At 43.3% G+C, this 144,179-nt stretch overlaps 1 protein-coding gene across 12 annotated transcripts; it reads left to right on the top strand.

Moving 5' to 3' along the window:
• The first annotated feature begins 28,930 nt into the window (after positions 1 to 28,930).
• DNM1 (dynamin 1) lies at positions 28,931 to 140,840 on the top strand. Of its 12 annotated transcripts, none has more exons than XM_063432600.1 (22): positions 28,931 to 29,283; positions 71,232 to 71,305; positions 71,922 to 72,071; positions 72,240 to 72,443; positions 72,650 to 72,748; positions 73,483 to 73,643; positions 73,945 to 74,087; positions 77,137 to 77,272; positions 90,643 to 90,710; positions 96,502 to 96,640; positions 101,842 to 101,928; positions 103,416 to 103,486; positions 104,067 to 104,118; positions 105,612 to 105,623; positions 113,090 to 113,203; positions 120,059 to 120,168; positions 122,099 to 122,210; positions 125,528 to 125,698; positions 125,979 to 126,220; positions 127,441 to 127,659; positions 134,438 to 134,474; positions 140,275 to 140,840. In XM_063432600.1, the coding sequence occupies exons 1-21, from the start codon at positions 29,123 to 29,125 to the stop codon at positions 134,457 to 134,459; spliced, it is 2,547 nt and encodes an 848-aa protein (XP_063288670.1). In that variant the 5' UTR covers positions 28,931 to 29,122; the 3' UTR covers positions 134,460 to 134,474; positions 140,275 to 140,840. The 12 variants fall into 12 exon arrangements, with proteins under 12 accessions (XP_063288670.1, XP_063288666.1, XP_063288667.1 ...); XM_063432596.1 differs by lacking the exon at positions 96,502 to 96,640 and adding an exon at positions 92,111 to 92,249; XM_063432597.1 differs by lacking the exons at positions 96,502 to 96,640; positions 140,275 to 140,840 and adding exons at positions 92,111 to 92,249; positions 137,343 to 137,429.
• The last annotated feature ends 3,339 nt before the right edge of the window (positions 140,841 to 144,179 follow it).

The raw sequence follows: 144,179 nt of genomic DNA, 5'->3' as shown, positions 1-144,179 counted from the left end.
GGTGCTGGTATGGGTCTCAGAGCCCTAAGTGCGCAGACCAGGCCTATCCTGGGTACATGCTGGCCACCCAAGACTTGGGTAAAAATTTGTCTAAGTATTTCTAGTACGTTCTCCGAGGGGCCCCCCTCCCGCACTCCGCGGACCCGCAGGTTCAGTCTGCGGCCACGGTTGTCCAGATCATCGACCCACGTGGTGGTAAGGTAAGCTATATCAGCCTCTTGGTTCATTACTGCTGTGTTAGTCTGCTCTACGTCTGTTCTCAGTGCCCTGGTCTCAATTTCCGTCACCACCATGCGGGCCTCCACGTTCGCCATGTCGGCGCGTAGTTGGGCCACTTCTTCGCGGACCACACGGCCCAGGCGGTCTGAGAGGGCTTCAAAATCTGATTTGGTGAGTAAATTTGGTAGGATATCTCTCCACTCACCATCTTGCTGCTGCTGCTGTGATTCTGATAGAGTTGGGGAGAATCTGGCAGGTGTGGATGGGAGTGACTCAAGGGTCTGACTTGCGGCCTCCATCTCCCATTGCGGTGACTGTGCACGGGTTGCAGCTTGGAGGTAGGACCGGATTGATTGTTCTCCCCCGTCTCCCGAGGGTCTAGGGGTGCTGCCAGGGTCTGCCTGTCGTTTTGCGCGACCCATCTGCGTTGTGTGGGTGAGCCGGGTTAGCTGTTTGTTGCTGTTACTGCGGATGCCACGAGGAGTTTCAGGTTTAAGCGGCCATCTTCCTCGGCTGCCGGACACGTCCCCCCACCTCCCGAATTTTGTACCTATTTTAAAACAAAATATATAGAGATTTAATATGATCAAAATGGTCATGAATGAGAATCCAGGTGCATGTTCTAAGTACATGTTATTACGGGTATGCCATGGGTAAGAAAAGATATAAACTAACTGCTCTGCAGACCACGAATAGGCAAGCTTCTGGTTAACGACAATATTCAAAATGGGGATTAGTGTGGAAAATATAATTAATAGTCTCCATCATGGAAATTATGGCTTTTGATGCATCGTTACCTGGACACTCGCTCTAGCACTTCCCTTGGGAAATAACCTTACAATCCAGATTTTTGTCTATTTTTTGGTTACTTTTCCCTTGACCCTTCAATGTATTCTCACTTCTTACTTCTATCTTTGTCGATTTTTCCTTTTGTGTAGACTCTCGCTTACTGTACACGTTTGATTTGCTGCTCTTATGACATTTTACAAATTTATTGTACTTCAGTTGTTGTTTTTTAATTAAATAAAAACTTTTAATTGTCATCAAAATAACACCAGCCACCACTATAATGCTACATTCATAAGAACATGGTGTTGTTACAGCACTGCTATCATCTGTGCTCATTAAAATTATGCTGCTATGGTAATTCAGGATAGGGGGGAGGTTAGGATAAGATTAGGTGGCGGAAGGGTTAAATTTAAAGTAACACTCTAAGCACCAGAACTGTGGCGAAACCGACCTCGCCACGTGTCCTTGGAGGGGGCTGATTGCCCGCCTCTTGCCTTTGGACTATGGACCAGACTTTATGGGAATGTGATACCCCAGATAGCCATACCATGGAGCCTATTCATATAATGAAAGACTATGGGAAAGACTTTAGCTCCATGGCAATTGTACTGTGTGAGTAGGATCTGCGCGCTATTCGGTAGTTTTGTGCGCGCAGATCCCAGCTATCTGGGGATAGGTGAAATGTCTGTGTGTTATGTGTAAATGTGACTTTATGTATTTTAAAGTGTTTTATGTCGTTTTGCAACCATGTGGTTAATGGAGTCTGCCTCTAGTCCTGGATAATTGGATTACTTCTCCAATTAACTCCAGGGCAGAAGGGAGGAAACCAGGTTGCATTGTGGGGATGTTTTTCTGCCAGACAGGAGAGACAAAATATACTTTTAGTAACTTTTGAACCCCTGGTCGGATTCATGCCATTTTTTTATATGTTGTTCCCCTGAATGGATTGATTGTGGATATGTATTTTTATGTGAATGTGATGTATGGTTTTAAAGTTATGAAAGTTGTGTAAAAGTATATTTTACACTGTATGCATAATGGGATTATGTGTCACACTAAGGGGAGGGGATGTGTGGGAGGTAACATCTATGCAGGGCCGGCCTTAGGGGTGTGCGAGCTGTGCGGCCGCACAGGGCGCCATGGAGCAGGGGGCGCCGTGCGGCCGCACAGCCATTTAAAAAAAAAAAAATTTATTTTTTTTTTTTTTAATTTGCAGCGGGGGCGGAGCTTACCGTGCGGCGGGGGCGGAGCTAAAAGCGCCGGAAAACTGCTGCAGGGGAAGCAGGAAGGAGTCCCTGCTTCCCCACCAAACAGTCACCAGGAGCTGCACTGCCTCCACAATGAACTCCACAGGGATTGTCAGGTGAGTGTGACTCTCTGCCTATGTGTATGACTGTCTGCCTCTGTGTGTGTGTGTGTTACTGTCTGTGTGTGTGTGTATGACTGTCTGCCTCTGTGTGTCTGTGTGTATGACTGTCTTCCTCTGTGTGTGTGTCTGTGTGTATGACTGTCTGCCTCTGTGTGTATGACTATCTGCCTGTGTGTGTGTGTGTGTATGACTGTCTGCGTGTGTGTGTGTGTGTGTATGACTGTCTACGTGTGTGTGTGTATAACTGTCTGCCTCTGTGTGTATTACTGTCTGCCTCTGTGTGTTTGTCTGTGTGTATTACTGTCTGCCTCTGTGTGTGTGACTATCTGCCTGTGTGTTTGTCTGTGTGTGTGTGTATGACTGTCTGCGTGTGTGTGTGTGTATGACTGTCTGCGTGTGTGTGTGTGTATATGACTGTCTGCCACTGTGTGTCTGTGTGTATTACTGTCTGCCACTGTGTGTCTGTGTGTATTACTGTCTGCCTCTGTGTGTTTGTCTGTGTGTATTACTGTCTGCCTCTGTGTGTGTGACTATCTGCCTGTTTGTTTGTCTGTGTGTGTGTATGACTGTCTGCGTGTGTGTGTGTGTGTGTGTATATGACTGTCTGCCACTGTGTGTCTGTGTGTATTACTGTCTGCCACTGTGTGTCTGTGTGTATTACTGTCTGCCTCTGTGTGTTTGTCTGTGTGTATTACTGTCTGCCTCTGTGTGTGTGACTGTGTATGACTGCCTCTGTGTGTATGACTGCCTCTGTGTGTATGACTGCCTCTGTGTGTATGACTGTCTGCCTCTGTGTGTATGACTGTCTGCCTGTGTGTGTCTGTGTGTATGACTGTCTGCGTGTGTGTGTGTGTGTGTATGACTGTCTGCCTCTGTGTGTATGACTGTGTGTGTGTCTGTGTGTATTACGGTCTGCCTCTGTGTGTGTCTGTGTGTATTACTGTCTGTGTGTATGACTGACTGTCTGCCTGTGTGTGTCTGTGTGTATGACTGTCTGCCTTTGTGTGTCTGTGTGTGTGTGTGTGTATGACTGTCTGCCTGTGTGTGTGTGTATGACTGTCTGCTTGTGTGTGTGTGGATGTCTTCCTGTGTGTGTATGGCCGTCTGACTCTGTGTGTGTGTGTGTGTGTCACATACAACCAATACACGCATATCACACACTGTTAATATACCCATTACAAATATCACACATAGCATACATATCACCCACAGTCATCACACGTACTATTACATACACAGACAACACAAACATAACAGCATACATGGATGACGGGGGGGGGGGGGGGCGCTGTGAAGATTTTTCGCACAGGGCGTCTAAATGCCTAAGGCCGGCCCTGCATCTATGTCATTGGTTCTTTTATGCCTCCCCCTGGGTGTGGCCTGTATGTGTGAGTTGGAAATAAAAGCCAGGCTGGATGAGCCAGTCCAGAGTTCCTGCTTAACCCTCAAAATGAAGTGTCGTCTCGTTCTTGGGGGGAATTGGATTGTAAGCTGACTGCCAAGAGTGTAAGCGGATTGTATGCTTTTCTTGTTCAGCTGTTCCAGTTCGGAGTGTTATTTCGTATCCAGATCGGGAGTTTGGTGTTCTGCAGTAGCTGTGCCTGTCTCTAGAAAAGGGGATTATCGCCTAAACGGATTTTTCCCCTTTTATGCTGAAACGGTCCGTTACAATTGGTGGCAAGCGGCGGGATCGTTCCTACAACCAGAGGGACAGCTACAGACAACACCATTCCGGGATTACAAATTGAGGGCAACGCTAGTACCCGTACAGCGACCCTATCTACAAAGGAACTCAGAAAATGGAGGAGGAGTTTCAAGTTAGATTGAACTTTTACGTCCCGGAGTCTGGAGAAGTCTCAGAGGAGAACATGTTGATGTACAGAGAGGTGGTCAGAGCCGGGTTGTGGAACGAAGCCCTAGAGGAAGTACAGTATTCGCGAGGGGGTCAGCGCCGCAGCAGAAGGCAGCGAATCCTGGCTCGAATGGCAGAGCGGAGGCCCCTCCTGAGAACACAGGCCGAGGAAAAGTGGGTGACTAGACTCGAGATTCTAGTATATGCAGAACGGGCGCTAGACGACGCATACCAGGCGATACAATGGTACGCAGCTCAGTGTGTCCCCGAGATGGCGGAGTATGAGTTCCCAGAAGGCGGAGAGTACACTGGCTGTGGCCGATTTTGGGATAATAATGACGATGAGGACTTTGGGAAAATGACCGACTCTCGTTTTTGGGACCTGTACTACGACCGAGCGGACATGCTGGGTCTCCCTAGCGCTATTGACCTCGAGGCAGACCTACAGTATTTGGTTGCCAAGGAATGGAACCTGGAGGGGGATTACCTGCGACTCATCATTGAAGCCTGGGAAGAGACAACCGGTCCTCCTTCACAACAGCAACCAGCAGTACACCAGGGAGCTGATGGTGTCGTCCATCCTCCCCAGCGGCAGTGTGTGTCCCAGGGAGCAGAAGGTGCCGTCCTTCCTCCCCAGCGGCAGTGTGTACCCCAGGGAGCTGATGGTGTCGTCCATCCTCCCCAGCGGCAGTGTGTGTCTCAGGGAGCCGAAGGTGTCGTCCTTCCTCCCCAGCGGCAGTGTGTACCCCAGGGAGCTGATGGTGTCGTCCATCCTCCCCAGCGGCAGTGTGTGTCTCAGGGAGCCGAAGGTGTCGTCCTTCCTCCCCAGCGGCAGTGTGTACCCCAGGGAGCTGATGGTGTCGTCCATCCTCCCCAGCGGCAGTGTGTAGCCCAGGGAGTGGATGGTGTCGTCCTCCCTCCCCAGCGGCAGGCTGAGTTACAGGGGGCAGAGGTTGTTGTTCCTGCCCCCCAGCAGCAAAGTGATATGCCAGGAAGGCAGTGTGAAGTGAAGGGAGAGGAGAGCAGCGTCCTCCCTCCCCAGCGGCAGTGTGTGTCTCAGGGAGCCGAAGGTGTCGTCCTTCCTCCCCAGCGGCAGTGTGTACCCCAGGGAGCTGATGGTGTCGTCCATCCTCCCCAGCGGCAGTGTGTGTCCCAGGGAGCTGATGGTGTCGTCCGTCCTCCCCAGCGGCAGTGTGTAACCCAGGGAGCCGAAGGTGTCGTCCTTCCTCCCCAGCGGCAGTGTGTACCCCAGGGAGCTGATGGTGTCGTCCATCCTCCCCAGCGGCAGTGTGTCCTGCAGGGAGCAGAGACAGTCAGTCTCGCACCCCAGCAGCAGGACAAGAGAATGAAAGGGGAGACAGCTGGTCTCCCTTTCCACCAGCAGAGAGAGTGGCAGGGAGAGGAGCCTGCTAACCCCTCTCCCCAGCGGCAGTTCACCGTCCAGAGAGAGGAGCTTGTTACACCCTCTCTCCAACGGCAGCCTAACCCACCCAGGGGAGATGTTAAGCCCCACAACTGTGCAGATGGGACCGTAGTCTCTGCACTTACAGCACAAGGGGTAGGGACGGTCGGTCCTGTCCCCCAGCCACAGAGCGATATATCCAAAGTGGAGACAGTCAATCTCCAGCAACCAGGCTCCAACCAGGCTACTCCCGGGGTAGTGCTGGCACCAGGACAGAGTACCGCTGGTCTCTGCACCCTCAGCAACCCACCAAGGCAGCCTACCAGTCCCCCACACAGCCGTGGTAAGGCACCTGGACATGGACAAGATTCTCCCTTACCCAGGTGTAGTAATGGTTTATTGTGGGTGGGCTGTACTGCTGTTTCTGTCTTGTGGGTGGGCTGCTGGACTAACAAGGGCACTGACCGGCAGGAGGTCAAGTACCCTGTTAGTCTGGGGGGTAAAGGGGAGAAGTGTGGCGAAACCGACCTCGCCACGTGTCCTTGGAGGGGGCTGATTGCCCGCCTCTTGCCTTTGGACTATGGACCAGACTTTATGGGAATGTGATACCCCAGATAGCCATACCATGGAGCCTATTCATATAATGAAAGACTATGGGAAAGACTTTAGCTCCATGGCAATTGTACTGTGTGAGTAGGATCTGCGCGCTATTCGGTAGTTTTGTGCGCGCAGATCCCAGCTATCTGGGGATAGGTGAAATGTCTGTGTGTTATGTGTAAATGTGACTTTATGTATTTTAAAGTGTTTTATGTCGTTTTGCAACCATGTGGTTAATGGAGTCTGCCTCTAGTCCTGGATAATTGGATTACTTCTCCAATTAACTCCAGGGCAGAAGGGAGGAAACCAGGTTGCATTGTGGGGATGTTTTTCTGCCAGACAGGAGAGACAAAAGATACTTTTAGTAACTTTTGAACCCCTGGTCGGATTCATGCCATTTTTTTATATGTTGTTCCCCTGAATGGATTGATTGTGGATATGTATTTTTATGTGAATGTGATGTATGGTTTTAAAGTTATGAAAGTTGTGTAAAAGTATATTTTACACTGTATGCATAATGGGATTATGTGTCACACTAAGGGGAGGGGATGTGTGGGAGGTAACATCTATGTCATTGGTTCTTTTATGCCTCCCCCTGGGTGTGGCCTGTATGTGTGAGTTGGAAATAAAAGCCAGGCTGGATGAGCCAGTCCAGAGTTCCTGCTTAACCCTCAAAATGAAGTGTCGTCTCGTTCTTGGGGGGAATTGGATTGTAAGCTGACTGCCAAGAGTGTAAGCGGATTGTATGCTTTTCTTGTTCAGCTGTTCCAGTTCGGAGTGTTATTTCGTATCCAGATCGGGAGTTTGGTGTTCTGCAGTAGCTGTGCCTGTCTCTAGAAAAGGGGATTATCGCCTAAACGGATTTTTCCCCTTTTATGCTGAAACGGTCCGTTACAAGAACCAATACATTTTAATGCAGTGGTTATGGTGTAAAGACACTGTCACTGCAGCTAGACAATTGTAAACAATGCCTGTTCTGAGAAAAGGCTGTACCTACATTTGTCCTTAAGGCCACCTCTAGCGGCTGTCACTCAGACAGTCACTAGAGGCCCGTCCCAGTTTGGTCCTGCAATCTCTGAAGGACCAATGTTCGGCATCTTCATGCTTCACATGAAGACAGCACACGCACCCCTTATAGATACATTGATCTAATATATCTACAAGAGCAGTACACTACCCCACCAATGCTTCCCTGTTTGACTAAAGGTATATCAGACTATTTATTTTACTTGCTAAGTGGGGAGTCTATGAATCTAAATATATAGGAAAAAGTCTAAGGTTAAATCACTTTTATTTCTGTAGCCTTAGCCACACCTGCCCTAGCCATGACACAAACAGCATGAATTTTTTTTTTTTTGCCATGTGATTAAGCATGTATACAATTCAGATTGCACTAACAAAAAAAAAATAAGGAATTCTGAATTAAACACACTGTGTAATAAAGATTTAACACTAGATCTCTCTTTACAGGAAGTGTATAGGAAGGCTGTTTAAGTCACATGCAGGGAGGTGTGGCTAGGACTGTATAAACAAAATCACTTAACTCCTAAATGGCAGAGACCTGAGCAGTGAGTCGACATGGGAATGATCGGTACACCAAAACCAGTCCATTAAGCTAAAGTTATTTTGACAGCACATGGAGAGGTGTCAATCCAATGCTTTCCTATGGGAATTTCAATTACTGCTTAAACTATTGTGTCCTCCAATCAGTTCACAATATTGCACCATCACTACTGAGAATCATGACACCCCGCAACTCCAATAGCTTTCACTTGTCAAACCCACATATTGTGTGACCCGCTTGAATAAGGCCATCCACACGGTGTCCCCTTGGCCACAGATTGCCCGGCCTTCTTTGGCCCAGATGTTCTAGTGTCACCTCTCCACGTGCTGGCAAGTAGGTAATGATGACTGAGTATGTGGAAATATGTCAAAATGGTCTGAAATATTCTAGAAAAAAATATTTTTTGTTCTCTATTTCTTACAGCTGAAATGTTTAAATACAGTTTTCCTATAGAGTTCTTTACTAGCGGTTTCGGCATTAGTTATACCTTAAAGGGACACTATGGTCACCAGAACCACTACAGTTTAATGTAGTTGTTCTGGTGCCTATAGCCTGTCCCTGCAGGCTTTTTAAAGGAACACTATGGGGTCAGGAACACAAACGTGTATTTCTGACCCTATAGTGTTAAAACCACTATTTAGGTGGCCAGGAACTAATGAAAGTATTTAGAAAATTGGGCAGACTAGATGGGCCGAATGGTTCTTATCTGCCGTCAAATTCTATGTTTCTAGGAAGTACCTCTAGTGGCAGTCAGAGGAGTGGCCACTTGAGGTGTTCCTATGGAGCAATGTAAACTGCTTTTTCAGAGAAAATGCAGTGTTTATAGCAAAAGGGCCGGATGAGAGGGTTGGACACCTTAACAGCATGTTTACATCTATAGTGTCAGGGATACATGTTTGTATTCTTGACACTATAGTGTATGTTTAATACGATTAATTATTATTTATTACCTATTTATATTAGCATATATATAACATTCTATTCAGCGGAGCTGTACAATTGGGAGAACACAGTCAATATAATAAATACACACATTAGTACAAAATTAACAGAGAATCCTATATGTCATAAAACACTGGTTTTGGTTGTAGTAAATGTGCCCCCAAATACCCCAAAAATAAAAATAACTAAATAAAAAGCTATACATGTTTTAAAACACCAAGTTCTCCCACAGCCCTATCTACCTCCCCTGTTGTCACTGGAGAGAGAGGTCAGGGAGGGCGGACCGAGAGGAAAACAGGGGCAGTCCGGAGGAGGACTGTCTGGTGTCAGCAATTTTGCTCAGAACTTTGTTCTGGGCCGACTAATGACACTACTGGAGTTACACATCCGACAGATATGGGATATGGGGTTAATCTCTGTGTATGCAGCATTTCAAACTGAAACGCTGCACATACAGATTACAGACACCATGACCACTTCAATACACTGAAGTGGTCATGGGGCTTGGAGTATGCCTCTTTACATTGTGATAGAAGATACAATGAAGCATATGTTCATATGCACTGTATCACGGTTGCGTAAAATCCCAACACGCAGCGTGTAAACCCACAGAAAACTAAGCACGTGTTATCGAACCTTAGAATGGTCAGGTTTAACAGAGGTAGAAAAGAGCAGTCAATGAATTGCCAAAAATCAAGATACCAGAGATACCAGTAGTGCAATATAGTAATAGCCGGGTCAGGATACCAGAAAGGAGAAGAGTCAAGATACAAGCCGAGTCACGGAACCAGAAAACAGAGGAGTCAAAAGCCAAGCCGAGTCAAATAACAAACCTAGTAGTCACTGAGAATATCAAGTAGCACTAGGGGAAACACAAGGAACCACAATAGGGCAATGAACAAAGCAAAAGGCGCCCTTTTTATAAGGGTGCGTCTTTTGCTTTTAAGGCCACGTCCCCAAAACGTTCTGGGACAGTGTTATTGACGCCATGGGAAATAGTGATCACAATATAGTGTCCTTTGAAATAAACTCAAAAAAACTAAAGCACATGGGGTAAGTATACTAAAACATATTATTTTTAAAAAGGCCAATTTCTAGAAGTTAAGGGCAGCTTTACAATATATTGACTGGCATAAACTCCTTAGTGATAAAAACACTGAGGATAAATGGAACATCTTCCAAAAAATATTAGAAAGGTACATTTCTCAGTATGTACCATTGGGTAATAAATATAAAAGAAACACATTAAAACCAATGTGGCTGGGGGGCGGGGCTAAGCCAGCGAGTCGAGCGGTCGCATGTAAGCTGGGCTCCCGTCTAATGGGCCACATTACTGCTGATCTTTGCCAAATCCCAGCCGAAAACCAAACCGGGAAGCGCTGACTGAGATAAGCAAGACCTGGTGACAAGCCTGATACCCGTTCTAAGATCCTCGGAGACCGGGAGGCTATGCTGGCCAGACGCGGCCTAGAGGTGAGGGGACTGGGGGGAGGCGGCCGCTCTCCCCGGCCCTGCATCGGAGGGGCAGCTGTCCAATCACCCCGTTTCCCCCCCACCCCCTGGACCAGTGGGGGTTATCCCGGTCAAAGCTTGACAGAACATCTACCTGCTAAAATCCCAAACAGGGAGCTCCATCGACGGCGGGAAGAGGCGAACTCCGGCAAAATGGACGCCGTCACACACGCCCGACCTATGGAGGGGACTGACTTCCTTGCCAAACTAGATGCGCTATTTGCCAAATTCTGGGAGAAGATGGCACTCAGGGAGCAGCAAGCCCAGGCACACAAATCTAACATCTGCACTCTCACAGCGGAGCTAACAGGCATCCAACAAGAGCGCACACCCCCCTGGCAACCAAGGCCCAAAAATGGCGCAGAAGGAGACTGCCTGCCAGAGGAGAACACACACGCACTAGGAAGTGGCCTGGGCAGCCTCCTAAAAGCCGAGACAGCCCGACAATCCTGAATCGATGAAAGCCGCGGACACTACCTCACTACCGGCTGAATAGGCGTGCAGCGGACAGACATCTCGCCCATCACACCAGCGCAGACACGAGCCCTCAAAAGCAGACTTACCTAAAGCATCTCGTCCAGCTTCAACCCGCTTCACGAATCCCTACAACATCGCTGAAAACAAAGAGACCTGCAGAATACCGCCAGCTGAGCCACACCTGGCAATACAGAGCACGAGCACTGAGAAGACCCATGGTCCGGTAACTGGACTATGCCGCTATGCAGCCGGAGCAGGGCGGGAGCACACAGGCACTTGGGGCTGGTGGCTTCCTTCCATACAAAAAGGTGGACTAGTGGGTTCCAGTCTTAGCGGCTTGCCATTAACGGGCATAGGGTGAGCAGCCCCATACGAAGGCCACAGATCCCTTAATATACAGCTTGTTTTCACTGACCAACTTTCCAAGCCTTGATAAGACAGTGCAGTGGTATAACAAGGACCTCATTCTTTTGTGTGTATGCCAGTTAAGTTAATGCTATCTTTTTCATGCACATAGATATCTAATGGCAAGCATAATATACTACCAGTGTGAGCCTGATCAGTTAACAATATGATGTTTAGCCGCCAACTCTGACAATGTTAATGTCTGCCTACCCAATATGCCTTGATAACACTGTCTCACCAGATAATCTCTCTCCTGATACCCATAGCAATTTGTCCCCTGTACCTAACCGCAGAGTTTAAGCTACCGTATTATTCTTATCATTTAAAGGAGCTCTACGCTAACATTTTGTGTTACTCCTCATTATGTTATACCTAACGGGACTTTTCGCAACTAAATGGTTAAAGCTTGTTTAAACATTAATATAAAAATGTGCCTGTTCCTCAAATGTCACTTCCAGTTTTAAATGTATAGTATTGAAGCTTGTTTACGACGCTGTGACATATAGAACGCTTATATGTAATTTTCATAAATGCACAACCAAAATAAAGAAGAAAAAAAAGAAAAAAAAACAATGTGGCTTAGTAGAGAAGTAAAACAAGAGATTCAAAATAAGAAAAGGGCGTTTAGAGCATTTAAATCAGACAAATCAGATGCATCCTATCAAAGATATAAGGAAGCCAATAATGCGTGCAAAAAGGCGATTAGATTCGCTAAACTTCAAAATGAAAAAATGATAACTAAAGAGAGCAAAACCAACACCAAAGCATTCTTTAACCCCTTAAGGACACATGCCATGTGTGACATGTCATTATTCCCTTTTATTCCAGAAGTTTGGTCCTTAAGGGGTTAAGTACATAAATTCTAAAAAAACAAAAAATGAAAGTGTTAGTCGATGGTTTGGCAGATTGCTACACACTGTGCTGTAATGCTGTAATGCTGGGTAGAAGTTGAACCCTATAAGGTCTTTTCCTGGCTGGGTAGAGACCTTTAAAGTCTTCTGACTTGGAGGTGCAAATACTAATGTCAAACCTACAAAAACTCCACTACTTAGACAAAACCGTAATTCATAACTGCAGCAAGATATAGGTACGAATGCAAACATTTTCATGGCGTCTATAGAGTGATCAATATTTAATGCGTTTCTAGGTTTGCCCTGCATCCTTGGCACGGTGAATATTAGCACTCATTGTGATATCGTGTGGAACAGCTGATTCCAAGGGTGGATATTATTTGCCATCTGTGTAGTTATGACAGGAAGAGGAATGTTTGATTATTGCAAAAAAACAAACAAATTGGAATCATTCCACTGCCTCCCTATGGCATGAAACCTGTTAGTTCCCATGTACCAGTAGCCAGTCTGAAGCAATATAACAGTACTTGTGCTAGCGTTTTTAAAATGAACAATTATTGATGTAAATCACTGCCCAAATCAGTCACTAATACAGTTATTCACCAAAGTGTGGATTACGGTGAACTCAATGTTTAAATTTTGGCCAAACTTGCCGATCTAAAAATATAGCTGACTTTTATTACAAATAATATTTTTTTCAAGTTAAGTCATGTTCTAAAATGTGAAATTCGCTTTGAATTTCCAACAAGTCAGACTTCAGTGGATAGCAGAAATGTGCATTTGCTTTCGGAAGAATCACAAAATGACTTGAAATTTAGCTTTTCTGTCATTAAGTCAGAAAAAAAGAATGAAAGGGCACAATTCTGTGAATGTCTGAATGGCCCTGTAGCGCAGGCTGAAGATTCACGAGGATAACTTGGGCAAATGGGCAGGAATCCTAAACACACACCCTACAACAAGAGATAATACATCCTACTGCCCCTCTACCTCTCTCCTAGATCACACAACGTTGAGCACTCTAAGACCGACCCATAAAACTGTTCCAGGAGGCTGGGATAGACAGAAAATGCTCAGTGCGACCAGGAGCTAATTTCACGGAACTGTGAGTCGGCCTGGTCTCACACGGCTGCCTGGTTAAACTAACGGCTGGTCTAACTCCGTGAATTTAATAGCTACAAGAGCACCTTTTTAGAGGAGAGAGGTGCCCAATTGCTACCTAAGAGTCAAAAACAGTTAATTTCAGTGACCGGCTGGATCGCAATGTAGTCTCAGGCCGGTCAAACTTCATTCGACGATTTCTCGGGCGAGGCATATCGGATTCCGGATGATTTTTGGCCACTTTACTCGGGGTAATAGACCTGTCCGGGGATGTATAATTGTATATGAAAAATATGTTAAAATGTGTTTTTTTTCACTGTTTTATTATTTGACTGCCCTGATGTATGGGGACTTAATACAATTTGTGTCTCTTAATTAGTTTATCTTTCAGACTCAGAGGCACAAGGGTGCCAGTCAATGTCAAGTTCCTGCAAAGTTGGACCAATGTTGAACTTGTGCCTGACAGGCTCTCATTATTTGCATTGGCTTGCTAGCTTTTTGAGAATGGACCTCTTGTATTTTTACCCATAAGTAATTTTTTATTAAAGTCTAGAAATGACAAATATTACCAAACACAAACATGGGTTGTCGTAACTCCTCCACTGTACAATATTCAATTCAAGAAGTGACGTTTAACAGGTATAAATTCACGACTTTTGAAAACAGAGAGTTAAATAAAGTATTATCATCTGCTTGGGATGCCTCCACTTACTCCAGTCACTTTTTTTTTTTTTGGTAAATTCTTTATTATTGTCATCTGACATGCATCAAGCATCATTACAGCAGTCCATCCATAGGAGATAGACAAGTTTAGCAATTTTAGGTGAGTGCATACTTTGAAGCAAAAGCAATTTCAATAACAATAATAATAATAACAGGTTGAATACAAGCGAGGGGTCATTTCCGGACCCTACCCTAAGGTTCTTCTGGAGAATTAAGCGTACAGATCTGACGGTAAAAAACAAGGTAGTAGCTTCAATATCAAAAATATGTGACATGTAGAGCAGAAAAGCATTCGCATCCATAAGTAGAGACAATTGACTTACAGGCTGTGAAGCTTATGATATGAAATGAAATTATTCGCTTAGCTAATTCAATTGTTATGGAATCAAGAGTTCGGGTTCCAATTATATACACTTCACCGTTGAAAAAGCGATTCCCCAATTTCGAGCTTCAACTTGGGATCCCCTATAGAGAGTAGTCCCAAGGGTCACTTGAGTAGTAGATAGGAGCTTGATTGTGTCTGCCTGTTAGTATAACCCGTTGGTCAGGTGCATGTTATGTCGCCCTAAAATGTCACGGAGCGGGTGTTGAATTCCCATCCTCCCGTCAGGTAAATGTGTCGTATTTTGGAAACTATGTCTCTATATGTCCAGTTCCCTACTACCTCCATCAGACAGCTGTTAGTTAAGTCAATGGCTCATACCCATGGAAATCACTTCGTATTATGGCTATATATCGTGCATCAGCACGGTCGGGTCCTCCCGACCTCGACCTCCTCGGACGCAGGTCAAGCTACTCCAGTCACTTTTAATGACCTCACATTGACCACACACAACCTATTTTACCCCCACCGTGATGGCAGCACCCCTCATATTTTCGGCTGCCTCCCCATGCGAGCTGTGGTGTTGTTAAGTGTTTTCTTGAAATGTAATATTTGAGCTTTGTTTGTATTATTGAGACCTCTCGTATTTTTGAGTAACTGCATGTCTCCCACTGCTACCTCTTCCCAAATGCTGTTACCGCCACTGTCCTTCTGACTTCAGATTCAAATACCCCACTTTAGGGGTTGTTGGGAGTAGGGTACCGCTGCTGTTTTTGCCCTCTAAAGTACTGCAGTGTTTCATGACCTTTTTTGGTCCTGACTCCTGATAGATAATAGATACGTATATTTTAACAAAAAATGGTAGGCACACCCGACAATCAGTCATCTATGAAAAAGTCCATGCAAAACCAGAAAATGCAAGAATAAGGGTGCTCACTCTAAAGCCTTATTTCCAAATACTAATAAATCAGTAAACTAAAATAATTAATGAGGAGCTCAACAAACTAAAGTAAAATGCACTTTATTAAACAGGCACAAAAAATAACAGGTATTACACAATATCTAATGGAAAATCTCAATACAGACAGGACCATACCTATATAATTAATATGGAACTTGTATCAAAAACAGGAGATAAATAATCAATCCAAGATCTACAAAATGAATAGTATCAATCCAGATACAAAACAGAATAGATACCCCAACATACACAATCGCACAAGCAGCATCCCCACGCACTCACAAACGACCCACAAGTAGCATCCCCAGAAACAAGCAACACCACACGGGGCCTTCCCTGACAGATGTACCACAACAAGCAATCACCAACACACACAACCCCACATACAGCATCTCGACAAACATACAACCCCACAAATAGCTTCCCACCACAAACGCAACACCAAAATCAGCCTCCACAGACATACATACACCCTCGCATTAGCCCAATATATTTGCATATACCTTTTATTGTGATTATCATTTGTGTAGTGCGAACATATTCTGCAGGGGTTTATAATTATAACATTTGACAACAAGTAATTTACATACGGAATATTAACAGAGACAAGATATGAAGAACGCCCTGCTCAAACAAGCTTACAGTCTATGAGAAAGGGGTAAAGACACACAAGAGAAATAACAGCATGTCAGGGGGGATAGGGATTGATGGATAAGATACCTGTGTTGAAATAAGCAATTAAAAGTAGTGTGTGGCAGAACTGAACAGTGGCAGAAGAGAGAATGAGCTGGGCTATGGAGGCGAGATAAGTTATGATGGCGGTGAAATGAGAGAAACATCAACCAGGAAGATGGTAAGTTTTCCTCAAGAGGTCTGTTTTTAGTGACTTCTTAAAGGATTGGAGGCTAGGGGAGAGTCTGATGGCACGGATTAGCGAATTCCAAAAGAAAGAGAGTTGGCAATTCGTGAACAAGGAGATGTCAGGAGAAGGTAATTTGCAGAGGAAAGAGAACAAAAAGCCTATATTTGTTGAATAAAGATGAAATGTAGCGAGGAGTGGAATTATTGAGGGCTTTGTAGATTTGTGTTAGCAGTTTGAATTGGATCCTGAAGGGTACAGGAAGCCAATGTAATGATTGGCAAAGGGTGAGGTGTTGGAGAAGTGGTCAGTCAGGAAAATTAGCCTGGCTGCAGCATTCATTACCAAAGAGGAGCAGTGTGGGTATTCGGAAGGCCGATGAATAGTGAGTTGCAATAGTCAAGTCGGGAAATGATGAACAAGTGCTTTAGCTGTATCTTGAGTAATAAACGGGCGATTGCGGGAAATATATTTTTAAGGTGAAAGTTACAGGATTTGGAGACAGACTGGATGTAAGTAGACCCGAGTCAAAAGTAACACCAAGGCAACAAGCTTGAGTGGTTGGGGTAAAAGGTGTCCCATTGGCTTTAATGGATATTGACGAAGAAAGATTATTTCAAGGGGGAAAGATAAGGAGTACAGCTTTAGAAAGATGACGTTTTAGAAAACGGTAAGACATCCAGTTAGGGATGGAAGAGAGACTGTTTGTGACACGTTCCAGGAACAGGAGAGAGGTCGGGGGAGGAGAGGTACATTTGTGCATCATCGGTAGATAGATTGTATGGAAATCTAAAGAAGTTAATAAGGTTACCGAGAGAGGTAGTGTAGATGGAGAATAAAAGAGGTCCAAGCCATGGGGACACCAGCTGAGACAGGCAGTGGGAAGGAGGTGCCTCCAGACAAAGAAACACTAAATAAGCGTTCAGAAAGATAGGATGAAAACCAGGAAAGTACAGTGTCACGGCGTCCACAGTTGAGGAGTGTTTGAAGAAGAAGAGAGTGGTCGAGGTTAAGAAGACTTAAAAGAGTAATGACCTTCATTCCAAAGATCACAGCAAAAGGAATGGGATGACGTTGAGGGACAGGGTATATATAGGAGATTTTTAGTTATTCTAGTGGAGCTGTGAATCAGGAGGGAAGAAGGGGAGCCAGGATTAGGAGACACATCCCCATCTGTATGAATGTATATATATATATATAAATTTGTATAAATTTGGGTATATTGTCTTTTGTCTGTCCCCCTTTTGTATTTTACCATTGTTCTGTTTTTATAAATTGTAAGGCTTTGTGGATAAGAGTGCTAGGTAAGGGGGGGCGGAGTCTGACCGCCAAGCTGCAAAGACGTGTGGGGACGGAGCTCCTGCAGAGTGACCCGAAACAAGGGCAATATAGCCGGCTATACAGCCCAAAGACCCAGCAGAGTGCACTACCCACGTCTGGGGTGCACTGTGGAACCGGGGGATACCTTTCTGGAGCCTGTTGGGGCACACAGACCGGGCCGTACCCTGAGGCCTACAGGAGTTGGAGCTGGGGAGAGGCGGCCGCTCTCTACAGCACCAGGCACCCCAAGAATCGATACCGACTTCCTAACCCCCCCCCCCGGACCGGTGGGGGTCATCCCGGTCCCAGCTAGACAAGCGGGGAAACGACACAAAGCGAGCAGAGACAACTGGCAGTAGCAAAAGACTGTCGGTGCTTATCCAAGATGGCTTCCCAACGAAAGCAATGGAAGCAGAACGCGGGCGCCCAGTCCCACACGCACCCCGTGGAGGCCCTGGACCGGCTCTGCTCGACCCTCTGTATGATGCTGCGAGACAGGGGTGTGTCCTACCTCCATGCCGCTCGGACGGTGGTCTCGTGGATTCGCCCGGTGACCCGCCGACGCCACTATGGAACCCCACTACGAGCCTTCGGAGCAGCCGCCAGACCACGTAAGCCCCAACACACAGGAGGGCGAGAAGTGGAGCACGCCGACCCGGGCACATACACCTGCCTCCACCAGCGCAGTGGGGAGGATGCAGAGCAGCCCCAAAGGCCATGCAACACGTCAAAGCACGGCACTCTGGACAAACAAGCCACCATGCGGCGACCCAGGGCTGGAGACAACCGCCACGTGGCGACACAGGAGGCACCCCAGATACACCGAGCCAGAACCAAACACCCACTGAGGGAATCCAACTACCCTGCAAATGGGTCTGGACTGTGTCTGACAGCCAAGGGCATAGGCTGAGTAGAACAAACACAAGGGGACACTAGATATGTCAGGGCTAAGATCTGCTGCTCCCTCTTACACACACAGCTCTGATATAAAATAACAGCATGTGTTCTGATATACTGTTTTTTTTTTTTTTTTTTTTTGCTTATATTACTGTATTACCCACTTGATCCTACTTGTACTATAAGCCTTAATTAAGCGCCCACTAACGAGAGCAGCAAGAAAAGCGTCTATGCAAACTGCCTTAAAATCTTTCCTTTTGTTTTTTCTTTAAATAAGCGCCACCACACTGTTAGGTGAACGCAGTACATTTATAAAACGCAAGGCTAACCAGACCAAAGCGGTACGTAGGTTTAATCTCTTGAAGCCTGATTGGAAAGCCTGCTATAATAGCCTGTTTTAATAGCCTGTTTTAAAAAAGCCTGTAAAAAAAAAAAAGCCTGTTTTAAAAGCCTGATTTAAAGGCCTGATGTTAAAGGCCTGATGTCAAAGCCAGATTGCAAAGCCAGATTTCTAGGCCTGATTTCTAAGCCTGATTTCAAAGCCTGATTTATAAGCCTGTGTTCTAAGCTTGATTTATATGCCTGTCGTCTAAGCCTGTTATATACGCCTGTTTTTCATGCATATTTCGTCTTTACAAATAACAAAAAAAGTGCATTGTCTATTTACCCCCTACTGTAACTAATGTCTAGAAACCTGCATATGGAATGCCGTTGGGGTACCATATGTATGCCTGTGACTAATATACGCACTACAAAAATAAAGAATTAAGAGTGCTAGGTAAGAATTATTAACTAAATAACTCAATATAATCCAAGCGTAGTGAATAACATTAGTTTGCCTGTTGTGATCCCCGTTAAAAATTATCTCTGTTGTTAATGTGACATGTATACTACTGTAGCGGTACTTACCCTTTCCAGGGGCCGGCCGGGGTCCTCTGTTCAAGCCGCGCGCGGTCCTGCTGCTGCACGAGCCGCGCGGGGCTCATCCGACGGCTGCAACAGGAAGGCGGGCAGTGACCGCAAGAAGCGGGCACGTGTCCCGCCTGACTCTAAGAGCGTGCCGCGGGTCTCGGGCGCGCTCTTAAAGGGAAAGTGGGAGCCTAAATTGGCAAAGGCCTCCCATTGGTCCCTGTCATGCCACACTCCCCATACACTTACCTTTTGGGGGCGTGGATGTGACAGGGGCCAATCAAAATAGATGTTAAGGTATTTATACTCACCTTTTTCCCTTAGTTCCTTGCCCTATCGTGGTTTCTGTTTCAGTTCCCTTTAGCGCTTGTTGTGTTCAGTTGTGTTCCTTCGTACTGGACCTTGGCTTTGTTTCTGCCTACGTTTTCTCTTTATCCTTATCTGTTCTGTTTGCCGGCTTGCTGTTTACCGTGTACCAGACCCCGGCTAGTCCTAGTTTACGCTGTCTCTTTGTGCCCTTGACCTCGGATCGCTCCTGACTCTGTATGTCAGGATCGGGACAGGGATCCAACACGCAGAGTACAAAGAGTGGAAAGGTACGTATACCGGGCCTTAGAATGGCCGGACTAACGTACCGAGAGTAATAGAGAATAGTCAGAGACAAGCCGAGGTCGAGGGAACGAGAAGACAGATAAGCGAGAGACAAGCCGGGTCAAGGGATAACAGAGATAAGCAGGGTAGTACAACGAGCCGAGTCAAAACCAATAGAGCAAACTAGAATACCAGAGCACTGAGTGACTAGACAAGCTAGAACCACGACAGGGCAATGAGCTGAAGTGAGAAGTAAGCTTAAATACCCTGGCTCTGGATGGTAATCACGCCTCTGACAAGTACCGATTGGATATCGGACACTTGAGTGACAGGTCGCTCGTGATAGCGTCATGACGTCACGTATTGAGCGTCCCGCTAGAAAAGGACGTGGATTCCTCGCGGCCGGTGTTTAAGTGACTGGATGAACCGCGAGGAACGAAGGAAACAGCTCGCCTGGACGGACAAACCACCAAGTCTCTACCTCCCTTAGAGGTAGAGGCCTCAGGTACCCTGACAGTACCCCCCCTCTCAGATACGCCCACCGGGCGGAAGGAACCGGGGCGAGATGGGAAGCGGAGGTGAAATGCTCTGCGAAGGCGAGAAGCATGAACGTCCTCCTGAGGTACCCAACTCCTCTCCTCAGGACCATATCCCCTCCAGTTGACCAGATATTGCAATTTTCCCCTTGAAATTCTGGAATCAATGATGGAGCTGACCTCGTACTCCTCCCGACCCTCCACCTGAACAGGACGAGGCGAGGAGACCTTAGAGGAGAATTTGTTGCAAATAAGAGGTTTCAACAAGGAGACATGAAAAGAATTAGGAATGCGTAAGGCAGGTGGCAGAGCAAGGCGATACGCAACCGGATTGATACGAGTGAGAACCCTGTAAGGACCTATGTAGCGAGGAGCAAATTTCATAGATGGAACTTTTAGGCGAATATTCTTAGTACTCAACCATACCCTATCCCCAGGAACAAAAACAGGAGCCGCTCTTCTATGCTTGTCAGCGTGTTTCTTGAACAACGAAGAACTATGTAACAGAATTTGCCGAGTCTGATCCCATAATTTCTTCAGGTTGGCGACATGATCATCAACCGACGGTATCCCCTGAGAAGAGGAAACCGAAGGAAAAATCGAAGGATGAAAGCCATAGTTCATGAAGAAAGGGCTAGAGCGAGTTGAATCACAAACAAGGTTATTGTGTGCGAACTCCGCCCAAGGAATCAGACCGACCCAATCGTCCTGGTGTTCGGAAACAAAGCAACGCAGATACTGTTCGATCTTTTGATTGGTACGTTCAGCAGCTCCGTTAGACTGAGGGTGATAGGCAGAGGAGAAGTTCAATTTGATACCCATTTGAGAACAAAAGGATCTCCAGAAACGTGAGACAAATTGAGAACCTCTATCAGAAACAATCTCCGAAGGAATCCCATGTAGGCGAAAAACCTCTCTCGCAAAAATCTCCGCCAATTCAGGAGAAGTCGGAAGTTTAGGTAATGGCACGAAATGGGCCATCTTAGTAAATCTATCCACCACCGTGAGAATAACAGTCTGTCTCTTGGAAGCAGGTAAATCAACGATAAAGTCTATGGACAAACAGGACCAAGGTTTCTCAGGAATGTCCAAGGGGTGTAACAGGCCACATGGAGATGCATGAGGTAGTTTAGTCTTGGCACAAGTCTCACAAGCTGCGACGAACTCCTCAATATCTTTTCGAAGTGAAGGCCACCAGAAATCCTTGGATATCAGAGAGTATGTCTTGCGAATACCAGGATGACCAGCTATTTTACTTTCGTGAAAACATTGTAAGAGCTCCAGTTGAAGTTCAGGAGGAACAAAGTTTCTTCCCTCAGGGGTGTCTCCGGGAGCTAGATGTTGTGAGTTCAAGATCTGGTCAAGTAGCGGAGAATGAATTTTAAGACTGGTATTAGCAATAATATTGCATTTGGGTACAATGGAGGACAAAAGTGGTTCAACTGAAGCAGAAGGCTCAAATTGGCGAGATAGCGCATCGGCTTTAGAATTCTTTGAACCAGGTCTGTAAGTCAGAACGTAATTGAAATGGGTAAGAAACAACGACCAACGAGCCTGCCTGGAGGACAAACGCTTAGCCTCTCCGATATAAGACAAATTTTTGTGGTCTGTTAGAATGGTAACAGGATGTAAAGTACCTTCCAATAAATGTCTCCACTCTTTCAAAGCCTTGATAACCGCTAGTAATTCTCTGTCACCAATGTCATATCTGCTCTCAGTACCGGACAATTTTTTAGAGAAAAATCCACATGGATGTAATGGTTTATCAACACCCAACCTTTGAGATAGGACAGCACCTAAACCAGTCTCTGATGCGTCTACCTCAAGTAGAAAAGGCAGGGAAGTGTCGGGGTGAACTAAAATTGGGGCGGAAGCGAAAAGCTCCTTGAGAGTTTTGAACGCAAGAAGAGCTTCAGTAGTCCAATTCTTAGTATCAGCCCCCTGTTTGGTCATATTAGTGATAGGTGCGATAATGGAAGAATAGCCCTTAATAAAGCGCCTATAATAATTAGAAAAACCAATAAATCTCTGTACGGCTTTAAGACCTTTGGGTAAAGGCCACTCTAGAATAGATTGGAGCTTATCCGGATCCATCTTAAATCCCTCCCCAGAGATCACATAGCCGAGAAAGGTTACCTGGGTTTGATCAAAGCTACATTTCTCCAACTTGCAGTACAAGCCATGCTGGAGAAGCTTGTGCAAAACCCTCCTGACTTGTTTGTGATGAGTCTCAATCTCACTAGAATGTATAAGTATATCATCTAGGTATACAATGACGCAATCTTGCTGAAATTCCCTAAGAACCTCATTTATCAGATCTTGGAATACAGCTGGTGCATTGCATAACCCAAAAGGCATAACCGTATATTCATAGTGGCCATAGCGAGTATTGAATGCCGTCATCCACTCATGTCCCTGCTGGATTCTCACCAAGTTATATGCCCCTCTGAGGTCTAACTTGGTGAAAATTGTAGAGCCCTTCAAACGATCGAAGAGTTCGGTGATCAAGGGAATCGGGTAGGCATTTTTAATGGTTATCTTATTTAGGCCTCGATAATCAATACAAGGTCTCAAAGAACCATCCTTCTTTTTAACAAAAAAAAATCCAGCCCCGGCAGGAGAGGAGGACCTCCTAATGAATCCCTTGTCTAAATTTTCGTGAATATACTCCTCTAGAACTGAGTTCTCTTTCGTAGATAATGGGTATACATGACCTCTGGGGGGCATGGTACCAGGGAGTAGGTTAATTTTGCAATCAAAGGACCTGTGTGGGGGTAAGGTATCGGCTTTCTTTTTGTCAAATACTGCCTTTAAATCTAGATACTGAGACGGAATTTGTGTCTCTGTAGGATTGTCGGAGTTAGCCGATGTGTTGGTTAATCCGAGAGGTGAGACCTTCCGCAAGCATTTTTCTTGACAATTCTGTCCCCACGAAACTATCTCCCCTGACTCCCAATTAATAATAGGGTTATGTCTCCTCAACCAGGAGTACCCCAGGACTATGGGAATAGACGGAGAAGAAATGAGCAGTAAGGATATGTCCTCTCTATGTAGGATGCCAACAGTTAAGTTAATCGGTATGGTCTCATGGAAAATAACAGGCTCAAGTAACGGTCTACCATCGATGGCCTCAACAGCCAGTGGTGTCTCTTTTAACTGGGATGGAATAGCATGCTTGGCAGCAAAACCCTGATCTATAAAGCTCTCAGCAGCTCCAGAATCGATTAGTGCCATAGTCTTAACTACTCCCTTCTCCCACTTTAAAGAAACGGGTAACAGAAGCCTGAGCTCTTTGTAGTTGTGAATAGAGGACAAAGTAGAAACACCCAAGGCCTGTCCTCTAGAGAAACTTAGGTGCGAGCGTTTCCCGAACGATTGGGACAATTTAGGCGTAAATGACCTCTGACTCCACAATACATACATAAACCCTCCCTTCTCCTGTACTGTCTCTCCCTCTCTGTGAGATGAGTACTGCCTATCTGCATAGGTTCAGGAATACGTAAGTCCTCGAACTCAGAATTTTGAAAGGTAGGTGCTAGTTTAAAGGAGGGTCTACGGGTCCTATCTCGAGTGTTCTGCCTCTCTCTTAAGCGTTCATCAATACGAGATATAAAAGAAATTAAATCCTCCAAATTCTCAGGGAGTTCTCTAGTAGCGACCTCGTCAAGAATTACATCTGATAACCCATTCAGAAACACATCTATATAAGCCTGTTCGTTCCACTTAACCTCTGCCGCCAAGGACCTGAACTCTAGTGCATAATCCACAAGTGTTCGATTGTCCTGTCTAAGGCGCAACAGTAATCTAGCTGCATTGACCTTTCTACCAGGAGGGTCAAAAGTTCTTCTAAACGCAGCTACAAAGGCATTATAATTATAGACTAGTGGATTATCATTCTCCCATAAAGGATTGGCCCATCTCAGAGCTTTCTCAATGAGTAAAGTAATAACAAATCCAACCTTCGCTCTATCTGTAGGATAAGAGCGGGGTTGTAATTCGAAATGAATGCTAATCTGGTTCAGAAAGCCACGACACTTCTCCGGTGACCCGCCATAACGTACTGGTGGGGTAATACGGGAAGAAGCACCTACAGTGGCTACCTCTAGACCTGAGACTGCAGGAGAAATAGAAGGAGTACGTGTCTCCTCAGGTGGGTTACTAGCACGAGACAAAAGTGCCTGTAGTGCTAGAGCCATCTGATCCATCCTATGCTCCATGGCGTCAAACCTGGGATCAGAAGAACCAAGCTGACTGTTTGTACCTGCAGGATCCATTGGCCCTGTCGTAATGTCAGGATCGGGACAGGGATCCAACACGCAGAGTACAAAGAGTGGAAAGGTACGTATACCGGGCCTTAGAATGGCCGGACTAACGTACCGAGAGTAATAGAGAATAGTCAGAGACAAGCCGAGGTCGAGGGAACGAGAAGACAGATAAGCGAGAGACAAGCCGGGTCAAGGGATAACAGAGATAAGCAGGGTAGTACAACGAGCCGAGTCAAAACCAATAGAGCAAACTAGAATACCAGAGCACTGAGTGACTAGACAAGCTAGAACCACGACAGGGCAATGAGCTGAAGTGAGAAGTAAGCTTAAATACCCTGGCTCTGGATGGTAATCACGCCTCTGACAAGTACCGATTGGATATCGGACACTTGAGTGACAGGTCGCTCGTGATAGCGTCATGACGTCACGTATTGAGCGTCCCGCTAGAAAAGGACGTGGATTCCTCGCGGCCGGTGTTTAAGTGACTGGATGAACCGCGAGGAACGAAGGAAACAGCTCGCCTGGACGGACAAACCACCAAGTCTCTACCTCCCTTAGAGGTAGAGGCCTCAGGTACCCTGACACTGTACTCCTCTCATATACGTCCAGTCCGGCCATTCTAAGGTCCGGTAGACGTATCTCCCCTCTGTGTTGTCTTCTGTTGAGTTGAATCCTGCGTGTTGGGGTATATTTTCGTTACAACTAAGATGACATGAAAAGCATTTACTGTAATATCAAATATCTATAGGTCGATTTAGGTTCCAATTGGTAACCCAAAATCAAAAAAATGGCAAGTCACCAGGTTGTACTGATACACAGGGGGTAACCCTAATTGATTTAATTGAAAAAAAGAAAAAATACTAATTCACCGACACATATACCCAAAAAGGGTATGGTGCCGGGAAAAAGTGGTACAACCCTTTAGAGTGCGCTAAATCGTTAAAAGAAAAAATATTTATTAGTAAAGCTTAAAAACACTTAGTCTCCTATCAAATAGATGCTAGAGTTAGGTGGACTTCATAGCAATAGCACAGCTGCAGGTAATTCTCAGCGGTAACCCAGAAGTGAGGATTGAAGAGAGGATATAAACCCAGTGTGTGTGTATCTCTTTAAACACCAAGACACTCAGTCTATGTATAAAACACACAGTCTACGGTAACCTAATCTCTCTATCTGTACCTCATACTGACAACTAGATTCCTACCAAGGGTCCCTGATTACCTCAGCAATGCAAAATGCCAATGCCTACCATACTACTCCATCTAACGAGGGACTAAAGAGAATTAACAAATTCCAAAGTGCTAACACCCACAACCCCAGTGCATGGTGAGAAGAAATCAATTTAAATTAAATTAAATTAAATAAGAAAGCCCGACGCGCGTTTCAGCGTATCTAGACGCCGTCGTCAGGGGCAAATGCAAACAATCATAGGTATACCTCCAACTCCTTAAGTAGCCGGTACATAATTATGCAGACCAAGATCAGCTGGTTCGTATCCCCGGCGCTTACTCGCCATTGGTCCGGACGAGAAAGCCCGCCCAGCTGTCAGCAAACTATGCCGACCAATCCACTTCCCTACAACCCACGTGGTAAGTACATCATCACTGAGTCACGTGAGCGGGGAGGGAGAGGGGCGGGGAATGACCGCCGAAACACCACCTACATTACTCGCCGCTTACAATGCGTCAATAAGACGTCACAGGATGGGCGGGACTTACTCCTACACAATTGACGATATCAAGCAAGTATGAGGTACAGATAGAGAGATTAGGTTACCGTAGACTGTGTGTTTTATACATAGACTGAGTGTCTTGGTGTTTAAAGAGATACACACACACTGGGTTTATATCCTCTCTTCAATCCTCACTTCTGGGTTACCGCTGAGAATTACCTGCAGCTGTGCTATAGCTATGAAGTCCACCTAACTCTAGCATCTATTTGATAGGAGACTAAGTGTTTTTAAGCTTTACTAATAAATATTTTTTCTTTTAACGATTTAGCGCACTCTAAAGGGTTGTACCACTTTTTCCCGGCACCATACCCTTTTTGGGTATATGTGTCGGTGAATTAGTATTTTTTCTTTTTTTCAATGTAATATCAAATATTTCTTTGTAATTAGTATAATATTCTTATAGTGACATTTTATTAAGGCAAAAAGAGGTGTAATTCTGGGGCAAATTGCTAAATGCAAACTAATCACCATGGAAACCAATATAAACATTTTCAATATTTGGGACATTGTCCCACAGCAGTGCTTGTTTTGCCTTGATCTACGTATATGGTTATTATTGTGTTAGTACATTAGCTTTTTTAATTCTCTCCTTTGAATCCCAATGATTCTCCAGTAGCTACAGTAATATACTCAAACATGCAAAAATATAATTGAGGGCTCACTAAGAATTAACAATAAAATGGATGAAAACTAGTGACCACCTACAGATTGTGTGGCAAGAGCATAATATAATTCTGAACACACCTATGCAATTAACCTCTTATCCCACCTACCTGCCCCTCATCAGTATCTACAGAGTGGGGTCAGGGCGCAGGGAGCTGCCATTTTGGACAGATTTAATAACGATTTTGGTTAAATCAGCTTTGAAAGTGAGAGAGACAGGACATGCTATACAATACATGGGTTCTAAGAATTTATAGCATAAAAACAATATAATCAGGGAGGCCCTAAGGTGGTTCAAATTTGGATTCAGATATAGGCTGAGTAATGGGTTAAGGCAGCCCCATCGCATGCGGCCTATCATTGCCGTCAGAATTTGGACCGTTTTGTATGTATGATGTGAAACATTTGCATTATCTAGGTGTCCCCAGATGGATTGGGTTTTGGGTGCCTGGAAAACCTCTGTTTTGCCAAATACTGAAGGGACCTCACCCACACGCTTCTAAAGCCATACTTGCATCCATACTACAATAAGATGCTGTGGTTATGGTGCGTAGTGTGTCCCTTAAGAGAAGAACTGTCACCTCAGGACTTTTAATATTATGTATACTTATTGATTGCATTTAACCAATATGTGTTTGCTGGGTGTGAAAAAATAAAAGTAAATGTAGAAACCAACATCTTTTCATTCCAAAATTGGGCACCTCTATTCTAGCTCCCTGTCAATAATTGTCATAAGTTCTTTTCTTTGTACCTGTCAGTCAGCATAAAGAAATTAAACAGTGTTTGTCATTATTTGCAATGTGTGCCATGGTTACCCCTCAAATGAACCTGATTATCACTAAAAATGAGACGGTTTTATCAGGAGTATGTCTACCTAACGTGTCTTTACAATTTTATCATTATTATTATTATTATTATGTTATTTATATAGCGCCATCAGATTCCGTAGCGCTGTACAATGGGTGGACTAACAGACATGTAGTTGTAACCAGACAAGTTGGACGCACAGGAACAGAGGGGTTGAGGGCCCTGCTCAATGAGCTTACATGCTAGAGGGAGTGGGGTTAGATGACACAAAGGGTAATATGCTCTAACTGCTATTTTCACAGAAGGGACTATTCCTTTTAATTAGGGGCTGATATGGATGGGACGTGAACTGGGAAGGCAGTGGATGGGGCATACCAAGTGAGGGAGGGGAAATAAAGAAAGTGAAATACAATGTGGCCAAAGATAGGTTTCCTTTTCTGATGTGTTTGAGGTGTTTTGTGTAGACATGGCTTCAAGAAGAAGTGCTCTGGTGGACTGGGGAAGGGAAGAGCCCTTTCATTGCCTGTCCCAAACAATAAATAATAATAATAATATCATTTAGCAATAAACAATATTATTATCATCATCATCCATTTTAAGTGTTTAGTTTTATCAAAATAATATCACCTCATAATCTGTATTTATGTATCAGTGTATATTTGAGCGATATCCATTAAATACATGATAATCAAAATATTTTGTAGCAAGGAAGGCAGACTTTTTTTTTATTTTTTATTAAAATAAAAATAAAAAAAATGATAGATTTGTTGACCATTACATACATTCACATTGTATCATTTCAATGGAATCCAGGTCACCACAACAATAGAAACTCCAGTCCTGGGTTTCCTTTCGCATCTCCTAGTCTGCTGGCAACAATATAATAAGATCTAACGCAAGACTGAAGTTCATTGGTGGAGAGATTTAACTGCATTGTACAGTCATTTTCAGATATACACATTCAGTAATATTTATTGATTTTAAGCCATTAGCTGTGGTTTAGGGAGCCTTTGAAATGATTGATGGCTTAGGAAGCATACCAAAGGATGCTGATTCTTCATGGCTACCTTTTGTTGACACAGCTGGTACATGTGACAGCACCATTGCTGCAATATCCAAGCATAATAAATGTAAATTTAAAAAAACTACAACTCCCGTGATGCTGCCCGACTGCAGGCGGCTGTCATTCGATCGCATAGCACTATGCGCCATCTGCTGGCAAGAAAGCGTCGTTGCAGTTTAAATCCCATTTAAATCCCCCGGGAGCTGCTTGCTAGATGCGCTTGAGCTGGCAGTGTCTGGTAGCGCAGGGAGAGGAACCAGAGGAGGAATAGCAGGCTCCTGCTAGTATTAGGGGTCCTGACACATCTCCCCTCCCACAGTCACTGGGGATAAGGTGTGAAAGACAAGGAGAGCCGCACACACAGGCTAAGAGATAGCTAGTGGAGGCAGCCTTCAAGATGGGAAACCGGGGGATGGAAGAGCTTATTCCTCTGGTAAACCGACTCCAAGATGCCTTCTCAGCCATCGGGCAGAATGCTAATCTGGACCTGCCCCAGATCGCAGTGGTTGGGGGTCAGAGTGCTGGGAAGAGCTCTGTCCTGGAGAATTTTGTGGGCAGGTAAGTGGCTGAGCTGAAGGATCCATTTATCCATTGCAGACTGGATTATCATCCTAGATCCTGCACAGACCTGGTCTATAACCCCCCATACAGGGGGCTAAACATTGCCACAGTGGCACTTACTGTACGGATTGATAATGGATAATAATCTCTGACAATGTAACAGGGTTCGAACCCACAATGTTATTTTCTTAGGATGGTGGGAGGGGGGTTGGTGGGGAGCATCAGGTATGGGGAGAATAATGTAAAACGGATCCTTTTATTGCCTGCTGTCAGTGTGATCTGTGCCAGGTGATAGGAATGCAGGTGACAGGGGGATGGATGGATGGAAGGGGGATCTGTGAGGATAATGTACAATATAAAGACAGGGTAGGATGCCATGGAGGAGGTGCTGGAAAATCCAGCAACAGAGGAGAATGGGGGGAGGGCTCCATGTTATATGGATGCTTACATTTCCATGATCCCTTTAAAAGGGAAATATTCAGTGAAATTCACATTATTGCTGCTGTATAATATTAGCAGTGTCCACATAATTCATTTTTATCCAAAGATGTATAAGCTGCATGGTGATTATAAAACCGTCATAAAACATATGAAGGTGAATATCTATCTATCTATCTATCTATCTATCTATGTATCTATCTGCCTGCCTGTCTGTCTGCTATATAGCTCACTGCAGACTTACATAATTAGTCATTTATTTACTGTACTTGTGACATATGATGATGTGTAGGGTCTAACATGCTGATATAGTGGTTCAGAATATTACTTGTATTTGTGTAGCAGTTATAGTACATTCATAGGTCATTCATTAGTAGACTCGGTGGTTTTGGTTATATGCCCCAGCACTGCAGTGATTATGGTGATAATATGCATGGCTATAGTGAGATATTGTGGCTATTGCACTATGGAGGCTTGCTGTCTTGTCTGAAATGATGGAGAGACCCTGAGGATGTCCTCTCAAGGTGACCCAGGTTGGGAGTTGAGACCCATCTGCGTTTATTTCTATACCAGAAATCTGTACAGTTAGACCATTCATTAAGAAGAAACCAGGAATTGTTTTCTGGTGGTAGATGTCCACCAAAAAATGGGTCTGTGTACATGATTTAAGGCTGTATTGCTTTTTTTTTTATCCTGACCTTCAGTCAAGGCTTCATACACAGCAACACAACACACACACAATGCAGCAGAGACAGAGATATACACTCACTACAAAACATAGATCAATACTCTCAATCCTACACAAAGACATATCCTGCAATTCAAAGACACAGCACTGCCACCAGGACACCTAACATGAAGAAGACCCTGCTATTACAGGAAGGGTTAAGTCAAATTACACACTGTCAACATAATGTCTTTGGGGATCTGACTGCAACAAACCGAAAACAGCTGGTGTTAAAAAGAACATTATCGTAGTGTCTTGTATGTGTATACAGATGGGTGAAACTGCATATGCATCGTGGGTGCTCCAATGAATGAGACATGAAGCACATTAACATGTCACATCAGTGTATTTACCATTTGGACAATGAGGGGGTGGGCAGTAAGACAGTGTAGCACAGAATGTTTAAGATAGGGAGGGGAAGAGGAAGATAATGGCTATGAAAAGGCAGAGTTACATGTCACAGAGGCCCTGTAATAAGCTTTAAACCTAGTGTTTCCAGGGCAGAATCCAGTTAGATCCAAAACACATTGGTTATAGCTATTCAGTAAATACCGAACGTGTCTTCATCGAACCCCCAAAAGTAATGTTTGTTCAGTTTTTGCCTCTGATATTCAGTGGGTTTCATTTGGGATTCATTGGCTAGCTTTGTGTTCCATCTCAAAGGAATGCTCCTAGCTTCAGGTTAACCCCCCTTTTAATTCAGTATGGAAATAACGTCATTTAAAAATGGCAAAAATAAACATAAAACTAAAACCATAGCTTTTCAGTGTCCTAGGATCTAAAGCTTTTGCACTAATCACTTTATATATTTGAAGGTGGCTGAGACCTCGAAGCTGATCCTGGTCACCACATTGTTTTCATTAGGAGTGCTGATCAGAATCTGTAATCTTGTGAAACCGCTCTACGTACAGCTGTTTCTACTGAAAAATGAACAAAGAGCAGCAGTCCAGACCACAAGTACACTCCACTGATAAATACAAACACATTTATGTATAACGCTGGAGTGTTGTACTATATCATTTTAGATTCCTGCACTCCCCTACGTTCACCTTGAAGTGAAGGGTTTCTTACGTGTAATCTAGAGAAGGTCCTGCTGGAAAATCATAATGATGGATAATCTCCCAGCCAATGGAATGCATAAAATAGAGAAGCATTGGGAGGCAGGCCGCATGCGCGGCTATTGTCAGACTGTGCCTGCAATACTTCTCATGTAAAAACATTGAATCCAGTGCATCTCTATGAGAAGCATTGGTTCCGCCTTGTGCTGGGACACAAACCAATCAGGAAAAGCACCATCCAAGCCGTCTACCTGATAGCCGCAAACGTGCAACCATGTTACTTTCTAGAAACAATTGCTCTTGAAATAGGCACTTTTATAAAGTAACAAAAGGGACATTCTGGAAAAAAACAAAAAAAAAAACTGTCCAAGCGCCGTAACCTCTACAGCACGTGTGCCCAACACCATTTTAGAATGGTACGATGTCTTACCTGGAGTCTTGTCAGGCATTGCCTTCTGCATCCTCGATAAAATTCACAGAAAATGCTAAAAATCCATACTTGAAACCATCTTTCAAGATACCCTCATCTTTTCTGCTCTGGGGACACCATTTTTGCTTTGGACAGCAGTATCCTGTAATTGCTGAGGATGTCCATCGGACTTTCGGCCTGAGGCCTGCTCATTCACACGAGCATGCGGCTGATGGCCCATTCTCCATCAAAAATTCTAGCTTAGCCCCCTCCAGAGTAGAGGTGTTATCCCAGTCCCCACCAACACAGCTATTCACAGTTATCTACTGTTCCTTTTACTGTTGACACTCAGCAGGCTGAAAACACGCAACACCCTAAACTCCACAAGATGTCAGCTACTCATGCTACAGATATCGGAAAAGAAGACACAAAAAAGGCGGAAGAGGCTTTTCTCTTGGCATGTAATAAGATTTGTGCTCCTTTTTGGAGGAAATTTGAGAAGCATGCACTTCAGCTCAACTTACCTAATACCAGGCTGGCTTTGAGTGGTGCTTCGGCCCATGGTTACCTTCCCTGGCAAGGAGCCAAAGAGGATGCAGCCCCTAGACACAGTGCACAATTTGGAGAAGCTCTGTATTAGGGATTGTCTGGGGACTTGGCCCTCCCACGGTGTGGTGGGTTAATTGAACAGTGCTTGCTGGTTCTGGTACTTGCTTGGTGCTGAGGATGTGGGGTATTGGAATGCAAATGGGCCTATTTGGCTAGTCTCAATCAGGTCTGCCGATGTTTATGTTACAGTCAATACACCTTCCCTTTGAGAAAGTCATTTAGGTGAAACGCGTCAGTGTGTTACTCTTTTATTGCTTCTATTCTTTATTTTCAATTAAAAATTGTTTTTTTTAAATCTACATTGGATCTTCATTTCATGCTGAAGATTATTTAATCAAATTCCTTGGTGGGGAATATACCACCTGTGCAATATGGTTTGAGCCAAACCTATTTTGCTCTCCACTAGTGAGTACATCTCCTCTTATAATTTTTACTTATTTTAACAGTGAGCACTATATTTTTATTTCTATTTTATTAACATATCGCGGTGAAAATCTGCTGCTATGTACCTAGAGTGGGAACCCCTATACACCCAAAAGTGTGAATTGCCCCACTGAGAGGCAAGAGTGGGCTCCAAAAATGTGAGTGTACACCCCACACAGATACTTTCACTCTAATTTGTACCAAACATACTACACTATATTGGTGTTTTTCTGTTTTTGTTCTATACCATCTGGAATTACCCCACAGGATCAAGACATCAAATCCACATGCAGGGATTATACCGCCCAGTTGCATATATTTGGAGCTATCAGCTCCATAAAATTGTAAGTGCAGTTTTTTAAATTTATCTAATCTGCACTTGTGATATACTACACTATATTCTGCACTTTATCTTCCTTTATTTTGCATATTGTCCCACACGGATCTGGACTGGAAGACATCCTTTAAACCAGGGGTGCCCAAAAGGTAGAACCCCAGATGTTTTAAAACTACATCTTCCATGATGCTTTTTAATTGTAAAGGCATTATAAAGGCTTGCAAAGCATCAAGAGAGTTGTAGTTTTACGACATCTGGGGATCTACCTTTTGGGCACCCCTTTTTTAGATGCTGCTTCCCTCCCCCTTTTTCTACCAATACACCTTCCCTTGCCAGGGCATAGATATACATATGGCTATATCCTATGAAATGTTTTACTAATTAGCTCAGACAGCAGTTTTCCAGATGTTTTACCTTTTTTTGTTGACATATTTTAGTTTGAGTTACAAGCCTACTTCCTGTTATAAGGTTATGAGGTTTCTGTTATGTGTACCTAGTGGATGCGTATGAAGGCCAAATACAGCATAGCTTAAACCCTATCTGGATATTTATAATGGTGACATGTTTGTATCTGCCTGTATCCATGCCTTTGCACTAGAATAAAATAATAATAATAAAAAATAATAAAAAGCTGTGGTTTGAAATTATTTTATTGTAGCCTACAATTTGAATTCTTGAAAATTTCCACTTTAGTGAATAAGGCTGACGTAATCCCCCCCTTCCCCCAATATTAACCACACAAGCAAGTGACTGCATCCTGAACTGCTAATTTTCCAGGCTTCTTCCCGTCACGTTCTGCTATGCGTCATTGTCACCTTTTGCAAAACCTTCACACCTCATGACAGGTGTCACATGAATATCATAACTTATTGACTACATCTATTGGGTGGAAATATACACAAACAGACACTCTGTCGTTCCATTTCTTAGAGATGTATTCACTAAACAGTGATTTGTGGTAAACTGACAGGGGGAGGGGGGGGGACAAATTGTATGTAATTTATAGATTCCCCCCCTCCCCCCCAGTTGTTTTGGCTGAAAACTCGTCTATAACATCGGCACAATTCACAGCTTAATGAATAAACCCTTTTGTAGCAATCACCAGTCTCCTTTTTTCATTGGTAGCTTATTTTGTTTCACCCTCTTTAGATTGATGGTCCAACAGCTTTGTTCCAAATGATGGATATCTTTCTATAAAAGTAATGGCAGTTGTGGACAAGTTAATACAAGACCCCCAGTCCCATCAATCTCAGCCAAGCACAACAGATACAAATTTGCGTGTTCATAATTTATTGCAGGTGCCATGCTAAAGGTGGATTCTCAGAGAGATCTGTGAGCTGATCTCTTGGGAACCTGCACACTTATTGACTGTAGAAGGCTTCTTAGCAAGGTCCGGCAAGGTAAGTAAAGTTAGGGTTGAAATGAGGATTAGGGTTAGGGCAGCACATTCATTTTTTAAAGTCAGAGTTATGGTAAGGAATTACATTTACAATACAAGATTCCTAACATTTGTACCCACAGTTATGACTGGGGTCACATCTAGGATTCATTTATAATGACATTTTATGCAGAGCTGTTTAATAGATTAATTAACAATAGGTGGCATTAAAGGAACACTAATGCGTTAGAAATACAAATGTATATTCTTAACGCTTTCGCGTTCCTGTCCCTAGATCTGGTGGTCGTCCCCCTCGCTGTTCTGCATAAAAAGGTATGACAATAGCTCTCTCTGTGCTGCTTACCTCTCCTCTACCGGCTTCATTGAGGAGGCATGGATTCCTCCGGAGTTGGTATAATCCAATGCTCCTCGTAGAGGAGCATTGGGGAACCAGGTGCGCATGCGCATCAAATGCTTCCTAAATTACAGGATCACACCACTATGCCCCTTCATTGAGATGAAGTGACCTGGGTGACTTTAGTGGTTCTTTAACCCCTTAAGGACCAAACTTCTGGAATAAAAGGGAATCATGACATGTCACACATGTCATGTGTCCTTAAAGGGTTAAGGGAACACTATAGTGTCAGGTATACAAGCATGTACTCCTGACACTATAGTGCTGGAATACCTCTTTAGGTCTCCGGCTCCTCCCTTTGTGGACCTTTTCTCCCTCACCACGCAGGTCTCCCCACAGCTGACTCCACCTTCATGGCTGAGATCATTAATCTTGATGATCTCAGCCAATCCATTGCTTTCCCATAGGAAAGGATTTGGATGCTATTGAGCATGCATGGAAGCACTTCTAGTGGCCATCTAGACTTTTATTCAAAACTGCAATGCACGATGGACTCGTAATTGGGATATCAAACTTTTCTTCCTCCCTCCTCCCCAAGTTGATTGATGGCCTAGAACTCTCAGAATTCTTTGAATGCAACAGACTACGAGATGACCATGGTACTTGTAGTTCAGCAACATTTGAGAGGGCCAGCAATTGAGATGCCTGCTCTAAGGTGTCAAGGTAGGTCCCGGTGGTTAGCTCGCAGTGAAACTACTGTTTCAGATCAGAGATGATAATGATAACATTAATTTGCGGCAGCTGAAACCTACTTACGTTAACTCATATTTTGGATACAGTGAGAAAGGTGAAATGTCCTCTTTTATCATCTAATCTATGGGCTTTGGGTCCTTGAAATCAAACTGCTTGAAATTGGTAATGGCAAAAGCCATGAACTGCTAGTAAACTATGGCTGTTATGTTAAATAAGAATGTATTCATTTGGGATGGCTGACAATAGAGGGAGTAAATAGGAGAGATTTGCCTAGACATAATAACAAGAAAATGGCCAGTTCCTCAGAAAAAACATACGTTTTACATTCCCACAGGCTAAAGGTAATGAAAAATGAAAACCAACACAGCGGAAACTTAAAGGGAAACTATAGTACCAGGAAAACAAACTCGTTTTCCTGGCACTGTAGCTTCCCCTTCTGTCAAGGCCACTTCCTGTGGCGCTGAAGGGGTTAATACCCCTTCAGTCACTTACCTGGGTCCAGCGCCGATGTCCCTCGGAGCTGGCTCAGCTCTGCCCGCGCTTCTAATCTAATGCGCATGCACGGCAATGGCTGCGCGCGCATTAGACCACCCCGTTATTCAACTATAGTACATTCATAGCTTTCCTATGTAGATTCCGGCGATGCTCGACGTCCCCATGCAGAGCGTGGGGACGTCGAACATCATTTAAAACACTTTTGGTGCTGTAAGAATCCGGTAGCACCATCTAGCGGCTGTCTAAGTGACAGCAACTAGAGGTGGGATTAGCCCTGTAATCAAAACACTGCGGTTTCTCCAAAACCACAGTGTTTTGACTAACAGGGCTAAATGCAAGGCACCAAGACCACTCCAATGGGCAGAAGTGGTCTGGGTGCATACAGTGTCCCTTTAACCCCTTAAGGACCAAACTTCTGGAATAAAAGGGAATCATGACATGTCACACATGTCACACATGTCATGTGTCATTAAGGGGTTAAAGGAACACTATAAGGTCAGGAACACAAACATGTATCCCTGACTCTATAGTGTTAGAACCACCATCTACCACCATCTTCCCCCTGCTAAAAAATTCAGCCCAGGCAATTAAAGGCAGAGCAGCCCACTAGTAGGGGTGGGGTCAGAAAGGGGACGTGTAATGTCACCACTATTGACAGGCACCCCCCTGACTAGGGGCTGTAGTGTGTGTGTGTGTGTTTCTGGGTTGTAAAGTATGTGTGTGTGTGTTTCTGGGTTGTAAAGTATGTGTGTGTGTGTGTGTGTGTGTGTGTAGGGCCTGTGGAGTGTCTGGGCCTAGGGGATGTAGCGTGTGCATATAAGGGCTGTACTGTGTGTTTGTGAGTGTATTTAGGGGCTCTAGTGTATGTATGCATATAGCGTCTGTAGAGCACGTGGACAGGGGGTGTAGAATGTGTATTTATATGGGATATAAATTAGTTTGTATGCATGCAGGGAGTGTAATGTGTGTGTTTATAGGGATATAAAGTATGTGAGTGTGTTTGTGTGTTAGTGCAGGGGGTGTAGTCTGTTTGTGTGTTAGTGCAGGGGGTGTAGTGTGTGTAGTATGTTTGTGTGTGTATGTGAGGGGTGTGTATATAGTGGTTGGATATGAGCTTAAATTATTAATTTAATATATAAACAAAAAAAAAGGAAAACAAAACAAAAAATATCACATATACTCCCTTTTAAAACCTTGCAGGGGGGAGAGGGAGCATGCAGATACCTGGTGGTCCAGTGAGAGTGGGCACGGCACCACAGATCCTCCCTGGTAGTCCAGTCGAAAGGTAATTTTGTCAGTACCTCTGCAGGGTACAGACCACGTCTCTATCCTTTTCGCGAGCGCCGCAATTTCAGAGCATTGTCGCAGGTTACCACGGCAACGCTCTGATAATCTCGGAACTTGTGAGAGGGAGAGAACGCATTGAGGATGTTCGACTCATTGCCCAATCTCCACTCCGGCCCATGATGAGGCAGAATTCCATCTTGGGGCCAGTGCTGCCCTGCATGGGCCGGCAGGGGAGATATCTTGACCTGCAAGTCTCTGCCCATGGCCATCGCGGCCCACCGGGCATTTGCCCGGTTTGCCCAATGGCCAGTCCGGGCCTGCACTCACAGCTCAATCACAGTGCTAAACGTCAAAGTGCTAACAGATCGCACTAACAAATACAGTTCTTATCATGCTCACACACTGTCCTAGCACGTGACCATACTTACCTGAGGTGCACCTCAACACCTTCCACCTACTGCTGAAATCTGAAGACGGAACCTGCTGATTGGGAAAGATGCTAGCCAATCAAAGACTCAATCTTTCTCACCTGGAGAGCCGACAGAGCTGAGAAATTCTGTGTTTGACTGTCTGATATCACTAGCACTGTCAGGAGTAAGGTCCAAGAGAAGCCCTCTAAGTGCACATCCTCTGAAACAATAAGGACATGGAGCATCCCTCCAACCAAACTAAGGTTGTCCTGTGGGTAATCCAACTCTGGATGACCCTCCTTTTTTACACCCAGCAGTGCTCGCCCCTTTGGCTGGTGGTCCGCCATTCTGTCTGACATGCTGTTACATTCTCTTTCATTCATGTGTTCTTTAAATTCTCCATCCAATTTATTAAATCTACACACTCTCCATTTCCTCTTCATACGCTCTCTAATTTTATCCAAACCTCCCCCCCCCCCCCCCCAAATCTCCACTTTGTCCCCTTTCATGACAACATCTGTCTGCGGTATTTCCAAATCGCATATCTTTTTCATCCCTTATATTATCTATATATTCTGCCCATCTCATTTTAAATACGTTATCCCTGTCTCTTTATATTCTTTGAACAGGTCGCCATCTCGCCCCCTCCAGCCCTCTCACTGCTTCATCTAAGCACAGTCTCCGCACCCTCTCTGGCATGCTGTGACAGTTATATATAATGACAGTATCACAGCCCTCTCTGCTTTGCTAACATGTTACTATAGCAACTGATGGTTTTTATTTCCCTATCCGTTCCTGGGAAGATGGAAGATCTCTCCCAGGGGCTCATTCTGCCATGTGATTAAAAGGCAAAACAGAATTGTGGTGCACCTAATTTTTTTCGGTTCTGCGTCAGTATTGTTGTTGCTGAGGCATTACAATATTTATATATTGACATATATATCTTATATATTTATATATACCTTAGTGTGGACACATTAACCCTTTTGCTATCAAGTTCTATTCTTTAAAAAAAAAAAATAGCATAACATTTATTTATTTATTTTCTTTAATATTATCACCACTTGGGATGCTTATTTACCCTATAAACAGCAACAACAACAAAAAAAAAGGAATTTTGAGTGTCACTTGCCATTCAGTGATACAAGATACAAATATTTAGATTTAAGCAATTTTTATTTCTCATTTATTTGTTTAAAGAAATATTGGGGAATAAAAAGTTTTAGAAATTCTAGAATATATTACATTAGGAATAGAAATAGCATTTTGTCACATACAGTGATATAAAAGGTTAAAGAACTGTTATATCACCTATAGGTATAGCAAGTTATGTATCCTCAGAAGCGCAATGTCATACCTTAGTGTTTCAACATTAATCGTATTGTCACAAGCTTAGCTTCAGTAAAAACGTGTACCATGTCTAAGACCTTGTATAGTCTAGTATTACTCTCTTAATAGTCTATCTAGACAGGCACTGCTTCTGTTTATAATATGTTTTCGTGAAACTACATAAAACCAAAAATGAGGCATTACTAAACAGGAAATGTAACTCATCAATGTTAACGATGTATTAACCCTATATTGTATACCACTCGTACATTTCCCTTTCTTTATTCTGTAACCCATTTAGCAGGCCCAAAAGAAAGATAAAAAAAAAAAAAAAGGTTAAAAATACACTAAAGTCAATCAGACCATTTTATCTCCGTGACATGGTCTGGGTGAGTGGCCATGTCCTTTTAATCCTATATTGTAGAACATTGCAGTATTGTAGGAACTACACTGTTTACATTGTAGGGATAAACACACCTCTAGTGGCTGTCTACCAGAAAGCTAGTAGAGGCGCTTCCTTTACAGTGACTGAGTGAAATGAGGACATCATCAAATACTGCTCGTAAGAAATCATTGAATTAAATGCTTCTCTATGAGATGATTGCATGTGCATGCATTGCTTACCGCGCATGCGGATCTCATTCTTAAAGGGACACTCCAGGCCTTCAGACCACTTCTGCCCATTGGAGTGGTCTGGGTGCCAACTCCCACCACCCTTAACCCTGCAAGTGTAATTATTGCAGTTTTTATACACTGCAATATTTACCTTGCAGGGTTAAGTCCTCCTCTAGTGGCTGTCTATCTATCAGACAGCCACTAGAGGAACTTCCATGTTCTTAGAACACAAAAAGTGTTTTAAACGACGCTGGACTTCCTCACGCTATGTGAGGACCTCCAGCGTCGCCGAAATCCCCATAGGAAAGCATTGAATAATGCTTTCCTATCGGGAGGCTAATGAGCGCGCACGCGGCCATTGCCTCGTTAGGGGGAGGAGCGTGGGCGGTGCCTGAGCCAGCGCCGAGGGACATCGGCGCTGGATTCACATAAGTACCTGGAGGGGTTTTAACCCCTTCAGCAACATGGGATGGGGGGTGGGAGGGAGAGGGGCACTGCAGGGTCCTGCAGTGCCAGGAAAACGGATATGTTTTCCTGGCACTGGAGAGTCCCTTTAATGCTCCTCTATGAGAAACATTGGATTAGACTAAAACCTTGGAGGAGGAGAAAGGGCAAGTAAAAGGCTTTTTTTCAGCTTTTTACTGCAAACAGAGTGGCCTTAAAGCTTATCAGGCACTAGGACACTATAACATTAGGAATACACTATAGTGTTCCTTTTAATACCAGGCAAATGGGTATTTGTAGGGAACGTGATGGTAATTCTAAAGTTACAGCATCCTACAAATGCTCCTGTACAGTAAGTATGATTAAACAAAGCATCCCTAAAATACGAGGCATTGCAGGAAAGCATCCATTGTCAGCAATGCTAGCTGCTCCGTTCCCTGCTAGAAGAATTTTAGGTGCTGATCAATTTCATACTACTTCACTCAATGAGAGGTCTAGCCTGCATCATTTTTGAATCTCAGCAGAAACCAGAGCACATATGCATTAGTTTGTTGTAACAGAGAAGGAATAAAATCTCACGGGGCCCTAGACAGGTTACCAGATTGGACACCCTCCTTCATTCGTCACATAGTGCTGATTAGGGGGGTCAAGCAAATCATGGTTCCAGGGTCTGACAAACATGTATTACTGACACTATAGTGCAGGAATCTTAGTCTAGGTCAGGCATAGGCAACCTTTGGCACTGCAGATGTTTTGGACTACAGCTCCCATAAAGCTTTGCCAGCATGATGTGTGTAAGAGCATTATTGGGGATGTAGTCCACAACATCTGGAGTGCCGAAGGTTGCCTATCCCTGGTCTAGGTGTTCTTCCCCCCCTCTCTGTGGAGATGAAAGAGTTAAAACTTACCTTTGCTCCATCGCCACAGCTTGCGCCACCTCCATGGGTGAGATCATCAATCTTAATGAACTCAGTGAATCCAATGCTTTCCCATAGTAAAAGCATTTAAGGGCTATGGCGCATGTGCGGCAAAATGCTGCGTTGTGACAATCAGCATCTCCTCATAAAGATGCATTGAACCAATGCATCTCTACTGGGAATGTTTAGTGGAGACGCTGAACACCAGTACTGCAAACTGTGCCACACTGGACTAGCAAGCACATACTAGGTATTACTAGGGACCAATGTAAACACTGCCTTTTCAGTGAAAAGGCAGTGTTTACAGTGCTAAGACTGCAAGGACATACTAAAGACACCAGAACCACTACATTAAGCTGTAGTGGTTTTGGTAACTATAGTGTCCCTTTAAATTGTGAATGCAATAGTGATATACAGAAATATAATACGCCAAAAGGGGCGATCACGTGTCATTAAATGAGTGTATAATATGAACTTGAAAATATGCTAATTAACCCCCCATTATTTACCCATTTATCCTGCCTTTCTAACTTAAAATTTGCTCATTCACTCTGTGAATCTGTCCATTCATCCATAGAATATGTCAATTCAGTCTAGAGAATTTGCCTATTTCCCCAAGAATCTGCCTTAGACCCTGAGAATTTTCTCATTCACTCTGACATTCTACAAATTAACCTCTAAATTTGCTTATCCACCCTAAGAATTGGCCTACTCACTCTGAGAATCTATCTATTCACTTAAAGAATCTGTCACCACAGTCTGGGATTCTACCCATTCACCCAAGATTCTACCCATTTACCCTGATAGGCTATCTATCCACCCTGAGCCCCAGAGATTGGAATCCAATTCAAACACTGAGGTATGGTTACAAAGGTGTAAAAATATTCAAATTAACACGTTTTGTGTGCACAAGACCCCTGATAAAATATATATATTTTTTATCTTAACAAAAGATGAAGCCTTTTAAAAGACCAGTAGATGAAAACATTTTTCTACTGAATGTGATGAATGTGTTTTTGTGACAGTCTTTTTTAGTCGTGTTAAAATAATGTTTCGTTTAGTATAAATGCTAATGTGCATAATAATATGTGTTTTTTCTGTGGCTGCTGTTGGAACAAAGAAACTCACATAGGAGACTTTGTCAACTTGCGCAAAATAATTATAATCATCAATATACATCAACTTAGGGGGGGTTGGTATCTTAAGTCCCTATCATGTCCCTAACACCACAGGTTGTATGCACCAACAGTCGAAATATATAATATACATTGATCAGCCGCAACATTATAACCACTGACAGGTGAAGTGAATAACATTGATTATATTGTTACAATGGCACCTGTCCAGTGGTGGGACCACTGGCATACTTACCGCAGTTGCAGGGGTCGAGGCTGGCCATGGTGTCACCGGGTGGGCGGGCAGAGAGCGCTCAGGGGAGAGTTCTCCCTTGCGCGCGCGCCAGCCCGCCCAGTGACCGGCAACCCAGCAGCCCCACTGGACCCCAGGGAATCCCCTCAACACTCCCAAAGGTAGGGAGACTGGGGGATTACTTTTTTTTTAAAAAAACGTGTGTGTGTATGTGTGTTAGTATTAGAGTGTGAATATGTGTGTTAGTATTAGAATGTGTGTGTTAATGTTAGTTTTTGTGTCAGTGTGTGGGTTACTGTGTGTGTCTGCTAGTGAGTGTGTGTGTCTGTTAGCTAGTGTGTATGCGTCTGTTCGTGAGAGTGTGTGTTTAATGCCCCTTCAACACTTACCTTTCTCCAGCGCCGGATTCCCTTGGCGCTGGGTATCCCTCCGCCCCGAACTGCTTCTCGGCTATGAATGCACATGCGCGGCAAGAGCCGCGCGCGCATTCAAACCACCCATAGGAAAGCATTACTCAATTCTTTCCTATGGACGTCCAGCTTCTTCTCACTGTGATTTTCACAGTGAGAATCGCAGAAGCGCCTCTAGTGGCTGTCAATGAGACAGCAACTAGAGGCTGGATTAACCCTCAGTGAAACATAGCAGTTTCTCTGAAACTGCTATGTTTTCAGCTGCAGGTTTAAAACTAGAGGGACCTGGCACTCAGACCACTTCATTGAGCTGATGTGATCGGGGTGTCTGTAGTGGTCCTTTAAGTGTATGTGTATCTGCATGCACTGGCGTACATACCGCGGTCGCAGGGGTCGTAGCCCTGCGACCCCTGCGACCAGGTGCCCGCCGCCATGTGTTGCGGCCCCGGCCCGGGCAGAGTAAGCAGGGGGGGGCACGGTTCAATTTTCGCACCAGTGCCCCATGGGTCGTGTGTACACCACTGGGTGGGACATATTAGGCAGCAAGTAAACAGTTCTTGAATTTCCTGTATTGGAAGCAGGGAAAATGGGGATTCGAAAAGATCTGAGTTACTTTGATAAGTGCCAAATAGTGCAAATAGTGATGGTGAGACGACTGGGTCAGAGCATCTCCAAAACGGCGTGGAGTTTACCCAATATGCAGTGGTTAGCACCTACCAAGAGTGAGGAAATAAAGGACAACCAGAGAACCAGCTTTAAGGTCATGTATGCCCCAGTCTTATTAATGCATGTTGGGAGCCAAGGCTTGCACTTCTGATCACAGAGAAGAGCTACTGTAGCTCAAATTGCTGAAATACTTATTGGTGGCCATGATAGAAAGCTGGTAGAACACATAGTGCATCATAATTTGCTGCGTATGGGGCTGCACAGCCACCGACCGGTCAGTGTGCCCATGATGACCCCTGTTCACCACATTCAATGGGGATGTGGGTGTCAGAACTGGACCATAGACCAATGGAAGAAAGTCACCTGGTCTGATGAATCATGTTTTCTTTTAGATCAGGTGGATGACCGGGTGCAGGTGCATTGTTTATCTGGAGAAGAGATGGTAGTAGGATGCACTATGAGAAGAACATAACACTGCCTCCACCAGGCTGGTGGAGGCAGTGTTATGCTCAGGGCAATATTCTGCTTCGAAACCTTGAGTCCTGGCATTCATGTGGATGTTACTTTGACACGTACCCCCTACCTAGAGATTGTAGCAGATCACGTACTCCTCTTCATTGCAATTTGTTCTCTGGTGGCAATGGCCTCTTTCAGCAGGATAATGGCATCTGTGGGATGTGCTGGAACAACAAATCTGATCCACGGAGGCCCCATCTCGCAATTAGCAGGACTTAAAGAATCTGGTGCTTGGTGCCAGATACCACAGGACAGGTTCATAGGTCATATGGAGTCCATTCCTCAATGCATTAGAGCTGTTCTGCCAACACTAGAATGATATTAGACAGGTGGACGATCAGTGTAGATATGTGTGTATATACTTCAACAGATGATGTTTTAATCATAGACATGCACAGTACATAACATACACAGCACATACAGGGCATATAGAGTATATTACCATCAAAATGTGACTAAAAAGTGCAAATTTAAAAAATGATATTCAAAATGCACATTTTTGCTGTATAAATGGTATACCTACACAAACATGATTTCTTTGTGTAAAAAACATAACAAGCTTATTCAAAATAATGCAAACTCCTAATAGAGAGTTAATCAAGGAGACAGGGAGGACAATGTGCCCGAGCACACTTGGCACCCCCCCTTAGGTACACCTATGGTTTTAATTTGTGGTTGGTGATATGTATGACGCTTTGCCAGCCATAGATCATAAGTAGTATAAAAAATGCAATTACAAAGTATTTTACTCAAAATTGCAACAGGCTTATTTATTTTATTTTTTGAAAATCTTTATTTTGGTTGTGCAAATGATTCCATGTAAGCTTATCATGCCACAATAGTACGAACAAACACAGTAATATCAAACAATCGTAAACAATTATATGGCGTTCATAGAAACTGCACAATTTTGTATTAATAACGAGCAGGAAAAGGGTAGTTCGACATGTCTTGGCTGGAAAACACCTATATGTTAAAAAACAGATAGGTTAGCTAGACATGGGGATTGAAGCATAGTAAAATATCAGTGTTTCAGGAGTAAAGAACCATCTGGGTCGGGATTACTGGCACGGTTCTGCATTGCGAAAGAAACTAACTGTATGTAAAACAAAAAAAAAATGAAACCATTGCTCACATAGGGGAAAAGGGACTTAGGAATGCCGCACGGTGGCAACTGGAGTTAGGGATACTCCTATTTGAGGCAGGCAATATGCCTCTGGGAATAAGTCCAGCATCAGTTGATGCCAAAGATTGGGAATGCTGGATGGTTGCCACGAAGTGTAGCAAGGTGGGAGCATGGTGTAGGGCCTCTCCTGTCCCGGGCCGTGATGAAAGCCAACATCAGGTAACCACGGACTTGAGAGCTCGCGTCGGAGTTCAAGTCCATCCCTATAGGGGAATTGTGGAAGCTCCTGGGGCGATGGGTCTTCTGTCTTGGTCGTCGATGCACAGGGACTACGTCCCTAACGGCCCTCAGCCTAGACAGGCCAGTGTTGGGAAACACATGAGATTGCTGAGATGCTTTGCCCGAAGGTGGCCCTCTCACCCTTGCTCTAATGTCACCTGTTTCTTTCTCCTGACTCTCAGATGATGCTGCCACGATGTGGGCCTCAAGTTTTGCCCAGAAGCATGCAGAGTGATTTTCCAGTCGCTCCATTATGTGTTCAGCCCCAACTGAAGTCAGCTCATGCTTATGTGGTATGAGCGCGTCAGCCATCTTGGGGGAGTCAGCTGCGGTGTGGTCTCAAACAGGCTTAGTTGCCTAACGTCTGCAGTAGTGAGCAAAGCAACCCAGTGGGGACCGGGATAAACCCCACCGGTCCGGGGTGGGGGTGGGGGGGGGGTGAGGGAGGGGGTAACAGGGCACTGTAGGTCTCTGTGAGAGAGTGATGTGTCGTAGGACAGGTCTCGGTAGCTCCGGCGGACCAGGGTTAGCCGGCACCTCTAGAGACCAGACCAAATCTTTTAGGCTGGCTTAAATAGCAGGTAAGACACTGCTGGTTTCAGTTGTGAGTGTTGTGTGTCACAGGATTCCACTAAAATTGAGAGTTCTGTGAGGAGCTCCTGTTAGTTGCGACCAGCCGCCATGAGGGTTAGGCCCCGCCCCCCACGCGTTTATTCACTAAGCTGAATTGAAAACCAAAATGCAAGTTATGAATATATGCTTCCCAGCACAATGTTATTTACTTGACTCAGAATGGCCCGAATGGTTCTTATCTGCCGTCACATTCTATGTTTGTATGTTTCTAGGCAGATTGATACTCATGGCTGACATTTATCAATCATTTCCTGAACAACACTGAGGTTCTAATCGCTGGACACATATAGCTTACGCTTCTACAAACATTTTTTTTTCCTTTTTGCTGTTTAAACATTAAGTAATATTTTCCAGCTATTCTATATTAATCTACATCTGTTCCTAATCCTTTTAGTCAATGATCAAACATACATAAATGGAATTACATTTGAGTCCCACGTTTTACATTTGTAATGTAATATGTAACTAAATTCATTTTGTAAAACACCTTCATTAATCTTTTCCCAATATCAAAGGGGGCTCCATTGAAATTCCATGGAGAGCCACGTCTGGGATATAAGAACCACTTACTTGTATAAGCCTGCCTCTGGAAACTTTCTAGATTGTATGGGCCTTAACCCCTAATTTCTGTATGGCCAGAATCATATATTGTATATTGTTTTAATCTGGTAAACTACATACACTGTACAACAGTCACAATATTCCCAATCAATTCACTTGCAGTGGTTGGGCGATTGTCTTATAGAATAGAACATGCTCTTATGCCAAGTCTGCCATCTGATTAGTAATGATGCAGTCTGGCTCAAATCCAGTTTTCTGTGGCTTAATCTAAGAGCACGCAGTTTGCTGCTCACTTAACTCTCTGCAGAGCTACAGCCATGTCTACCCGTTAGGAATGTTCTATCACCATACCTCCCAAGAGTCCCTATTTAGGACCGGTTGTCCCTATTTTAAGCCCAAATACCTCTTTCCTTCTTTTCTATCCCAATGTCCCTCTCTTCTAGGAACTCCATATTGTTGGTGTGTCTGCGTGTATAACAGAGCTCCATAGAAGTTATACTCATAGTAATGTATCTTTAAACTACAATAAATGTGTTTAGAAATCTATTTGTTTAAATAAGATACATTGTTCTTGTTCTAGATTACTTTTAGTTGTGTAAATTGTTATTAGTTAACTACTTAAAATTTCTCAGAACAGTGTTGCCACTGGCCACACATCACTCACACCCCTACATTTAAAGTGTCCCTCTTTGTCTATTTGGAATGTTGGGAGACATGTATCGTTAACAAACTCAAGTCCTCCTTTTCACAGTCTGACATCTGCAAGTGTTTAAATAAAGGCTAGTTTTGCTACCATACCCTTAATCTAAACAAGTGCTCCCCAATTCAGTCCTCGAGGCTCACTAACGGTCCAGATTTTGTTAAAATCCCAACCGGAGCAGAACAGGGAAATACCTAAAAAAAGTACTGATTTCCAAATATTCTGCAATTCACATCTGAAACGTCAACTCAATCGTCCATACTCTCTGTTATTCTAAAAAGAATTACAATGATACTTTGCCGAGGACAATCGTACTGAGAATTGTATTACATGGAAAATTACAAGATTCTGGGACATATTTGAAAACAAGCGAAACAGAATGTCATTTTTGGTGGCCCCTTCAAAAATGAATTACTCCCACTGATTTTTAGAAGTGATAATAGGTTTGGATTGTGACTAGGGTGTGAGTCTTCCCACACAATCTGCATTTGTGATGTCAGAGAAAGAAAGTGCTGGAAGTTAATACAAGGTTTCTCTATCAGTTGAGTCTCTATCAGGTATTATAATCACTGTTAATTTAAGCTAAAGGAGCAGAGTCATGTACTAAGGTCCCATGTACCGTAAAATGTCACACATCTGACATCACGACAATTCGGGATTAGATGTTTGCACGTGTTCAGAGCAGGATTAACATAAAGCAGTCTAGTGCCCAGGGGTTAGACATGGTCCATGGACCAATGAATTTGCCTGGACACATTAACCATCCATGTGTGAAGAATAAATGGGGGCATCAAACCGATAACCAGCCTAGGGCCCGCTGGTATCTCAATCCTTCACTGCATGTCTTTAATATTTTATACAACAAGTCTGTTCTCAGTAAGAAATATGTTTGGTCTGCAAAACCACAAAAATACATTTAGGAAAACATATAGCTATACTGGAGGCTGAAGCACACTAGGAAAACTCAAACGCCACAAATGTTTGTTTTGTTGGTTATTATACCTAAGGAAGTCTCACTTTTACGATGGTCAATGTTTTTTAAAAATTAATTTATAATTCTTTTGTTTTTTCTGTGCGAGTAATAACAACATGCTTGTAAAGCCACGACAGCTATACCAAGCCCAATAATAACAATATAAAACATCAGCATGGCATACAATTGATAGCACAATGTTGTTAAAATAGGAGTAAGAATCAGGCTAATACAACTCATTTTAAAAGCATAAAGAAAATAATCGCTGTACTGACAGCAAAACTAGCATTGGCATTGGGCACATTTAGACTAGTGCAATTGTTTAGGTTGAGGCATGAAATGGAAACACATGTATTGATAACAAGTAGGAACAATATCCCCTAAGAGATAGGCCCGAAATGCCAATAGTGAAGAGATAAAGAGAAGCGGCATATATAGGCCATGTTGGAACTCGTGAGGCAGTATAGTAGGTAGGGTCTGACTGACACGTTGCAGAGGCTACAGTAAGCTATATAATTGAACAGAGTACACTGACGTGAGACCTATTGGGGTTAATAAACAGCTCCCTGGTAATAAGCAAAATATGGAATTACAGGATAGGAGCTGGGGGCAGGTGATAAAAGTGGAGCCAGCATATCCGGGTTATTCCCGGTTTCGTCCGAGGATTGCTGCATGGCTTGTGGTCATGCTATGAGAGTGAGGGGAAGCTTAAACAGTACAGTTTCATTATATTTTCAATTAAACTGGGGGTAAAACCTAAAACAAATATCCCAGATGCGCCACTGAAGGCGAGAACAAACGGGACCATTTTGGCTGGGTCCCAGGCTGTGGTGGTAGATGGAATAATGAGGCCCATAGCCGCCAGGACAGTGTCCATCTCAGTGATGTCCTCCACCTTATAGTCGATACCCTGAGGTTTACGTGTGACGGTCCCCAACAATATTTACCCCCTTGGCTGTTAGTGCCGATCGTTATTAACGGTCCGAGGAAATTTCGCCATTACATGGTAATAGATAAATCTGAAAATAATGACAGGTCCCTGTCTTCAAAACGGTAGGGATTCTTTCCCTTGATGGCACTTATGAAGGCAGTTTTGTCGTGCCTGCTTTCAAACTTCACCAGGAGGTCACCGGTAGCTGAGCCCGTGAGCAGTGGTGGCTTGGGCAGGCGAAACAATCCATCGAGCTGTAACCCTTTAGCTTGCTTAGGAGGTAGTAGGGGTGGAAATAGCCTGCGAAAGAAATAAGGCAGTTCGGCTGGGGATACTGTGTCAGAGAGGCCACCAATTTTGACATGCTTCCACCGACACTTGTCGTCCATAGCTGCTAGTTCGTGGGTGAAAGCAGTGTGAGCTGAGGTAAGATAACTGACCTGCTTCTGGAGCTCTATGTCCTGGTCTGTGTGTGTTTGAGAGGTCTACTTTACAGCCGTGAGGCTAGCGGTGAACCCCTTTACATCTTCCCTAACCTGGGAGGTCTCCGCGGAAAGCATCTGGCGAAAGTCTGATAGATTGGAGAGTATCTCCGTAGTGACCGGGAGGCCCGTGGTCGGCTGTGGAGGCTTGGGAGGCCCTTTATACTCCAGAGTCTCAGGACTGTGGAGGGGGATGTTGTCTGAGCTGTCCGAGTTTTCATCGATGTCAGCTACCATATTAGGCCCAGTTGTGCCATGCGGCCTGTACAGTAGGTTCCTTATGTCTGCTGAGTACCGGGGCCGACCCGGACGCGACTTTTAGTTTTTTCTCCCCATCGGTGCAGGGACGCCTACGGGTAGTCTGCAGTGTGGTAAATTGCCTTGTGGTGCTGGTTAGGGCTTCAAAACCTATGGTCAATGTTTTGAACTACAATGTTTCAATTTATAAGTGAAGAGTTTAAAATATTTAAAGGGACACTATAGTCACCTGAACAACTTTAGCTTAATGAAGCAGTTTTGGTGTATAGATCATGCCCCTGCAGCCTCACTCCTTTAGGAGTTAAATCCCTTTGTTTATGAACCCTAGTCACACCTCCCTGCATGTGACTTGCACAGCCTTCCATAAACACTTCCTGTAAAGAGAGCCCTATTTAGGCTTTCTTTATTGCAAGTTCTGTTTAATTAAGATGTTCTTATCCCCTGCTATGTTAATAGCTTGCTAGACCCTGCAAGAGCCTCCTGTATGTGATTAAAGTTCAATTAAGAGATTGAGATACAATTATTTAAGGTAAATTACATCTGTTTGAAAGTAAAACCAGTTTTTTTTTTTCATGCAGGCTCTGTCAATCATAGCCAGGGGAGGTGTGGCTAGGGCTGCATAAACAGAAACAAAGTGATTTAACTCCTAAATGGCAGAGAATTGAGCAGTGAAATTGCAGGGGAATGATCTATACACTAAAACTGCTTTATTTAGCTAAAGTAACTTAGGTGACTATAGTGCTCCTTTAATAAAATGAAATGAAAGTGTTTAGTAAGCACTTTTACAACAGCTTTATACCTCTCTCCCATTGAATTAGTAAATCCTATGTGAAATATAGAAAGATACAAAAATGGATGTGGCTAGAATAAAGGTGCTTAATAATATTTAGTGAACATTATTTGTTATAGCTGCTATGTGCACTTTTAGTGGATACTCCAAAACCACTATAATTGTGAAACCATAAAGAAAAAACAAGATACCAAGCAGTGAGTCAGAATGCAACAAACTTCCTGGGAGGGCTTGCCGTTGGTTTGGGTGGGGTTTCGGGTTATGCTGCTTCTACCTGTGGTTCTTTCTTGCAACACGGGGAGTTACTTACCTGGAGACGAACTTCCAACGAGAGAGGATCGGACTGGACTTCTCCGGGTTGGTTGCTTGTTGGTCCCTTTCCCCTGCTCCTGTTCCCTAATAATGCTCACTCGACCTCTCTGCTCCCTCCCCCCGGGGGGCGCCATTTGCCTGGTTGGGGCTGTGGGGGCTTCGGTTCCTCTCCCCGTCTATCCGGGCCTGGTCTCCGGCCTGGTCTTTTTTCCGCGGCTGGGGCCCTGCGCCCCCGGGGGGGAATGGAGAGGGTCGGGGTTCTGTGGGTGGTGGTGGCTACACCCTTGCTGAGCCTGGGTTGTGGCGGCCATACACTTACCTAATTGTTTAAAATGTAAATTTGTATATGATAAAATGGTGTGGTGAACACCAGAGCAGGGAGGATACAGAGCAAAACAGTTTGATAGCCTGAGGTGTCCGGTTTGCCAAGCTACATATTGCTCACCGTCACCTAAAAATTAACAAATATTTAAATAAGTTAAAAAAAAAAAAAAAAAAATTTATAACAAAATATATAAAATGTATATCTGTTTAGGGCGAAATTGTCTGACGAGACTGGAGCGTAGGGGACAAGGGGCACAGCAGTTTGATAGCCCGGTCTGTACTGTTTGCCTAGTTACACTTTGCTTCTCTCTTTAAAAAACAAAAAAGAAAAATGTGTATGTGTTTATGATACAATTGTGTGCTGAAACTGGAGCAAAGGGGACAATATGTGGAGCAGTTTAATAGTTTGGTAGTTCTATATCTGCTGTTCGCCAAGTTATAATCTACCCCTCATCACAAAACTGTATATCTGTTTCTGATAAAATTGTATGTTGACACCGGTGCATGGGGGACAGGGACCAGGACAGTTTTTAGAACCTGAAGTAAGCTGTTAGCTTAGTAATGTTTTGCTTATCCTCATAATATAAAAAACAAAACGACAAAAAAAAAAATAAAAAAAAAAAATATATAAAAAGTATATATGTTATATGATAAAATTATACGATAAAACTGGAGCAGAGGGGACGAAATGCTGAGTAGTCTCAATAGCTTGATGTATGCCGCTCGCCAAGTTACATTTCACTTCCTGTCACAAAATGTATATATGCTTATGGCAAAATTGTGGGATGCAGCCGGAGCACAGAGGACGTAGAGCAATGTAGGTTGATGGCCTGATGCGTGCTCTTTGCCTGGCTGCATTTTGCTTCACTACAGAAAAATATAAAAAAAAATAAAAAAAAAAAGAAAAACAGCAAAATATAAAAAACAACAATGTATATATGTTAAGGGTAAAATTGTATGATGAAACTGGGGCAATGGGGACAAAGATCGAAGTAGTTTGAGGGCCTGATGCATGCTGGTAGCCAAGTCGCATTTATCCTATCAAAATCCAAAACAAACAGGGGGAGAGAATCTGATCAACCAATGTTCAAAACCTAATGTGGAAACTGTAGACGCGACATACTCTGAAACCTTTTCTGGACCTAAATCCCGTATGTACGATACTTCACGGGTGAAGCCATGGGTGGCTACTTCGTTATGCTCACTGTTAGGTAGGCTTTGAGCTTATTTTTGTTGAGGGGAGGGGGTGGGCACGGAAATGGAGGGTCCGAGGGATGGTTGGGTCCCCTTGCGGGGTGCATCAGGCTTGCTCCTATTTTTTCCCCTAGGTAGTTTTATGGACGGGGCCCAGTAATATACTCCCTACAGACACCCGCGTAACGCGGGGTTAACTATCACTTAGTCGATACAGGTGCCAGAGGAGGGTGTACATATCTTTCGCTATCCCTTTTATATATTATTCTCTAACATTTGCCTTTTAAAAAAAAAAAAAAAAATTACGAAATGGAGAACCTATTAAAATTACTCCTAAATCACGCTTTGGAGATACCAGTACGCAACTGTTCACCGGGCAACCGAACAGCTGAGGGTACGACCTATCTCATATTGTAACATTATGCGATGCGGGTGGTCACCGTCGCACCCTTGGGGGACATACAGGTAGATTTATTGTGCTGAGACTAGGGGCCATAAGCCGCGTGTCCACCCATCTGACTTTAGTTGAATGTAATTTAGGGGACCCTCAGAGTAATACTGGCCCGTCCAGGCAACATGGGCGGGGGTTATGTCTCCAAGGTTAGGGATAATGTTGATTTTGTCGCCAGAATTTTACTATACTGTATGATAGTTTGAGTTTTTTCCTGCTCAGGTACTACTGCAGGGAAGGAGGGATTAGCCTAGGGTTGTTGGAATGGTAGTGGCGGCTTAACCGGAGGCAGGGAGCAGCGGCCCCTCATTAGCTGCTGTGTATTTTCAGGGATGAGGGTCTAAATGGCAGTTGGGGTAAGTCCGATAAGGGGGTTACCGTAATTTAATTCCGCAGGGTGGGATCCGGGATGGTTAGGGGGTGGGATACCACTATGCCGGTAAGGTCTCTATAGAATACTTGGGGCGTGGGTGGGCGGGGCTTTAGGGATCCTCAGTATCCTCCGCGCGTTGATCGTGCAGGGAACGAGGGCTCTCGCTACCCAATATGTTCTGGCGAGTTGTAAGACCAGAATTTTCACTGCATCGGATTTTATCCGGTTGCCTTTCTTTCTGTCATTTCCTTTCTTCTGTCTTTCTCTTTTCTTTTCCCATCCTGACCCTTCCCACCCTTTTTCGCTCCTGGGGGGGGTGGACGAGTGGACCATCCCGACGCGGATCCCTGTTGCTCGAGGGATCCTCCCTAATACAAACAGTGGCAGCAGAGCGTTAGCGGTGAGTAATCTATCACAAGATGGCGATTAAGATTACCACTTTAAACGTCAAGGGTCTAAACGCCCCTAAAAAGAGACGTCTAATGTTTAGGGCCCTGAAAAGGATGAACTCAGATGTTGTTTACCTTCAGGAAACTCACCTACCTAAACAGGCTACTTTTCAATTACGTGACCATGTCTACACGGGCTCCTTTGAAGCCAGGTCGCATCGCAAACGGAACGGAGTCGCTATAGTTATCAAACGCTCTTGCCCCTTCCAGCTGTCTGCCCAGGATGCGGATCCGGGGGGACGATACATTATAGTCACCGGAACTCTCCATTCCCACGTCGTACACCTGATCAACATTTACGCCCCGAATCAGCCAGATGCTGGGTTTTGGTCTACGCTGCGTGATAAGGTTGCCGCGCTGCCACACGGCATGGTCCTTATGGGGGGAGATTTTAATGCTACACCCTGTCCGGCGGTGGATAGGAGCTCCAGGGCTGGAGGTCCGAGATCGCAGGGACGCGGGGGACAGGATCGCCAGCTTAAGACCTTTATTGCGGAAACAGGACTGGTGGATGCTTGGAGGGCGCAACATCCTATGGACAGAGATTATACTTTTTACTCTGCTCCCCATGGAACCTATTCTAGAATAGACCTATTTTTAATAAATGCAGCAAGCCTTTCCAGGCTCTCGAGCTCAGAGGTGGGGAATATATCCTGGTCTGACCATGCTGACGCATCTATAGTCTTAGGTAATCTTTGCATGGCGAGCCCATGGTCCTGGAGACTGAATTCATCGCTGCTGAGAGATGAATCGATACTAGACAGCATTCGGAAGGCTATTACGGATTACTTTCAGGTCAACACCACACCGGACGTAAGCAACAGCACGATTTGGGCTGCACACAAGGCGGTCATAAGAGGGGAATTGATTAAACTGGCCACAAGGAAGAAACGACGGAAACACCTTCACCTGGAAACCCTGCTTAAACGGTTGAGGAACCTTGAGCAGCAACACCAAGCTACCCCGGACGCTGAAATACACGGTAGACTGGAGGCAGTCAGACGGGACATACGCACACTTCTGCTGGATGATACGGCTAGGGCCATGACATGGTCCAGACGGACCTATTTCGATAAAGCCAATAAAATGGATACGCTATTGGCCAGGACGCTTCGGCCCAGGCAACAACGGCCTCACATCACGGCCATCAGACACCCGGATGGTACGACAAAAACGAAACCGACAGACATCGCAAAGGTATTCGAAGAATATTATAAACAATTGTATAATCACTCCCCGAACGACCACTTGATGGGTGGCCAGGTGGACCGAAGCATAACACGATTTCTCGATGGACTAGACTTGTCCAAATTGTCAAGGGACGCTGCCGGGAACCTAGCGGCGGAAATCAGTATTGAGGAGGTAGACAAGGCCATATCGAGCCTTAAGGGGAACAAGGCACCTGGCCCTGATGGATATGATGGATCATATTACAAGGCCTTTAGGGAGGAGCTAGCGCCTCACCTGGCGACGCTGTTTAACTCCTTAAGACAGGGAGGAAGATTGGGCCCCGACATGTCATTAGCTACGATCGTATTACTACCCAAACCGGATAAGGATGCACACCTACCTGAAAACTACAGGCCTATATCGTTGATTAATCACGATGTGAAGATCTTGGCCAAAATACAGGCGGACAGACTGAACCCACTTCTGACTACTCTTATACATGCCGATCAGGTAGGGTTCATACAAGGCCGACAGTTGTTCGAAAATACAAGGCGAACGGTTGATTTGATCTGGAAACAAGTGGCGACGAATACGCCCTCCCTGGTAATTTCTATCGATGCCGAGAAGGCCTTCGACAGGGTCAAATGGAATTTCCTATTTGCTGTGTTGTCACACCTGGGATTTCCGGAAGAGTTCATGCAAGTTACGAGGGCAATGTACCATGATGTAAGGGCTCAGATACAGATTTCAGGGGCCCCGCTTACTCCGTTTCCCCTGCATAATGGAACCAGGCAGGGGTGTCCTCTCTCTCCCCTCCTCTTTGTGCTGGCCCTCGAGCCTCTTCTACAGGCGATCCGCAGGCATCCGAACACCGTATCTGCCTACGCAGATGATGTTCTCCTCACTGTTACGAACCCGCTCGAGTCGATGACCGCATTACAGAGTGTTATAGGAGAATACGGGGACCTATCCGGATACAAAGCAAACATTCCGAAATCCAGCGCGATGCCAATCGGCATGACGGCTGAAGATGTGGCTCAGATACAGAACACTCACCACCTATGAATGGAACCGCGCTCCCTCAAATACCTGGGAGTTCACTTGACGGCAGACCCGAACCGATTGTACTCTAGCAATTACGAACCCATGTTGCGGACTTTAATGAATGACATGGACAAATGGACCGATAAATCTATCTCTTGGCTGGGTCGTATTCACTCCGCCAAGATGAACATCCTCCCTCGTATTCTATTCCTGTTTCAAGCCCTCCCCATCCGCGTCACGAAATCTCAATTACAGCCGCTACAAAGGGCGATTTGTAACTTCGTGTGGCGTAATAAGCGGCATAGAATAGCCAGACAAGTCTTGTATAGGCGTAAAGATAGAGGGGGATTGGGGCTTCCAAATTTGTACTATTACTATTTGGCGGCCCAGTTGTCCCAGGTGATTATGTGGCATTCCCCTGTGGGAGAAAGGAGATGGGTGGAAATAGAATCTTTGATGGTCGGTCTTGATGTTCCCCAATTCACTATGTGGGTCCCGAGAGAACATAGGCCCATGATCAGAGCAACCTGCCCGGCCATCCTTAATTCTCTACGATTATGGGATGTGAACTGCACTAAGTTCAGACTCACCTCATCTCACTCCCCTATGACTCCGATACTTAGGAATCGAGCATTTCCACCTGGTATGGCCCCGAGGAATTTTCGCAATATAGAAAAAAACGGGGTACAACGGTATTACCAACTCTATCGAGAGGGGACTGTGATCCCTTTTCAAGACCTCCAACAAAACACCCACCTGACTCCAACAGATTATTTTCGATACCTCCAGGTAAGGGACTTTGCTAGGAGACCAGATATTATAGCGGCGGCCAAGGGACAGTTTACCTTCTACGAGCGACTTTGTAGAGATGCGTCTGCCCCCAAGGGGATGATCACCCTCATATACGCTCACCTTAGTACAGAAACTAAAGAATGGGGTAGACTGGCGTACATTGACAGATGGGAACAGGACTTAGGGGAAGTACTTGAAGGTATCGAATGGCAGGAAATCTGGGAAGCCACCAAGAGCGCCTCTATATGCGTCACACAACAAGAACAGGCATGGAAAACCATGCTCAGATGGTATACTACCCCGGCCATTTTGCACAAAATGCACAAACTAGACTCCGACGATTGTTGGAGGAGCTGCGGTTTCCGGGGTACGTATCTTCATATGTGGTGGGAATGCCCGGCGCTCCAAGGTTTCTGGAAGGCTGTTGAAAACCTACTGAGACAGACATTTGGCAGACCCCTCCCCCTAGACCCATGGATCTATCTTTTAAATAGAACTATAGAGGGATGGTCGAGGAAAGAACAGAGATTGGTGCGAACAATCACCTTGAGTGCGCGTAGAACTATAGCAGCGGCATGGTTAACACCTGAAGGACCGGAATTCGGGGGGTGATCTCTAGAATAAGGGAAAGCAGGATCATGGAGGATCTTACTGCCAGGATACGGGGGACCGTAGCGGCCTTCCAAAAAGTTTGGGAACCGTGGGACAATAGCGCCCCGGGCACTGGGGATACTTAATGGGATGGGATCTCGATCACTACTTGGGGGGTCCCTAGCTCGTTCGCCCTCCCCCCCCCCCTCTTTATTTCTTAATCCTTGTTTCTATTCTTTCTTCTCTCTTCTTCTCTTCTTTTTATATTTCTACAAAACCCTTGATATATATAAGGGTTCTCTCTTATATTCTGTTGTTCTTTTATTAGTATTGTCTCAGTTCACTTGGATATGGTTCCTTCCTAGCACAGACATGGGTCATGTTGGAGAGACGGGGATCCCTAGGGCTCATCCTACTTTGGGTGGTCTCTGGGCTATTGCTCGAGGTACAGGACCTGTCTAGTAGTACAATATACTTGCAGAGAGGCGGGTAGCCTGGAATTCCGGAGGTGGATTATCTATAGGACTGGTATATGATCCAATATGAGCTCTGGTAGGGGTTATCTAACAATGTATACTATTGCACAAGATTTACCTTAACGCTATTTCTCGCTATGCCTCTCCTGTATAACAGTAAGGAACTTAACTGATGTTGCTACAAAAAAAAACAAAAAAAAAAAACCCTCGACAGGGGGCAGGTATTACAGACTGCATACAGTGAATTGTTATGGGTGCCAAAGGTGATATATTTGTATTCGAATGCATGTTCCTGTATATTTTGGCTTCTGCGCAAGCTACCAAGTCATATTACTCTTGCCTTTCCTGTCGTGTGCAAAAATAAAGAATTAAAAAAAAAAAAGAATGCAACAAACTTCAACACAATAATCCTTTAGTAGAAAGTACATTAAAAAAAAGGAAACTCACATTTTAAAGAGCCTTTTATAAGGGTATAGGCTCTAAACACATCCGCCACTGTGCCTTTTAAGGTAGGCAGTAACACCTGGGGGGTAGGGGTTGTTCTTTTCTTCCCTCTGTCAATTGATTATATCTCCAAATAAAGCACAAAAGAGATTTCCTGGTGCAGATTGTCTTAAGCCAAATGGTGCAGAATATATATATAAGCTCAATGCTCACCTTTTATAGAGCCTTTTGGTGACTGGCTCTAAGTACTGCAGGCATAAGTGTCAATTAGGAGGTGACACTTCCCTCAACCGGATACCAAATATGAGGAGGAGATGGAATATAGGTAACTTAAAATTACAATTTATTAGACAAAAAAAAAAAAAATAAATACAATAAATATAACAATATAAAAGTAGCATATATAAATACTAAGTGTTCTCTCCCTCCTCTTCCGTCAGAGACGCGTTTCGCCATTCTTTTCGGCTTCCTCAGTCGACAGACAGTGGGAATCGTTCCACTTTTAGAATGTTGGCCCATTATTATGCTTTCAACACTTTTACTGTATTCCTCCATAGATATGAATATTGTGAAGAACACTTTGCCCTATTTGTCCTTTTTACTATATTTCACTGTGTTACGATGATACCGGAGAAACTGATGGAAGCCAAGCACAGAGAGATGGACACAGGTTTCTTCAGGAAGGAAGAGATTCTTTATTCGATTCACCGATCGGGACTCAGAGGGACTAATGTCACCAAAATACAGCAAGTTCTGAGCCCCGGACAATAGTGCAGGCTCCTTATATAGGCAGCGCTACGGAATTTGTTGGCGCTATATAAATAATAAAATAATAATAATAATAATAATATAACTCCTCCCATATTAAGCTCCACCCGCACATTCTCTTAACCAATCAATACAAAAATAATTAACTTCCTGCTTGACCGCATGGCCTGTCCAGCACAATGGAGGAGGGGAATACTACATCCTGTATTCTCGCACATGCTCCGTACACTACTGATCGTATCTTGCCTCGTGCAACTAACTGATCGATACGTCAGCATATGCACGTACACATGCCACGTCGTAATCTCGGCCTACTAAATTTATTTTTACCGAGATTCCACCACATTCCCCCCTTTGATGCCTCTTGATATTTCACAATTGCTTGAGGCATCACTTAACCTTAGTTTGCATATACCTCAGGTTACCATGAACCAGACCAGACTTTTCCCATGATGTGAATCTCTTAACACTCCTCTTCCTGCATTGGTTCTCCCTGATCTAGAGCCTCATATTTATATATGGCCATTATCTGTGCTGCAGCCTTCCTTTCTGCTATATTTTCTATCAGGCTTTGCACAGACCTAACTACTAAGGGGATAAGACATGGCAGGAGTAGACACAACATTAAAATGAGTAGGACTCCGCCTACCAATGCCTTAAGCCCTCCAAACTGCTCATACCAGTTACCAAACCAACTACTTGGATTATACCCTTTCCATACCTGAGTAGGCACGTGTGCTAGTTTAACCATATGGCTAGTAAGCTCAGCTATTGCTTGCCCTTCGTCATCTATTTGAAGACAGCAATTGCTCAGGTTAAACTTCCCACATACACCTCCCTCTACTGCCAATAGGTAATCCAAGGCTAATCTATTTTGGTATACTGCTGTCCTCATCTTGGTATTATGTTTAGCTAGAAGATTGAGCGCTTGTGAGGTCTCATTAGTAATAATCTCAACCACCGCCTGTAATCTTATGATGCGGTTGAGCATATAAATTGGGGTTCTATATCCAAAAGTACAATCCTCTGCCCACATGGCTGGCCCATAATAATCTATAATACGCTGGGGAGGCCATTCATTATCTTCCCAGGCGCCTATCTCTATGGGTCCCCTTTTCTTCCTATGATTCACATCATACACTTTAACACCTAAAGTCTCACCTGTTTCAATAGGTAACAAGAAGAAGGATGGTTTGAGCATACCCAACACACATGCCCCTTCCCAGTCCTGTGGCAACTCCGAATAGGCCTTCTTACCACAGATCCAGTACAAATTTGCTGGGGCTCTCCAACTAGATGTGATGGATAAATCAAACCACACGTCCTTTAAATTGGCATATCTTGCAAACGGGTTAGATGGTTCTGAGACATTTGAAGCCGACCACCAAGTTGTATTCTTTGTATCATCATCATAAGCTTTTTGCCCTAGACAAGTTAATTCTCCTACAGAAGTATTATACATCATTCCTTTCCTTGCTATGCAAACATAACCTATGATGGAGGTCTTTAATCTCCACTCAGATTTACCTCTAACACTCATTTGATAATCGGCTTGTGAGGATATTAATTGGTCAACTGCCTCAGAACCGGACATTATCTCCTTTGCTTCCCAAGGCCATTGGTCTCCCATGTTAGTACCTCCACACACATAGCAGTTGGTAACATTAAGACTACCGGCAATACTTTCAGCTAAATCAATGAACAGGTTTTTAGCGTTATGGGGGATCTAATTATCTATACTCATCTCTTCATAAAAGGAATGGTATACCTGATGAGTTTGGGAGGTTACCGTATCGGTCTCTATCCCTATAAACAATACTGTCCCAGGGTCTAAACCCGTCCCGTATATTTGAAACCCAAATAAATTACCATATCTATCTAAGAATTGGTCAGGATTATTTATAAGAATATGGACTGGATTGCATTCCATAGACTTACAGTATGGATTGGTAGGCAACTTAGTCACAATCATATCCTTGTCTGCTGTCTGTCCCCAAGTTGCCCACCCCACACAAGACCAATATGGGCAAAAATTATATTCTCTATTTGGGCATCTAGGACTCACATACTTATTTTTACTACTGGGACAAATATATTTATCATTAGACCCATACATTCTCTCCCATCTAAGATCCCCACATACATTCCACGGCTTTCTACCACTTGATATCGCCTTACATGCATCAAATAGCAGAACACCCGAAGAATGTACGGATTCTAATACCGTTTTATTTATTAGGGTCCCCTGAGGATCTCCATTCCTGAGAGTCAACCAAATTGTACGGGGTTGATACTCTGGACTGAAGCACTTAGGTTCTCCTACCCCTAGATGGCATACACTATACTCTACATTTAAGTATCTACAACTAGACACATCACCTTTACACTCATATTGCGTATGCCAAATTAGGGTCTGGGAAATATGGTTACCTGTTCTGGTAGTCTTAATGCATACCTCACAGCTAGTAGTGTCGGTACCTCCACCTTCCTGAATATAAAAATACATATAAATAAACATTATCATAAGCACATCTTTCGTCGGCATCCTCAGTCTTCGTCCGTGCGATGGCACCTCAGCTTCCAGGATATAAGGGCTGCAGGGAATGGAGTTCTGCTCGTCTTCACAGGGGTCCCTTCGAGACTTTTAAATCACTCGTTGGTGAGCGGACAGGCTTTATTATGGCCTTCTCACTCACTTACCAATCTCTGAAACAATAAAATTTGTAATCCACAAGTTTCCTCGTCACTCCGACTGAGTCGTGCGCTTTAACCGGATCTTGCAGGGATTCTCTGGATCTGGTGTAACTTGCCAAGAATCGACTGCTGCTGGTTTAACCCTGGAGTGATGTATCCATGGAGTCACTTCGGCCACTTTTATCGCTGTAGGGGTAGACAAAAGAACAACATAAGGACCTCTCCACTTGGGCCCTAACGGTACATTATTCCACTCTTTAATCCACACTTGGTCTCCTGGGTGGTAACTATGAACTGGGGGATAAATATTCACAGGTAATCTATCTTGTACCCATTTCTGTACCTCCTCCATAGTCTTACCCAACTCTACAACCTGCTGCCGAGTAATTCCTTCTCCCAACTGACTCAAATCCCCCCTTAAGTTACCAAGTACGGGAGGTGGACGCCCATACATGATTTCAAAAGGAGAGAGGCCCATCCTTCTGGTAGGTGTACTGCGGATTCATAACAGAACTATAGGCAAAAGAACATTCCACTTAAGTTGGGTTTCCTGACACATTTTTGCCAACTGGTTCTTAATAGTTCTATTCATTCTCTCTACCTTACCAGAACTCTGAGGTCTATATGCCGTATGAAGCCTCCACTTTATACCAAGCATATGAGTCAGTTGTTGTAGGCATTGATGAACAAAAGCTGGACCATTGTCCGATCCTATAGAGCAGGGTAGTCCATATCGGGGTATTATTTCTCGTAGCAGGAATCTCACAACTTCTCCTGCTTTCTCTGTACGAGTAGGACATGCTTCTACCCAGCCTGAATAGGTGCACACAACTACTAGTAGGTAGCGATGTCCACCAGATTTAGGCATTACTGTATAGTCAATTTGTAAATCGGACATAGGGAGTCCCCCCATAAACTGGACTCCTGGTGGCTTTACTGGTCCTTGCCTTGCATTATTTTTAGCACACGTTACACATCTTCGTACAATGGCTTGAGTTAAGTTGGACAATCTTGGTATGTAGTAATGTTTTCTGAGAGATTCTTCTGTACTGTCTCTCCCAGAATGTGTCCCGTTGTGATAGTTTTGGACAATTTCTACCGCTAGTGATGCTGGAATAACTATTCTCCCATCTTCTAACTGATACCATTTGTTCTCCAAATACTTTCCAGGTTCAGTCTTTAACCAGTCCTCTTCTTGAGCTGTATAAACTGGAGTCCATTGAGACAGTGGAGTTGGTATAAGAGCAGCTATATGTTCCACATATTCCTGTCTACCTGATTCAGCGGCATGCTTAGCTGCATTATCTGCCATCCGGTTTCCTTTGGTTACATCACCATCTCCTCTCAGATGCGCTCGACAATGTATAATACCGACTTCTTTCGGTTCCCATACTGCTTCCAATAGTTGTAGGATTTCTGATGCGTACTTGATTTCTTTGCCCTCTGAATTCAATAGTCCTCTTTCTTTATACAAAGCTCCGTGGGTATGAGTGGTTAAAAACGCATACTTGGAGTCCGTGTAGATGTTCACTCTCAAACCTTCAGCCAATTGTAACGCTCGTGTCAGTGCTATCAATTCTGCCTTTTGTGCTGATGTTCCTTTTGCCAGTGGCCGAGCTTCTATCACCTTATCTATCGTTGTTACTGCATATCCTGCATAGCGGATCCCTTCTTTCACGTAACTACTGCCGTCTGTGTAATATTGAACATCAGGGTTCTGGATGGGAAAATCACGAAGATCTGGTCTACTTGAGAATACTTCATCCATCACCTCCAAACAATCATGTTGACTTTCAGTAGGTTGTGGCAAAAGAGTAGCTGGATTTAAGGTATTAACAGTCTCTAAATGCACTCTTGGGTTTTCACACAACATTGCTTGATACTTGGTCATACGGCTGTTACTAAACCAATGATTTCCTTTGTAATCCAACAACGTCTGTACTGCGTGTGGGACTCGTACATAAAGTTCTTGACCCAGAGTGAGTTTATCGGCTTCAGCTACCAGCAGGGCGGCTGCAGCTACGGCTCTTAGACAAGGTGGAAGTCCGCTGGCCACTGCATCCAGTTGCTTAGACATATAGGCAACAGGTCTTTGCCATGATCCCAAGTACTGTGTCAATACTCCCACAGCCATTCTTCTTTGCGCGTGTACATACAGGTAGAATGGTCGTGTGTGATCAGGCAGACCTAATGCTGGGGCACTCATCAAAGCCTTCTTCACATCTTCAAATGCCGTTTGCTGTTCTTGAGTCCATAAGAAGGGGTCGTGTTCTGTACCCTTGATAGCTGCATACAGAGGTTTTGCCAATATCGCGTAACTGGGAATCCATATCCTACAGAAGCCTGCTGCCCCCAAGAACTCTCACACTTGTCTTCTATTCTTGGGTGTTGGTATTTGGCACACAGCTTCTTTTCTCTCTGGCCCCATTATCCTTTGACCTTCAGAGATATGGAATCCCAGATATTTGACAGTTGGCAGACACAACTGAGCCTTCTTCCTAGACACCTTGTATCCTGCCTTCCAGAGAATGTGTAGTAGATCGTGCGTTGCTTGCTGACATATTTCCCTTGTGACTGCGGCTATCAACAAGTCATCTACATATTGTAACAATACACACTCTCCTGGGATGGACTCGAAATCCAGTAGATCTTGACTTAGAGCTGAACCGAACAGGGTAGGTGAATTTTTAAACCCTTGGGGCAGTCTTGTCCAAGTCATTTGGCGTTTTGAGCCCGTTACAGCATTTTCCCATTGGAAAGCGAAGATACATTGGCTTTCTGCGGCAATTCGGAGGCAAAAGAAGGCATCTTTGAGGTCTAAGACTGTAAAATATGTAGCACCGCCCGGAATTAAAGCAAGCAGGTTATACGGATTGGGCACAACTGGATGTATACTAACAACCGCATCATTGACTGCTCTCAAGTCCTGCACAGGGCGATACTCATCTGTACCGGGCTTTTGAACAGGCAGCAATGGGGTGTTCCAGGGGGAAGTACAGAATTTTAGGATACCATACCGTATGAACTTATCCAGATAAGATTGAATGTTTTTCTTAGCCTTCTGCGGGATGTGATATTGCCGTAGGCTCACTGGATAAACCCCAAGTTTTAGTTCGATTTTAATAGGTGGAATATTGCGGGCCAGTCCTGGTGGGTTGTTCTCTGCCCAAACTCCTGGTATGTTGAATAAGGACTCATCACTCCTAGGGTTTTGGCTAGTCAACGCTGTATAAAGTCGCCACTCTTCTTCCTTTGGTATGGATAATGTCATAATACCTGAAGGTCCATTAAACTTTAAGGATGTTGTTCCGTTTGGTAGGAACGTAATCTGCGCTTGTAATTTGGATAGCAAATCACGTCCCAGCAATTGGACTGGACATTCAGGCATGTAAAGGAATTGATGTTTTACTACGTGGCCTCCCAATGTACAGAGTCGACTTTTAAGAACCGGTTTTGCAGCACTTCTTCCAGTTGCTCCTATCACGGTAATAGTTCTTCCAGATGGAGGAGCAACTAGGTTAGTCACCACCGAATGTTCAGCACCAGTGTCGATCATGAATGCACTCCTTTTTCCCCCTATTGATACATCGACCATAGGCTCCGCTCGACCAAGGGGGATGGAGCCCGGTCGGTATCAATAGTCCTCCATGACCGTGTCAGCCAATCCTACGAAGTCCCTACCTTCTCTATCGCGGGACCTTTGTGCTGCGGGATAGTATCTATCCTCTCTTACACTTCCTCTATTACCATTACTCCCTCCGGGACCTCCTCTACCTCTCGCTCTGCCTCTAAAGTTTCCATAACCTGCCCTGGGTGGGTCTCTCTCGTACTGCTCTCTTTTCGGACACTCGCTTCTCCAATGCCCTTCTTCTCTGCAATACGCGCACTGATTCCTACTCAAGGGCTCCCTATTCCACCTACTATTGCCTCTATCTGGGCCCCGTCTATCTACGCCTGCGATCGCTACCGCTAGCATATCCGCCTTTTTACGCATCTTGCGCTCTTCCTCTTTCTTACTTTCTGATTCCCTATTCATATATACCTTATTTGCTACTTCCATTAGTTGGGTGATGGACATTCCTGCAAACCCTTCTAACTTCTGTAGCTTGCGCTTAATATCTCCGTAAGCTTGGCTGACAAAGGCAGAGTTTACCATTCGGGAATTATCAGTGTCTTCCGGATCAAAGGGGGTATACAAGCGGTATGCCTCCAATAATCGGTCATAAAAGACACTAGGTGCTTCATCACTTTTCTGAATCACCTCAACTGTCTTCGACATATTTATGGCTTTCTTCCCTCCGGCTTTCATGCCAGCAATTATAGCATCTCTATAGGCTTTTAGGTGACGCATATCTGCGCCATTAACATTCCAGTCGGGGTCGGTATTAGGATAATGTGTTGCGGCCCATGCTGCTGGATTGGCTTGATTTAAAGTACGGGCTTCTTCCTCTAGCGCTTTAATGGCCGCTTGATTAATCCTAGTCCTCTCCTCATTGTTAAATAATGTCATTAATAATTGCTGGCAATCAGCCCAGGTTGGATTATGCATCTGGACTATCGAGGTGAACAGGTCGGTCATGGCTTGTGGTTTCTCAGTATACGAGGAATTGTGGGTCTTCCAATTCAAGAGATCGGTAGTCGTGAACGGGACATAGACGAAGACTGGGTCAGCATACACCATTTGACCTGTGGCATCAAGATAGGCTGACCCAGGATTCAAACGAAGAGGCATCTGATAATGTTTGGGTTGTTGGGTACCGGTCAGTTGTCGGGTTAGTATAGGGCTACGTGGAGGGGCGTCGGTTAGAGGTTCCGGTCGGGGGGTAGTAAGACATGAGGATGTAGAAGCTTGATTTTGGGGAAGGCCGGTAAACAAAATATTCCGAGCCGGGCTAGAAGAAGCCTGACCGGAAGCTTGAGTTGGCGCCAAATCAGGATACATGGGTTTAACGGGGGTTGGTACCGGAAGGGGAGGTTTAGTAACGGGTGGGATGGATTCTGAGCTGGAGGAGGAAGTAGATGGGGACAACGGACGAGTGGGTGTGGAACTTCCTATACTTGTATCACTTCCCTCTACAGGGAAGTAAGGGGGCGGCATAGGGATCTCGGACTCAGGGGGCGTGTCCAAAATGGGCTTAACCGTAGTCCTAGTGGACAAACAAGTCCTGGCCACCATGAGGCGACATTGCTCCTCGTGGCATATCCGGATCCATCTTGGCGAGTCGTTTACGGCCTGCCTCCAACAATCAATGTATGGAAACTGTCCGTAAAGTTCAGGCCTACCTGATACAGCCACGTGTACACGCTGTACCAGATTTGGATCCAAACTGCCACGTGGCGGCCATGCCGCAACCAAAGTAGGCCACTCCCTAGTGCACAAAGTGACCAAACGTACAGAAGACATTTTAACCCCAAAATCACATTTTGTAAATCCCTTTTTAAAATTCTTTACCATACAACCTAAGGGATCCAAAATCGTCGACTCCGACGCGCCCATACTTATCAATGGAGCGTAGTTGACAACGAATGCTATACACACACTCTATTCAACAGTCACACCCGTTTCTTCCGGCAACAGCACCACGTGGTACAGTTACCAAGTGTAACGTACACAATAACACGATAAAAACACTCAGGGAATTCCCGTGCACACACAGCTGTTACACCAGTCACTAAGTAATCGATATTATGCCCTTTGGCGAAACTATACAGTCACCCACGCTATAATTCTCTATATATGAATTACCCGTCTATAACACACCCCAGTAACATCGTCTTTTACAAATAGTAGTTACAGTATGGTTAGCATAGGTCAAAGTACAATTTAAGGTCACAATACAATTATTAGTGGTTATGGTGTTAGACATGCAATAAACGACAATGATTAGTACTTATATACAGTGTCAGTAAATATACAGGGTTATGGTACCGTGCACTATAATACAGCAACACACTATTAACACTCTCGCTAGACGGCTGAGCTCGCGCTATCTAACAAGATATACACTTTACTAACAATCTTTAACACATATACAATCCCAACTAAACTATTGGCCAGTACCTTGATGGACTACCTAAAACTATCTACATCCGTTTTGGTTAGCCACACTGCCCAAGCACCACATATAGCGAACTAGAGGGCGGAATTTACAACAGAACCCTTTTAGTCTTTCTACTCTATCAATAGTCTAGTGGGTTCCAAATTTACACGCCTTCCCACTTAGCCAAGATAGGTTGAGATCTAGCGGACCGAATTTACACAGACGCCGCTTAGTCTCCCGGTCCCTCCGACCTAGCGAACAATATTGTACACCCTAGAATGCTAGTCTAGACAAGACACCGGTGTCCGGCTAGGGCTATTTACACAGAACCCCGCCTGACTCCAAACCAAATCAAACAGTCTTACTAAAGAGCGTTCGATTGAGCGGTGCGCCTTCGCTCCTTCCCTCCGACAGAGGGGGCAGATTCCATACACAGATTTAACCCCTTATGGGCCTACCGCACAATCGGTATACCCCTAGTGGGTCCGCCGTCAAAAAAAGGCGGTCGTCTTACCTCCTCGTTCCTGAACCTGAGTTCACACTCATCGACAGGGACACCCCAGCACTTACTACGTAGAGGCCGATGATCTCCTGGACAACAGACCAGTGGCGCCGAGACGAAGGGAGGTCCACGCAGAAGTTCAGGGGTGCAGCCGTAGAGAACGTGGGCAAAGATAGACCGTCTCACGCCTCTGCTTCTCAGCTACCGTTGAACGATGAGCTTCCCGGCCAATGCACCAAATGATACAGGAGAAACTGACGGAAGCCAAGCACAGAGAGATGGACACAGGTTTCTTCAGGAAGGAAGAGATTCTTTATTCGATTCACCGATCGGGACTCAGAGGGACTAATGTCACCAAAATACAGCAAGTTCTGAGCCCCGGACAATAGTGCAGGCTCCTTATATAGGCACATAACTCCTCCCATATTAAGCTCCACCCGCACATTCTCTTGACCAATCAACACAAATAAGAATTAACTTCCTGCTTGACCGCATGGCCTGTCCAGCACAATGGAGGAGGGGAATACTATATCCTGTATTCTTGCACATGCTCCGTACACTACTGATCGTATCTTGCCTCGTGCAACCAACTGATCGATACGTCAGCATATGCACGTACACATGCCACGTGGTAATCTCGGCCTACTAAATTTATTTTTACCGAGATTCCACCACAACGACTATTTTTATTTTTGTACATATAGATATACCAATCATCTCATAATAGTAATCTAGTGCACTGCTTTTAACCTTTATTCTTAAGGATACCCCCATAGTCAAGAATTGTTAGGTTTGATGTTTCTCTATCTAACAATGATATCAGTACCATCTGGAATGTTGGTTACTGTCAATTTTCCTTTAATGACAAGTTTGTATATGACTGGCTTATATGTGTGTACTTAATAATGTGCATACTGTGCTTACCTATTTGATTATATGTGACTCTATATTGTAACAGTACTGCAAAGTGCTTTTGGTGCTTAGACTGGCCCTTGACCTTTGGCTAGGAATGGGGGCATGATGATCCTTGGTGGTCCAGTAGGCAGAGCATATTTTCTGCACCTTAAGCAAAGGAGCAGGCCTATCATAGAATCAGAGCGTTGCCATGGACACATGGATGCAATGTGCGATGCACGCACAGTCCCATAATTTGATCTCCCCAGTTGGCCTAGGCTCTTGGTTATCTATTTGCCTGTCTGGGCATGTATGTAGCTATGTGTATGTTATGGTTAACTTTTATGTTATGTCTGTGTTTTTCTGTAACCCTAATAGACTCTACAAATCTTACAAACAGTACAGTGCTGTATATACCAAGATTGGCTAAATATGTCAAAAGTAAAGTTCATCAAACAGACTAATAATCTGAAATGAGTCATGGACCCGGTCTCCTCTTTATTACGCCTTCCTGGCTGCCAGCCATGGAACTAAATAATTAAAAATAACACTATAAGGAGTGGGGCATATGTGATCTTGAGGGTATTGATTTTGGCATTTTACAGAGTTAAGATGGGTATCTGATTTCCATGCTAATTTCCTAGTCTGCAACAGATTCCTCAGCAAATTCTATAATTGGAATTTCCGTCTGCAAAGTTGCCACAATCTTAGAAAAAGGAAATTAAAGAGTATGAACGTATTAGTGATGAATTGTAGCTCCAAATCCAGTTAGATTTAGCCCTTCTTAAAACGGACAGTGTCTTGCGACTGTTCAGACACATTTATTATAAATTGTAAGTATGTATGAACAGCTTAGAGCTGCCATCTTTATTATCTAGCAGACTGTAGCCGATGTAATACCAAGACGATTAAAGCTGATGTAATAATAACCAGCTAGCTTTATTTTTGTCTTGCAAGCACAGTGATGCAGTACAGAGAATAAAAACAAAGATATAGCAGTTTACTAGGACGAGGTCATACATTATTTGTCAAGTAACTCCACTGTCCGGTGAGACAAAATGTCTTGTTTCATTAGTCATATTTTCTTGCATAGTTAGTAAAAAATGCTTAATTACAACTCTGCAAATTGTGTTTAATAACCACATGAAGGATTTCAAATTTTGATTACATAATATTTATTTTTGCCAGTGTACGATTTATTTGTAAAAGCCTTTCTTTCAGCAAGTCCAAAATCCTGGATTCTCCAAAAAGTCATATCTAGACTCGGAGTAGAACAGGGCCTGTGTAAGCGGACATATCTTATCTAGGGTAATCCTTCCTTTTCCTTGGAAAAACCTTTTAATCTGAAAGGAAGTGCAGTTGTTACCATTACAACATGTTGCCTTTGACCCCCACATCCATATTTAGGAAACCGTCAATAATTATCAATGTTGTCTTCAGCATGCATCCTGACTCTCTAGAACGAGGCCTGAAATTCAGCTCTGTATTATGAACATTTGATGATACTACAAGGGAGACCTTATTAGACAATAGATACTGTGACTTTGCACGGTGTATGTGTTGATCTTGTAAAAGGTGTAGGGTTACAAACCGGAAAGGAAAAGGGCAGCTTGGGGTGAATATTGGAGACACGTATAACAGAAGGGACAATAGTGACACCACATGGGAGGTTCAGTGACAGCATCACAAGATGGGACACAGTTTTTATTTGGAGGTGTGATACCAATCTCCATTTTCTTTTTATTTTAGAGATTTTCTGCCCCGAGGATCTGGTATTGTAACCAGGAGACCCCTTGTCTTGCAGCTGGTGACCTCTCCTACAGGTGAGAACCATGGATTTTGATGAACAGGGTTGAAGGTATTCCTTGGTGTGTGTAAGTATGTGTTACTGACACTTATATCAGGTGATGGTGGACAATCACTTACTCTTCAGTTGTTGAATTACTGCTCCCATCAGTCTCGGATTGAGCACAGGTACAGTTGGTGTACATGATAGTTGGAGAAAGCAGGACTGGCTGTCATGATTGTTGTTATATACATGTTTCCCTGAATTCCCATGTAGCCATTAATTTGTGATGCCCAAACTGATAACTGTGATATAAGTAAATTAAATTCCCCTAGATTTGGAACTTTAAGACAAGAGTTTTGTTTGACATGTGAATGGTTAAAAAAAACAAAAAAAAAAAAAAACAGGCTTGTTTTTACCTAATTTACTGCCAAGTTCCTAATGCAGTAATTCGAAAAACAAGCCGGCTTTTAAAATCAAAGGCAACTGAGCTTATTAGATCACAAAATATACTCTGCTGTCATAAGCCAATTGTGCTTAAATTCACTGGAATTTGGGTTTAATTGCTCAGGGTTTCACTCTACCTAAGAGTTAGCTAATAGCCCCAGTTTATTTTCCAATGTACTCCAAGTGATATTTGTGTTGTGCCACAGAATATGGGGAATTCTTACACTGTAAAGGAAAGAAATTCACAGACTTTGAGGAGATCCGTATGGAGATCGAGGCTGAAACTGATCGGGTCACTGGAACAAACAAGGGAATCTCCCCCGTGCCAATCAACCTCCGAGTCTATTCTCCTAATGGTAAGCATGTTCCTAACTCCCTTACCAACCATATTGAACATTGTTCAATAAAACCTATTCAATAAAACCTGTTGCCTCCTAGAAATTCCACACATTGTCTTTTATCCTTCTTAAGACACTTTATTTTCTCTCTTACACTATCACCATTCTTATCCCTTTTCTACTTAGTGCTTAACTTGACTCTTGTGGACCTTCCGGGTATGACAAAAGTCCCTGTGGGTGATCAGCCAGTAGACATTGAATTCCAGATCCGTGAGATGCTCATGCAGTTTGTCACTAAGGAAAATTGTCTCATTCTGGCTGTGTCTCCAGCAAACTCTGATTTGGCAAATTCTGATGCCTTGAAAATTGCCAAAGAGGTGGATCCCCAGGGTAAGTTCTAATATAAAAGTGTGTAATGTTCCCATTTGTCAGTATTTACAAGTATGTACCGGTATGTGTATTTCTTCATTTCCAGTGTTGTCTGCATATATTAATATGTATCCGGAGACTTGTAAAGTTCCACATTGAGATACGAGTACATTTACCATCTTTTGTATACATATATCTGTAAAGAACTTGTCCAATTTTCCTTCTAGGACAACGCACAATTGGTGTAATTACCAAACTGGACCTGATGGATGAAGGCACAGATGCCAGGGATGTCCTAGAAAACAAGCTGCTGCCCCTACGAAGAGGTAAGGAACAAAGAATTTTTACTCAAGACACCTGCATGTGGGAGTTTGATCCTTCAGTTGGGATTCAGAGCACTACTAAAATGACTAAGATGGAATGCTCAGATGTTTTAGATTCTAATATTAAAAGTTTCACTCTAATCGTATAAAAAAAAAGAAACCATTCCACAGTGCTCGTACACATGGCAAGTCCTCTCAAGTATCAAGTCCTACAAACATTTCCACTCTGTTAATGAAGTGTAAATTTCATGATGTCACAGCCCACAGCCATATGCAAATGTCAATGGAATTATTAAAGGTTTTAACCAGATCCCATTAATGCTGTATTTTTGTGCCCATGAATTTCCATATTTACGTTCCTGTAACATTGACTCCCAATCACTCTCTAGTTACACATATGTAACTGGCATCTTTCATTTCTATTTAAAAAAAGTTATATCTCTGAAAAATTTGTTTTATATGGAAGAGACGTCTTTTAATAACTGTGTCCAAATATGAGCACATGCGTGGTTTGGGTGTCAAACAAATCTTTCTGTATCATTTCTTTCTATGTTTAATCTTTATGGTATCATTGCAACTCATGTTGATGAAAATGGGGAATAATTAATATTACTTAAGCAAGTCATCAGTGTTGGGCCTGTTCATCTGTCGGTGTTTTCATGCTGGATGCTCCATCTCATGACAGCTGCCCATCATTCTGGAGCAGTTGGTACTAATGAGGTCCATGTTCTTTACAGGTTACATTGGAGTAGTAAACCGAAGCCAAAAAGATATTGATGGGAAGAAAGACATCCAAGCTGCTTTGGCGGCTGAAAGAAAGTTCTTTCTCTCCCATCCATCTTATCGCCATCTGGCTGAACGCATGGGGACACCCTACCTGCAGAAAGCTCTCAATCAGGTATGGCAACAGAGTATCACTGAAATTATTTTTTTCGATACATCAATGTTGAGCAAAATTCCCACAGAGAAAGTAATGGGTCTATTAAACTACTATGCTGGTAGGACAATGAAGTTTCAAGGCAGGCTGTGATGATCTTACAGCAGTTTAGGCATGACCTATATTTACCAACAGGAAAAAAATAAATGTTATCTGTAGATAATATAATACCATGCATGAATGGTCCTTTATTAAATACAATTTTATGATGTCAGTGATTCGTATTCTGACTCTTCTTCTTACTGGTTCCATTCATCCCCAGCAACTGACCAACCATATCAGAGACACGCTTCCCGGACTGCGCAACAAGCTGCAAAGCCAGCTGCTCTCCATCGAGAAGGAAGTGGACGAGTATAAGAATTTCCGTCCAGATGACCCAGCTCGTAAAACCAAGGCGCTGCTCCAGTGAGTGCTTTTAGACCATATTAAAACCTTTAAAGTTTTGTTCAGTTCTTTTATTCTGAGTATTATTATTATTATTATTTTTTTTTTTTTAAAGAGAACATTACATTTTAGAGAGTGGCAAAAATGAAGCACAAAACAGAAATAGTGGCTTTTTCCTTTTTTTTTATTTTTAATTTTTGCTGTGCAAGGAAAGATACAGGTTAGCTTGCAATGCCACAACAGCATGAGCAGGCGAGACATTTTGCATGGCAATACAGTGAAATGGCATTTGATATTTCTGCACAATTTTTTGATATAGAGGAATCATGTTAGGCAAACGTGATGAAATCTCTGAGTGTATGCTACAGTTATGATAGGCAAAGCACTATTGGAACTTTCTAAGTACCGGAATAAATGTCGTTTAACATGCTAGGCAGACAAAATATAGTTAAGACCACTGGAGCTGAGCAGACCTCCGTAGTATTACATAGATCTGTGTGAGAACAGGTGGGTGAAGTGATTAGGGAAGACAAAATGGCTGCCGTGTATAGCAAAAAATACTAGATCATGGGCGGCAAATGTTAAACTGAAAGCTGCTGTCTCTTGTAGAGTGTCTGGATGAAGTCGCTTAAGACTTTTAGTCAGTGACAAGGTAATACAGCAGTTTGGCTTAAAGCAAAATAATAGGGATCCACATGTTTTTGCAGGTGTCACAGGTACTCATCTGCGTAGCAGTAGAGCTTCCCTTTCTAGGTGACAAAACCGTAACAACGTATTACTGGGCCTTAGAATGGGCGGATTTAACGTAATAGAATAAACAGTCTCGCGCTGAGGTCAGGATTACAAAAAGGAAAAAATACAATAAGAACAAAGTCAAAGGGTCAGGGATACCAGAAATATGGGAAGTCAAGCCAAGCCAAGATCAGTAACCAATAAACAGTATCAGGAACACGCTCTCGGATAACCAACAGGTTGGAAACCACGACAGGGCACTGAACCATTGCAGGTTTGGGTTTAAATAACTCAGGAAACCCTGCAAATGGCTGTTTTGGGTCCCATGACCCCAGAACGTGCATGCACGGCGAAAACGTGATGCCGTACACATGTTCACATAACTAGTGACGCCATTTTGGGCGGCGTTATTACATAGTGCCACCTTGCAGCGGCCAGCATCCTTTCTAACGCTGGACCTGGCCGCTGTATTGAGAACTGCACGGAGGGAGAGATTCTGGATGTAAGGTGAGTAACCTCTCCCTCCTTTAGTATGACCACACCGTTAAGATGCGGTCACATCGTGGTGCCGATCGGGCACTGCGATAGTGTGACCGTACTGATCTGGTGCGGTCACACTGAGGTGCCGATTAGGCACCATGACACAATGCATAGCAAGCTTGTTAGTTGTTTGGTGAGTTCACCTGGTAGATCTGCTTTGCGGCACAAATTCACAGCTCCCCTTCAGCCCCCAGCCCCACCAGGGGTCGTCTGTCGCAGACAGAGGATCCAGGGACTCTCACAGCTCTACTCTCTCCCTGGCGGAGGTAAACAGTGGGCTTGTCGCTGGACTTGCCTTGTGTTCTCCTGTTTGGGCGTGTGGTGTGACTTCACCTCACAGGGGTTCCGTAAGGCATGGGCAGTTGGTGAACTGCCCTGATCCGCCGCCATCTTGTGAGGTAGCCTTGGGTGTTCAGTACCACCTATTCTCCACACATTCAGTGAGGATCGGGATGATTCCCCCGGCCCCGACCCTGGGTGGGGTAACAGGACCGGCAAGCGTCACAGTATGCCGGCGTGTAATAGCTGGGAAGGAAGACAGGGCGGCATCCGTCCACTCCACTCCCCTACCGAGTAGGCCACAGCCTCCAAAACTTTGTGTGTCCCACAGGGGATCCAAAACTCCCGATCTTGGGGTCTGCTACCACAGCCATAGCCGTGTGTGCATTTCGTGGGTGCATTTTGAGCAAGGGAGCTGCTGATTGTTGTTTAAGAGGCCAGATTCCTCCGGAGCCTCTCCTGCATGCGACCGGTCAGCATGGCGGTCTGGCCCTGCGGCTGGTTCCTTTTAATATTTTTCCAAAACATGTGATAGATGCAAATACCAATAATACCTGAAAATATGCCAGGGGACAAATGCAGCGTTCATATATAAGCAGTGTAATTTTGGGCAGAAGGATATTGTAGAGCTAGAAAAAGTGCAGAGGTGAGCCACAAAATTAATAAGGGGGATGGAAAACACATAGTTTTGAAGAAGCACTAGAAGAAACTGCATTTGTTTTCTTCCCAGAAGGATATATGATAGTATTTTACAAATATATACAGGATCAGTCAAATCTGCTATGTGCTAACCTGTTCATTAACAGGAATATACAACAGGCAAAAGGTCACAAATTGAGACTGGAAGAAAGGCATTTTCACTTACAGCATAGCAAAAGATGTTCTATCCAGAAAGAACAATAAACATGTTGAATTATCTGCCCAAATAGGTTGTCTTATCATATCATGTAGATATTTTTTAAAAAGTCCTGGTTGATTATTTTGAAAACCAGAATATTCAAAGATATATTTAATATGTATGTGAACAGGTTGTTGATCCAAGGAGAAATCTGATTGCCATATTGAAATCAATGTGGATTTACTTTTGTGCCATAATTGGCCACTTCAAGTTGGATTGTTTGTCTTCTTTTGGATCACCAGCATATAAAGATGTGCAGAAAGTCCAGTTAGTGTGTTCATATTTGTCAGACATCCTAGGGCTGGTGTATAATACCGTGGCAAGTATGGCGGACACATTGAGAGTGGTACCCCTGGAGCTTGTCTCCTTTTAAACCAATTCATTCTTCATGGGGGTCCAAAGGAATTAATTAATCAATGAATTGATTTCCTTCCTGCAGCATATAAATTGTATGGACATCAGGACTTTTCGTGACCTGACTATTACAATTTTAAAGTGATACATGTGTCAAGGTGGATGAGGATACATCAATATTCACCCCTGTGCTGAGAAATTATTGTGTTCTAACCCTGTTTCAGGAACTGCTTTAAGTTATTCACCTTCCGTTCCCTTTCTCTTTAGGATGGTACAGCAGTTTGCCGTTGACTTTGAGAAGCGAATTGAAGGTTCCGGTGATCAGATTGATACTTATGAGCTGTCTGGGGGAGCCAGGATCAATCGAATCTTCCATGAGCGCTTCCCCTTTGAGCTGGTCAAGGTAAGGATGCATTTACTTAAAGAGAGACTTACTTACACAAGGCTAGAAAGCTGACATACTCACTAGTCTGTAACAAATGGCTTACTCAATGACCCCCCACCGCCACCCCATGTGACACAACCTTGTCAACTTATCCTGCAAAGTGCATTGCGTCATCCATCAGGTAGGTAATATTTAGTGTTCTGCTTATGTTTCCATGTAAAGACTGCAATACAATCAGATTAGAAAGCTCTATGGTTATTTTCGGATTTGTGTTCTGAATGTGAACTTTAGCTATATTGGCAAATATATTTTTTACAATTATTATTATTGGGCTATGGCTAATACAACAGGTTAAATGTGACATTTGTTAAACACATTTATAACTAGGCATGAATGACAAAACAGATAATAATTGACTGTGCATCTTAAATACATACACACATGTATTCACATACGTTATACACACGCGCATACTTCCTTTATTCCAATTGATTCATTCACACACATTGCATGCACACATATGGATTCATAGATATACATATATATTTGCATTTCTATACATATACATTTTACTCACATCATACAGCAGCCTTGACAGGTGTATAGTCGCCATTTGGGCAGTTGGAATCCAGGACAAACCACCCCCATAACCTAACCCAATAACACACGGACACTAAGTATTATGGGGAAATTTGTCCACAGCTTTATTAACCAATAATTATAATAATAATAATAATAATAATAATAATAATAATAATAACAATAATAAATTAACATATTTAACATGGGTCATTGCCCCCCATACTCCGCCCCCTCGCATCCTGTTCCTTCGGCTACCATACAAAAGGCAATGACCCCCATATAATAACACCTATACATATTTATAACATATTTATAACATACACCAACATTCCAAAGTGCCAACCAACCATTAACCACGGCAGGGGTATACCCGGATACCCCTGCCCCACCAGGTTCTGAGTCACCTCCAGGACTCGAAACCTCTCAACCACCGATGACCACAATCTGTTATTCCACCTCACGTTCATCCAGGGGAGCCTATTTCCTCTCCTTCGGCTCCCCGTCCCGCCGCTGTGAAAGAAACGGGTTAAATAAACACATAACAAACAAAGGGAGGGTGGGTGGGACAAACTCAACCGGGTAGAAAGTTAGAATGACTCACCTAAAATGGCTGCTCATTTAAATAGCCAATCCTACTTACCCATAATCCAACCCTTGCTTACTTCCTCCTAAGCCCGCCTCCTAACCCCCGTCAAGGCCTTTTTCCGCTTAGCTGCGCTCTAGCTACATGGGGCTACATGACAGGTGTATAGTCGCCATTTGGGCAGTCGGAATCCAGGACAAACCACCCCCATAACCTAACCCAATAACACACGGACACTAAGTATTATGGGGAAATTTGTCCACAGCTTTATTAACCAATAATTATAATAATAATAATTAATAACAATAATAAATTAACATATTTAACATGGGTCATTGCCCCCCATACTCCGCCCCCTCGCATCCTGTTCCTTCGGCTACCATACAAAAGGCAATGACCCCCATATAATAACACCTATACATATTTATAACATATTTATAACATACACCAACATTCCAAAGTGCCAACCAACCATTAACCACGGCAGGGGTATACCCGGATACCCCTGCCCCACCAGGTTCTGGGTCACCTCCAGGACTCGAAACCTCTCAACCACCGATGACCACAATCTGTTATTCCACCTCACGTTCATCCAGGGGAGCCTATTTCCTCTCCTTCGGCTCCCCGTCCCGCCACAAGCTCAGACCTTGACCCCTTAAGCTGTCTGAGCTCCGCCACCCCGAAGAAACAGAGCCATCCGGATACCATCCTGCCAACCCAAGTTGAGCAGGTCCAAACCAACCTCCGAGAGGTGAACACCATCCGAGCGGTAGTATCCTGGCAACCCTTCCTCCAGCTCAAGGTGCCTTACTACCACACCCCCAACCTTCCGCACAAAGCTTGCCATCAAGCTATTCACCTTCTTCCTGCACCTATCCATAGCTAACGGATCCCGAGCGTGCCGCCACCGGCGCCTCGGGACTATCTCCGACCACACCAACATGACCCCCGGAAGCAGGCCCCTCAACTTATTGATGTCCTGCTTCATCCACTTCACCAGCCGTCGTTGCGGCGTAAGGCCCAGGTCATTACCCCCAATATGCAGGACCAGTAAGTCTGGCGTGTATCCCGCCGCCAGCATCCCAAACAGTTTACCACAAACATCCCCCCAGCAGAAACCCCGATACCCAAAATAGGCGAACTGTCACTTGGCCCCTCGGAAAACCCAGCTGCTGGCCTTGCGCTCGAGCTGCGGCCCTCCTCTCGGCCCAGAAGACAAACGAATGGCCCACGATCCATGCCTCACGCCCTGGGGGGAAAAACAAATGATGAGGGAAGTCCGACAGAGACCCCCACCCCACAAATAACACAGAGAACCGTTACCGTACAGCCAGTTACAAGTCGCTCATCCCCAACATATATACAGTATTTTTTTTTTTTTTTTTTTGCATAAAACGGTCCCCAAACTCATTATTCCAACAGACCCAATCGGACATAGGAACGGAATCTCACTGATTCCCACCTCCCGATCCGTTTCACCACCTCGTCCCCCAATCCCAACCGAGCCGCCTCCGTGGCAGCCCCAATACGGAACGAGTGCGTTCCAAATCGTTCAGCATGAAACCCTAACTTGCCCAAGCCCAACCGAAAAACTTTCGTGAACTGAAACCGAGAGAGGGAGGATCCGTCGGCATGCACCAACAAGGAACCCCCCATCACTGGCCTCCGTGCCAGGTATTCTGCCATAGCAGCCAACGGGCACAAAGCCGAGCCCGGCAAGGCCCCCAGTGCCACGTCCCGGCCCACGCCGCGGACATCCGTTTTGGAGCTGCCAAGGTGCACCACCACCTTCCCATCCAAGACACGAACCCCCGAAAATTGCAAGCCCCCCTGCACCATCTTATTAGCGCTCACCAATTCCCCAATTCGGAATGCCCCAAAAAACGCCAAAATAAACGCCACCTTGAACAGAGAAGCCTCGAACCCATCGAAACAGATTTCAGGCAACAAACCCACCAAATCCCCCAGTAGTCGAACCGACACCGGGCGCCTGGTATCCGGCGACCTGCGTCCCCTGCGATAGCCCTTCAGGGCCTGCCTGATAATGAAGGTCTTAGTAAAGTCCTCCTTCCCATGCCATCTGAACCAAAACGCCATCGCCGCCATGGACCTGTCCACCATGGCAGGCGACGCCCTCTTTGCCAGCAACTGACAAGTGTACCACAGGAAAGCATCCCGCAGGGCCTCCCCGCTGTCCATGGCCAGCCCGTCCAGCGACCGCTCCCACAGGCCCCAAACCTTACTGTACGAGGCCCAAGTGGCCGGTGCCAGAGAAGCCTTCACAAGTCCTCCAAGCAGGATGTTCCCAGCTGCCAAATCTCGTCCGGGCAAGCCTGCCCGTCCTTCGAAGCCCCCGGCGCCACCAGCCAGAATCGGGACCACTGAAAACGAGACAGAGCGTCAGCCACCTCATTCAAATAACCGGGAACATGCCGCGCGCGAAAAACAACATTCCGAGACATACACAGCAACACCAATCGCCTAAGCAGCCTAACCACCGGCCTCGAGGCCGCAGACTGACGATTCACCGCGTGAACCACCGCCATGTTATCCGAGAAAAAGACCACTTTCCGATTACGCAGCCTGTCGCCCCATAGTGCCATCGCAACCACTAACGGGAATAATTCAAGGAAAGCCAAGTTGCGCATAAGAGGGCTCGAACCCCAAGAGTCCGGCCACCTCTCCGCACACCAACAGCCCCCAAAGTATGCCCCAAAACCCACACTGCCCGAAGCATCCGTGAAAAGCTCAAGCTCGGCCGACGACTGGCCCTCCTGCCTGAACAACACTGTCCCATTAAAATCCCGCAAGAAGGCTTTCCAAATGCCCAAATCCTCCTTCATGGCCGCCGACACCCTGATGAAATGGTGCGGAGACCGAACCCCCGCAATAGCAGCCGACAGGCTGCGACTGAAAACCCGGCCCATCGGGATTACCCGACACGCAAAATTGAGCAGCCCAATCAAGTAACCTTGCGCGCCCCCGCTACAGCGGCCACCGCCCCTCGAAGCCTGTCCAGCTTATCCCGAGGCAGCCTGCATTCACCCAACCCAGAGTCAATCTCCAGACCCAGGAAACTCAGACACGTGGTCGGGCCTTCAGTTTTATCCGCCGCCAGCGGAACCCCGAAGTGGCCCGCCACCCACTCAACCGTCCGCAGTAGGCGCAGGCATTCCAAGGAATCAGCCGGCCCCACGCACAGAAAATCATCTAAATAATGTACAATAAAACGATTCCCTGCTTCCACCCGTACCACCCATTCGAGAAAAGTGCTAAATTTCTCAAAATAGGAGCACGAGATGGAACAACCCATGGGCAGGCACAAGTCCACGAAGTAGTCCCCTTCGAAGAAACACCCCAGCAGGTGATGACAGTCCCGGTGGACCGGCAGCAGTCGAAACGCGGCCTCAATATCCACCTGTCAGGGTACCTGTGGTCTCTACCTCCGAAAGAGGTAGAGACTTAGCTGTTCCTCCATCCAGACGGTCTGATGGCTCCCTTCCCCGCGGTCTATCCGGTCATGCTAGGCCGGCCGCGAGGGAGTGACTGCCTTTTACAGCATCTAGGCAGGAAGTAGTCATCAGGACACTCCCCCGGAACAACCTGTCAGTCAATGGCTGCAGGACCAATCAGGACGTCTTGGGGGCGTGGTTACTGCTCTGAACAGGGTATTTAACAGAGCTTCTTTCATTAGCTCATTGCCCTGTCGTGGTTCTAGCTTGTTCTAGTAACTCAGTGCTTGTGTATTCTATTATCCCTTTTGGTTTTGACCCGGTTTGTTTACCTTACTCTGCTTATCTCTGTTACCCTTGATTCGGCTTGTCTCTCGCTTACCTGTCTTCTGTTACCCTCGACCTCGGCTTGTCTTTGACCATTCTATACTGTACTACTTACGTTAGTCCGGCCATTCTAAGGTCCGGTATACGTATCTGGCTACTGTTTGTACTCTGCGTGTTGGATCCCTGTCCCGATCCTGACATTACGACAGGGCCAATGGATCCTGCAAGTACAAACAGTCAGCTGGCTGCTCCTGATCCTAGGTTTGAGGCCATGGATCACAGAATGGATCAGATGGCGCTTGCGCTACAGGCTCTATTAGCTTGTGCCAATAAACCACCTGAGGAGATACGTAATACCCCTGTTTCTCCTGTCGGTTCAGGTCTAGAGGTAGCCACAGTGGGTGCTTCTTCTCACATTACCCCCCCAGCACGCTATGGTGGGGCTCCTGAGAAGTGTCGTGGTTTTTTAAACCAAATTAGTATCCACTTTGAATTGCAACCTCGCTCTTATCCTACAGATAGGGCAAAAGTAGGATTTATTATCACCCTACTCATTGAGAAAGCTCTGAGATGGGCCAACCCACTATGGGAGAACGATAATCCATTAGTTTATAACTATAACGCATTTGTAGCTGCTTTTAGAAGAACATTTGACCCTCCAGGTAGAAAGGTTAATGCAGCCAGATTACTGTTGCGCCTGAGACAGGAGAACCGAACACTGGTGGATTATGCACTAGAGTTCAGGTCTCTGGCGGCAGAAATCAAGTGGAATGAGCAGGCGTATATGGATGTATTTTTGAATGGCCTATCTGATGTAATCCTTGATGAGGTTGCTACCAGAGAACTCCCTGAGAATTTAGAGGATTTAATTTCGTTCATCTCTCGTATAGATGAACGTCTAAGAGAGAGACAGAACACTCGAGAGGGGAACCAGAGACCTTCTTTTAGGTTAGCTCCTGCTCTTCCAAGTCCTGACTCCACGATATCTTTGCTTACTGAACCTATGCAGATAGGGTATACCCGCCTCTCTGAGGAGGAAAGACAGCACAGGAGAAGAGAGGGTTTGTGTATGTATTGTGGAGCCAAGGGTCATTTACTCTCGAACTGTTCTAACCGCCCGGGAAACGCTCGCACCTAAGTCTCTCTAGAGGACAGGCCTTGGGTGTTTCTATTTTGTCCTCTACTCCTGATTATAAAGATCACAGGCTTCTGCTACCAGTTTCCTTAACTTGGGGGAAGGAAGTAGTAAGGGCTATGGCATTGATAGATTCCGGTGCTGCTGAGAATTTTATCGACCAAGCCTTTGCTAGTAAGAACAATTTCCCATCCCAGCTAAGGGAGACACCTTTGGCCGTTGAGGCCATAGATGGTAGACCACTACTAGACCCTGTTATCTTTCGTGAGACCATACCCATTAATTTAAATGTGGGTATCCTACACGTGGAGAATTTATCTCTTCTGCTCATTTCGTCTCCTTCCGTTCCCATAGTTCTGGGGTACCCATGGTTGAAAAAACATAACCCTATTATCGATTGGGAGTTAGGAGAGATACTCTCGTGGGGCCAGGGCTGCCAGGATCGGTGTTTGTGCAAGGTTTCTCCATTAGCTAATATTAACATACCGGAGAATCCTACTCAGTCCACAGAAAGACAAATACCAGACCTTTACCTAGACTTAAGGGCAGTGTTTGACAAGAAGAATGCTGATTCTTTGCCTCCACACAGGTCATTTGACTGTAAGATTAAGCTTCTACCCGGCACTATGCCTCCGAGGGGCCATGTATATCCTTTGTCTGTTCAGGAAAACTCGGTTCTAGAGGAGTATATTCGGGAGAATTTAGAAAAGGGATTCATCAGGAGGTCTTCTTCTCCGGCCGGGGCTGGGTTCTTTTTCATTAAGAAGAAGGATGGCACGCTGAGACCTTGTATCGATTACCGAGGCTTGAATAAAATAACTGTCAGAAATGCCTATCCTATCCCACTGATTACCGAGTTATTTGATCGTCTTAAGGGCTCCAAAATCTTCACCAAGTTAGATCTCAGAGGGGCTTACAATTTGGTGAGAATCCAGCAAGGTCACGAGTGGATGACGGCATTCAATACCCGGTATGGCCATTACGAATACACTGTTATGCCATTTGGACTATGCAATGCTCCTGCAGTATTTCAAGATTTGATTAATGAGGTACTTAGGGAGTTTCAGCATGATTGTGTTATTGTTTACCTGGACGACATACTAATACACTCTAAGGAGATTGAGACGCACCATAGACAGGTCAGAAAGGTATTACACAAGCTGCTGCAACATGGTCTATATTGCAAATTGGAGAAGTGCAGTTTTGATCAGTCTCAGGTAGACTTTCTTGGATACGTGATTTCTGGGGAGGGTTTTAAAATGGATCCTGTAAAACTTCAATCTATTTTAGACTGGCCCTTGCCCAAAGGACTCAAGGCTATCCAAAGGTTTATTGGTTTTTCCAACTACTATAGGCGCTTCATTAAAGGATACTCCTCTATCATTGCGCCTATTACCAATATGACCAAACAAGGGGCTGATACTAAGTTCTGGTCTAAGGAAGCTCTGGGTGCTTTCAAGACTCTCAAGGAACTTTTTGCCTCGGCTCCCATTCTAGTCCATCCTGATACGACTCTGCCTTTCTTGCTCGAGGTCGATGCCTCTGAGACAGCAGTTGGGGCTGTTCTGTCTCAAAGGTTAGGGGTGGATAAACCGTTACACCCTTGTGGTTTCTTCTCTAAGAAATTTTCTGGGCCTGAGAGCAGATATGACATCGGGGAAAGGGAACTGTTAGCAGTCATTAAAGCCTTAAAGGAGTGGAGACATTTGTTGGAGGGGACCCTACACCCTATTACGATTTTGACGGACCACAAAAACTTGTCCTATATTGGGGAGGCTAAGCGCTTATCCTCTAGACAAGCTCGTTGGTCCTTATTCCTGACTCACTTCAATTATGTACTGACTTACAGACCTGGTTCTAAAAACTCTAAAGCCGATGCATTATCTCGCCAATATGAACCTTCTACTGTACCTGAACCAGTTCTTTCTTCTATAGTTCCGAAATGCAATATCATTGCTAATACGAATCTCAGGATTCATTCTCCATTACTGGCCGAGATCATTAAGTTGCAACATCTAGCACCTAAACAGACTCCTGCGGGCCGTCATTTCGTTCCTCCTGCTCTTCAACTGGAACTTTTACAGTGTTTACATAATAGCAAGATGGCGGGACATCCTGGTATCCGCAAAACTTACGCGTTGATCTCTAAGGACTTCTGGTGGCCTGCTTTACGGAGGGACATTGAGGAGTTCATCGCTGCATGTGAAGTTTGTACTAAAACCAAACAACCCCATACGCTTCCATGTGGATTCCTGCAACCCTTGGAGGTTCCAGAAAAACCATGGTCCTGTTTGGCCATGGACTTTATTGTCGATCTACCTATCTCTAAAAGACAGACTGTTATCCTCACCGTGGTTGACAGGTTTACTAAGATGGCACACTTCATTCCCCTGCCTAAACTCCCGTCTTCTCCCGAATTGGCAGAGATATTCGCTAAGGAGATTTTTCGCCTACATGGGATACCCTCTCAAATTGTATCGGACAGAGGCTCCCAATTTGTTTCCCGCTTTTGGAGGTCCTTCTGCTCTCAACTTGGTATTAAATTAAACTTTTCTTCTGCCTATCATCCTCAGTCTAACGGAGCTGCTGAACGTACCAACCAGAAAATTGAACAATATTTACGATGCTTTGTTTCTGAACACCAGGATGATTGGGTCGGTTTGATTCCTTGGGCGGAGTTTGCACACAACAATCTCGTTTGCGATTCTACTCATTCAAGCCCCTTCTTCATGAATTATGGTTTTCATCCGTCTATTCTTCCTTCGGATTCCCCTTCCCAGGGGGTGCCGTCGGTTGATGTTCATGTTGCCAATTTGAGGAAGTTGTGGGATCAAACTCGACAAATCCTTGTGCACAACTCTATGTTGGTCAAGAAACACGCTGATAAACGTAGAAGGGCGGCTCCGGTCTTTGTTCCAGGTGATAGGGTATGGCTGAGCACGAGGAACATCCGTTTAAAAGTGCCCTCCATGAAGTTCGCTCCTCGTTATATTGGACCCTACAGGGTGCTGACCCGTATCAATCCAGTTGCGTATCGTTTAGCTCTTCCTAATACCTTACGCATTCCGAACTCGTTTCACGTTTCATTGCTGAAACCACTCATATGTAACAGATTTTCCTCCACAATAGCCCCTCCTCGCCCCGTTCAGGTGGAGGGTCAGGAGGAGTATGAGGTTAACTCTATTATTGATTCTCGAATCTCCCGGGGGAGAGTACAATATCTGGTTGATTGGAAGGGATATGGTCCTGAGGAGAGGAGTTGGGTACCTCAGGAGGATGTTCATGCTCCCCGTCTCCGCAGGGCGTATCACTCTCGCTTCCCATCTCGTCCCGGTTCATTCCGCCCGGTGGGCGTATCTGAGAGGGGGGGTACTGTCAGGGTACCTGTGGTCTCTACCTCCGAAAGAGGTAGAGACTTAGCTGTTCCTCCATCCAGACGGTCTGATGGCTCCCTTCCCCGCGGTCTATCCGGTCATGCTAGGCCGGCCGCGAGGGAGTGACTGCCTTTTACAGCATCTAGGCAGGAAGTAGTCATCAGGACACTCCCCCGGAACAACCTGTCAGTCAATGGCTGCAGGACCAATCAGGACGTCTTGGGGGCGTGGTTACTGCTCTGAACAGGGTATTTAACAGAGCTTCTTTCATTAGCTCATTGCCCTGTCGTGGTTCTAGCTTGTTCTAGTCACTCAGTGCTTGTGTATTCTATTATCCCTTTTGGTTTTGACCCGGCTTGTTTACCTTACTCTGCTTATCTCTGTTACCCTTGATTCGGCTTGTCTCTCGCTTACCTGTCTTCTGTTACCCTCGACCTCGGCTTGTCTTTGACCATTCTATACTGTACTACTTACGTTAGTCCGGCCATTCTAAGGTCCGGTATACGTATCTGGCTACTGTTTGTACTCTGCGTGTTGGATCCCTGTCCCGATCCTGACACCACCTTCGCCATCAGAGCCCCACGCCCGGCCCGCCGGACCAAATCGACCGCCCGGTCGAAAGACGCATAAGACACCGAGCACAAGTCCTTATGAATACCGTCATTCACCGACTCACCCTTCGGGTACGAGAGATGATGAATGAGCCTAAATTTACCCGGCTCCTTTTTGGGAACCACCCCGAGTGGGGAAATCCGCAGGCCTTCCAGCGGAGGCACTGTGAATGGGCCCGCCATGCGGCCGAGCCCGACTTCCTTGCCCAGCTTCTCCCTAACCACGTCCGGGAAGTCAGCCACAGACTTCAGGTTGCGCAGCCTTCCCGATCCCCCCTCCCGCTCCTGAAACGGAATGAAAAACCCCTTCTCAAAACCCGCCCGGAGCATAGCGGCATCCGCCCTGTTAACGTAGCGGCTTAGCCATGGCTCCATCGCGCTTAGCCTCACTGGGGTTAAGCCCAGGGGAAGCGGATGCTCCCCCTCCGCCGGCCGCGGCCGCAGCACCGGCGCCACCGGACTTCCCTTTCTTGAAGCAGCGGTTGAGCCCATGAGCGCCTCCGCAGCCGGAGCACTCGTGCTTGAAGCGACAGGCGGTCCCCCATTTGCATTGGCCCTCATTATAGAGCCAACATAAGCCCTTTGGTAAGGCGGCCGACGAGGCGGACTGCCCCCTAGCGCCGGCCGAGTTCTGAAAGGGCTGCGCCTTTTGCGCCATCATTAACTTCATCCAGAGCGGCAGGTCCATTTGGTCCCACCGCATCCCCGGGTTAGCCGCCAGCCGCTGCCTAAACTGCTCATCGTACCGCCACCACGCCAACCCTCCGTAAGTCCGATACGCTTCCCAAATGCCATCCAAATAACAAAACAGCGAGGAGCATAACCCCGGCGATTTCTCGCCGAGCACGCTAGCCAGCACGCAAAAGGCCCTCAGCCAATTCCCGAAGGATTTCGGAATCTTGCGATACCGCTTCCTTTTCTCCTCCTCCTCCTTCTTCTCGTCCTTCTTATCCTCCTCCTTGAGGTCTATAAAGTCCTCCAAGGGGAGGAGGGAGAAGATCTCACAAAACTCCCCCTTCCATATTTTATCCTTCACTTCCTGCTTCAAATGGACCCCCAACGGGCCCGCAAACGACACATACGCGTGCTGTCTAGCCGCGTCGGGAATGCCCCCTGTCAACTCAGCCCTCTCGCTCCCAATCTCCCCTACTTCCTGCGGCAACACCATATCCCCGCCCGAACTAGGCCCTGTGGAGTTCCCAACCCGAGAGCCCGTAGCCCCAATGCCCGGAGCCCACACCTGACCAATGCCGCTAGTGTCACCCCCCGCCCCCAATGAGTGGAGTAGTGCCTGAAGTGTGGTAATTAATGCGTTAGAGTGTAGTGACCCACTGGACTCACCGGCCAAGCCCCCCGAAACCGGGACGGCGGGGGCTGCAGTGCGGATCGCCCGACATCCAGGAAGAGGAACTTCCGCTGCTGTCTCGCCGACCGGGGAGCCCACCCGGTGACCAGCCTGCGAGGAGGCGGAACGGCTCCGAGACCTAGGACAAGGAGAAGAAGTCCTGGGAAGGGTGTAACGGACATCAATACCCCTCCCGTCACGACCCCGGGAGCGCCTGCTCTGTACCGAAGCCTCCCGCTGACCTCTACCGCCACGTGGCACCCTGGAACCCCTGGGGCTACGACTCCTCTCGTCTCTACTAGTAGGCCGCCCCTGCCGACCATACCTAGGGGCTGCCGCACATTCCCCTGCCGAGCTGTCCGAGGGGGAGCAGTGCCGACCCGACCTCCCCCGCGCCTCCCGGGACCCCTGCGACCTAACGGGTGATGGACTATCGCTACCACTCTCAGAATCCGGGCCCCCCCGCCGCCCGACCACTACCGAGGATCCCGGTCCCCGACCTCCTGCATTCTTCCGACTGACCGCTACCGTAACCCCTTTTCCTGCGCCTATTCCCCCCGCCCCTTTACCCCTACCCCCCTTCTGACTAGACCCCGACAGCCCGGACCTACCCACCACCCCTACGGGGGACCCGCTATCTGACCTGGCCACCTCTCTAGACCCCCCCCGCCCCTAGAACTCACACCTTTCGATCTACGTTTGCGCTTAGGGGCCCCGGGACCCTCCCCCCTTAGGACTAAGGCCTGGGCACCCCCCACTGGCCTACTCCCACCTCTCTCCGTGGCAGAGCTCCCCTTAACAACCTTCCCGCCAAGAGGGCCCCGGCCGGAGCCCCCTGCACTTGCCTGCTGCCTCCCAGGCCGGTCATGCGGTCTCCCGGATCCGGCCTCGTCATCCTCGGTACTCTCCGATGGGGGGGAAGCCCGCCCGGACCTCCCCTCCGTGGGTCTTGCAACGCCAGGGGGCCGCCCGGCCACTTCCGACCCGACAGCAGCAGCGCCCCCGTCCGCGACATCCTTCTGCCTCCGAGTGCTCGTCCGAGGCTCCGTCCGCACGCGGGGAGGCAAGGCCTCGACCACGCGGCTCCCGGGCCTGCTGCCGGTCGCAACCGGAACCCCACTGTTTCCGGGGACAACTTCACCGGGCCCCGTGCCCGGGCTCAGCCTCCTCGGGGGCCTCCGGGCCCTGACCGGCCTCCCGCCATCGCCGTCCCGATCCGCCGCCTCCGCCAGGGCAGGGCCGAGCTGTGCCCGTAGCCAGTCCGCACCCTGATGCCGTGCCGCCGAACTGATCCCCTCCAGCAATCGCTCCACGTCGTCCATTGGTCCTGCAGAGGAGACAAAGAAAAATCCAACCGAGCAAAGTCCGCGCACACCGAGGTGAACACAAACTCAACCGGGTAGAAAGTTAGAATGACTCACCTAAAATGGCTGCTCATTTAAATAGCCAATCCTACTTACCCATAATCCAACCCTTGCTTACTTCCTCCTAAGCCCGCCTCCTAACCCCTGTCAAGGCCTTTTTCCGCTTAGCTGCGCTCTAGCTACATGGGGCTACATTACATCCACATGCATTACCACAGAATACATTCATACATACCTAACCATTCACACACATAACATGCATATTTGTAAGATGCTTGTATAAGAAGGGAGTCATAAAGTGTATGTGATACCATTCCCATTCCAGTTAAATCAATTTATTGTCAGAATCCATCAGCAGTTCAGAGGTTAAGTCTATGAAGAGGTTACCAAGATCAATGCTTATTTTATACCAAGTTTAGCTGACCTTTACCCGACTAGCGAAGTCTAAAGGAACTCAACCCAACTTCACTGGGCAAGATCTTGGTGTAGATGTATTGTAGATTGCTATATATAAGTGAATGTTGTTGTGCGCTTTAGATAATTAAATAAAATCCTACAAGTCCATCTAATTCCATTTAGCATTCTGTGACTAACTAATTTGTTTTTTAAATACAGATGGAATTTGATGAGAAAGAGCTGAGAAGAGAGATCAGTTACGCCATCAAGAACATTCATGGCATCAGGCATGTATAATGTGTGTGAAAGTAGACATGTATGTGTAACAAGGACAACCCCTGACTCTAGATAGTGACTTTCCCTTTGTAACCTCTTTAATTCCGACAGAAGATACTTCTCACAAATCTGATTGGCTGATATTATGATAGCATTGCATTTACCTACTATAGCTATCCTTTAGGTTTCTAGCTGTTGATAAACTACACCCATTGACTGGCTGATCATTCTCAAAGTTGTAGTTCAACCACAGCTGGCAAACTGATGGCACTTTGCCTATTCCTACACTAACCCTTCCTAGACCCTTAGGCGCAGCCACTGGGGGAATAAGGCAGCTGTTTTTCATTAAACATCCAAATAAAGTTCACTGGCAGCCAGCCGCATGAGTTCCATAATAGTTCTCAGCTCGGCAACTGCACTTTTATGTTTTTTTTTGTTTGTTTTTTTAACTTGAAATAAAAATGACTGTGCTTTTGCAATACATAGCATATATGAAATATTGCTGCGGGGTAAATAACTCTCATTTCTAAGGGTTACTCTAATTATACAGACAGATAAAGAAAGTGAATTAATAATTCTCTAGATAGTACCTGGAATTGTTTGGTTTTGGAAGTTTTTTTCCCCACTAAAGAGACAGTATACCACATTTAATGGTCCCACTTGTGAGTTATTATATTCTATCAAAAACAGACAAATACCTGCAAACTAACCTATTATATAGGATCTTCAGCAGGGTCAAGCTGTATTGGCGGACCTTGCCATTGGCAAAATCCCTAGTGGATAACATTTAGCAGAATAGCTTAGTATTCACCGTCAAGCCAGGTGACCTGGTACACTTTGTTTAAATCCAGTAACCTGTTTTACAGCATACCCTCATGCTAATCCACAAATCCTAATATACTATAGTGTAGATTTTGTACTTGGGACAAAACACTTATTGATAAGGCACTAGGCATTACCTAACCAGTGAATGAGATGCCACTAATATGGCTTGCCAAAACAAATGTAGCATACAACCAAGCCAAACGTACAGCTTGTTTATTTGCATGGCTGTGATAGGAGAAGGAATACAATAATGTCTAATGTCCGTTGGGAAAGTGATGGGGTAGTTGAAGCCGTGAATATGACCTATGTCTTCTGACTTGTGTTTAATAGTTATTTACTATTATAATTTATTGATTCAGGTACCAGACATCAGTAAAATCAATTTATTAATTTAAATTTATAAATATATAGAGAGCTGCATCACAAGGTCATGTTGAGGATTCACTTTGTAGTCAAACTGCCTTGTGGCTACCAGTGGCACTGCCTTATTAGTCAGTTATAAATTCTGCAAGAATTCCCTTCCTGCACATCTGGTGGGTAACTCTTTGTTTTACTTATTACCTGCCTTACCTCATCGGGTATTTAGAACTGGACTCTTCACCCCCGACATGGCCTTCGAAACCATTGTGAAGAAGCAAGTGAAGAAGATCAAAGAGCCGTGCTTGAAATGCGTCGACATGGTCATTTCCGAATTAATCAGTACCGTTAGACAGTGCACCAAGAAGGTAACCCTTCTGGACTCAGGAATGAAAACCATTGCCAAGCTTGTGTGATTTCCACAAATCTCAGCATGAATTTACCACAGATCCCAGAGTATGCAGCCAATCAGAAACCAGGACGCATGCCCATTCTCTTAACAAAAAATGGTCTGGAGTTCCTGTCTTCCTAGGAGAAGAGAATCTGATTGGCTGAGCTACTTCGGTCTGAGCATGCCCAACGTTTGTGTTAGCCTAGTGCATGTTTTGAATGCCATGTGCCAAGGACGAAAAAGCCAACAGTAACTTTACGTATGTAAGAATGTGTGAAGATATGTATGTAACAAATATTAGTCCGTAAAATAGGTTTGTTAGTTATTCTTATTACCTAATTAGAGTTTCCACTCCTTGTTTGCATCTGTAGTGGAGGCATTTTACATTGGAACTGATGTTAGGTCAATATATTTACTATGGGCAATTGGGCATATGATGGTACTCTTTTTAAGTCACTGATGTTCTTCCTTTCCTTATATCCTCACTTCGTCAAAGCTACATTATCCTCTAAGCTACGTATGCCCTCTTTATTATCCTATATCCTACAATATTGTGGTCTCTCCCATCTTTGTCTATCATCACTCTCCCCTATCCCTAAATAGGCAGAGAGAATTCCAAGCATATGTACAAGTAGTCTGTAACAGTACATTTTCTCTTGCTTTCAATGGAGATAAAATGTCATCATATAAGAGGGTGAAGAGGTACATTAGCATATGGATCAAGTCACTTGACTTGCATCCTTCCTTTGCACATTACATGGTATATTTATTCAGGTTACCAGTTTCCAATATTTCAGTAGTTGAACATTTTGAAGTGCAATGCTTCAGTTATTCAACATAATCTGAATTTCTGAAAAATAATGAAAAACACATATCATGGCAGTATTTTGTTTTGTTAACTAGTAATACCGAGGATGGATTTTGTTGGGCCAAATCCAAGTATGACATCAGATTTGTTTAGCTCGTTGCTATTAGGTAACATACGGAAGACTTTCTTAGAAAAAGATAAACTTGAACTAAGCCTGTTTGTTTCCTGCGCTTGTAATTGGAGTCATGTGATATAGATAGAAGCGACAGTCCGCAACACAGAATTGTCTCTCCAGTCTTCCTGCCTTCCATGCTTGTTATATAACATAGATAGGAGCTGCATTATGCAACATCATGTCTCAGTAAACAACATGGCGAGTCGGTATACAACATGGCTAGTGTTCTATGCATTTAGCCAAGTTCTCTCAAGTTCTTCATGATATGGTTTGGATATGCAGTCTTCTCTTGAGATGTCCATGTGACAGACAAACGTTGCAGTCTACAAAACAGCAATTCTTAATATCCTCTTCAGTTCTCCCACTTCTCTTGCTTGCTATATCAAATCGATAGAAGCTGCATTTGCAAAAGAATAGATCTTCTCCAAGTCTGCAAGATCCAAATGCTGATTATGTGTTGTTGTAATAAACTTAAAATCGGCAATATAGCCTTCTTTCTTGTCTGCTGCTTCACGGTATCATCCTCAGTCTTCTCAAACTTGTGTTACGGTGTAGATACTAGCTGCAGATGTCAAATAATAACAGAAGCTTAATTCTTCTGAAAAACACCAGTAGTCTTTGCATGTTAATTTCCCAAATTGAAGGTGCAAAATATTCAACATAATGAAATTTTAGTCAATGTATTTATTTTATATTTGTTGGTCATTTATATTCCATAGTTCAATGTAGAGCTTTATGCTGTGACATAAATAAGAGCATTGTAATTTTGGAAAAATGTTAATAGACATCAAAAAAACCTACAACACCGTTATCTATAACCGATAACAAACTAAAATCATTGGGCTGTAGTAAGAAATGGAAAAGAGGACCAGCAATAGAGTAGTAGACAGTCTCAGCAAGGAGGGAAATAATAAAGCTCTACTGATAAGCCCTTGTAAGTCCAATCTCAAATATCAGCACCAAACGTGTCTAACTGGCCACATCTCTGTTATAGACCACCGTAAACAAGCACCAGAATTTTGAAGTCAATACCAAAATCAAGAATTTTCAGCGTGGGAAACACATAATGCTCCTCAATTGTAAAGGTGGCTGACACATCTTTCAACACTCTTGAAAACATTTGATTAATCAATTCTTATGCCTAAATGCAACTCTGGTATTTATCCACGCAAGAATGCATAGTTCATCGATCCAAAACACAAGAGGGGAAGCCCTATTGGATCTTATTTTTCAAAAAAAAAAAATATCTTCTAAGCTCTCCATTGTTTAAACAAAAACCTTCTGTCTTACTCCAGCAATGGTTATTCCCACCAAATAGAGATAAATCTTTGACAGATTCTAAAACTAGAATTTCAGTTATATCTGATGGCTCATTTTAAGTCTCTACTGGCTTTCATATAGTGGACTCTGTGCATATTGCTTTCTAGATACTGGCACTGAGTGGATCAACCAAAAAGGAAAATATTTACCCCACCACAACAACAAATTTCGTTCAGTTTTATTATCCTTTAGTAGAGGTGCGTCCAGTCTAGTGAGAAAAATAAATCAATTGGAAGACAATTCTTGCCAACATCCTAACTGCCTCGATATGGATACCGATACAAGTGGCGATCAAATCTGGTGACGTGAAGACTTATGCAAACTCTGCCAAGATAATGTGTATAATATCAAATGTTTTTGGTTGGATACCATGGGAATGGTATCAGGTCATTGGTTGGGGATGTACCGAACTGAGTTCAACTGTCAGGATACAGAGCATAACTATTCAAAGAAGATTAAAATGGCTTACAGTGGATATGTTTTTGCTTAGGACAAAATGCAAACCTCATTTTACAAGATCAATTGGTCAAGGCCAAAAAGCATTAGTTTTAATTTGGTCAGACTGTATTTCAAATATTCCAGTGGAGAACCAAGAAGCAGAAGCTATATTTGTATAGGTTATTATCAAGAAACAGCCTTTATCACGTCTCCCCATAATATCTCTTGCAGAGAAAAGCCGGACATTTTACAGTAATCCTTGAGCTCAACAGTTTTGCTTCTAGGAACTAATACTTTATTGAAAGAAACTGTATTCTGTGGTGCGTGAAACATGACCTACTTGCACCTACAAACTTTCATCGGTTGATCAGTAATTCAAGTTTCTAGTTTTTCCTACGAGGTACTCAAGAAAGGGGCAATTGTATTTCTTTTTTGTTTATCATTTCATTCCCTTCTTTAATGTTAGATAGTGTTTAATATGCTGTTAAAACTTTTTCAGTGCCTGAATTAATACAGGCTTTAACCCCCCCCCCATTGGTGATTGTTGCATGCCATTGGGTAGCAAAGCATTTTGACTTATTGATTGATTTCTATAGTTTATTTGAGGAAGCGCATTGTTTGTCTTTTCTGTTTCTGTTACGTTAGCATTTTAGGTGGGAGAAGGGATGAAAAAAAATCTACTTCCTTTATGACATGCAAAGGATAATTGCAGGAGGTCTATAGAGCGAAAACGATATATTTTGGGGTCACAAAATTTTACTTGACAATAGGATTCCTCTAATTGACTGTAGTCAAAATATTGTGCATTTGCAAGATCAATATATCCCTCTGTCTAGGATACAATTTTAAAAGAATGAGAATTTGTCCGTATTGAGGTTTATTTTTTCTGTCTACTGTGCCATGCAGTATGTTTTGGCCCCTCCGGCAGCAAAGTATGATAAAGGTATATTAATGCTATAGAAATACTAAGCAAGTACAATGAGCACTGGGACCCTTTAATTATTAACAGCTGGATACTAAAACACCTGCCTTATACCCCCATGTGTTTGGATCTAGGGTTCTCTGTAAGCCAATGAGTGATGCTGGCAAGTTTAGAAACAGCCCAGCAGTAGCTGAAAGCCCCACCGAACGTCAGGGCCAACCGTCTGCCCTTCGTTAACCCCATGACCAATCCCAAGCTGTGCCTGACTGCTAGATTCCTAATCACCTTTCATTTTTGCCTCATGTATATCTCTGTTTGTTTCTCTCTTGCCTTCTGTATCTCTGTCTCCATCCCTTCTTCATAATTGCATTCCCACCTCTTCACAAGTCTGTATTTTTCATCCCAAATATTTAATCTTAATTCCTGATATGTCAAACATATCTACCCATCTTTAACTCTTGGTTCTGCACTGTCCAATCTTTCTCCCATGTCCTTCCATCGCTCATTTTCCAACTGTTTTGGTCTGTATGTCCACTTCCCCCTGGGTCCACCCCTGAATCACACAGGACTGGACTCTTCACCCCTGACCTTGCTTTTGAAGCCATAGTGAAAAAGCAGGTGCAGAAGATAAAGGAGCCGTCTCTGAAGTGTGTGGATATGGTAGTAAATGAGCTGACGTCCACCATCCGAAAGTGTAGCGAAAAGGTAAAGAAATATCTTAAGTAAAACAGCTTGGGGAGGGGGAAAGAACCAAAGTGTAGCCATACATACATTCAAATAATATTTATCAGTGCTGCAAATCATTGGTCTTTCAGTTTTGGTTGGAATATAATTTCAAGAATTCTAGAACATTTAGTCAAATAATACAGAAGAGCAAGGCTGTATTGAGAACTTGGTGCACTGACATCCTTGCTGCTGGAGGGGTCTACAACACATTGGCAAGTGCAGAATGTACAGGACATGTTTGTATTTCTAATAAGCAATTGTGTCTGTTCTCAATTTTTTCCCTTTACATCGTTTCAATTTTGTTTCTGATGAATGTAGTCTTGGAAGCTAGAACATAAGTTTGTAATTGTTGCCTTAAGGGAATACTTTTGCGTTAGGAATACAAAACTGTATTCCTAACACAACAGTGTCTCTCTGCCCATGTGTCCTCTCCCCCCTAACGAGTAAAGGGTTCAAAAAAAAATTTTTCACTCATCTGATTCCAACTCTCCTCCTCCGATGTCGATGTAGAAATCGAATGCATTTAATGCTCATTGGCTCACTGCTTTCCTATAGCCACTATATTGCCACTATAGGCAGTCTGAACCCTGCAATGTAAACATTGCAATTTCCCTGAAACTGCAATGTTTTTAATTGCAGTGTTAAGTGGACAGGGACACTGCACCCACACCACACAATGAAATTACGTAGCCTAGGTGCCTATAATTTCCCTTTAAGTTTCAAAGCATCATAGGATTTGTACTTCTACCACAGTTGGGGATCTACCTCTTGACCGCCCCTCTTCTACAATGTTTTGTAGGCCCCTCTCGTACTAAAAAGAGTAATGTTTTGGCCTAGTAAGGCTAGAGTTACATCTGCTTGGACCAATAGAAACAGGCACATCTGCCTCGGTATTATAAATAATGCTGTACATAATATATGGGTAAATCCCAATTTTTTTTAGAGATACTATTTAGACATGCCCATTTTGGGCTGTACACCCATTGTACAGCGCCACGGAATTTGTTGGCGCAATATAAATAATAATAATAATAATAATTATACATAGCCTGCATAGTTAACTGTTCAGTAAATCATGGCATTTGATGTAGCACTGTAGGAAAGCTAATGGTAATTGCAGCACAAGCACAGAGCAGTCTCTTTTGGCAGGGTTGAGTGACTGTGTGTGATTGGGTCAAAATTTGGTCATTGTCACTGTGGCTCTTTTTGTTCAAAGTCACAGAGTCTTGCTCCACCAATTCTTGTTAATTATTTTAGCCCATCATTGAATTTATTTGAAACAAAAAAAAATAAAATATTTTTACTGTGGTTTTATTTATTTTTTAAAGCGCCAATGGTCCAAATCAACTTTGCTTTGGTAAAATTAACTATTTTGTTGACTTGGCCTGTTCTCGGAAGACAAAATCAATTCCTATTTCACTCTGCACTAGTACAGGGTTCCCTGTATATTGCACGTGATATTTGTCTAGGTCCTGTTTATGTGTCTATCATTTATCCTACTGGATTCTGCATTCCTTATACTAAATGTTATAAACAGCTTTAACTCTGGTTAAATTATTCTGTGTGTGAGATATCAAACAACTTCAAAGGGAACTAATATACCTGTAACTATTCTGCTTAATTTTTTGTAAAAAGCAAAAAAAAACCAACAGTTTTAATTTCCATAGCATACGGTATTCTAGGAAATATATGGAATACTGCCTGTAAAACGGGATATATTGTTGGCCCACAGTGAGATTTTGTAGCAGCATCCAAAATATGAAACAGCAGCCTAAACTGGAGAGCCTTAAATCAAGACCGGGATTAAAAGGATACTTTTGGCTGGTCGGTCCATTCTTTTTAGAACATTGATAATGCATTACTATATATGCAAATTACAATAAAAATAAATTAAAAAAATAAAACATTCATATGTAGATTTAATTCATTTGCTGCAAATATCAAGCTTTAAAACGTTTTTATAGAGTCCTTACCAAATCAGCTTATGTTGGTCTTTTATGATAGATTTGAAATGGGATAAACTCACTACTTTTCCGTAGTAGTGATGTGCTTATCCCATAAAAAGTACCTTGTGGGCACTGCGAGTGTTCTGGTAGTTGTTGTTTAATTGGTTGGAGTCACCTTTCTATTTTAACATGAACAGCAACCCCCAGAAACCCAAGCCAAGGCAATTTTTTTTAAGCATAAAAGAAAGGACTGCAGTCTGGGAGGGAAAGTTATAAACAAAATAAAACTAAACAACAAACAAAAAAAAAACACACACAACAAACTGTAACTTAACCCACATTTCACAAGATTTAGGTGCCTTGAGTGTCCCTTTAAAGGGGAAATGTCCCTTTTCTGGAAAAATATTGAAAATCCCCTATAACTTGTGTTAAAGGGACACAATAGTCACCTGAACAACTTTAGCTTAACGAAGCAGTATGGGTGTATAGAACATGCCCGTGCAGCCTCACTGCTCAATCCTCTGCCATTTAGGAGATAAATCCCTTTGTTTATGAACCCTAGTCACACCTCCCTGCATGTGACTTGCACAGCCTTCCATAAACACTTACTGTAAAGAGAGCCCTATTTAGGCTTTCTTTATTGCAAGTTCTGTTTAATTAAGATTTTCTTATCCCCTGCTATGTTAATAGCTTGCTAGACCCTGCAAGAGCCTCCTGTATGTGATTAAAGTTCAATTTAGAGATTGAGATACAATTATTTAAGGTAAATTACATCTGTTTAAAAGTGAAACCAGTTTTTTTTTTCATGCAGGCTCTGTCAATCATAGCCAGGGGAGGTGTGGCTAGGGCTGCATAAACAGAAACAAAGTAATTTAACTCCTAAATGACAGTGAATTAAGCAGTGAAATTGCAGGGGAATGATCTATACACTAAAACTGCTTTATTTAGCTAAAGTAATTTAGGTGATTATAGTGTTTCTTTAACTTTTTCATGTGATTCTCTGTTTTCTTTTGAGTGTATATAAAGGATTTATAAAATCGCAGCGCAATCCAGTTCAAACAAGGCAAATTATGCAAATGAGGAGGAGAAATAAAAACATTGTTTAATTTCTTTAGATGAATTGCTGGGTTTATTTTTAGACAGTTCTACCCGTGATGTCTTTTCTTTAACTTAGGTTGCCCTCTCCTGGGCGCGCTGTTAGGCTCAGTTACAATATTATTATTATTATTTTATTATTTATATAGCGCCAACAAATTCCGTAGCGCTGTATAATGGGTGGACTAACAGACACATAATTGAGATCAGACCACTGGACGTACAGGAACAGAGGGGGTTGAGGGCCCTGCTCAATGAGCTTACATGCTAGAGGGAGTGGGGTATAGTGACACAAAAGGTTAAAGTAGGGGAATTAAATAGTTTGTTAGAGAAGGGTTTATTGAGTGCTTGCTAGGTCATTTTTGACAGTTGCAGGAAAGGAGTCATGGGGTGGGGGATGAGAAACCTGCTGACAGTTTAATTGATACGCTTTAATGAAGAAGTGAGTTTTCAAAGATTTTTTGAAGGAGTGGAGGCTGGGTGAAAGTCTGATTGAGGAGGAGTTCCACAGAATAGGTGCAGCCCTAGAGAAGTCTTGAAGGCGAGCATCAGAGGTGGGGATCCGGGCAGAGGATAAGCGTAGGTCTTGGGATGAGCGCAGGGGTCTCGACGGGACATACTTGTGCATGAGGGAGGATAGGTATGTTGGAGCAGCATTATGTAGGGATTTGAAAGCAAGCGCCAGAATTTTGAATTGGGCCCTATATCTAACCTATAAATTACCTTTCCAGATAACTTTCCCTATTTGTCAACGGTCACCATGTAACCTGTTATATATTACATTATTATTATTATTGGCTCTCCTTTGCCTTCGATCTAGTAACACGTTTCGAAAAGACGTGACATTCTCAGTTGGATGAATTGAATTGCAATTTGTTGAATCTTTAGTATAAATTTAAACGTCAACAGAGCTTTTCATGAAAAAGTTAAACACGTTCTAGATGGTTTTCAAAGTTTAAATCAATAATGCAAATTCCACATCCTGGCATATATCTATTTGTGTCTCATAGAGGAAGATAGGGGGATTTCCTTAAGGCATCAAATTCCCATTTTTTTGTGTCCCTGTGGGCCTCCACAATGAGGAAACAGGAAGGCAACAGGGGTCTAGTCCTCAAGGCCATATAATAAGTAGTAAACATTTCTTTTCTTTGGTTTTTGATAGATTTAGAAACATTTTAGGTGACTCAGTATCCCAAAAGAAAGTGTACAGATCAGTCACATTAAAATAATTCAAAATAATCTGACTGACGTTGTTTATTTGAAGAGCACCACTGATGCGTAACACAATCTGAGAATTGTACTTGTTAAAAAAAATAAGTTACTTAACCCCTAGTAAAGTGCTATTGCTGCTGTCAGATAGCTCTTACCAGGAACAGTACAGCACATGGATCACGGTCTCTACGCAGTGACAGAAACTTTCCTGAGTTAAACCGTGCAATGCAAGGCCAGCTCGTTTGCTGAGAGCGTCAGATGATCAAGCTCAGCCAATGAGCCTAGCCCTGTCTTCAGAAATTTTACACTGTTACAGAGGCAGTGTCCAGTGCCTGGTTGCCCCAGATGGCAAGTCAAGCCATTGGGAAACAGTTTGAATACTGAGGGAGCAAAGGCACTCCTGGCACCATAACCACTGTAGTGGTTATAGTGCTTGGAGTGTTCCTTTAAAGTAAAGCGGAACAGGTTATCAAGGTATATCTTTATCAGCTTGATACATCTAGATAACACGCGGAGTTCTATAAAGAAAATATAATAGATTATTCCAAACACTTTATTTACGCTATACAAACTAGGGAAGAGCATGGTGTTGTAGAGCGTAATGCAGGCTAGATTATTATTGGCAAAAGGCTAAATTGCCTAGTGCCAATTATCTGGAAGATATCCAATTTTTGTGCGTAGTTAAAGAGTGATTGTAACAATTTTACTAGCAAGCTGTCAGTTGAGACACAGGGCCTCCTAATGGCCAAATATGACATGCACATATTCATGACTATATTTGAGGATGTTTGTGAGCGTTACCTATGTTCTGTCCACGTTACTCCTTTGTGCAGCCCTTTTATGCCTGAATCAATCTATGAGCACTAGTAATACATGGTTGAGTATTGATTGACTATTACCCAAGCAGATCTGTCTTTTCTCTTATAGCTTAGCCAGTATCCCCACTTGCGTGAGGAGATGGAAAGGATCGTTACCACATACATCCGTGAGAGAGAGGGTCGGACTAAGGAACAGGTAATGATTTGAAAGACAATTTTTTAGAGGTGTAGTCAAAACAAATCCAGTAAACTGGGACAAACAAAGAACAGAAACAGAAAATTAATACCAATATGAAAGGGTGAATTTGCATAGTTTAAAATTTCTCTTACATGCTTTAGCATGGAATACTCATTTCTTGGTTCACAGTAGTGGACGGAAGCTTGATAGTTTGCTCAAAGGATAGTGGATGCATCCACTTTTTTTTTTATTGTTGAGAAGTTAAAAAGTAATTAAAGTTCTCACCTCCTATAAAACTCACTATAACGTCCACCTTGGATTTCATATCTCCACTCACCTCCTCTAGCAGGTCCAGTGAAATCTTACTGGAACTGGAGTGCCCTTGGTTTGAAATTGACTACAAATCCATATGATGACACTTCATGGTCTCACTCTCTTCTCTAAGCTGTTCCTAGTTTAGAGTAGTGAGCTTCTCTTAAATACAACTTCCCAGGGTTTCTCAATGTCTCATGATGTTTTTACTAATGATAAATGACTCCACTGGGGAGACCTGTTTAGTTTGGCCAGATGTAATCTAGCTATTCTTACTTCCATGAACCTCATCCAGCAATAGTTTGAGAATACCGTGATGCTCGTTCTAAGTTGACCTTGTAATACAGAGGAAGAACCTTATGTGATCAATACACTGGGTGCCATTAGGTTTAAGGTGCATACGGGTCATCCAGGGGAGTATTGCCTGACTGACAGGTAGCCAAACAAAATTTCGGGTAACCTTGAACTACCATTGCATTTTTATGTACATGCAAGTACACTGACACGCAGTGTTCACAATGTGGGTCTGCAGGTAAACTCAATTTTAGCGTGATATTTCCCATGATCAGCTAGCAGTTATGTGGTATGACAGAGTCATGTGTCATATATAGAGCATATAAAATGGATGGTTAAATCAATAAATAAAACTCATTGTTTCCCATGCTGTCAGCACAATTTAGTTCTTCAAATTTGGCCTGAAAATACATGAGTACATGAGTAGGACATCCAATACTGGAATATGATTTATAAGAACCAGATTTTTATGAAGACATACAAAGTCATTGATTATCTTCGGTAGTGGTCCTTAACCTCTTTAATTAGGGCCCTGTATTATTGTTTTTTTTTTTGTGGTATTATCTTGGGAATCCAATCTTCAATATGAAAACTAGTTCTGTGACCCATTCTTCATGTGCAATAATATTAACATTAAAATATATTTAGCAAAACACCTTAATTGGACTCTTCATGGTATCAAAGTGGTCTACACCAATATCCACTACAGTAAAGACCGTCCAGTAAGAAACTCCTAAAATGATATGGGAACATATTTGGTGAGTCCTTAGCCAGATGTTAAGCACCGCTGCTTTAGGTGTTAAACAGTTATGTACTTATATTACAAATAAAAGCCATTTAATAACTACCTTGCTGTGGTGGGAATATGTCTATACTGCTGGGTTATTCTATTTTTGCAGGTTATGCTGCTAATAGACATCGAGTTAGCCTACATGAACACAAACCACGAAGATTTTATCGGCTTTGCCAAGTAAGTGGCTACTATTTGTTTATGGGTTTTTTTTGTCAGGATAATATTGATAATGGGAGTCTAAAATTTTCAAGGCAAGAAAATCCTTTGTAAAGGTCTTTAAATGCTTTTAGAGCTCAGTGTAGCCAACCATTGACAGCACTCTGATGGGAAAGTTGACTTCTCTCGAGACTTGCATATAGATATTTAGTAGCTGTAGTTATTAAGAATAGTTGATGATATATATTTAGCACTATAGTTGAAAATGCATCATTAGTTTGTATTCTAACAGTTCTCACACAGTTGAATTGATATTTTATATCTATATGTGTAAGATTCCGTACCATAATGATGTTTGGTATTATGTGAACTAATAACAATGTAGTACAAGATTGGTTCTGACAGTTGATTAATTCTACCAGTTCTAGGCAATCTCATAATTGAGTTTATATTTGATACCTTTATGTGTAAGATTTTGTATCCTAATGATATTTTATATTGTATAAAATAATAACAGTGTAGCACAAGATTGGTTTCAGGGCACACAAGCCATAGAAGACCTATAGTGGCAGGTGACACGTCCCTATGCTCTGTATTGTAGTGCTCAGCAGAGGAGCAACCAAATGAGCAAAAAGAAAGCTTCAGGAAACCAGGTAAGTGCCAATGTAACAACCAATCGTTTACTTACTGGATTCCCACAAATCACAGATTGGGTATACATTCATAACTGGATCATTGGACCTTAGGGAATATGTGCCACATTGATGCCAATAGCCCATTGACATAATCCCAAACTCTCCGGTGTTAGTACAAGAAATCAGAATGCTCAGCACATGAAAGTTAAATGATCAGGTGAACAATTTTTACTGCAAAACAAAATCAATAGTTGATAAAGATCATTACAGTCAAATCATGTTGCTTAGTTAAAGACGCCTGTTTATTTGTATGCTGAGCAGTTCTGCTCCCCTACATATATAGGATGTATGGGCACTGTATGTTAGCCATTATATTGTTAGCTAAATAATTAGACTCCTACTAAAAGGACTATAAACAAAAAAGAACAAAAATATAGTAGGAAACGCAGCAATGTTTACTATGTGGTAATACATTTATTAGTGAGATTTATGACCAACAAAATCTCTTAGCAAGCACTTTGCAATGCTGTCAGTGTCAAGATTTTTATTGACTACGTCTCCTATACACCTTAATCAGGCACAGTTTAGGCTATAGAATAATAAGAAGCAAAAGTTTCACAGGAGTTGTACTCCAAAAACATCTTAAAGTCTAGTCTAGTGTTTGTAGTAGCCCAGACCTACAGTTTTACATTAAGTATTTATAATGGCTCTGCTAAGAGTGACAGTAGATTGTGGTGAGCTGACAACCAATTTGCAAGATTTGGGTCAGAATAGCCAATTTGTCAGCTATTTTGTAAGCCAGTTTTCAGCTTACCGCAATTTGTTGTGTAATGGATAAATGTCCCGATATGGCTCTTTTCATTGAATGAACATATTTTTATTGTCAGAATGCAAAGGCCATGTTTAAAGGGGCTCAGTCATCTAATTATTTACCTGACATCCAGCCCAGTTGACCATCTATTATCTGTTTGAGTTCCAGACACACGTGTAATAGGCAGTTTAAAAAGTTGCAGGACTCTTTTAAGTGGCATGGACACATATCAAGCCCTTTGTGTCATATAGAATCCCTCCTGGCCTTTTATTTTCATTTGTGAGCATCTTTGTTTAAACATATTAAGAGGTGCCCAGAAGTGATAGATAACCTATTAAACTCTTTTGAACTATGTCTGTCTATATGAAATACACCATAGATAGGTGTGCTAGAGGACTACTATTTCTGACTGTTTTAGAATGAGTTGCTAGGTTACATTGTGGGGTATTCCATGGACTCCGTCAATCCATGCCATTTGCTCTGCGGTCATTGAGTCGGCAACATTGGGGACCGCAGGCTTGGCAAAAGCGTGTGTGTGCAAGACGGGTGTGAGCTGGATCGGCATGTCATGCACGGGGCTGTGGGATCTGCAGCAACTCATAACTGGTTCTGCATCCTGCTCTGCTAGTAATATATATATCCTTCTTCTGCTCCTCTCTCCTCTCCACTCCACTGCTGTTGCTATGGTTACCTTGTGCAGGATGAAATCCTGGTGAGTAGTCAGGCAGCAAACGGGCCCAGGTTGGATAAAGGTGCATCTGGAAAGCCAGGCTGGGGTCCCTGCAAAGCCATATTTTAAGGGGAGAGAATTAATACAGATTAATACCGCAATGGCTAACATTTGGCATTCCTGCTGGTACAGACTATGTTTCCCATTGTCCATGATGCTCAGCCAATCATTTAACTGCCTAAGATTCTTAGGCAGCACATCCTGCAACAGCTGTCAGTGATAACAATAGTTATTACTAGACTACTATATTGTTTCAGATTGACTAGACAAATAATGATAACCTAGAAACAAAGAATGATTGACTCAATCTAAAATACTGATATGTATTGTTCCGATAAAACCAGGTTTTGTCAAGGAAAGCGTATGAAAATAGAAAGTTATAGGCTTAAAACTATTTTTATTCAAAGAAAAGCACATACTTTGATCAATTTAACATAACATCAGAATGTATAACTCTTTAAGTGCCACAGCCATATTATGCCTTAGGTATTAGGCTGCTAATTTAGAAGGTAGCCTGTTTAAACAATATATGTAGAGTATATTTTAGTCCATTTTAATGTCTACCATTTCCTAGCATTGAAAAAATGAGCAGTTTCCCAATCTCAGTGGGGAGGGAGTTGTATTGTATTGTATTCTCAATATATATTTTTTGGAACTCCAGATGCACCTATCTCCTGATGCCTGGCCTCCTCCTGTGTTGTCCTCATACCCCCTCCTCTTGTTCCTTTCCTGCTACAAGACACTGTCTGCAAGGGATTTGCCTCAGTATTCAGTCCAAGATGCTTGGGATGAAGCCAAACGGAATTAGTAGAAAGGAGGGTCATTTGTAAAGTGCTTTAAATCATTCACACGGTGATCAGTTTTAGCATTGTCTATGCCAGGGATAGGCAACCTTCGGCTCTCCAGATGTTTTGGACTACACCTCCCATGATGCTTTGCCAGCATTATGTGTGTAAGAGCATCATGGGGGATGTCGTCCACAACATCTGGAGAGCCGAAGGTTGCCTATCCCTGGTCTATGCAGTATCACTGAACTGCAGTGTTACCATAAAATAAATCTTTCCTAAAATTAAGTATTGTTGATGTGTGTATATATATATATCCAGCTACCCATCCTCCAGCAGGCTTGACTCATTTGCAAACCATCACAGTTACTGTAGTTACATCAATGACGTAGCTGTGAACCTTCTAAATTAGCTCATCCTTGAAGTTGGGGTCAGCAGGACTTTTTTTCTGGAACAGTTTTTTTGCTTAGGACGAATAAACCACTGCTGAGACTCCTTGAAATATGAAGCCTTGATTGACCCCTTACCAAAATATAGATTGCTGCAACCAAGCAGTTTTTTCAATGTAGAGTAGTATTACAACTAATGTGTGTAGGACATATTGACTGAAAATCCGAGAACGGAAAACTGCCTAGATTTTGTAAGCTTTATTTCAGTTCAAGATGGAGAAGAAGAAATGTCATGTTGTACTATATTTTACAAAACTGACATCCAGCAATGTTTCAGCAATGACATTGCATACTTGCCAACAGTCCTGAATTTGGTAGGACAGTCCTGATTTTGGACCACTGTCCTGTTGTCCAGTTTCTTTTTTTCTTTCTAGTGTCCTGCTTCTGGGGCAATCTAAAAGAAAAGTGCTAGAATCACAGGATGACTGGAGCAAATCTCTAACAGACAATGAGCAATCAGCTGCTATTTCATCCTTCATTATAAGCTTTTCATTCAGCGCTCAAACAGTTAATACGGGGTTCCTTTGAATCCTGAAGAATTGTTTTTAAGATCTGTGTATGATTTCTCTAGCAACCACTTTGTGCTAAAATGTTCACCATCGAGGCAAAGATACATATTAATGCAGGCACTAATAAGAGACTATAACAAAAATAAAGAACGAAAAAGGGGTGTGTGGGGGCGTGTGTTCTCTGTACCTTCTTAAGTTAGGCTAACATTTAGAGGATTATTCACTAAACAATGAATTGTAGTAAATTAAAAACCAAATTGTAACATTTAGGCAAAAATAATTGGTTGGTTTTTTAGTGTACTGCCGTTCAGTGTTTAGTGCATAAACCCCTGCGTTGCCAAGCGTGACATTTTTGTATTGTGTGCTAATGTGTTGAGTGTTTGTTTGGGGGTACATGCATGCAACTCCAATTCATGCTTGTTACATTTTTGCACAAAACAGACATACCTACCAGAGGCGGAATTATAAACTAAAATGAAATTTTACTTTTTGTTTTTGCGTCAATATTTCTGTGTTTTCTTTTTATTATGAAACAGCAGTGAAATATATAGTATTATATTGGCTGCTGTTTTTTGGGTTTTTTTGTACAATTTAAAAATGGCATCTTACATAATCATTTGCAATAGTCAATACAGCATATGTACTTTATATTATAGATGTTGTGTTAACATTTTTGAGAAGTCTTAAGGAAGTTTTAAGATTTTTATGATAAGGATAATATTATTGTTGTATTTAAGACATTCCTCAAACCTATATTATTTAACAGTCCATACCAGCCTGTTATTTTCTGGTTAATCGAACATGTTTTACACCTTGCACGAGGCCCATTAAACATTAAGGTGTGCTCATGGTGCTTGGAGTTTTTATGTGTAGTGTTTCACTATCAAACGCTGCATACACAAAGTTTATATCCCCTTGTCAGCTAGAGGTGTAACTATCATTGGGGTGTTATTAGTCAGCCCAGAGGTTCTGGGCTAGCTGATGACAATTTTATGCATTTGTCTGTGTACAGAATGTCAATCATTGGCTTAGAGAGATCAGCTGACGCTCTCATCCAACTAATGTCGATGGTATGGCAGCTGGGTCCCCGGTAAAAGGCAACAGCACCAGGGTACTCCTACCATCATAACCACTTCAGCAGGCACCACCATGTTTTCCTGGACACAAATCATTTGCACATATTAAAGGAATACTCCAAACACCATAACCACTTTTTGTGGAGTGTTCTTTTAATATATGAAAAGAGATGCAGTGCAGCCTGGAAGACTCAAATGTTACAGAAAGGATATCAGCTCATTAGCCAAATTAGAATTCCTTCTGCATATGAAGGCTGTGTATTAAAAAGAACACTCATGTCTTGCCCAACAGCATGATTACTGATATGTGTCCAGGAAAATATGTTGGATCCAGCAACTCTAATTAGAGGTGGTCTGTCTACATTACAGTGTTTAGTTAACCTAAAACGGTTTTAAAAATGTTAACACAATGTACAAATTGTCTTTTGTTTTACGGATATTGGGGGTCAACTCCACATTTTTAATAGGGAGGTTTTTTTTCCTTTTAAAAGCTGTATCTTACGCACACATTGCTACTATAGTTTAGAAAAGGCTGTTCTGCGATGGTAGTTTCTGTGTCTAGGAGATTGTACTGCCCTGCCTAGCAGAAAGTTACATAGAGCATAACCATGCTATCCCACCCTGAACCAAACGTACAGAGTTACCATGCTCTTCAAAGGCAGAAGTAACAGACAATACCTATCAGAAAATACCATAGAGAGGTAACATACAATACCTATCAGAAAATACCATAGAGAAGTAACATACAATACCTATCAGAAAATACCATAGAGAGGTAACATACTCTACCTATCAGAAAATACCATAGAGAGGTAACATCCTCTACCTATCAGACAATACCATAGATAAGTAACAGACCATACCTATCAGAAAATACCATAGAGAGGTAATATGCTCATTCTGACAGAAAATACCATAGAGAAGTAACAGACAATACCTATGAGAAAATACCATAGAGAAGTAACATACTCTACCTAACAGAAAATACCATAGAGAGGTAACATACTCTACCTATCAGAAAATACCATAGAGAAGTAACATACTCTACCTATCAGAAAATACCATAGAGAGGTAACAGACAATACCTATCAGAAAATACCATAGAGAAGTAACATACAATACCAATCAGAAAATACCATAGAGAGGTAACATCCTCTACCTATCAGAAAATACCATAGAGAGGTAATATGCTCATCCTGACAGAAAATACCATAGAGAAGTAACATACTCTACCTATCAGAAAATACCATAGAGAAGTAACATACAATACCTATCAGAAAATACCATAGAGAGGTAACATCCTCTACCTATCAGAAAATACCATAGAGAAGTAACATACAATACCTATCAGACAATACCATAGAGAAGTAACAGACCATACCTATCAGAAAATACCATAGAGAGGTAACATCCTCTACCTATCAGAAAATACCATAGAGAAGTAACATACAATACCTATCAGACAATACCATAGAGAAGTAACAGACCATACCTATCAGAAAATACCATAGAGAGGTAATATGCTCATTCTGACAGAAAATACCATAGAGAAGTAACAGACAATACCTATCAGAAAATACCATAGAGAAGTAACATACAATACCTATCAGAAAATACCATAGAGAGGTAACATCCTCTACCTATCAGAAAATACCATAGAGAAGTAACATACAATACCTATCAGACAATACCATAGAGAAGTAACAGACCATACCTATCAGAAAATACCATAGAGAGGTAACATACAATACCTATCAGAAAATACCATAGAGAGGTAACATACTCTACCTATCAGAAAATACCATAGAGAGGTAATATGCTCATTCTGACAGAAAATACCATAGAGAAGTAACATACAATACCTATCAGACAATACCATAGAGAAGTAACAGACCATATCTATCAGAAAATACCATAGAGAGGTAACATCCTCTACCTATCAGACAATACCATAGAGAAGTAACAGACCATACCTATCAGAAAATACCATAGAGAGGTAACATACAATACCTATCAGAAAATACCATAGAGAGGTAACATACTCTACCTATCAGAAAATACCATAGAGAGGTAATATGCTCATCCTGACAGAAAATACCATAGAGAGGTAACATGCTGTTTCTGACAGATAATAGCATAGAGAGGTCACATGCTCTTACTGACATACCATGGAGAGGTCAAATGCTCATCCTGACAGACAATACCATAGAGAGGTAACATGCTCTTTCTGACAGATAATACCATAGAGAGTTATCATGCATTTCCAGTTAAGAGAGGCATAATGTTGGGCTGTCTTTAGTTTAACCTCCCTCATTCTTACGAACTGCACTTTGTGTAGCAGTGTATAAGAAAATGTTGCAGTCATAAATAATTTGTGATTGAACTAGAAATAAAAGTGTTTTGGAATTAATCTGTGCAAATTAAACATTTGGTTCTAAATTACATTTTCAAATGGATAAATAGTTCATGAAGTTACCTATACTATCCCCAGAACTGTCAGTGTCCACACGCCTAGCCACGCCTTATTTTGTGAAAGTACCTTCTTACCATTTTATACTTCCCAGCTGTCCCTATTTAGGAAGGACAGTCCTTATGTTAGCCCTACATCCCCATGTCTCTCTTTTATATCCTAATGTCCATATTTTCTAAGAGTCCCATATTGTTGATGCGTTGGAATGTGACTTCAAAGAGAATTTCAAGTTCAAGGCCAGTTTGGCAATTTTGACCTTAAATTTGAAATTTACTTTGAATTCTCACTTAAGTGAATGACCTTGATAGTACTGTGTCTTTAAGCTTTAACAATAACGGTGTTTAGCAATGTTCTTGTTCTAAATTGCATCTTAGTTGCATAAATGTATTAATTCACTAAAAATTTGCAGAACATTCCAACCCTTAGCCACACCCTTCACTCTTAAAATTAATGTGTCCCTCTTTGTCCATTTGAAATGTTGGGAGTTATGCCGTATTAAAGGAACAGTTTAGGCACCATAACAATTCCATAGAACTAAATAAAGTGCAAGTGGGTTAAACCATTCTCAAATGGTTTAACTCCGAGGTCTTTGTTCCAGGGCAGACTCTCCTTGCCTCTCTTCCCTTCTGTTTTCTAAACACCTCTAAACTGGAAGGCTCTAACTTTCTGGTTTACAGATTTTTATTAACGGAAAGGTAAGCGAGGTAGGGAGATTCCGCCCTGGAACAAAGACTTTGGGTTTAAACCATTAGAGAGCGGTTTAACCCCTTTAGGTGAGCTAGGAACTTTCTGGCACAATAACTTAATTTCAATAAAGTTGTTATGGTGCCAGGAGTGTTCCTTTAAGTGTTGGGCTGGGGCTGTTATGTTTTGCTTTCATAAGCACTGCCCATTTTATAGCATCAGCTGCTTTAATTATTATGATATATGTCATAGATATGCCATTAAACTTGAGTGCATCTTTCTGGTTCCTCTATGGTATTTTTCAGTTATAGACTCCGTGGTCCTCCATTCTCTGTGATACGAAAAGCCAAGCACACACTAAACTGTAGTAGCAATCAATAGCTTTCAGAAATACTATGACAAATGTAGTTCCGTCTCTGACACTTATTTACCGTTATCATCTTTCATGCTTGCTTTTTTTTTTCCTTCTGTCACTTCACAAAAATGTGATATCCAGAGAAATATGCAGCCATTGCAGGTTTCCATGTCTCCTAGCGATTGCCCTTCCATACAGATATCTCCAAATTCAGTCTCCTAGTTGTCTAATGCTCACAGTTTCAGCCCTTTTGAAATAATTACACGTGAGAAAGGTTAATCCAAAATTGTGACATATGTATGGGAAAATATGATTAAAATATTGCATTTTTAGTAAAAACTGCAAAAATGAATGCAGCCACTTTATTCCCCAAAGTGCAGACAAGGTATTGATAAACTGACTGACTATACTTCTCCTTTAAGGAGTGGAAATGGTGACGATAGTAACCAGGGTTATTTGCTGTAGTGTGAATTGTCAGGAATTCATAAATAATTGCAAGTATTTTTCAAATTTTAGACCAAAGTAGATGAGGTGGAAAAGCAAATCCACAAGTCAACCATGTTTCAGTTCAGCAGTGTTGGCTTAATATTCACTTTGAATTTACTTTGATTTTTTTTGACAATTTATACATTATTGTATATCCCTGAATATATTACATACTGGTATTGAAATCAGTTCTCAAAGAGGAAATATTTTGACCTCAAATGGCCCATTCTTACTAAATGGCATTAGTGTCTTACTAATCAAATGCCAACACTGTGGGTTTAAAAGCTTATTGCTTTTATTGTGATGACCCGCTGTAATCACATCCTTAATAAATGAGATCCTTAGTAAACAATATATTTTAAAAACGGAACCTCAGTTCTTAGTTTTAAGATTTAGTCCTTAGTGTTAATATTTATTTCACTTTTATAAAAGTCATTCAAATGATTACATGTTTGAAGTGTTTGTTGCTGTGATGCATGCTGTTTTGTTAAACAATATGGCTGGTGGAATATCGATTACAACTTACAAAGATCATTAAACTAGGGAGCGAGCAGAGGCCAGAGTCTCTCTGTTTCTGTGTGTGCTTGACATATACCCTGTTACTAATAATAATATTTAATTATCTGTCGGACAGGTCATCCGCAAGGGGTGGCTGACTATTAACAACATTGGCATCATGAAAGGAGGTGCCAAGGAGTACTGGTTTGTCCTGACTGCGGAGAATCTCTCCTGGTACAAAGATGATGAGGTCAGTATCTCATAAATTGTATCCTCAAAGTACTTTGTGTAAGGGAGTAAAGGGGTCCCATGTATTATTATACTGTCCAACCAATGTGATAAGTCAACTGACTACTTCACCAACTGATACATTTGTTGAAATCTCAGGTTTGCCTGTTCAGTTCCTGACATTGACAGCACAGCTTTTTGTAATTCTGTGCTTAATCAAACGAATACCATGAAGTTGGATAATAATAACTATATATCAAATATGTTCAGAAAAAAAATCAATATATTCTTCATGAAAAATAAACTTAATTATGTTGTAACAAACATTCCAGTACTCAGTACCCAAGAAAAAAATCCCTATGTATTTAATTATGAAATGTGTAATGCTGTTATGAGAGTTTTGTAAAATTGCATCAATAATAGCAATCCAGGAATCACCCCGCCCACAGTGTGCATTAAATAATGCGAGGTGGAAGTGCCTCTACTGATAGTCACTAGAGGTGGATTTAACCCTGCAATGTAAACATTGCAGTTTATTTAAAAAAAAATACGCAATGTTTTACACTGTATGGTTAGATCAACAGGGACACTGCATCCAGACCATTTCATTGAGATGAAGTGATCTGAGTGACTATCCCTTTAATACAGGCTCCCCCCAAACTCCGGCCCTCCAGATGTTGCTGAACTACAACTCCCATGATTCTCAGCCAATCTATTGCATTCGTAGAATCATGGGAGTTGTAGTTCAGCAACATCTGGAGGGCCAGAGTTTGGGGAAGCCTGCTTTACTACAAGATTCAATGTGTGTGAGTTATAGTAAAGCAAAGATCGGAGGGTCTTGATTTGCCACTGCTGGCTTTTAGGAATGTTTAAATATCTTATTGTTTTCCTGTAAACCCTATTTATTTATGTTACTTTTCTATAAACCATCAAATTCTTTGCACAACTAGTTCAGCTCAGTTTCTTCAACTCCAGAACTGCTGACTTGTGCGTTTATTTCATCTTACTGCCTTACCCACAATTACTCACAGCTGTAACAGCTGTATTTCTCCTCCCTGGAATTTCCTTTTAAAGACCCCTTTAGGGAATAAAACCTTCTTAGTTTAGATCCCGTTCTTTAAAGCTTTGCTATTCAAACCAGTCCTCATGCAACCCCACAAACATAGAACTATGGGGCATTCCAGTTCTGTTACAACTCAGGATACTGATAAAGCCTGGGCCCCGTGACTAATTTGGAAATGATACCATTATGGTTGCTCATGACATCTACAGATAAAGATGTTTTATAATAAGAAGGAACAGATTTCCAGTAAAAGCGTGAATGATTATCAGAAATTCTCATAGAGAGTTACATAAAAATTGGAAAGTATCAATAATAAAGTTGTTACAATAGGCAGTTCAGAATGTTGAGTGACTGTAATGATGGTTCATTCATAAATTGGTAGAGACATAGCAGTGCCATTTATAACAGTTCTTTTTTTACTGTTACCATTAAGGTTACGGACTATACACATTAATTATGGTGTAGTCAAGTAGGAGCTGGTTGTACTCCCCATTAGTCTTATTGGGTGAAGTGCTGAAACTAAATCATGAGATATTTGAGGATATTCAGAGAGGGCGATTTTGTTTTCCTGCTGAAGGAAGGGTTGGATTTGCCAGTCGGTAGATTAGGCAGCGGCCTACAGGCACCTGATTACTAGGAGCACCTACCCTTGCTACAAATGTGCATTTTTGTTCATCTTATATACGTTTGTAACGGACCGTTTCGCACACAAGAGGATAAAACCCAGTTTGCTACTGCAATCACCAACCTCCCGAACTCCAAACTGCACGTATTCACCAACTCTCGAACAGCAGACACACGAACCCTGGAAGCAGCCGAACAGGAAAAGCAATACGAACAGCTTACACTCCTGGCAATCGGCATACAGTCAAATTCCCCCCAAGATTGAGACAACACTTCAGCTTCAGGGTTAAACAGCAACAACACTGATTTATTCACACAACAGGCTTATATGGGATTCTCCCATGCAAGGGAGGGATTTACAGTAATTACACAATACACCAATCACACATGAGTTACCTCCCACAATGCCTCACAATCCCTCCTCTTTGCCCTGGAGATAATTGGGGAAGGAATCTAATTATCTCCAAGGACAGAGGCAAAACTCCATTACCCACATGGCAGACAAAAGGACAGTAAAATACATAAAATTACCTATTGATGCATTTAGTACACAAAACACATACATGCAATATATCCCCAGATAGCTTAGATCTGAGCGCACATTATTACCGAATGGCGCTCAGATCACATACATATAGTTCAATCGCCATGGAGCCAAAGTCTTTCACATAGTCTTTTGTTACACGAATAGGCTCCATGGCATGGCTATCTGGGGTGAGGCTGTTCATACGGTCAAACTACCGAATGAACAGCCAGTCGGTTCCACTACCGAATGCCGAGGTAAGGAGGCTGGCGGCTCAGCGGTGTTCACGCAATAAAGTGTCCGTTTTCAGTTCCATAGTTTGAGCGCTGAACACCGTTGGCCATTCGGGAGTTAAAATGGGCGCTGCCACGTGTTCGGCAAACGAACAAAGGCCCCCCAGCGTTCATCAATTAAGCTGCGGTTAACCGCAGCTTCTGGGCGTTTAATTGACGGCACACTCCAGCTCCTAGGTGGTCCCTCATACGGTAGTTTGTTCGGTAGCTGGAATCTACCGAACAACCCGGCTGAAAAGCACGAACAAGCCTTTCTGCAGGGAGAATAAACGTTTTTCAAGTCTGGTCCATAGTCCAAAGGGAGCAGGCGAGCAACCAGGCTTCTCCAGTTCACAGTGGCGAGATTGGTATCGCCACACTTCTCCCCTTTACCAATTAGACTAACAGGGTATCTGAACTCCTGCCCAACTCCAGCAACCCACCCACAAAACAGAAATGGCAGTACAGCCCACCCACAATAAATGGTTACTACACCTGGGTAGAGGAGAACTTTGTCCATTTCCAGGTGTCTCGCCATGGCTGTGTGGGGGACTGGTAGGCTGCCCTGGTGGGTTGCTGAGTGGGCAGAGACCAGCGGTACTCTGCCCTGGTGCCAGTACTACCGTGGAAGTACCCTGGTTGGAGCCTGGTTGCTGGAGGGGGAGACCGACTGTCTCCCCTCTGGATACACCGCTCTGTGGCTGGGGAACAGGACCGACCATCCTTACCCCTTGTGCTGCAAGTGCGGAGACTACGGTCCCATCTGCACCATTGGGGGGTGCAACATCTCCCCTTGGTGGGCTAGGCTGCCGCTGGAGAGAGGGTGTGACAAGCTCCTCTCTCTGGACTGTAAACTGCCGCTGGGGAGAGGGGATAGCAGGCTCCTCTCTCTGACACTTTCTCTGCTGGTGGAGAGGGGAACCAGCTGTCTACCCTTTCATTATTTTGTCCTGCTGCTGGGGTGCGAGACTGACGGTCTCTGCTCCCTTTAGGACACTCTGCCGCTGGGGAGGAAGGACGGCACCTTCAGCTCCCTGGGGTGCACACTGCCGCTGGGGAGGAAGGACGGCACCTTCAGCTCCCTGGGGTACACACTGCCGCTGGGGAGGAAGGACGGCACCTTCAGCTCCCTGGGGTACACACTGCCGCTGGGGAGGAAGGACGGCACCTTCTGCTCCCTGGGGTACACACCGCCGCTGGGGAGGAAGGACTGCACCTTCAGCTCCCTGGGGCACACACTGCCGCTGGGGAGGAAGGACAGCACCTTCTGCTCCCTGGGGTACACACTGTCGCTGGGGAGGAAGGACGGCACCTTCTGCTCCCTGGGGGACACACTGCCGCTGGGGAGGAAGGACGACACCTTCAGCTCCCTGGGGTGCACACTGCCGCTGGGGAGGAAGGACGGCACCTTCAGCTCCCTGGGGTACACACTGCCACTGGGGAGGAAGGACGGCACCTTCAGCTCCCTGGGGTACACACTGCCGCTGGGGAGGAAGGACGGCACCTTCTGCTCCCTGGGGTACACACCGCCGCTGGGGAGGAAGGACTGCACCTTCAGCTCCCTGGGGCACACACTGCCGCTGGGGAGGAAGGACGGCACCTTCTGCTCCCTGGGGTACACACTGTCACTGGGGAGGAAGGACGGCACCTTCTGCTCCCTGGGACACACACTGCCGCTGGGGAGGAAGGACGACACCTTCAGCTCCCTGGGGTACACACTGCCGCTGGGGAGGAAGGACGGCACCTTCTGCTCCCTGGGGTACACACTGCCGCTGGGGAGGAAGGACGGCACCTTCTGCTCCCTGGGGGACACACTGCCGCTGAGGAGGAAGGACTGCACCTTCAGCTCCCTGGGACTTACTCTGCCGCTGGGGAGGAAGGACGGCACCTTCTGCTCCCTGGGATACACACTGCCGCTGAGGAGGAAGGACGATACCTTCTGCTCCCTGGGACACACACTGCCGCTGGGGAGGGAGGACTGCACCTTCAGCTCCCTGGGATACAATCTGCCGCTGGGGAGGAAGGACTGCACCTTCAGCTCCCTGGGATACAATCTGCCGCTGGGGAGGAAGGACTGCACCTTCAGCTCCCTGGGACTTACTCTGCCGCTAGGGAGGAAGGACGACACCTTCTGCTCCCTGGGGTACCCCTTTGAGTCCCCGTAAGGCACTCTGCCACCGGATAGGGCGACCGATACCTTTGGCTGGATCTGCCATGAACCGCAGGTAATCGTCTACCTGGCTCCTTACGAAATGCACGAATTTCTCAGAGGGGACAAATGTAACGAGAGCCATCCGCGAGGCATACTCTTTCTCAAACGCCTCCTGAGTGTAGCTGGGTGCCATGCTTGCTCTGCTGAAGTTGGTTTCTTAGTAGATAGGGGCGCTGTACGGGTACTGGCGTTGCCCTCACTTTGTAATCCAAGGAATGGTGTTGCCCTGTAGCTGTCCTTCTGGGCTGTGGAAATGATCCCGCCGCTTGCCACCAATTGTAATGGACCGTTTCGCACACAAGAGGATAAAACCCAGTTTAGGCGATAATCCCCTTTCCCATAGACCAGCAGCTACTGCAATCACCAACCTCCCGAACTCCAAACTGCACGTATTCACCAACTCTCGAACAGCAGACACACGATCCCTGGAAGCAGCGGAACAGGAAAAGCAATACGAACAGCTTACACTCCTGGCAATCGGCATACAGTCAAATTCCCCCCAAGAATGAGACAACACTTCAGCTTCAGGGTTAAACAGCAACAACACTGATTTATTCACACAACAGGCTTATATGGGATTCTCCCATGCAAGGGAGGGATTTACAGTAATTACACAATACACCAATCACACATGAGTTACCTCCCACAATGCCTCACAATCCCTCCTCTTTGCCCTGGAGATAATTGGGGAAGGAATCTAATTATCTCCAAGGACAGAGGCAAAACTCCATTACCCACATGGCAGACAAAAGGACAGTAAAATACATAAAATTACCTATTGATGCATTTAGTACACAAAACACATACATGCAATATATCCCCAGATAGCTTAGATCTGAGCGCACATTGTTACCGAATGGCGCTCAGATCACATACATATAGTTCAATCGCCATGGAGCCAAAGTCTTTCACATAGTCTTTTGTTACACGAATAGGCTCCATGGCATGGCTATCTGGGGTGAGGCTGTTCATACGGTCAAACTACCGAATGAACAGCCAGTCGGTTCCACTAGCGAATGCCGAGGTAAGGAGGCTGGCGGCTCAGCGGTGTTCGCGCAATAAAGTGTCCGTTTTCAGTTCCATAGTTTGAGCGCTGAACAACGCTGGCCGTTCGGGAGTTAAAATGGCCGCTGCCACGTGTTCGGCAAACGAACAAAGCCCCCCCAGCGTTCATCTATTAAGCTGCGGTTAACTGCAGCTTCTGGGCGGTTCATTGACGGCACACTCCAGCTCCTAGGTGGTCCCTCATACGGTAGTTTGTTCGGTAGCTGGAATCTACCGAACACCCCGGCTGAAAGGCACGAACAAAGAATAAACGTTTTTTCAAGTCTGGTCCATAGTCCAAAGGGAGCAGGCGAGCAACCAGGCTTCTCCAGTTCACAGTGGCGAGATTGGTTTTGCCACAACGTTGATGCACGTTTTCATATTGCTATGTGGCAATTGCACAATTTATTTGTAGAGGGAGAAAGTGAGAGATGTTCTTCCTGACTGTCTTGTGTTGTGTGTACTGTCCAAAGTCATGAGAATGGAACTTTTGGGGGGAGGTTGGAGTGTCTGAAAATTCCTCTACCCCAAATACTTCAAAGGTAAAAGTTACAGGGTTTACAGAATTCAACGTACCATTTATTCAATTTTTCAACTGCCCCAGAACTACTGGTTAGTCAGTGACTATATTTCTTGTTGATGGTCGCAGGTTTAAGGGTCCAAAAGCATCCTATAGAGGATTAGTTCTACAACAAATGGGGCCTACCTTTTGGCTGTCACTGCTGTAAATGGAAACCAGGGACTGTCTACTTTTTCTTAAGATCTGCCAGGGTCAGTAATTGGAAACACATGTAGAGCGAGATCCAGCCAGTAATTCTGACCTGCCTTTTCCTCTGTCTCCTGCCTGGGAGTCACATTTCACTCCTATGCATTAACCGTTCCCTGCCTGTACTTCTTTTAAAAAAGACACAGGAATCTTCATACCTAAAGAGGTGCAATATACACAGGCAGCTCACAATAGCATTTATTATGATGTCCATAAATAATTTGCTACACCCACAGAAAGAAGTCAAAATACACAATTCTTCTTATAATGCTATAACTTTCCCAGGAAACAGAACCCAGACTGGCTTTCTTACTATAGCTAAAGCCTTCTCCAAGTCATAGATGTATATAATGTTGTCCCTCTGTGCCTACAGGAGAAGGAGAAGAAGTATATGCTGCCTCTGGACAATCTTAAACTGAGAGATATTGAGAAGGGATTTATGTCCAGCAAGTACATCTTTGCCCTATTCAACACTGAACAAAGGTGAGTATCTTACTATGCCGGTATTCGAGAGTTAGGATTTGCGTGGAGTGGAAATCAGATATGAATTGACCTGGGCCGAGATAAAAAGTAGTCACATATATTTGCCACCTGAACGCTGTTTAAAAATGGCATTCTAGACAACTGTTCAGTTTTGCTTTGCCATATGGGAAATACCATATCTGGTCAGATAAACATGGCTGCCACTATATTGTCTACCTGCGTTCATGTTGAGGCATGATTCCCGGGCCCGGTCAAGTTGGCCACCAGTATAAAATGTACCTGTGCTCAGAGCATTTAACAAAAGTCCATGGTATGAAGGAAGGTTCAAGCAGATCATTGACATTATGCTGTCCCTGTTGACTGACCTTTTAAAACCTCTCCATTTTTGTGATTTTTGCATCTCCAGCACCCAAGCTCCACCCCCTTTCCATTAATGTAATTTGAGGCATTCTGTTTCCTTATTGAGTCGTTCAAGTATTTGTACTGTGTTAGCATGAACCGCCTGTCCTGATCTAGTATGTCTCCTAGTATGACTTCTTTGTCCAGCTCAGAGCAAAAAGACGTGATGAAAAATGAGAGAGCAGCAGATATAATTAAAAAAAAAATTTGGGTTGAGGTTACATGGGGGTTTATGCATGAAACAGATAGCTGTGGATTATATATTGGCTGTACCTGTCTTCCCAGCAAAATGTTTGTTAGCAGAAAGAGCATAATTAGGAGCCTTCCTGCTGGGGGTGCAAATGCTGAGTGCCCATAGAATGCACACATGGCACAAGCATGAAACAAATCACATACATTCCCACCACCTACCCCCCAAAGAATAGCTTTTTAGATAGGAAATTAGCAGGAAACGGCAAAATGGCAACAACCTGTTATCCTAAACATGTGCTGACCTTTTAGTAATGGCAAATTTGGAAGTAAATATTTTGACATTATCGCTCACTGACGGTTAAACATGATTCTAGAGGTGCTTGTGAACTACTTTTTCTATTACTCTCAGCCAGTGAAAATGCTTTTGTATCTGCATAGAGCTGATTGAGCATCATGGGAAATGTATTTGATGCAGATCTGCATTGCTAACTTTAGCCGTCAGTGAATTTTCCTTTTAGCCATGTGGCTTGTGTTGAGGTTTTCCTTTTTGCAAATCCCAGCCTGCTGAGTGTCGTTGCATTCCGTACGACCATTCCAATATCCACAGAGCAGATATTCAACTCAGAACAGACTTTATCGGTTTGACTACCCACATAGCTGTGCATTTTTAATGTATACTATTTTTGTTTTAGTAGACTCGAGCAGCATACCAGAGTAAAAATTCCAACTCCCACCCTGTAAAAAATGCTCAAAGTACTGTACGGGAATAAGCAGGCTTTAGCATTCTGCTGCAGTCTAAATTTACCATGATTCTCTGCCAGTCAGAGACATCAAATTGCCCATCATGGGTACTACTGTGTGATATATAAGAAGAGACCTTTTAATTGCAATTAGCAGATTACTGGTGCCTACTGCTTCCCTTGATTGTGCACTTGACAGTCTGAATAATGAATGGATTCTCCTGATGCATTATCTTGCATAAAATGTTCAGAGGGTATGGTCTTCTGTACCATTTCTTGTAAGTCCCCAAAAAATAGCCCATAGGCACATGTAATATAGATGCCTCCGTGAACTAGGCCCTTTCCATTTTATTTTTAATGGGAAATAAAGTGGGTTGGACAAGACATATAACTAGACAATCCACAATTTGAACTAGAAGTATGTAGCTAAATTTATCCTAAAATGCCTATTATCATACTATTATTCTAGGCATATCCTTTATCTTTCTTATAATTAATTCTGCCCTGCTTCTGTTTTGAGCATTTGAACGTATAGCATATTAACAAATAGGCTGTGTATTTCAATGGTATGTTTTTTGTTGTTTTTTTGTTTTGTTTAGAAATGTATATAAAGATTACCGTCAACTGGAATTAGCTTGTGAGACCCAGGAGGAAGTGGACAGCTGGAAGGCATCTTTTTTGCGTGCTGGCGTTTACCCAGAAAGAGTTATGGTATGTAGATGAGCATCAAATTAATTGTGCCCACCCATAATTAGAGTTCTTAATGAGATGTTCAGTACAAGCTTTTCTGAAAGAGGAGAATCCAAGAACTCCCGCCTCTGTGCTCGAGCTCCTTCCTTAGACAGGAAACCATATTCTTGTGTCCCTTCCTATATTCACCAAATATCATCCGCCAAATGAGATCGCATTGGCATGCGTACTTTTTGATTTCACAGCATTGCTGACATTGACGTAGTGTCACTATTAAGATTATACCTTTTATGTCCATACATAATCCACACATTTGCTAGACACATCTAGGCGCATCCGTTATGAAATTTTATTTGAAGGTTTTATTTTTCTGCCATTTTTCTCAGTGGCATCGGCATAAAGATAAAAAAAAAAATATGGTTGTTGAAATGGGATCGATGACATCTTCATCCTTGACGCACCTTTTTATTCATTCCATTTTGTCAGCCATATTTATTCTTTAGATCCTGCAAGAGCAAGTACGTATCTTTTTAATTTAAACATTTCCTGTTGATACCCTTTGCCAAGTATATAGATACATTTTTTATACCTACTTGGAAGCTGACCTTGTCATCTATACCTTTAATGGCCTACAGGTTCCCTTATTGGAAACTCAACCGAGGCAGCTCACAATGCATTAGCCTTTAAGCTTGGCAGGTTAATTTCCATTGCACTTCACCTAATTAATTAGCCAAAACAAACAAGGGATGTCCTCTCATATTATAGGGTACTACAATAACAAAGAGAACATACACCCCATTCACATATACACGGTGGAGTCTGTGCACTTAATACAAACCAGGCCATATTTCTCAGATGGAAAACATGTTGTATGGTATATCATGCCATTCTTTGATTAGTTCCCCATTGTGTGAAAGAATCCTAGTTTTGGCAGGTCTTAACCTAATGTATTAGCTATCATAAATACTAATTAGCCTCTTTGAGGTAAGAGTTATTTCACTTTGCCATTAGTAAATTGGCTAGTCATGACAGCAATATGGGCATTATACATGGAGAACCATTGTGAGGCATTGAAGGCATCACCAGATAAAAAAATAATGATAATTATAATACTGACAATTAAAGTGTAAGCGTGTCAATCTCCACTTTTGGAGGGCTACAGGTGCCAGGAATTGCTTAGTAATACATAATAATAAAGGGATTCTATAGTGTTAGGAATACAAATCTGTAGTGTCCTCTGGTCCCCCCTCCCTCGTGGCAATACATTAAGTGTTAAAAAAACCATTGTAACAATTACCCGATTCTGGGTCGACACTGAGTCTGTGCTCCACCTCCTCCAACAGGGGACCTAATGCGCCTGCGCTGAAACCACATTAGACCCTTCCCATAGGAAAGCATTGAATACAATTCCTGACCTGACACTTCCTGTGAATTTCCTAACACTCGGTGTCTTCATGCAGAGCATGAGGATGTCCAGCGTCAGTTAGGCGACCTGGAATCCGGTAAAATACCGGAAGCACCTCTAGTGACGGTCTGGTTGACAGCCAATAGAGGCTGACTTAGTGCTGCAATGTTTTACATGGCAGGACTAAGGGGGACAGGGACACTGCACCCAGATCACTTCAATGAGCTGACGTGGTCTTGGTGCCTATAGTGTCCCTTTAAAGATACCAACCATTTCCCCCTGCCTATAAACTCATTGCCTAATTATAAAGCATACAAGATTATACATTTTCCATCCTTATGGGAGTTTATTTTCTTCTGACCAAGTTGTCTCTAATTGCAAAACTAGTATGGGAAGCTCCCCTGCCAAGAAACACAGGCAGCCTCTCTCTGTGTGTTAATGCTCGATCAGATCATGTCTGTGAGCATCAATTAATGGAAAAACTATGTGTATATCAAGCGATATATACTGGGTTTTCACTCAGTATTTGGGCAGCATTCCACGAAAAGAATGGTTTAATGAAAGAGAGAAACGTTACTATCAGAGTTTAAGTCTATGTAATTGATTGCATAGTAATTAGAGCAATTCTGGAAATATGGCTGAAATCAGACGTTTAAAGACACCGTCTTTCATTCCTTGATTAAACTTAGCCTGTCTTTGGTTAGACCTTGCATTTCATTGTTCCATTTTCAGGCCCCTGATTTATTCCTGGACTAACGCAGTAGATTGCTCCCTTCGATCGTCGATATATTTTTTTTATAATATAGACCCAAGAATTCCTCTCTAACCACTAACATTGGTGTTTTTTTGTCCCTGTGTTTTTTGTATTACTCTTTTTATGGCTCAATCTGACTTCAAGGACAAGGATAAAGTAAGTTTGGCAAACAAATCCAGGAGACCCTTGACGCTCAGCCTCCTGACTTCTTTAACAATTTCATTTATCTTTCTTTTCTTTTTTTTTTTTCTATCCCCCGTGGGGCCCATGAGTCCCGAGCTTGATGTTTCACGGGGGGACTACTTTCTTCCCTCATCTCTCTTGCCATTTTTATCCTCAGTATGGTTATGGTCTTTCTCCGAGTTTGGTCAGAGCTTTTAATTTGGGGTCTCTTCCCCTTTTCTCTCCTGGTTCAGACGTTCTCCCGAATTCTCCATTAACATGCTTTTTATTTTGCATGCCTGACACGAGACATTGAACCGGACCAGCACAGACAGAGCTCCAAGAACATTTCATTCTTCTGTTCTCCAAAAGTCAGCAGACTATATTGTTGAGTTTGTCATAAGATGGCCTTATGTTTTATCTATATGTTTCCCACTGTTCGCTGATTGTTTTAACGGATAGTATTTAGAGTCTGAATAAAGAACAGAAAATGAGAAACTTAAATCTTAAATGTATTTAGACTTACAATCCATAGAACATCCATAGATCAATCCATAGATCATCGGCCAACAAACACCTCCAAGCAGATGTGGGACTACAACTCTCATGTTAACCCATAATAAGACAATGCAAAAGCCCAATATTTCTCAATATATCAGAAGATGTTACTCTGGTTCAAGGGTATGACAATCTTTAAAAGATTTAGTGATCACCAGTCAATGTATACACATTAAAATATCCAAGAGAATGATAGTAATCTCATACTTCAATATTATGCCAAATAATAATACTGGTGTGTCTGGAAATTATCAGGTCTTCTCGGCATCTTCCTAAAAGTTTCTGTGTAGTCATTGAGTGGTAGGGCAACATTTTTAAAACACTTACCAGCTGCTTCTCTGGCTTTTCCGGTTCATTGTCGGTAACAGATTATGCCATGGATGCCTTTCAACTGACGTTTGCTGGCCACATCCTAGCCTTTTTTTTCTCCATCTTTGCTTTCTCTTATGTGTTCTTTAGTCAAGTGAGTCAGAAGAGAATGGTTCAGATAGCTTCATGCATTCAATGGACCCCCAACTGGAGAGGCAGGTGGAGACCATACGCAACCTTGTGGATTCCTACATGGGTATTGTGAACAAGACCATCCGTGACCTGATGCCCAAAACTATCATGCATCTCATGATCAACAATGTAAGTAGTGTGTACTGGAGTATACTACCAGGGTACATCAACCTACCTGGTAATCCTTGGCCTATTTACTATAGTTTCCTCTCCACCACCAAAATTAACCATTGTGAGCAGGACTGGGTGGGAATTTTGCAGAAATAAGATGGCATGGTGAGAGATGGCCAAAAATAGTTTGGGTTGGGTGTGGGAGTTGGTGCATTCGGTATCTCCCATGGTGCCCTATAAGTGTCCTTGTGCAAGTGACAGGTATGCATAATAAGAAATGTATGACTTCTTCTTACAGACCAAGGATTTCATCCATTCTGAGCTCTTGGCAAACCTTTACTCGTGTGGAGATCAGAATACTTTGATGGAGGAGTCTGCAGAACAGGCCACACATAGGGATGAGATGTTACGCATGTACCATGCCCTTAAGGAGGCACTACATATTATTGGTGACATCAACACCGTTACTATCAGCACCCCCATGCCTCCCCCAGTGGATGACTCGTGGCTACAGGTGCAGAATATGAATGCGGGACGCAGGTAAAGAGTCTTTCCGTTTAAGCTGTAAAGTAGATACTAGTTTTAGTTATAGCTTACATCCGGCACTGCAGATTTTGTGTATTGCATACGTTGACCAAACATCTTGGGAAATTTAGTCAACAATAGCTGCAGTGCCATCACTGCTGCAGGTTACCGGGGCCCTATCGGGTAAAAAGGAACAATGCTTCTGCTCCATACCATGATTAGACCTACTCAGATAAATATGCTCTGCTAGTCAGAATAAGTATGTATATTCTGTGATTGTATGTATAAATGTACTTGCAGATATTATATACATTTTGATGGTGTATCGATTTATTACTACATGAAGCCTAGTGTTGCCAGTTGCACCATATTTCCCCTCTTCACATATCACATGTTCATGTTGATGGATAGCACAAGAAAAGAGAAAAGGATTACTATGCTGCAGGTGGGGAATCAAATATTTAACCATGGAGGAATTCTGTAGCATATGTATCATATTTTTCATGTGCTGCCCATCAGCATGTCCAGAAAAATGTAGGATTTGGCAACCCTAATCAGGTTATCTCCTGCATTATTGTTTACCAGCACGTTCTTATTTAAAGGAACACTATAGGGTCAGGAACACAAACATGTATTCCTGACCCTATAGTGTTAAAACCACCATCTAGCCCCCCCTGATCCCCTCATGCCTCCCTAAATATAGTAAAATCTTACTTGTATTCAAGCCTGAAGCTGTAGATCTGCATGCTGTTTGCCTCAGAACAGCAAGCTACCTGCTGACATCATCAGAAGTGGTGGCCTGATTCAATCACAATGCTTCCCCATAGGATTGACTGAGACTGACATGGAGGCAGAACAGGGGCAGATCCAGCACAATTCAAACACAGCCCTGGCCAATCAGCATCTCCTCATAGAGATTAATTGAATCAATGAATCTCTATGAGGAAAGTTCAGAGTCTCCATGCAGTGGGAGGAGATACTGAATGTTTTGATGCACTTTAGGCAGCCATGACCCAGGAAGGATCTCTAACAGCTATCTGAGGAGTGGCCAGTGAAGTTATCACTAGGCTGCAATGTAAACACTGCATTTTCTCTGAAAAGACAGTGTTTACAGCCAAAAGCCTGAAGGTAATGATTCTACTCACCAGAACAAATCCAATAAGCTGTAGTTGTTCTGGTGACTATCGTGTCCCTTTAAGTCGTACAGGTTTTCCAATGTTTCTTTTTCATTTCAGTCGGTCTCCCACATCCAGTCCCACCCCACAGAGAAGAGCCCCAGCTGTGCCACCATCTAGGCCTGGCTCACGAGGCCCTGCACCAGGGCCTCCTCCTGCTGGCAATACCCTGGGGAGTGCCCCTCCTGTGCCCTCTAGACCTGGAGCTTCACCAGATCCATTTGGGCCACCTCCCCAGATCCCATCCAGGCCTAACCGTGCTCCCCCTGGTGTCCCTAGGTAAGTGTTTGTGATCTAAGTGGTAATGGTAATGGTAAATATACCTTGGTGGTCCTTGGTGTTAGCAATAAAATGCTGATATGTTTTACATCATTTTAAAGCAACCCATTCATAAATAACTCTTATAAAAACAGTCCGTGGGATTTGGTCACTTAACAGCGAGTTGTAGTGAGTTGCCTATAGATGGGCGAAGCCAGCTGGAAAAGTAGTGTTTACCTGCTTTTTGCAGTTGATGGAGTTGGCAGAGTAATGAGTAATTCCTCCCACCCCAGGGGAGATGAAATTTGACTCAGACGCCCAGCAATAAGCTACCAGGCCTGGAACCTCTGAGTCAAACCGCAAGTTCTCATCTACACGCACAGCTCAATATTTAGTGAAAAAACCACCATTTGGCTCTCACAGCTTCGTGGGAGTTGTAGTTTAGCAGCAAATGGATTCATTCTCCATCCAAGCTTGTTCTAAAGTCTCAACACTGCTTTGATGCTCAAGCAGAGCTTTCTTTCCTCTCTTTACTCTTCCTCCTTGTCTCTCTAAGTTACAAATGATCTAGAAAAGATAGGCCCCTGGAGTTAGAGACACGCATCCATTGGCTGTCCAGCTTCCATGTACTACAAGTCCCATGATTCACTGCAAGTCAGAGTTTGCAATCCAAGGTAGAGATTGCCTGCTGCTAGCTAAGGGAGCAGTGTCTCATTACCATTAATTTATGCAATGCAGATTATTTCTGAACTAAACACATTTTCTATATGGAAAATTAATATATTAATTATACATATCAAATAACATCTAATATATAAGAATTATCTGCAGATACATAAATATTTTTTTCTTTTATGACTTTTCTATCTAACGTTAGACAAAAGAATTGACCTAGCTCAGGGGTAGGCAACCTTTGGCACTCCAGATGTTGTGGACTACATCTCCCACAATGCTCTTACAGCCATAATGCTGGAAAAGCATCATGGGAGGTGTAGTCCAAAACATCTGCAGTGCCGAAGGTTGTCTATCCCTGATCCTAGCTAATGATATTCATGGCTTTAATGTTCTGCTTATGTGAGGCACGCTGCTGCCCCCTGCTGTTTGCTTTCTGACTTTGCTAATCATTTTCTTCAAACTCTCCTGATCTCTCTTCAAGGCAAAGGGTGAGTTTCGTTATCTCTTATCAGCTACCTCTGCCGACCCGCTCCTTATTTACTAACTGCATTTTAAAGCTGGGCACTGCTGCACTGTGCTCATCCTGGCTTCCACATCTCAAGATTTCAAGCCACTCCTTGCTTTCCAGCAGAGTTTCCACAACATTCTGGTCTTAACCCTTGCCTACTCTTTCCATTTGCTATGTTGACTTGGAAAGGACTGCATTCACTTTGCATATTACGGATAATCCTAAATGTAACCCCGTATAGAATTGTAATAAGTGCAGGTGGTAGCTAACCCCTTCATTGTAATTGCTTATCAAGAACATTTCCCAGGATACCCAAGATAGGTAAACAGAGAACAAAAAGTTCAGTGTCTCTGGGTGTACACCTGTGCCGACAACCCCGGATAACCCGAGGAAGTAATGCCGAGTGTCTACTCAGAGACTGGTGTACCAATTAGAGACTCCAGATGTCTCAAGAAGGGGCATAACCCCATATATACAAAATCAAACAACAAAAAGGACAGATGTGGTCAGATTCAAGAAATCAAATGAAACTAACCGCATCTCTGGAAATAACTATAGCGGCAGTGTCTAGGATTATAATGCTGGCTGTAGGTAACAGGTGTAACTGTGAACCGCTAAGGGTGTCACTATAGACCCATGAGCAGAAAAAATGCTACTAAATACCAAAATGAAGTATATACAAAAAGTTACTGCTAAATGCAAAAAATAAATAAAGTATATACAGTGGTACTAGGATTCCACGCCTGTCAATAGAAGGATATGTATAGGTAGGGATATAATGAGCCAAATGGCAACAGCAACTCACCCCTAATTATCAGCTTTAATATAGTGCACTATAAGGAGATGAGAAAAAATCCCCAAGTCCCAACCATAAATACCTCCTATAGAGATAGTAGTAGATACAGGGTAAACAGAGGCTCCAAATGAGGCTAGTACAGGGGTGAAGGGAGATTGAGGAGGGTATGCAGTATTAATAGCAGTCAAATTCGGACTGCTAGTTTTAAATTTAAACAACCTCTCTCCCTGTAAATCCTATACAAAAAGGAGTATAGGAACGTACGTTTCGGTGCTAAAAAGGAGCACCTTCGTCAGGGCACCCAAGATAGGTGTTTGGTTCTGTTCTTGGTCTAACTAAACCAAGCAATATCCACTAGAGTACATTGTCTTCCACTCAAGGCCTGGTTAAGAAATGATGGGATTTTAGTCTAAAAGCAACTGAAAAGGTACCATCTCTGCTCCAAGACTGAGTCTTGATAAAACATGGAAGAATCCCTCGGGGCTTATTCACTAAAATAAAAATGTAACTTGGCTATGTGGGTCTAAGCTAAGGCTTTCCAGCTTGGTTGAAAACTCCTCACAGCTCCCTCTTTAGTGAATAAACTCTCATGTTCTGCAATATATCTTTTAATGGATTAATTAGCAACATCCCACATCTCCAGATAAAGCCATGGAATCATCTGCGTGTAGAATGCATTCTCCATGCATGAACAAGATCACTTCACTCATCTGCTGACCGTATTCCAAACTCCACCTTATCCATCCAGACTTCCATTTATACCCACCTCACAAAGAACCTTCTCTATTCTATATACTGCACCCTCCAACCTTCCTGACCCCTTCTCCTCAAATAGAAGCAAGTGTGGAAACAGTACAATAATTGTTGACAGTACAATTCATAAACGGAAGCACATGTGCTACTTTCTAGCAGGTTGGCGGGGGGAGTCATCCCATTTTGTGTCTTTAAGATACATGAGAAATTAGAATGAAATGTAAAATGATCATATGTTCCCTTTAACTGGAGTGGAGATACTTATTAAATAAATTTTCGTGTAAGGCCCTACATGGTGTATATTTTATAAATGTCCATGCTAATGGGAAACACAGTCACTGACAAATAGTGGTTAAGCTATAAGGCTGAAGCTATGGTTAGAGTGAATGGCTATTCATTAAACTAGAAATTGTGAAGACCCGACAAGAGAATATTTTAGGAAAAAAATCTTTTTTTCAGAATTGTTTTGTCCTAAAATGAGAAATTCTCATATTAAATCTACAAAATGTCTGGATTAGTGAATAAAACCTACCCTACTACTTTCACGAGAGATGTGAGCATCCATTGATAGATGAGCCTGTTAGGCGAAAAGGTCAAAGGGATATGAAGAAAGGCTAAACTAATGGGATATTTAAGTTTAAACCTCTCCACAGTTCAATGAAACCAGGGAGAATTCAGAATTGTTGTTCTTATTTACTTAGTTAAACTTACAACACGGTTTTACATCTCACGGGGCTGTAGACACAAATATGTCACCCCAACGCCTTCTGCGTCACATGCTCCATGGTTCAGAAGGAACATAAAGAGTTCCAAAAAACATAAATATGTAAAAGATAAAGGTAGATATTTGTATTGTCATACTGGCGCCTTTCATACAGCTGCCTACTTTGACCCTGACCCTGACCACACTTAAATAGTAAAAATCTTAAATGTAAAAGCCAATGCAAATAAGTAGTTTTTTTTAAAAAAATCTTTATTTTTATCATTAAAATAAAGTTAAAACAATGCAGTTCACTTCAGAAGGATACATGCAGTTTCTCTGATCTTATAGAATCCAGCTTGTCTCTACACTGTGAACCCTTTTCCCTGTCACCTTCCAACCAAGCCCTACCCCTCTTGTATATAGAATGAGGCTTCATTGACTATCTCCGGTCTCATTAATAACATCATAGTAGCATCATAGAGACCTCTCACCCTGATTGTCTTGATAACCAGAGTTCAAAGATAACCAATGTGGTGGCTAATGGTACAGCAAGGCTCTGTGAACTAATTTTACTGAAGTCTGGCTGGACATCAAAGGAAATTTACTTCACAAACACCTGCAGTTAGCTACCATTGTTGTAGCCCCCAGCAATTCTTGGTCTCCAAGCAAATGGTCTTTCTCTGTCATAGAACTTGGTGGACCTCTGGTTCAGTGCTGGTTCAGTCAAGAATCCGCTATCAATTCTTTCTCTTGTAATTAGAACTCCACAGACTGGCAAAGGTTTGCTTTGGGATTAGAACTCCACATTACTGAATTAGTTTTTCAAAGTAAAAAATTTTAATAATAAAAAAAAAAAGAGACAAAAAAAATAAAATAATTCACTCAGAGAAAAGACTATCTCACGGGAATCAGCAACAGTAACTCTGTGGCTTTTTTTTGGTTACTACTCCCAGCACGCTGAGCCACCCTCTAACTGGCTTTGCATGCTGCGAAATGCAGTCCAACAGCTACCCTCATTAATGTAGATAATCTTGAAGATTTTGCTGTACATGCATCCCAGACGTGTCCAGACAGTGTGCTTTATTTCTGTGGGGCTTGTTATCAGGGTTTGAATATTGCTACTAACATTACAAGCCTGATTTGCAGTATGCCCGCATGTGCGTGTGAATGTTCATGCATGTCAAACGTTCTGCCTTTATTATGTCTATATGTGAATATGAATGCATTGCTTGCTTATGTCTGGATTGTAGAGTTAGCGCATGTATGGCTGGGTGAATTTTTGCTCTGTGTGTATACTAGTCACCTTTACATGGGCTGATTGTGTCCTACCGTGTCTTCCTTTTCAATGATTTGGCATGTGACTCCGAATTGGCATGGAATCTTTTGGATTTCCTGACTCCTCCTTGAACTGCAGGGTTTTAAGATGATCATCACATCTAACCCTCATGGGGTGGGGGGAGGCTACCTAACACAGCACATTTTTGGAAACCCCTGCAGTTCAGGGTAGGTATCAAGCATAATTCTAAAAATAAAGGCTTTCATATAGGATGCCATATCGACTTAATAATGTTAACATTACATTTCCTTTAAAAGGGACAAACTGCACTATTGATAAATGTATGCATGTGATGCCATGAACATAGATGTGTATGTTTGTTTCTGTGTTTGTACACACTCACTGTATGCATCTGTATGCTCTGAGGGTTGTGTCTACCTTATGGTATGTATCTGCGTGCGTGCCCTCACACTGCCTGTATATATCTGTCTGTAGACATTCTCTCACATGGACTGTCCGCATCTGTGTGCGTGCTTTCACAATGACCACATGTACCTATATATATGTTCTATTAGTTTGACTGTATGTAACATTGTCCATGCTATCGGCTTATTTGTATGTACCTGTGTGTGTGTGTATGCTATCAGTCTCAATGTTTGTATCTGTGTGTGTGCTGTCAGCCTGAACTTGTGTGTGATCTATCAGCCTGACTGTACGTAGCTGTGTGTGCAGTTAACCAGACTGCATGTACTGGTGTATGTGCTGTCAGCTTGACTGTATGTACCTGTCAACTTGACTGCATGTATCTGTGTGCGCGGTTAACCAGACTGCATGTATCTGTATGTGAGCTATCAGCCTGACTTATGTACCTGTGTGTGTGCTAGAATTTATTGTTAATGATCTAAGGTGCGTTCTCTTTAAAATAAATCCTCTTCCATAATAACTTATTAATGTTGATTAGTAAATATGCTGCCTTCCTCTGATCCTCTCACAAATTAAAATGTGTTAAATTGTGCAAAAGTTGAGTTGGCGCACAATATAAAATGTATGGAAATAAGACAAATATATATATATATATATATATATATATATATATATATATATATATATATATATAAACATAAGAATGTAGCAGTTGTCTAGACCGTATCCTATAATTTTCAGTGACAAATTCAGCTATTAAGTATAGTCCAATATTTAATGTCCAATGTTCCAGGAATAAAACACCCAAGTACTCCAACACTGATAGGGTTAACTATAAGCTAGACTAAGTTAGTTCACTAAGGCAGCTGAGATACTCATCCACTGAGACTCCGACTGCTCTGACTCTCACACTCTGACTGTATGTACCTGTGTGTGTGCTGTCAGTCTGACTGTTTTTACCTGTGTGTGTGCTCACACAATGACTGTTTTTACCTGTGTGCATGCTCACACACTGACTGTTTGTACCTGTGTGCGTGCTCACTCACTGACTGTTTGTACCTGTGTGTGTGCTCACACACTGACTGTTTTTACCTGTGTGCATGCTCACACACTGACTGTTTTTACCTGTGTGCATGCTCACACACTGACTGTTTTTACCTGTGTGCATGCTCACACACTGACTGTTTGTACCTGTGTGTGTGCTCACACACTGACTGTTTTTACCTGTGTGCATGCTCACACACTGACTGTATGTACCTGTGTGCGTGCTCACACACTGACTGTTTTTACCTGTGTGCATGCTCACACACTGACTGTTTTTACCTGTGTGCATGCTCACACACTGACTGTTTGTACCTGTGTGCGTGCTCACTCACTGACTGTTTGTACCTGTGTGTGTGCTCACACACTGACTGTTTTTACCTGTGTGCATGCTCACACACTGACTGTTTGTACCTGTGTGCGTGCTCACTCACTGACTGTTTGTACCTGTGTGTATGTATGCCTTTCAGTGATTGTGTTTTTTTTCCTTCCATGGAGCTGTATGTATGTGTGTATGTTTGATCCTCTACCTGATCCTGTCATGGTGACATGTAGGCATATGTGTGCATGTGTGTTTCTCACTGTGGCCGCCGTCAGTCTCTCTGATTTCATGTTATCTTTCAGAATAACTATCAGTGACCCATGAGGAGCACTCGTCACGGTATGTGTCTCACATCTCCCGTCATATGACCCGTGTGCCTCCCACCCCTCCAGCCATGTAAACGCCATCTGTGTGATACACGTCCCCATCCATTTGCTGTTTCTCGCCCTGTTGCCAGGCAGGTTTTGCCCAACACTTGTCCCAACTAACAAAAGAGCAGCTCGGAGCCCTGTATCCTGAGATATTCTGATCCGACCCAGACAATCCAAGGCCACTAATAACCAAGGGCCTATTGGTGCATTGCAAACTTCATGCACATCTCAAAACATGGTCTGGATCAGTGACGGATCGGGGCTGAGAGATGACCTCCTCAGATCATGCATTAGTGAATAGACCATTAAACTGCCATAGGCCTTGGGAGATGAACGTACATGGTCCCACAGATGTATATATCATATGTGTCCCGTACTAGCTCTCTTACCATTGTTAGGCTATTAAAGAAGAGAATTCTGGGAAAATTATTCCAAAAAGGTAGGGCCAGATGGCTTACTTAAGGTGTGAAACATAATGATATGCAGTAAACTATAGAGCAGGGGTGCCCAAAAGGTATATCCCCAGATGTTTTAAAACCATAGCTTCTATGGTGATTTAGCATTCTAAAGACATTCTAAAAGCATGCATTGCATCATCGGAGTTGTAGTTCTATAACATCTGGGGAGCTACCTTTTGGGCACCCCTGCTATAGAGTAATGGGTGCATGGAGCATGGGCAGCTATTAGTGCATCATGGTACCACATACCGTAAATTTGTTCATATAGCTTAAAGTTTAAGAGATCAAATAGCTTAATCATGTCTACCCACTCACCAGCTGCCATAACCCTGACCTCATATGTCAATAAAATTATACATATAAAAATAAGAGGCGCAGTGTACATCATTTATTCCCTCTTATCCCCTGGGAACTGCAACACTGTGGTTTATTCACTACTGTAGTGGATCAAGGTCAGAATGGAAGAATTGAGACTACAGTAAGCAAACTGTGACTATAGCATAATTGGATAATTTGTCCAAATCATTTATTTATTTATTTTTGCCCACGTTTTTCAATACACTACAGTGTGGTGCTCAATGAATTAACCTGTGTGTTCTTTTTTTTTTTTTGTAAAACATTTACTAGATTCCCCACATAAAAGGTTTGGCAAATAAAAGCCTAAAATGTCTGTGCAGTATTTTGGGTAATTAAGGAATATCTTGCAAATCAAGTTTGAGAGTTTACATGCATGCAATAGTTAGGCTATACGATTGCAGTAGCAATTTTCCCTGGATCTATATGTTCTTTGAAATTCCTACCCACCAGCTCTGTATGTTCTTCTTTACTGTACCAAGACGTTGTACTCCCCCTACCCAACCTGTTTATCAGTTTTCCTTCTACTGATTACCCCAAAGTTCTTTCTGTTTCCCGGCTTGCTTTTAGATCCCCTTCTGGTCTTCCCTTTTCCATCCAACCCCATCCTTTAGCCACGGAATCTAAATCTCATGGAGTGCTTTAGTTCAAAGGTTGTGTCTTTTCCCTGCCCCTTTACCCGTCTTTAAGCCTGTCTCTTCTCATATTCTTTCTGTTGCTTTTAATATCAATGTATTCGGCTTGATTTCAAAATATTAACCATATGCCTGGCAACTCGGTCACACAACATTCTCTTCATTCTTGCACCCAGGTAAGGATGAGCATCTGTTTCTTAAGTTCTGTTCCCTGCATGGGAGTGTACAGTCATGCAAAGCATACAAACGCACCTATTGCTATGATTTTATGAAACATTTGCCCATCCCCCTCACTCAGGCAGACCACCACATTCTCCATTATAACACATTCCTCTCTCGTGACATGCTGCATGCTTTGTTTTTGCTAGTGATTGTAATAATGCACATTTTCTGCTATTGTGATGTTCTGCCTCCTAAACGTGACCTGACCTGGTGTACTGGGGTAAGGATGAGAGGGGGCAATCTGTGGTCAGGAATGGTTTTAGAGATTTCCTCAGGTCTGTAACATCACAGCCCTCAAACTTCAGGCTTTTAAAAACCCCTATTCCTAAAAATAAAAAAATATATTAAAAAAATAAATATAACGTTTGTGATGCCCGGAGAGATGTGGGTGCAAACCCACATGATTACTTGACAAATGAAGATATTTAGATTGGTCCTTTGAAGGATATGCAGAAGAGAAAGTTTTTTATTTTTTTTTTGGGTGGTTTCATTATACAGTATTATAGACTATGTATATCTTGTATATTCATGGGTAACTTATTTATAACAAGAATTAAGTCTCATGCACCCTATTCTGTGGAGAGAGATCTGTGAGATCACAGAATTCCAGCCCCACCCAGTGTAATACCATCTTAAAGATGAAGTCACATATGGTATGGAGCTTCCAGAATGAGACCAAGATGTCACAACGGAGGATGTCTAGGGGGAGGAAAGGTCTTGTAAAAGTGAAGGGTCTGCCCCTAAAAGAAGATGATTGTAGGACTGCTTTAGCTGCGTGATCATATCTCCCTTAAACCCAACTATTTTAACCTCTCACCAAATTCCCAGATTCCTAACCCCAATCCAACACACTAATATGTACGTGATTAATATCATTACCATCTATACGACACCAATATTTTCCATAGCATTTTACATTATAAAAGGGGAAATCAAACAGTAAGTAATTTACCAACAAAGTAACGGCACCGAAACAATACAGGAACCCGAGCAATACTCAAACAAGATTAGAATAATGTGAGGAATGAGAAAATAAAGTATATTACAAAGCATCTCTCCAGCTGGTAGGGCCGTTTGGACTGACCGCATCCTTGCTATGTACAATTCTAATCATGCTTTGTGTTCTCTTGTCTGTTTCTCTTTATTTTTTTTATTTCCATTCAGCAGGAAGGCTCCCGCTTCACCTACACGGCCCACCATAATCAGACCTGCCGACCCGTCCCTGTTAGATTAATTAATGGAGTCCTGGCTGCTATCCACCTACCCCTCAACCCTCATTCCACCTCTTACAGGCATGGTGCCAGTCTCACCGCTTCATCACTGTGTTGTAAAATCCTTGGCTCTGTGTGACTCCTGTGTATTGTACTGTACATAAGTTTTATTTTTGTAATTTTTTTTTTTTTTTTTTTTTTACATCAGGCCTGAACTGTATTGTGATGTGACTCTTTCCACAGTGCAACTGGGGAAAAATGCATACCCTCCCTCCACCCTGGCACTGGAAGTGTTAATACTCATTGAAACGCTAGCCAGTGTTTTGGTTAACCTTGCCCTCCCAATTGCCACTCTGCATTTATCATTCCATTTGCTTGCGGAACATTTTGTGTCAGTCTGTATAGTTGTAGGGTTGTGTGTTTTAAAAATGACTTCAGAGAAAATCATAGCGTTTTATAAGTAATATAAAAGACGGGACTCGTTTCCTCAAACACAACCGTGTAAATCCTTAAAGAGCTAGCTAGTGTTATATGGTGTGTCCTGCTTTAAATGCTCTATGGTTTGCCAGTCAATCTGAGCAGAGGTCTAATAGGAGGTCCGTTTTAAAGAACAAGTTACGTAGATGCAAATGTTTTTTGCCAACTAATCCTTAAACATTACTAGTGGCCCAGCATTTGGAAAATCCCTAATTCTAAAATGTGTTCAAATTTAAAACAACAGCTTTGATTGGGCCGCTACAACCAACATGTTTAAATCTTAGTTCTGTGGTTGGAGTCAAACCTATATGAAACAATATATTGGTCTTCTGGGGGAATTTTGTCTGTGCACACCAGTTATGAGGAATTTCTGAACATGATGCTGTTGGGAGATACAAAATGAAGGGACGAGTGCAGCAGAATATGGCTTCCCCCCTCTCCAAGCACAGTAAATAAATAAAAGAATTAATAAAAGCCAATGAAATTTGACTTACATCTTAAAGGAACACTCACAATGTTATTTATTTATTTTTTTTAAATCACTCATTAGTAGATATACCCACAATGAAATCATGCATATACTTATTCATGTTATATCTGAAAACGGCTTCTAAAAGCTGCAGGTCTCTTGTCTGCAGCTTTTGCAAGTCCTCCTCTTTTTACATAGCGCAGACTTTAAGTTTGTGTTGGGGAATACTCCTGGGAGGTTTCCTCTTGAAAAGCACGAGATCACGGTTTCCCATCCTTTTCAATGATCTGGAATAGAGCTCATTGAGAAAGGACAAGCTAAATCGCGTTATGTGTAAAGTGGTCTTTTAAGTCTGTTTATGCAGATAAGAATGATTTTGTAAAAGTGAAATGTGGATATAAATTACAAAAAACAAAAGTGCACTTTTTACATGACATTACTTTGAAGCCGTCTCTGCACACTAGAGTTCTGATAAACAGCTCTAACCCCCCTCCTAATGTAGCAAACTATTAGCTTTTATTCAAAAAATCATACATTAGAAACAAGGTTCTTCCAGTAGGGGGCAGCAGTTCAGTTTTAGATTTCTGCATATATATTGTATACATGTATCCCAAAATAGCTACAGCTATGAGCAGTATTGCACAGCTATACTGATAGATACCTCAACCAGCTGGTTCATATGGGATACATGAATCGTTCTCTCCTTCATTTTGGCAGGCAGATGGTGATAGGAGGCCCACTAAACATGGCTCAACACCAAATGGTTTACTCAGTAGACTAGTGATGGCTAACACTGGTCCCTCCCTCCCCCACGTTTGTAAACTACATATACCTTGATGTGTTGTAGTTCACAAACAACTCAAATGCCAAAGCTAGCCAGCACTGCACTCTATGGTGAATTTCAGTGAGTTCACAGCTTGCTTGCACAAAATGTCAGAATTGGAGATCTGGCTTTGGCAAACTCCGTGTTGGTCCAACGTCTGCAAATCTTGTCAACGTGAATAATTACACCACCATTTGAGGGTTTAGTGAATAAAACAATAAAATAAGACAGTAGGATTATAAAAACTCCTGCTTCCCACTGTTGACGCACTAAAACTCCCAGAATTCATTTTGTGCATTAGAAACAGAATAATAGGGCTTGCATTCCAATATCAAAAGGTAATGAGCCCGACAATCTAGCTCTAGAGTGTTACAAGACTGATGTATACGTACAAGTTTTAGATTATATGTATGTGTGTCCATTTTTTGGGATCAGAATTCTTATTGTCAAGAAAACTGGAAACAGAAGGACCCCTCCTCCCACATGTAGTTAATGGCTTAAGATATGAACCATGTGGGAGAGGGTAATATTTTACTAACCATTTAAGGGCCGAAGGGGGATGACCGACACATTTCACTCTCAGACAGCGCTCAGACATTCAATATCAATTTTTATTTAATTTTTTTTTGTCTACGTGTGGAAGGATTTATGCAATTTAATCGTGCCTTCCACGCTGAACAAGCCTAGCAGGATGCAATACAATGCAATTATTTAAAAAACAAAAAACAAACCCTAACTCCAATTCCAGCAGATTGCTCTCCCAAACGTTTCCTAAATAAGGGGGTATCCTGCGGAACATTGCTGTGCAGTGAAAAGGCAGGTTTGCTCAAATAGGCAAAAGCGCAAAAGATCATTCAGGCCCCGGAAGGCCATTATGCACTAAATAGTCAATTTTCTGAATTCCCCTTACTGTGTGGTGTTAAATGTACGTGAAAATACAGAGAGAAATTTGAATATTCCCTCTTCTTACATTCATCAGGGTTACCAGAACCTTTTGTGCTTGATATCATGTTAATCAGACAAATGATGTACCTTTCCAAACTGATACATGATATTCTTTTTTTTAATTTTTCTCCTCCTGTTCCCTTTCCTCTCTTTTGTTTTTTTGACTGCTGATAGAGCCACGAGGGTAAGCCCATCAAGGCCTGATTCTCCTAAATCTAACTTTGACATGTAAAGCCTACTTTTGAGCTGAGACTGGTGCCTGCTTCCTTCCTACTTGTACTGTCTTGGATTTTGTGACATCATCCTATTTGTTCTGTTCTACAATGGTTTTATTGCTACACGCATATCAAAAAAATAAAAAGAAATGTGATTAATGGTATGAAAAAAAACAAACGAAAAAAATAAATAAAAAATAATCTGTTACCATTAAGGATCTTCTGTCTATGGTAGTAGCATATCCTTATATAAATATATTATAAATAATTCTATATATATATATAAGATCTTAAATATACATCTTCGAGATATGTAAGCCAGTGTGCTTCCATGTGAATTAAAAAAAAAAAGTCTTTAGTAGAAAGAAGATAATTAAATGTCTGGGTTATTAAATGTTACTGGACAGCTGGTTCTGTATATCTGCATGTGAAGGAGTCTCACCTGCTGGAAGACTTTTTGGTGCTGGTGTTTAGCTGTGATATCTGTCAGAGCATTGAATAAAATATGTTTCTGTAAGAAAAAAAATGACTTTTTTGTTGTTAAAATTTAATTTTGTGTCTAATATTTAATGTAAATGGACAATGAAGTCAGCATAACCACTTTGATTGTTGGGAATCGATTGTTATGCTGTGCTACTCCCCTCCTGCCGGTCTCTGTGTGTATCGTGACCGAGTGGAGTACTGTCTGACCATAGATATAGAATACCTAGATGCCGCATTCTCTGCTGAGCGGCGAGAAATGCGGCAGCCATCTTGGACCGGTCGCCACTCTAATGAAGCTATTGAAGAACCCTTGGAAAGCCCATCTCACTAAAGGTAAGTGAAGGACTTGGGGGCACTTATAGCCCTTAGTGCCCCTACCCCTTAATACCCCTACCCCATGTCATTAATGCCCCTACCCCTAATCCTTAATACCCCTACACACACAGTGTTAATACCCCTATCCCAGCACACATAGTCCTTAATACCCCTACCCCAGCACAGGGGTATTATCACCATAGGGGTAGGGGTATTAAGGATTAATGTTCCCTCCAAGTCCTTCATTTACCATTAGTTAGATTGGCTTTCCAAGGGTTCTTCAATAGAGCGGCGACCGGTCCAAGATGGCTGCGCATCTCTCGCCGCTCAGCAGAGAATTCCATAGACGTGCGGCATCTAGGTATTCTATATCTATGGGTTTGACAGGATGTGCTCACTGAGAGAGCACTTCCTGTCAGACCAGACCTGGTACGGCAGTGAGCAGGTACAGAAGGAGAGGGGGAGAGACACATGGAGAGGCTGGGAGAGAGACGGGGGTAAGGAATAAGATACATGGAGGTAATGAGATGCTTAGGGGGGAATGAGGCACATGAAGGGACTGGGCAGAGGGCATGAGACGCTTGGTGGGGGGAGAGGGCATGAGACACTTGGTGGAGGGTAGGGAATGACACATGGAGGAGCTGGGGGATGGTAATGAGACACATGCATGGGCTGTGGGGTAGGGAATGATACACATGGAGGGGCTGTGGGGGTAGGGAATGATACACATGGAGGGGCTGTGGGGTAGGGACCCAGGGCAATTTTTGCAAAGAGGTCCTTGTGGGTTCTAGTTATGCCTCTGACTAAGACTAGAAGATAGTGGCATTATGAGCTCAACTGGAAGCATATATAAAAATAGTGGTGGAGTCAATCTACCGACTCTAGCAACTCCTGCAACTGTAAATAGATAATGGGTTCTAAAAGAGACTAAAGCTTTTTTTCTGCTCTCCTAAGCCCACTCACAGAAATCTGCAAAAAGAGAGGGGATCCGTTCTTGGAGCACCAGCAGATCCTCCCGGTATAATCGGGAGCAAGGTGTGAGTATAGTTACGAAGTGAGACGAATAGAACGAGTAGAAAGCTGAAAGAGCATGGCCATATCAGTGGCTGTGCATTGCAGAGTAGACACGTGTTTTACAAGGGAAATAGTATCTTCCAGGATAAGGAAGAGAAGAGGTAAATAGTAAGTAAAAGAGTACAAAGAAGAGGAAAGGGGGACAACAACAAAAAAAAGTGGTTAGGGAGGATAAGAGAGTGAGGGGTAGAGGGAGTAGCGAGTAAACTTCATGATACAGCCCCATCAACCTACAACAAGGACCGGACTGACCCCACATCATGACCCATATCTTCATGTCTCAGGTACAGTGCGAAGGAGAGGAAGTCCAGCCAGTAATTATGCCTCTGTGTATACCGTTTCCACTCCATCGTAGGAGCTTTGGTGGGCCACTTGGCTTGTAAACCAATATACCTGTATGAAATGTACCTCTTGTAACAGAAGAACAGGTGGGCTGGTGGTCTAAGACTTGGGATCCAGAAGTGTTCCACTAGGCCATCCACCTCATGTCAAGTGCCACTATGGACTGTTTGGGATTTCCACATTAACTCTTGGCAAGGGCAAAGTGTTCTACTATATGGACTAATTTGGCTATTTCATCTTGGTGGTAGGTATCACCTCCAGGCACAATCCTTACCAAGAGGCATTTTCTCAGTGGCCATGTGATTAAGTTCACATGTTAAAAATAACACTATAGTCATCAAAACAACTTTAGCTTCATGAAGCAGTTTTGGTGTATAGATCCTGTCACTGCTCAATTCACTACCATTTAGGACTTAAATCACTTTATTTCTGCTTATGTAGCCCTAGCCATCCCTCCCATGGCTGTGACTGACACAGACTGAATGAAAACAAAATGGTTTAATTTTCAATATGTTTATTTACTTTAAAAGTTTTTTATCTCCTGCTATGTAAATTGAACTTTAATTGCATACAGGAGGCTCCTACAGAGTCTAGAAGGCTATTAATAGAGCAGGAGATACGAAATTATAAATTAAACAGGGTGCAGTATCTTGATCCCCCATCTCTTATTATCCATCGCTGGGCTAGGAAAGAGATATCGTTTATGGTTCTGGAGTCGGCAGAGACAAGGCAGTGGACTTGCAGACAACAGTATAAAGGATGGAGAATCCCACCAGAGGTTTCTCAGGAGTCCACTCCGGGCACGAACCTGACCAGGCCTACCTAGTAACACCTCTGCTTACACCTTATTTTAATCCAAGGTAAAACTGAAAAGGTAGAAAGAATAACCCACAGCCCAGGCACAAGTTTCTACAAAATAAAGTTAGATAAAATCTGTGCATTATCTAGGTCTTTTAGATAGTAATCAGAAAAAAAGGTAAGACAAAAACCCAATGTCATAAATACACACAAAGAAATGCCCACAGGGAAAATTGCTCACACTGAAAAATGCCAACACAGGATAATATGCACATATAGCAATTTGCAAGTAAAGGTGAAGATGTATGCACAATTTAAAGTACCATATATATTCATATAATTGTAGATAATCATCTCATTTTTTTGAGCATGAATAGGTATTACCTATATGTTATATGGTTATTGATGACTTCTGATTAAAAGATTTCATTTGCAACAATTTACGTTGTGATTTTATAGAGTATAATTAAATAATTTTACTATGTTAGAAATACACTAATTCATTGCCAAACAAGAGGGGCAGTGTATGAAGAGGGCTTTAATGCTCGAAAGTAAATGTTTGAAAGAGAAAAGTAAAAACATTTTTTCACTTTCAATTTACATGCTCACTTGTGAATCATGGTATAGCCCAGGTTATCTTACCAGGATTTCTCCTTCACCCTATTGGCCATTAAAGGGACACTATAGTCACCATAACAACTACAGCTTAATGTAGTTCTGGTGTCTACACCATGCCACTGCAGGATTGCCACAAAAAACTGAAGGGCTGCGCCAAGAGGTAGATAATAGTATATACAATAGTCCGAAGACAATATATAATATGTATAGCCTCACTAACTCAGATGAGAGAAA

This window comes from Pelobates fuscus, chromosome 9 (assembly GCF_036172605.1).
Source record: "Pelobates fuscus isolate aPelFus1 chromosome 9, aPelFus1.pri, whole genome shotgun sequence".
NCBI lineage: Eukaryota > Metazoa > Chordata > Amphibia > Anura > Pelobatidae > Pelobates > Pelobates fuscus.
The sequence above is the reverse complement of the archived record's forward strand: the minus strand, read 5'-3'. Positions and strand labels throughout refer to the sequence as shown.

Bases quoted from the DNA above. Each gene is read 5' to 3' on its own strand.
- DNM1 (XM_063432589.1), top strand. From the start codon at position 29,123: ATGGGAAACCGGGGGATGGAAGAGCTTATTCCTCTGGTAAACCGACTC. The intron at 72,072-72,239 runs GTAAGCATGTTC...TTTTCTACTTAG, and splicing joins CCGAGTCTATTCTCCTAATG to TGCTTAACTTGACTCTTGTG. The intron at 77,273-90,642 runs GTAAGGATGCAT...TTTTAAATACAG, and splicing joins TCCCCTTTGAGCTGGTCAAG to ATGGAATTTGATGAGAAAGA.